General features: G+C 43.1%; 1 protein-coding gene across 4 annotated transcripts; it reads right to left on the reverse strand.

Moving 5' to 3' along the window:
- Positions 1-13,412: 13,412 nt before the first annotated feature.
- Positions 13,413-83,294, reverse strand: CLTC (clathrin heavy chain). Of its 4 annotated transcripts, XM_073665591.1 has the most exons (34): positions 82,973-83,294; positions 68,044-68,251; positions 53,248-53,277; positions 49,576-49,844; positions 47,629-47,790; positions 41,461-41,574; positions 41,098-41,271; positions 40,051-40,248; positions 39,373-39,573; positions 39,086-39,238; positions 38,850-38,972; positions 38,556-38,693; positions 38,300-38,464; positions 37,750-37,930; positions 33,429-33,592; positions 31,454-31,579; positions 30,394-30,536; positions 30,048-30,282; positions 29,802-29,924; positions 29,556-29,701; positions 27,624-27,807; positions 27,346-27,538; positions 26,541-26,698; positions 25,799-25,963; positions 25,610-25,717; positions 25,299-25,466; positions 25,030-25,179; positions 24,759-24,890; positions 24,520-24,630; positions 24,257-24,427; positions 23,616-23,837; positions 20,774-20,794; positions 17,304-17,379; positions 13,413-14,834 (listed from the first exon to the last, which is right to left on the reverse strand). In XM_073665591.1, exons 1-34 carry the CDS (start codon positions 83,012-83,014, stop codon positions 14,710-14,712), a joined length of 5,079 nt encoding a protein of 1,692 aa, XP_073521692.1. In that variant the 5' UTR covers positions 83,015-83,294; the 3' UTR covers positions 13,413-14,709. The 4 variants fall into 4 exon arrangements, with proteins under 4 accessions (XP_073521692.1, XP_073521694.1, XP_073521693.1 ...); XM_073665593.1 differs by lacking the exon at positions 53,248-53,277; XM_073665592.1 differs by lacking the exon at positions 20,774-20,794.
- Between the last annotated feature and the right edge of the window lie 36,292 nt (positions 83,295-119,586).

The following is a 119,586-nucleotide window of genomic DNA, read 5'->3' on the forward strand; positions in this document are numbered from 1 at the left end:
ATATATATACATATACATACAGTACAGACCAAAAGTTTGGACACACCTTCTCATTTAAAGATTTTTCTGTATTTTCATGACTATGAAAATTGTACATTCACACTGAAGGCATCAAAACTATGAATTAACACATGTGGAATTATATACTTAACAAAAAAGTGTGAAACAACTGAAAATATGTCTTATGTTCTAGGTTCTTCATAGTAGCCACCTTTTGCTTTGATGACTGCTTTGCACACTCTTGGCATTCTCTTGATGAGCTTCAAGAGGTAGTCACCGGAAATGGTCTTTCAACAATCTTGAAGGAGTTCTCAGAGATGCTTAGCACTTGTTGGCCTAGGTCTGGCCCAGGAACTTGTTGGGTTCAGGTCTAGTGACTGTGGAGACCAGGTCATCTGGTGTAGCACCCCATCACTTTCCTTCTTGGTCAAATAGCCCTTACACAGCCTGGAGGTGTGTTTGGGGTCATTGTCCTGTTGAAAAATAAATGATGGTCCAACTAAACGCAAACCGGATGGAATAGCATGCCGCTGCAAGATGCTGTGGTAGCCATGCTGGTTCAGTATGCCTTCAATTTTGAATAAATCCCCAACAGTATCACCAGAAAAGCACCCCCACACCATCACACCTCCTCCTCCATGCTTCACCGTGGGAACCAGGCATGTAGAGTCCATCGTTCACCATTTCTGCATCGCACAAAGACACGGTGGTTGGAACCAAAGATCTCAAATTTGGACTCATCAGACCAAAGTACAGATTTCCACTGGTCTAATGTCCATTCCTTGTGTTCTTTAGCCCAAACAAGTCTCTTCTGCTTGTTGCCTGTCCTTAGCAGTGGTTTCCTAGCAGCTATTTTACCATGAAGGCCTGCTGCACAAAGTCTCCTCTTAACAGTTGTTGTAGAGATGTGTCTGCTGCTAGAACTCTGTGTGGCATTGACCTGGTCTCTAATCTGAGCTGCTGTTAACCTGCGATTTCTGAGGCTGGTGACTCGAATAAAGTTATCCTTAGAAGCAGAGGTGACTCTTGGTCTTCCTTTCCTGGGGCGGTCCTCATGTGAGCCAGTTTCTTTGTAGCGCTTGATGGTTTTTGCAACTGCACTTGGGGACACTTTGAAAGTTTTCCCAATTTGTCGCACTGACTGACCTTCATTTCTTAAAGTAATGATGGCCACTCGTGTTTCTTTACTTAGCTGCTTTTTTCTTGCCATAATATAAATTCTAACAGTCTATTCAGTAGGACTGTGTATCCACCAGACTTCTGCACAACACAACTGATGGTCCCAACCCCATTTATAAGGCAAGAAATCCCACTTATTAAACCTGACAGGGCACACCTATGAAGTGAAAACCATTTCCGGTGACTACCTCTTGAAGCTCATCGAGAGAATGCCAAGAGTGTGCAAAGCAGTCATCAAAGCCAAAGGTGGCTACTTTGAAGAACCTAGAATATCAGACATATTTTCAGTTGTTTCCCACTTTTTTGTTAAGTATATAATTCCACATGTGTTAATTTATTGTTTTGATGCCTTCAGTGTGAATGTACAATTTTCATAGTCATGAAAATACAGAAAAATCTTTAAATGAGGTGTGTCCAAACTTTTGGTCTGTACTGTATATACACACATATATACACATACATATACACACATATACATATACACACATATATATACATACATATATGCACATGTATATATATACATACATATATGCACATGTATATATATATACACACACTATATATATATATATATATATATATATATATATATATATATATATATATATATATTCATTCTCTCTATCTCATGGTAAGGACATTTATAGGCCACTTTCATTAATTCCAGAGTTCGGACTTCCTGTGTCGTTAATATAGTTTGGCAAGTTTCTCGAATTCATGCTTAATGATTAGGTCCATTAACCAAATGTTCACTCCAGTTAGAGGGACTCTGTCAGCACAGAATGACTGTTCAAACTCAGCATTTGGAAGTGTCTTTTCAACCGTTTCCTATATTTGTGAAAATAGGAAGCTCTGTAGTTTCTTATTAGAGAAATCTGCTTCTTTCTCCTCCAGTACTGTAACCGTTGTTTCAGGAGAACTTGCAGCAGAATGTCTAAGTCTAGCCCCTCCCTCCTCGTAAATGTTAAAAGCACCAACGCTCATCTCCTATTTCAGATATTACCCATGAATTGAAAGTGAAAAATCAAATCAGGGGGAGAAAAAAGAAGATTTCTCTGATTGCTTTATATGTTAAGTTGCTTATTTTCACATGTAATATTTCAATAAGCTTCCTATTGATTGAAATGGATAAAACACACATACAGTGCATAAAGTGCTTTGTTTTTTTCACGTGGAAAAAGAAGCAATAAGTCAAATCCTGGAGCGTTTCTGCTTACAAAAAAGCTCAAAATTTGATTACTGGATGAAATAAAGCAGAAGAAGAAGACTGAAGATGTATAAAATCAAAACACAAAACAGCTTAAGGCTATGTGGAAATGCTCAGGATTTTTTCCTGAGCGTTTCTGCATCTCCCTGGCAGGAAAAAATGCATGCGGATTGTACATGCGGATTGTACATGTGGATTGTACATGCATTTTCCTGCCAGGGACATGCGGATGTGAAGCGTTCTTCACTTTCATTTCCGCATGCGGGTTGACAAGCGCTTTCCAAGCGATTTTAGCATCACTTGGAAAGTGCTTGTCAACTTCACACTATATAAATCCATGCAGCTGGCATGGATTTATATAGTGTGTGAATGTCAAAAAATAAAAATATACTTTACCCTCTGATGGCCCCCGGTGTCTTGCTTCGCTCGGTCCCGGCTACCGGCAGTGAAGACTGAAGGACCTGCCGACGTCAGCGTCACGTGACCCGTCACATGACTCTGACGTCAGCGAAGGTCCTCCTTCATTCAACCGCGAAGTACGGGGAACCAAGCAGGAGAGCTGCGCGGGCCGTCAGAAGGTGAGTATATATATATTTTTTATTTTATTCTTTTTTTTCTAATGGTACCTGGGTCTGGATGAGAGTTCTCTCATCCACACCCGGGTACCATCCGCACATTAGACCGCATGAAAAGCGCATCAACATATACAGTGATGCGGATTCCATGCGGTCTAATGCAAGTCAATGGCGCCAAAAAAGCAGCGTTTCCGCAAAATTAATTGACATGCTGCGGATTTTTGAGCGCGTTTACGCTGCGGAAAAATCCGCATCATGGGCACAGCACATGCGGATTTCAATTGGGGAACATTGCTGCCCTTCTACCATGCGTTTTTCATGCGTTTCCGCAACTGCAAAAACGCCGCGGAAACGCATAGAAAACGTATCGTGTGAACTCAGCCTAAGAATTATGGTATAAATACAAGGAAAGTCCACTTTATTAAAGAGACACACAACTAGTAGTGCAATGGACCACATTCTGTCTTTCAGAATAGCAGCAATTTATTGTGCTATGGTTAAGGTCCCAATTCATTAAGACCTACGTTGTTCACTCTTAATGAATCAGGAGCCTGTGATAAGTGGCGTGCACCTTGCCACAAATCTCATTCCAGTTGAGGACTGGAGTAAGATTCGTGGCGTAAGGAATGCTGTCGCTCGTCATGAGTTAGAAGAGCTGGGGATATCACGACCCCGTCCCACCCTAGCTCTGCCTGCTTTGTCAGAACTCTGCGAAAATGGTGAGAGTGTAATAAGTCGCATCAGTCTCCACTGCTGCTCCCGTTGTCCGTTATTGTAGTGCTGATGTCACATTACTTGAGCTCAACAGCTCTGTCCGAGTACATGGCACGAGCCGCTGATAGACTGCAGCGCTATTAATGTGACATCAGCGCTGCTGTCCAGCTATCTTCTTCTGAGTTTATAACTATTACAAGGACTTATGCATAATATTTTGATTCCTTTATGAATGATTGTGTAGTGGTTGTTGTCCTTTGCTGCCATCTACTGGCCATTGTTATATGTTCTCATGTATTGTAGTTTTAACTCCCATCAATCCTCTCTCTCTGTAACTCCTCCTATCCATTCCTCACATCATTTCTTTCTGGTCCATGCCATATTGGCAGAAACGTGCATTAAAGCTGGAGAGAGGATTCTTCTTGTACCTCTACCCTCCAACTCATCCCTTTATCTTCTCTGACATCTCAACCTCATCATTGGTCAAGGTACTGTGAATAAACTACTAAAAGTTCATCCACTACATCTTCATCCCTGGATCATCCACATGAGAGGCGAGGATAGGGAGTAACCTATGCACAATTGCTAGTACAGAGATTTGTAGTCACATCCTGCACACATCTTAACTACGTATATCAGTGGCAGAACAGCTGCTGACAACCACAGGCATCGGGAGCAGCTGCACAGACTCGGCCCTGGATCCATGGAGGGTGCGTAAACTGCAGTCAGTTTGTTTTGTTTTTTGTTTAAAAAAAGCGGCAGCTGGGGGACAGGGGTTTTCTTGAAACTGAAAAACCCCTTTAACCTCTTTCAGACCACCTCTCAACCTCATCATGCGGATGCAAAAAACTGCCGAGCATAAAGACTGGTTTTCGATCACATCTTTATTTTCAGCATTCGTTAGCGCCAACAATACAAGGATTTTTGGTACTCACTGTAAAATATCTTTCTTGGAGCCTTCATTGGGAGACACAGGACCATGAGTGTAGGCTGCTTTCACTAGGAGGCTGACACTATGCTAGAAAAAAATAATTAGCTCCTCCTGAGTAGTATACACCCACCGACTGGCACCAAGTTTGTCAGTTAGTGAAAAACCAGTAGGAAAAGCATAATAATAATACAAGTATAATCAAGAATAGCACGGCAAGAAGCCAAACATAGGCCTATTAGCCGAACTTAGGCACTAAAATCAGACATAGCACCCTCCCTAGTTTGTGCCTGTGTCCCCCCCCCCCCCAAAGAAGGCTCCAAGAAGGATTTTTGGTACTCACCGTAAAATCTCTCTTTCTTTATCGCCTAATTGGGGGACACAGGTAACCATGGAATGTCCAAAAGCAGTCCCAAGGGAGGTGGGTGGGGAAAGAGAAACAGTGCAAATCAGGTCGGATGACAGGCGACCACCGCCCTCAGCATCTTCCTACCTAGTCCGGCATCAGCCAAAGAGTAGGTATGAACCTTGTAGAATCTGGTAAAGGTATACAGATGACCAGGTAGCTGCCTTGCAAACCTGTGCAGCCGAAACAAGGTGGCGAACAGCCCAGGATGCCCCCCACCGCCCGAGTGGAATGAACCTTTACACCCAAAGGGGGCAGTCTGTCCTTTATTCGATAAGCTTCCAGGATCGTCGAGCGAATCCAGCAAGCAATAGTGCTGGTTGGATGGTGATGGTACCAACGCAAAGCTCTAACCAAATCCAGGTTATGCAGGGCCTTTTCGAGTGGATGCACAGAAGGGCAAAAGGAAGGCAAGACAATGTCCTCATTTAGGTGGAAGGAAGACACCTCCTTAGGCAAAAAGGAAGGTACTGGTCTAAGAACAACCTTATCCTGATGAAGGATGAGGAACGAGGTACGACCGGAAAGGGCTGCCATTTCATAGACTCTTGTAATGGATGTAATGGCTGTCAGGAATGCGACCTTCCAGGAAAGGAAGGAGAAAGAAATTTCCTGAATCTGCTCGAAAGGAGAAGCCTGAAGAACTCCTAACACAAGATTAAGGTCCCACGGATCTACTGGCTGACGATACGGTGGAGCTAAGTGAGCAACACCCTGAAGGAAAGTCTTCACCTGAGGACGAGAGGCCAGATTACGCTGAAATGGGATTGAAAACATGGAAACCTGACCCTTGAGCGTACTGCGGGATAAACCGGAAACCAGGCTAGCCTGAAGAAAAGCAAAGATGGAAGGCAAAGAAAAGGACATGGGAGTTGAATGGTTCTCATCACACCATCAAAAAAAGGCCTTCCAGGTACGGTGATATATATGAGAAGAAGCAGGTTTTCTTGCGCTGATCATAGTCTGTATAACCTGGAAAGAGAAACCCGCCTCCTTCAGCACCATGGCTTCAATGTCCATACCATTAAACTGAAATACTGAGAATTCGGGTGGAAGAGAGGGCCCTGAGAGAGCAGATCTGCACGCTTTGGAAATCTCCAGGGTATGTCTACAAGCAGATTGACCAGTTCTGGATACCAGGCCCTTCTTGGCCAGTCCGGGGCCACCAGCAGGACCGAAACTTCCTCCAGCAGGACCAGAGCTCCCTCCACCTTGATCTTCTTGATGACTCTGGGGATCAACTAGAGGGGCGGAAAGATAAGGAAGGTGAAATTGAGACCATGGGATGACAAGCGCGTCGTAAGCGATCGCCAGAGGGTCGCGAGAGCTGGCTATGAAGTGAGGGACCTTCCGATTCACCCATGACGCCATTAGGTTGATGTCGGGAGTGCCCCATATTTGACAAATCTAAGCAAACATTTATGGGTGAAGAGAGCACTCACCTGAGTACAGGCCCTGATGACTTAGGAAGTCAGCAGCCCAATTTTCCACACCTGGTATGTGAACTGCTGATATCGCTGGAACGTGGCATTCGGGCCAAATTAGAGTCCCTGAGACTTCTGAGAGAACGGATTTGCTTTGAGTGCTGCCCTGATGATTTATGTAAGCCACGGTCGTGGCATTGTCGGACTGGATCTGGACTGGCTGGCCAGCAAGAAGGTCCTGCTAATGAAGGAGAGAGAGGTAGATGGCCCAGAGTGCCAGCAGGTTGATGGGAAGGGAGGTATCTAGGATATTCCAGCAGCCCAGAACAGTGTGGTGAAGGAAAACCGCTCCCCATCCGAGAAGGCTGGCATCCATCATGACAACTAGCCAACAGAGGGGGAGAAAGGATCTCCCAGGGCGGATGGAGGAGGAGAGGGGCCATCAAGTCAAAGATTGTCTGACTCGAAGAGGCAAGAGAATGGGACGATCCAATGAGGAAGTCCTCTTGTCCCAAGCTGACAGGAGAGTCAGTTGGAGCGGGCAGGTATGGAACTGAGCAAAGGGAACAGCCTCCATGGCTGCGATCATTTTTCCCAGGACTCGCATGCAGAGTCACAGAGGGAGGGGAGATGGACATCTTCGAACACAGATACCCCGGCTGAGGGCCGTGATCTTGTCCTCTGGAAGAAGAACCTTGGCCAGGGAGGTGTCGAACATCATGCCCAGGAAGGTTAGCCGCTGGGACGGGATCAGGGATGACTTGGCTCTATTCATAATCCAACCGAGACGGGAATGTTCAAGGTGATCTGGAGGCTCTGGCAGCAGTCCCGGTAGGACAGCCCCTTGATTAACAGATCATCCAAATAGGGAATGATGATGATTCCCTTGGAACGAAGAATGGTCATGACTGTTGCCATCACTTTGGTGAACGCTCTGGGCGCAGAGGCTAAGCTGAAAGGAAGAGCCGTAAACTGGTACTGATCCTTCTGGAATGCAGCTCGGAGAAACTTTTGATGAGACGCACAAATCGGGATATGAAGGCAAGTATCCTGGATGTTCACTGAGGATAAGAACTCCTTGGGTTCCATGAAAGATAACAGAGCAGAGGTACTCCATCCTGAAGTGACGGAGCCGCACAAGCCGGTTCAGGAGCTTGAGATACAGGATCGGGCGGAGAAATCCGTCCATTTTTAGGACCACGAATAGGTTGGAATAAAAACCCATGACGTTCTCCTCTGAGGGAACGGGAATGATAACTCTCGCTTACAGAAGAGAATCGATGGCTCGGAAAAAAACTAAAATGTGAGCCGGATCCCTTGGAGGACGGGACAGAAAAAAATCGTCCGTGAGTGATGGAGGAAAATTCTATTTTGCAGCCTGTGGAGACTATTTCTCTGACCCAGGCGTCGTCGACCGCTGCCAGCCATGCATCCCGGACGAGGAGGAGATGGCAGCCCACCCTGAGAGGATTCCCAGGTGTGGGTGACCCGCCATGCAGAGGTGAATCTGCTAGAACGGGTTCCTGATGTCTTGTTGGGGCGGCCTTTTCTGCACCAAGACGGGGCAGGCTTGTATGAAGGCTTCCTTCTTTCTCTTTTGGCTAAAGATCGGTACCACTGAAGTGGGACCCTGGTAGAGGAGGAGGAGGGACGAAACTGAGGAGTCCATCTGGGGTTGAACAGACGTTTGGACCTAGGCTGGGGAAGAGAGTTGCTCTTGCCCCCAGTGATGTCCAAAATGAGGTGGTCTTGCTTCGATCCATAGAGCCAGGAACCTTGAAAGGGAAGGTTGGTAAGGGACTTTTTCAAAAGTGGATCAGGGTTCCAGGCCTTAAGCCAGAGAATCCTACGTATGGCTAAGATATTACTGCTGGCCCCAGCTGAACAATTGGCAGCGTTTAGGGAGGCAGAGAGAAGATATTTCCCCGCGTGGGCAATCCGGTCTGCCAGATCCTCCATCGCCTCTGGAGGGGCTGAGGAGGTGAGACCCTGACGGAGGAGTTTTGCCCAAGCGAATATAGACTTGGCTACCCATGTGGAAGCGAAGAGAGGGCAGAAGGAAGCACTAGCAGCCTCAAAGGCAGACTTGGCGAGAGATTCAACCTGTCTGTAAGTGGTGTCTTTAAGGGAGGAACCATCAGGCAGTGATAAAATGGTCTTAAAGGAAAGACGGGAGACCGGTGGGTCGACAGATGGGGACTACGACCACCGGTTGACGAGCTCCGGACTAAAGGGATAAAGGACATCTAGCTGCCTCCTTCCAGGAAAACGCTTGTCAGGATGGTCCCAGTGTTTGGGGAGAACTCCCTTAAATTCCTTTTGACTAGAAAACATACGAGGGGGACGTTTGGTCTTTTTGAAGGAGACGGTGTGGTTCAGAGGGGAGTACTCATCCTCCTTGATGTTGTGGATCTGGTTGACTGCCATAATGAGGCTGTCGACCATGTCCTGCAGTTTGGAATTTTGGTCCATATCAGAATCTGATTCTGAGTCAGACTCAGAAACGGATTCGGGGGACATCTCAGGGGAGGACAGAGCAGAAGGCAACTTGGAAGACGTGGACAGGGATGGAGACCTTGAAGAGAACGGAGAGCGCGTTCGCTTTTTGGGTCTAGCCCGATTTGTCCTTGTGAGCACGGCGGATGGGTGCCTGCGAATCCTGCGGAGGAAAGCTCAGAGCGGTGGAAGCAGCCATTGCAACGTTTACCCATTCTATGACATGGACCAAAGATTGTGAAGCCTTGGTGAGGTCTGATACTGAATGAGAAAGGGCAACAGCCCACCCCAGCAGAGGGGGTGTGCTCTCGTCTCAGGTGGCAGGGGGCTCCTGTGAGGATGACATGGTGGAGGGGCTGCAGGTTGGACAGAAGGCAGAGGCCTGGCGGACTCTTTTTTTTTTTTTTTTTTATTACAGGGGGCGCAGGCGTAGTGAATTATATTGGGCGAGGGATGGGAGAGAGGCTCCCTGCGCCTGTGCATATGTATGTGTTTGTGTGCCTGGGATACTGCCGTGTGGCTGGGATGCTGCTGAGGAGGGCTAATACTGTAAAAAGGATTAGCCTGGGCAGAGCTTACCCGGGCGGATGAAGGATCCTGTCAGATGTGGTGTGCCCCAGGAAGGAGCAGCTGCGGTCCAGCAGGGAGGTTATTGCGTCCGTAGACCGAGATGTGGCAGGGGGAAGAAGGCCACTTGTGATGAAAATGGCGAGCTGCCCCATGCAAAACACAGGAATATGAGGGGCGTTCCCGTACAGAGTGCGGGAGAGCCAAAGGGACCACCCCCATGAACGTCAATGGTCCGGAAGGCGTGCGGGGAAAAAAAAAACACGCCGAGACGCTTTTCATACAAGAGGGGGTGTGTCCACCGCCCTCTTGCTGGCAACAGCAATGAAGTGGGTGATACAGTGGGCGGGCCAGAGTGACGCTAGAGCAGGGAGCACGTCGGGACAGGCCGCATGACGTTGCAAGGGGGCGTGTCCGGGAGCAGGTCGAAGCCGGGGCCTAGATTTTGAGCCAGGAGTGAGGAGCTCTTGGAGGCATCGGGAATGAGATAAATCCCGATGGGTCCCCGCTGCTGGGAGGGGAGGCAGAACAACACTGCATTGGTGGAGAGAGGCACGGTACATGACGCTGTCCTGTCTTACGTGCGTCCGGTCCTTTTCTCCGCATCTCGGGACAAAATCAGTAACCCCGGGAGTAGGTCACTGAAAGGCGTCCATCCCGCACCGTCCCGGACAGTGCAAAAGATGGGATCGACCCCTGTGAAGGGGGAAGGTCACTACTAGTGACCCAGTCTTCCTCCCAGCCCGCTCCGAGGAGGGGGCTGGGGATGGGAACAGAGACAGGACCGATTCTCTCCGACCATCCCGAACACCGTGAGGTGACAGGGAAGGGGTCCTGCCTCGCAGACCAGATAGTGGGCGATACCACATTGCTCTCTTGGTTGCACCTGTACGGGAAAACAGGGTGACACATTACACCCCGTTACCCTGGGAGGGAAGAATCTGAAAAAGAAAGGGAAAAGATTAATAAAAACAACAGGGTACCTGACAAGGAAAAAAGACAGATCTGGTATCAGATCCAGGTCCGCCTCCTACTGACACTAAGCTTAGACTGACAAGTTTGGTGGCAGCCGGTGGGTGTATACTGCTGAGAAGCGAATTCTTTTTTTTTTTCTAGTATAGTGTCAGCCTCCTAGCGACAGCAGCATAAACCCATGGTTACCGGTGTCCCCCAATGAGGCGATAAAGAAAAGATCTTTTCCTTATTATAGTCAAATTAATGTCATTCCAACTTGACATTAGATTTACACAGCTGCAAATCCAATGCATATAGATTTAAAAAAACAACAAAAAAACACATTTCTGATTGCACGAAAAGGTGTTATAGTATACTTATTATAGCTTTACTGCTTTCTAAAAATAAAAAATAGCACAGTAGGGTGCACTGTCTTTTTATGGATTCTACGTTGGAGCTTCCAACATACTATAGATGTGTAGTGGGCCTGAATGACTTCAGTGTGGCATATTGGGATAGTTTATACTGCAGCTTCACCAAACCACAAGGACCATGAATGGGAAGGAATTGCAATAGCAGGTATATTGAATAGTTTGCCATTATATTAGTGTAGTCTAAGGACCAACTGATGCTCAAAAGTGTCATTAGCCAAATATTTGTTTTACTCACTTATATAGCAAAAGTAGTTTCCACAGCACCTTACTGACCCCATTGGGGCTCACAATCTAAATTCCCAACTCGTATGCTTTTGGAATGTGAGAGGGAACCAGAGTACCAGGAGGAAACTCAAGCAAACACGGGGAGAACATACAAATTCCTTACAGATATAGTCTTTGGATGGTATTTTTGAACCCATACTGCCCTATCACTATATACTAAATAAAACAAAAAAAAATAAAAAAATCATTGGGACAGCCATGCATATAATAGCCACGGTACAGTGCCTTGACTGTGGTTTAATCGGTTCTACTGTTACCTAATGGCCCCAACTGACTTATGGGGTTCGGCTGAATTACAATTGTTTTCCACTATTTTTTTCGTGGCACTAGTGAAGATGTGAACATGGAATTTTCCACATGAAAGGCCATTAGTAGAATCCTTGGCAAGAATCTAAGGCTCCCTTTAAGATTTGTTATAAGTCTGTAAGTGAAAAAAACCTTTTGTATGTGGTGATTAGCCATTGTTGAAAAGACAAAATATACAGGCTGAAATCAGTGGAAAAGTTCAATTGTGTAAAAATCTCTCTATATTGCATATGTTAACCAGGAGAGGCAAAAATCTGGTATCGAATGTCAACCAGTATGATTAGTTGCCTGGTCTGGAGGGGAATAAGTTGCCAGCCAATTTATCTGAAAGACAATGGGGTCCTCCCTGTAACTGGTCAATTTTACAGGAGTTGATAGCTACAGATGAGTGTTAATCACCCCCCACACATTAGCCTAACCTCAGCCAAACCCACCGATAGACGTGAGGGGGGTTTAACCCCATCAGGACAGGGCAATTTTTAATTTTTCCGCCTTTATTTTTTTTTCCTCTTCTTCCAAAACCTATACATTTTATATTTTTCAGACTTGTACTTTTGAATGAACCATTCATTTTACTGTATCATGTGCTAAATAAATGAAATTGTGAAAAACATGCAATTTTTTGGGGGGGGGGATTTTTTTCATGGTGTTCATGGTGCAGTAAAAATGGCCTGGAACCCTGGTTCTATAGGTCAGTAAGATTACAGAGATACAAAACACACAAATCTAAATATATTTCTTTGTTTATTTAAGTGGTGAAAAAATGTCAAAAGTTTGTTAAAAAAAAATTGCAATTAAGAGTTTTTTGATTTCTCTCATTACTGTTTACCAATTGGGTTAATTCGTTTTACATTTTGACAGAACAGACTTATGAACTTGGCGATACCAAATATGTATTGTTCTAAAATGGAGGGTGATTCAAACTTTTTTTGCTAGCTTCTTTTGGGGACTTGAAACTGATCGTCCAATCACGTACACTATATACTGCAATACCGACAGCTGAGCCGTTGCGGTTTTTGGCCGCATGCAAGTGTGCTGGGTGTAAATGCAGCTTCAATCTGAAAAATGAGTGCAGTTATTTAGTGAAATGGCTTACACCGCCAGACTATTCACCTCCACTGTGGCTGCATCAGTGTTTAATAATCATGTATGGATTGGTAGAAGCTTGTCAGTCCCAGTTGTCTAAAGAACAAGAAAGATGGAGACTAAGGCTATGTTCACACTTGTGTTTGGATGTTCATTTGTTCCTAAGAAGGGAACAGACCAATGGAATTCATGTCCAAAACGGATCTGTTGTACTGAATTCTGAAAAACAGAACAGTCAAACGGAAAATCCAAACAAGAGTGAACGAATCCTCAAAAGATCTAAAATCGATGCAAACTGAACAATTTGCAAATATATAAAAAAAATAATTTTATTGCCCACTTTTTTTTTTTTTATATTCGTAACCATTCTAATAGCTACACTTGCAGTCCACAAGAATACATACAAATGGTTTGTGTGGCCCCAGCCTTATGAGGCAGGCAAAATGTCAGATGCCTGAAGTCCCATAGGTATAAAAAACCTGACCACTGAAAAGTGAGCTATACAGGACAGTAAAGGCCCTTACACATTAGACAATCATTGGCTGAAACCACCGATAGCATCAGGATTGACCAACAGTCTAATATGTATGCAGGCCTCCAGATCTCACCTGGCAAGATGTCAGGAAAGAAGAATCTAGCATGTCCGATCCTTTTGTTTTCCTTGAAATAAGCTATCGCCAGGGAAGTCTGGCAGCAGATTTCTCTCTAAGAACACGAACGGTTGACTGAGCAGGGCGCTCCTGTGTGTGTGGTAGTCGGAGACAGACAGGGGTCCGCCGAATTATCAGACAAGTGTTATCTATTGTGTATGGGGGGCTTAAGTGTCAAACCAATGTGAGGCTCAAACATTGTGAAAACTGCAGGATTCATTTATTACTAGACAACATTCCAATTTTCAAGGGTTTCAGTCATGGGCAGAACCAAGCTTTTTAAGTACAGAAAAATTGCGGGGTTAAATAAAGACAAAAAAAAACAAAAACCGAAACTCATATTGTATAATATGTCCACAGTTCAGTATTTTTATTTCATTTACTTATTTTTTTTTTTTCTTTTAAATCTGTCATCTCAAATTGCACAAACAAAACCGAACAGCATTTATAGTTGTTGTTGCTTAAAGTCTCTCATCTGTACACTCAAAACAGTGACCTAAGAACACCACAATATCCAACATACAGAAACCTCGGGGGCAGGAGAAGGGAACACAGACTGGAATTATGGCGCCTTCTTTGTTCCTGAATGAAAAGGTCCCACAAAAAAAGCACAGGATACAGCACGACATAGGGCCATCTGTTCATCATGGAGTGAGCTACACACGCTAGCATTATCTATATGCGCAACTGAATATTCCCTTACGCCATGGATGGGTTTTTTCCTCTTAAGCAGAATTGTCTGGTATGTTGCTAAAATTAATAGAGTCACACAACAAAAGTGGTATAGAATATGTAGATTAGTGTTCTTTTGTCATCGGCAGTCTTGCATGTGGAAATAGAAACATTTTCTTTTTTTTTTCTTCAGAATATACAAGTAGATTTATATGCATTTAGATAAGACAGTACATAAGCTGCTTACAGACATCAATTCTGAGAGTCAATATTAACTTTTCTAACACTAAGAGTGCAAATCAGATTCTTCACAACAGACTGTTAGCATAATTAACCCCTTGGCTGCCGGACAGTGTCTCTACAACTGTTTTTACATTTCATTTTTTTTTTGTTTTAGGTCATGTATTGCAGGTCCTGTAAGGGATTGAGAGTTGTGTTAACCTCTCTAACAGCTGAAGCTGCTGCACCACATGGAGCCCCAACTACTAAAAGTGTTACAAGAAACGCTCATAAAAACAAATAAAAGAAGAAAAAAACAAAACAAAACCACAAAGCCAAGATAAAAAAAAGCAACTAACATACAAGATTGTAATTTTGTAGATTATGGAATGTGAAGAAAAATAATTAAGGGAAGTGTGATCCAAATACACTGTAAAAAATAAATTGTCCTTCATGGAAAAAAAAAAAAAAAAAAAAAAAGGATTAAAGAATACGATGCCAATTTCTGCAGCTTTTCCCTGCTATGGGACAGTAGGCGGAAGAGGGACGGTGGAGTTTCAGTAAGAAAATAGCCCAGGTTCAGAGATTCCAACCCTTTTTTTTTTTACATGCTATATCCAAATCCTGGTTGGGGCTGCCCATAGGCAGGTGCGGTATAACCATAGCCAAATGCTGCTTGTGGAGGTACTGGGACACTGGGTCCTGCTGTCAGCATCAACTGGGGCTGACCTGAAAAAAAAAAAACACCACGACAAAGGTTACATCAGAACAAGTCATTAAGACTCAAAGAAAAAAAACAAAAATGTCAGCAATAATTTCCTTTTAGTTCTGCTTATCTGGTCTCAGGGGTACAGAGATTTAATAGAGAAACCTCGTCATGCTGTAAGGGAAGCAAGCATCAGAAAATTGTCTATTGTTTAAATAAGGTTTTTTTGTTATGTGTAGTTAAAAAAGCTTGGCAATGTCCACTTCATATAACTATCTTTATTAAAAGACAAAAATTAGGCTATGTGCCCACGATGCAGAAATGCTGCATCTCCCTGGCAGGAAAAACACATGCGGATTGTACATGCGGATTGTACATGCATTTTTCCTGCCAGGGACATGCGAATGTGAAGCGTTCTTCACATGCATTTCCGCATGCGGGTTGACAAGCGCTTTCCAAGCAATTTTAGCATCACTTGAAAAGTGCTTGACAACTTGGTCACACTATATAAATCCATGCAACCGGCATGGATTTATATAGTGTGACCAAGTTAATAGTTGAAAAAAAAAAAAAAGGTAAAAAAAATGTAAAAAACCCAACTAAATCAGCGGTCGCGTGACCTGTCACATGATTAAATGATGTCATGGCAGGTCCTTTCACACCACCTCGAGCCGTACAAGAGACCAGAAGCGGCAGAGAAAAGACCGCGGGCCATCAGAAGGTGAGTATAATTTTTTTTTTTTTTTTAAGTTTTTTTTTACAGGTACTATGGTATCCGGGTCTAGAGGAGAGTCTCCTCTTCTCCAGACCCGGGTATATACGCACATCGAATTGCTTAATATCCGCATGTGCACATGTAGTCATGCGGATATTATGCGATTCAATCCAAGTCAATGGCGGCAATTACGCTGCGTGTCCGCAAAATTAATGGACATGCTGTTTATTTTTCCGCAATGATAATCCGCAGCAAAAATTTCCGCAGCATGTGCACAGCACATGCGGATTATCACTGGGGACCATGGGGGCACATATTACCAAGCATTTTTTTAAGCGTTTTCGCTGCAGAAATTCCGCGGCAAAAACGCTTGAAAAACGCATAGTGGATACGCAGCCGTAGTAATCATGCAATTTACACACAGCCTACTGGGGCTATAACAGGCTCCAACTTGTTATCCTTTAGGAAAGTTTTCAGCAGGTTCTTTTTCAGCAAAGGCAGGATTACAATGGCCCCCGTCTCTCCTTCATAATGATCTTTGCACATGCTTATTAGAGATGTCAATAAAAATAAAATAAACAGAGCCTGTTCATTGTGGCCAATGTGCAAGTGTTGTTTCCTGAAACAGCAAGTTAAAGACTGAAAAAGTCCCAATGGTCAGTGTGAAAATTAGAAGATTTAAAAAAAATGTTAAAATATAGAATGTAATAAGGAAACTAAACCCCAAGATCAAAACACTGCCAAAAAGGTCAATCACCTAGAGTGACGCTGGGACAAGCCAACAGGGTACAGCGCCGGACTAGTTTTGTCTCTGCCCGTGGTGCCTGGCTGGTTTTCGAACTATATAATTTTTTCTAATACACTGGAGCGTTTCAGAGAAAAATATAACTCGTTGCAATCATGCAGCCAGGATCTGTTTCATGTTGCTCACAGTTTAGGCAGAATCAATCAGTTGACCAGTTCCCTATACATTCAAAGGGATACAGTCATCAAGTTTTTGCTACGTAATCTGAGAGCAGCATAATTATAGGGAAAGAGCACCTGGTTCCAATGATGTATCACTTACTGGACTGGTTGTCGTAGTTTTGATAGTCCCCGTTTTCTCTGTTGTAGATGTAGCAATGCTCAGAATGCTGAGCTGTGTATAACCCTGTCCACAACACTGACTGACAGCTTCCTGTGTACATTGTCAGTAAGATGCTATTCAGGAGTGTAGAAGGGGTTATACAGATTAGCCTGACTGCCTGGCATGCAAGACCTAGTCAGGAAGTGATAACCGCCTGCTGATAAAACACTGATTGTTTTGAAACTACAGCACAGAGCCTAGCAAGTGACACATCCCCTGGAATCAGAACTGCTAGCCCAATATTATGCTGTGCTGAGATTAAATAGCAAAAAACTGCTGATAGATTACCTTTAACACAAAAACCACGATATAAACAATAGACAGTACACTAGGTACACACTAGGTAGCAGTCAGGTGCACATTAATTCGGCTGACAACCATCTCAACCAACTTTCTCTTACACCTGAGAGCTTAACTTGACCACGTGTTCATGCGTTTCAATGGGACTTTCATCTAATAAGTATTCCTTTAAGGGGTTCACATGCTGTCAGTTACAGATTTAGCAATGTATGATGGCTAGCTTTACCGCTGCTCAGAAAATGAGAGCCAAAAGGTGTATATACAACATTAATACTTCTCTGCTATTAGAAAAACAGTAGTCTGTATAGTAATCAGCATGCAGCTCATGTGAAAAGTTAAATTAGAAATTACCATAGACAATAGGCTGCGTTTCTGTAGCTTGTTCCTCCTCTTTTCTAAGGGATTCAGATGCATCCAGTTTGTCAACCTTTAAAACAGTATAGGAAATCATATTAATCAACGACATCACCATAAGATATAAAACTGAGGATCCTATAATAATAAAGACTAAAAAAAAGTGGAAAAGCCTTAATATTCAGATATATTTTAGGAAAAGATTTGTATACATACACACAATTTGTGTGTTATGCCATCAGCAAAATTGAGCCACAGACAAAAAATTCAGGATTTAGTTATGAGCAGTCACGATAAATGCACATCAGAGAAACATATGAATTATTGTGTTAGCAAGTCTATATAGAATGACTAGTGGAGATGTAAACGGGCCAGCCCTGAGCGATATTCTCGGTAACCACATTAAAATGGAGCAATGACATCATGGCCCAAGTTGTAACTTGCAATAGGTCTTCACGTCTTCATTCCAAAGCCATATTTCACGAATAGCAGTTTTTAAGACTTCTGCTCTGTCTCATGACAGCAATATGATGCACCATATGAGGTTACAAGAACGAACATCCTAAACTCAAGCAATGCTTAAATCAGCATGCAGGTCATTCACATTAGTTCCAGACTCAAAGTCTAACACTAAATATTAGGCTATAGAAAAAGGGTTAAAATAAATGTGGAATATATATAAAAGTATAAAAATGTCCCCTGACCTCCATTTATAGCCAACATTCTTCATTCTGTCTGATCATCCCTCACATGTCCTCCTCTGTGATCCACAATATGAAGCTAAATCGGCAACTGCTGCAGAGTGCCCAGGTACCGTTTAAGGGTTAATATACGGGGCCTCCGTTTGGGAAGTCTGTATAGATGAGGCACTCTGGGATTTCGAATATATCTTCCTAGACGCCTGACATGCTAGTGTCAGAACAGGAGTACTGAAGACTTCTGATCATAACAGCCTGGAAGACACCACCTAAACAATTTGTGCACGTGGTCCTGCTCTTAATGCAGGCAAAGCACTGCTACACATGCAATGATGTAGTGTTACGGTGTTAATCATGCCATTTAACCACCATGGCCAAACTAAGGGAAGGCAAACAAAATCAGCTCCGATATGGCCAAAACAATCTACTTCTACACCCGAAACACGAGTAGACAGTTACGCATACGATGCAAGCTAAGGTGTGAATATTACCATATGCTCCTAGGATTGCAGACATCACCTACCTATGGAAACAGGCTTTTATATATCACATTATGAATATCAAGCCTTCAATACCTTCATATTGCTAACCATATTTAATGCAATCCAAAAAGACAGACATGGGAAGAGATAAAATACAATTGTGACTACCGACGTTTGTTTTCACAGTGTAATTTTATACTTTTATTCTCAGCATATTCTATTAGCTTCTTAGTGTTTTCCCCTAAACTCACATAGCAATAGATCTTTAAATTCTTTTGTATGTAATCTCTCCTGTAGCCCACCATGACTTCTGGATGGGGCCGAATGGCAAAGCATGTCGCAAGCGACTCACATAAGACCGGCAGTAATTGTACAGGGAAAAGGCATAAAGGCGTTGGATTGCAACCATGCGCGCTTACAGGGATGCCACTGCTATGCCTACTCTGCCCTGGCGCCTCGTGTCATCCATGTAAACTCCAGCTCAGTGTAGACAGACCTGCTATGAAAGGCTTTTCCACAGAAGCAGCAGCACATTGCAAAAAAGTTAAAAAGAAGAACTCCTCTGGAAACATGCATTTAACGCCATTTGCGTATTAAGTGTAAAATGTGTGCATGAAAAGAAACGGCAACAGAACTGAAGCAAGGAGTGGATTCTGAAAATGGAGGTGGCCATACGGGCTCCTGACAAAACGCAGCCAACAGCAATGCTTGCGCTATCATCTCAAGAACATGGCGATGCACTGGCAAAGGCTGTCAAACTCATGCTGCTCTCCAATAGTGCAACACCACTGCAGTTCAATTACCTGGTTTGTTTTCACACAAACACACACGCTCACACTACATTGCTTTAGATCAGGCACAGAAGGATATTCCCCTGCTAGATTTCCAGAGCCCAGTGGATTATTCCTATGGTGTCAGACCGCATGCCAAAAAAAACACGATAAGGCCATGTTCCCATGTAGCGTAAACCCTGCATTTTTTTTTGTGCAGAAAATCTGCATTTAATGGTTCAAGCAAAGTGGATGTGATTGAATGAAAACTCATACCCACTGTGTTTAAAAATGTCGCAAAACTGTGCAGTCTTTGTTGCCTTTTTGTTGCTTTTATGAGGAAACAGAAAAATCGCATGGAAAAAAATGCAATTGCATTTTTAAGTGTGAAATCCCAGTGTTTCAGCATTAAAAACGCATAAAAAACCCCCACTGCATCAAATCTGCACCTGGATGCAGGAAAAAAATAAAATAAAAAATAACACAAAGCAATAAAAACGCAATGCAATCACTGCAGACTGCTATTGCATATCTTGGTGCAAACACCACAACATTTTCCGCACATGGAAAAATGGCCTGAAAGTATTACAAAGATTTTCAGTCTACAATTTGATCAACTAGAATCTCAAAAATACTTCTATGGGGGCAGTGCGATTTAAGCACAGCAAACAGTTTTAGCCAAAACACCCAAAGACAGAACGAGAACAGTAATCTTCGAACTGCTTTTAAAAAAGTTATATATATGAAAATTTTCAAGAAACTATAATACTTGGGCAATGGACCCAGACACCAAAAGATCTGGACACAAGAGGATTCACTTCTGTGGCCTTAGTTTTGGCTACTGCAGAAAATCAGTATTTCAAAAATAAGAACCAAAAACTGGATCACAGTTAAGATTTATTAAAATTAAGAAAAAAAATTGGAAAATCTGAAGGATGTGCATATAAGCTACATTTAGGCAAAATAATGCTGGCAATTGATGTACTATGTTAAAAAAGCACCAATATTGAGTCCCAAATATAAAATATTCTAGAAAAAAAATTGGACATTTTGTGAAATATAGATATCTAGGTAAAATGGTATTCCTTATTGCACCAATTCTCTACTCCTATAGCATAAACCTTACTTGGGTTGTACCAGTTAAGGAGTCAGCCACCTAGTGGTGCGAGCCGATACTGCACACGACATATGCATCTCATCCTTCAGATTTGTGACCAGGTTTACATTAGTAACTGAACCAATACCTCACGTCTTCCTGATATTAGCCGATTAGTAGCAAAACACTAGAAACAACCTAATTCTATCTATTTTAGTCTTGGTATTCTTAAGGCCAGCAGAGGCTTTAATGAGTGTTTTTTTGAGGGGGAGGAGAGGTGGAAAAAAAAAAAAGAGGACAGCAGCAGCAAAAAGTAGTAATTGTAGTAGTAAAAGAAAGGAGGTGGTGTGGGGAAACGCATGCAGATTCTTTAGACTTAGTCTTCCAGGTTTAAAGACGGAAAACAAGAATCAACTTTCACCTTTTCCTTTATTGCATCAACCTGCAAAGGAATTCAGAGGGTGCAGCTTAGAAAATCAAATTTCACATTGAGCATAACAAAAAGGAAGAATAAGCAAAGAAACAAAACAAAACTGCGGCTGTTAGAGAGAATAAAATAAATGGAAAGGTGATCAGGAGAGGTAACAGGCATGGATTTCACGGTGTCTGATGCTTAAATCCAAATAAATCTGCTAGCAGTATACAGTTAGAGGTGGCATGGGTGCATTAGAGACCAAAGAGGTGCGTAGGTACATCCCCCTGTTAATAGTAAAGGAAACCATTCTAAGACCTTTAGAGGAATGTATTGTGGTTGGTAAGCAGATACTTTACCATTTCTCACCCTGGTAACACAATAAAGGCGTTCTCCAGAACTGGATTCATATTCAGGTGTGTAGACGCATGGATTGTGGTGACTGCACTATATAAATGGCCATCTTCTCACAGGTATCTACGTACTCAACATATCTATATACTGGAAGGAGGAGGCTTCAGCTTCGGAACTGAACCGCAAAATGCAGCAATTAGCAATTGTCGTTGAATATACCTTTCATTTTTTTTTTTTTTTTTTTATTAAATCCCTTCAGTAAAGTTGTATACGCAATGAAACAAGAACTTGTTTCATACTACTCAATTGCCATTTTACCTATGCCTGGTATAAAACCATTCGCAAACGGGCAATTACCAAATTAGAAACCTACAGCGAGGTGGAATAAAAAAAATAAATAATTGCCAAAATGGTGTCTTACTAGCAGCATTAATCACAGATACAGTTATCAACAGGCAGCCATAGCTATTCCGATTGATTAAATGGTTTAGGCCAGAATACTGGAATAAGAAGAAAAAAAAAAAGTTTAAAATTTGGCTCTGGTTGGAGCTGGGGTGGGAAAGGTCGTAGCTATGTCCGCCCATCAAATTATTCAAAAGTGGCGGAAATTTTTTTTATGCCAGAAATGTTATTTCAGTCCACAACTGGAGTAACATTTCTTGTGAGGCACACACCACTGAAATTGTGCCGAATTCATTCAGGGCCATGTGCTTCTAAATGAATTCAGAGCACGACCCTCATTAAGGCTACCATTTCGTACACCGCTATTAATGAATTGGGGCCATTGAGATTTGTTGTCTGCTACCTAGGTGGCCAGATCTTTTTATACAAAATGTGGAATGACTGCAATATTTAAATACAGGATAGATAAAAAAAAAAAAAAAAAATAGCATCAGAAGAAGTACTCCATTTCTAACAGGGCTATCCCATAAACAGAGGATAGATGACAAATGACGACTGCTGACACCTTCACTGATCCCGGGCCCATAGCGACCCGGTGTGTGAATGTAGCAGTAGTGACCATGTTCGTCCACCACTCTTGGAGATGAAGCAATGGACACACAAGCTCAGTACTGACCTATTTACAGAGATGACTTTGGGATCCACCAGTCTCATGATCGACGGGGGTCGGACCCTTAAAAGGAACTCTGTCACCCCCAAAAATGCTAATTAAATCACTTACACAGGTATATAAAAAGAACTTAGCCCCTATAAAACTCATACATGTAGTAAATATTTTAGTGGTCTAGCGGACATAAAAATAATAATTTGCCCCAGCAATTTTCAAACTTCGCACTTTGTAAGATCTTTATTGACATCGTGTGATGCCCGAATTCAATCAGCAGTTCTGTACTACTGCACGCTGGGCTCAGTGTCAGTGAGCGCTTATCACTGGCTCCTGTTTGGAGTACAGTACAGAGTGGCAGCGGCCGACAAGAACCAGCGATGAGAGCCTGCGATGATACTGAGCAGCTGAGCTCCTGCGGAGCCTGTGCGGAGATGCAGAGCAGATGAGAGCGTTCAGGCGGCGCTGATAAAGAAACTGAGGGGGCACAATGGTGCTCTGAACCCTTGCCACACCTACATACACACACTTTTTTTCCTGGCAACTGTACCACTAAAATCTATACTACAGGTATGATTTTTATAGGTGTCAACTACCCCACATACCTGTATTAAGTAGCTCTATTAGCGTTTTGGGGTTGACAGACTCCTTTCAATGCTTGGCCTTTTATCAGCCATCCTGTAGCATGCCTGGCTGCTGTGTAAGCAGATACAAGAGGTTGTCCAAGAGTTTAAGAGGAACAGAACTGCAGAAAAAGGGTGTCAAAATTCCTCTAGGTAAATATACTCAGACCAGCATTGACTGCTTGAGCATCGGCAGGAGGTTTAACAGGTGAGGAGTTTTTCTTTACATTTCTGCAGTTTGTAGACTACCCCCTTTATTACATGCACACTTCTAAGATGATTATTGTAAACCACGATTATACTAAGCCAATTCTCACAAACCTTGGCGACGCATTCATTCTAAAAGGTATTTCCCACAAATATTTACTCCTGTTTATTTAGTGATACCTGTTAAGATTGATGTGATCCCCATTGATTAGTCCCCAATCCCCTTGTTACAGCATAACTGGCATGAGTAGTTTGTATGGAATAGCATTAGTAGACTGCTTCAAAGGTAAATTAGAATAATTCTTTATCATACTGATGTACCATAGCCAAAAATACAAAAAATATATTTCTGAACAAAACTTGGAAAAGCTATTAACTAATTGCTATAGCAGGACAAAAATCAGGTGCGGATTCAACACTGGAACAGCTTATACGACCGAGCACCTCAAACGCTCTGGCATACACGTGCATAAGTGTTTTTTTTTATAGGAAATGTATTGAATAGGACACCGTGCTTCTGTTCCATTCCTATACGTTCTTTATTTAGGATATTGCATTTGACTTTCTGCACCTTCTAAAACTGAGCACTATTAGTTCTTACCTTGCTTAAGTATTCCCTCATGACCTGAATGAAGTAGGGCATGGCAAAGTCCATAATATTGTGCCTCCATGCAGTTTCCAGGACCACATCTGGCCGCAGTAGATCATAACATGTGAAGAGACAAGCTGCAAAGCACTCTTTCTTCTCTTCCAACAAAAACCATTGCAAAAGTTCCTCTGCCAGCTCTGTGTCTTTGGATTCAGAGGCATACTGCATAGCATCCTGGAAGAAACGGTAGACAACATCAACATATTTAGCATTACTGACACTGAAACACAGGTCATTTTACTTAAAGGGGTTGTTCAGGTATGGCAAAAAAATATGCAGTTGCTCTGGGACTGCAGACTTGTGAATAAGCACAACATGCATAGCGTGCCTGTCGTATATGCAAGTCTGCAGTCACACACCTTGGACAGCCCCTTTAACAAAAAAAACAGATTGAAACAAAGCAAGTGACCATCTAGCTATGATTAGAATGTATGACATCTGATTACTGCCTTGTATTCACCACTGACTAGTGGACAAAAAGGAAATTACTCAAAGTAGATTTTAAAATCTTTGGGAAATTTAAAATTTAATACGAGTTGTATAAAGTCTGCAATGGCACTAAGGAAAAAAATAAGCCAATTCTTCCCATATACCTTGTAGAGCCGGTCTTTCTTGCAGAGCTCCACACTCTGCTTCCAGCGGTTATTACCCTTGAATAGGTATGCAGCAATCCTCCTAAATTCAATAAGCTCGTGCTTCTCCAAACGTTGAGCAAGGGATATGTTGTCAAAGTTGTCATATGCATCTATAGATGTACGAAGTGCCTAGAGAATGCAAGAGAAAGAAAAGTAATCTAACAAATGGAACACTACATAATTAAGTAGCATTAAAGTGATACATGCTGCAAAATAATTACCTGGTAGTCCTCTTCTGTTATGAAAAGGTTGTTAAGAGCCTCATTAACGGATTTATTGTTGTGATTCTGCACGGAGCGGAGGTATGGTTTTACAAGAGGGAGCTGCTTCACCTTGGAAAAAAAAACAAAACAAGTTTTAATTTAAAAAAAAGAAGAAAAGAAAAGCATTACAGAAACAATAAGGACTATTATACCACTAATTAGTCCAGACCAGACAACAAACAATAGTGTGAGCTTACCTTGCTAAAGTAGTTGACAGCGCGGGTATGGTCCAGTCTTGGAGATAATACCATCAGGAGATCATTCAGTAATAGTGGCTTGAATTCCAAATAGAACTGTATTGCTCTGTAATACAACTCCACATTGGCCACCTTAAAAAAAAAAATCAAAACACACAGATATAAAAAATAAATCAGTATTAATAATTTACTCTGACTTCAGTCCTACACAAACACCTACAGATAATAGTTTTTGCTCAATATGCACAGCATACAAATTTGGAAGTATTACCTTGGTGATAATATCTTTGAATTGTCCTTCCTTCCATGCGTCTGTCGGGTGGCTCATCATTGTGATAATGGCATTATCATACTCTTCATATTTATCATAAAGGAACACCAACTCTGCCCAAAGGTGAGCTTGCTCAGCTGCTCTGAGAACCTGTAAAAAAATGAGTATATAATAAAATATACATATAGACAAACACGTACATACCATACACGTGATATAACAATACTAGTTTGCTTTAATCTACATGTACACGAGTTGATGTGATTTACCTTGGGAATGTTGACTCTGGACCAGAAAAGCTCCAAGTGCTCTCTCATTTTTTGTGGCTTGAATTTAGAATACAGAATGGCAAGCTCGGTGAACATGCCCATGTGTGCCCTCTCCAGTCCCAGAGCGGCTTCAAGCATGGTGATAAGCTCTTCAAAATAACCACGGTCCTAAACAGAGAAGAATTTTTTTTTTTATATACACACAATTTAATAGGTTTAAAGACACTTTCCTTCAAAAATAGGTAAATTCAGATCCAAGTTTTAATAGCCTACAAATAAACAGAAAAAAAATAATATATGTCTCTAGTTACCTGATAGTAGTTAATTAGCTCCTCCAGCTCATCAGCATGTACCACAATGTGAAGACCACACATTTGGGCAAGGCGGAATTCCTTACCATCAACACAAGCAAAGCAGACCTGGTAAAAGAAAAAAAAGTAATGAAATATTCAAAAATGACTTTGGGGGGGGGCATAACTGCTAAAAGCTGCTTGTGTCACCTCCTTCCATGTGCGCGTGCTGTTTGCCTTCCGTGCTCCATCCACAGCAGCTTGATATTCTCCCAGATGAACTAATGTGGATGCCAACCGGCCAAAATTTGAGACATTATTGTAGAGAAGCTTGGCAGCATCATACATTTTCTCATCATAACACCGGTCACCAACCTATTAGGAAAAGTAAATGTGAATGGTAAATTAAGTAATGGTCTTGATGCGCATAAAAAAAAAAAAATGCAGATTTAGGCTAATACTACACTAGCCTCTAGTCCAGCCCACTGGATTACCATGGAAGGGGCAATATAATCCACAAAATAATCTGCTTGATAAATGAAACTTCATAAACTCAATTTTATGATGATAGCATGTCAAAACACTAAGACATCTTTTAGTTTTAATTTAGAAAGCTAAAACAAGTGAAAAGGTATGTCTGATTCTTAACTAGAATGGAAGTCAATGTAGAAAAGATTTCCCTCTATATATCAATATAAAGTGAAATTCTAACTAGTCCCTGGGAAGGTTGCTGTAGCTGAATTCAGCACTTGCCACCATAATCCCCCAATCAATAGAGCTAAATTGCAGAGAAAGGGTGGGTTGGAGAACTGTGCCCCAGCTACAAAACATGTAATAAGGATCCCTCCACGATAAGCTTAAATAATTTGGATGCTTCCATGTTTTTAAACACCTTTACCAGGATTATGCTGTACAATAGTAACTTTTTACACTTGCCATAAATGAACCTTACTTGTTGAATATGAGCATTGTTTGGTCCATTAATAAATTCTTCAAGTTCTGTGAGACGGTTGGTTTTAGCAAGAGCAAAGATGAGTTCTGTTTCTACATAGGATTCCCTTGCCTTCTTGCGGGCCATCTGCAGGTATTTAACAAGTTCTTCCCAATTACCTAAAGATAATATAAAAAAAAAAAAAAAATCATGTAAACATAATGCATCACTTTTAATGAAAAACAAACATTTTTATTGTATTACTACTGCTGTACAGCCCAACAACCCCTTAGCTTTCTTTACCATAGTGATTACTACATAAAATCAATTAGTTTTAGCATTTACTAAATATACTATTGGCTGGGTAAGTTCTTAATGGCTTGTGTAACTTTGTTAGATTTGCAACTTCTTTGAAAAGTTGCCGGAGCCAAGCAAGGAGGGGCTTAGGCTTTTCACAGACCAACAAAGTTACTATGATTCATGGCAGATGTTGGCTCATTTCAATAGCTAAGCCAGGCCCCTTCTCTGCTACAGCCAAGTGCAAAGACTGAGAAGTAGGCTGGCTTGGCTATTGGCATTTGCAATTAGCCAGCTCCCTTCACAAACTGCATAAATGACGTGCTGCCACAGGAAACTCTTTTCTTTGAAATGGAAATTGAGAAATTAGAGGGGATATCTCCGAAATAAGGAAACTGATAAATTTGCAGCACATCGGTTACATAACGTATTCTTAAACATATTTAGGAATATTTGTTTTATCTGTACAACACCCATTAAGCAGGTTTCACACGTCAGCTATATTAAGTAGCATTAAACACAAACATACCACTAGCGTTGGCAGCCTGTACGACTTCCATGTAAGAAGAAGGATCATCTGCTTTAATGTAGGAGTCAATTGCTTCTTTGACCATTCCTTTCTGAAGCTGAGCCTTTGCCAGTTGGCTCCAAACGGCTGGCTCATTGCAACGCTCAGCAAATTCATAAGCACGGTCCAAATTTCCAATGTGCTCAATCAAAACCTAAAACATAAGATATTGTCATTACAAAACTCAACACAAGTGACACACATGGCATTAAGACAGGTTATAAAAGGTATTGTCTAACCTGGATGGCAGAAGTGTTCACATCAAATTTTCTGAAAATGGCAAAGGCTTCCTCGTAGAGCTCATTACTGATGGCAATGTTTGCAATGTCTGGAGCATCATAATTATCCAGCCGATTTATATATTCCATAACCCTGGTACGATCAGCTTTAATAGCAGTTAGGATCAGCAAGTTCTGTAGATTTCTGGTAGAGGAAAAGTGGATGATCAAAACTAGATCAACCTTTGTAAATTTGATTGACTAAATGTTTTACATACAATGTGGTTTAAAAAAAAAAAATAAAAAAAAATCCATCACCGGAGTTGAAAAACTATCAGTCCTGAACCACTAGAACACAAGTCCTGAAACTATTGGTCAATACATTTTTGCAAAGATGTAGACGAGATTCCAATCTTCAGGTTAATATCACACAGATAAACTATTTCTAAGAGTAAAAGTTATGCCCACTTACGTAGACTGGTTATTACATTTTCTCATTACGAATAAAATGAAGAATTAACACTGCAAAAAGAATGAAACTTAAAACATTTCCCATTGATTTGTTTCTACAGCTTTTATGCAAGTCTCTAGGATAACAGCCAGCAAACAAACTGTGGTGTGAACCTGCAGTTATAGCCCCTTCTACCTGACCGGTACTATTGGCTAACCCAAAAGGTAGCAGATAAATGAAAGAATAAAAGACTGCGGAATTATAAATCACAGAATTTGTTTGCCATCTATTACCCTAGAGATGCTTCTGGTCCTGCAACATATGTCCTGCTGCCACAAAGACAAGTAATCATAGTAAATGGACATGTGCCAATCCAACAGGCTTGGATTCCGGCTGTTGGGTCAACGCCACTTGGGGGATGTAAGGTGACCTTAGTCTTGCGACGTAGCAGTGTGACATTGTGTTTTTATGTCGCACAGTCACATGTCAATATGAAGACCCAACCTTATTTTGTAGAACAGTTGTAAAAACAAAAAAGCTTTTAATTAAAATTTGGTTGTGAAAGTGTACAGAGCCTTCAAATGTATTGTACGGATATTGCTAGTGAAAAATGCAATGTGAGATCCTGTGCCACTTACACATTACTGCTGCAACATCTAAACCACAAACTGCGATGTGTAGCCACTACCTTAATATTGTTGCCACTGCACAGATAATCTTGGCAGCAAAAAGGTGTCTCTACAGCACATATGTCAAACTCTGGCCTGCACGGTGAGTACATTTGGCCCTCAACATTGGGAGGGTCCCCCAAGTATAATTGGCCCTCGACGCCAAGCAGGACCCCGTCCGGAATCGCAATTTCAACTAAAATGCCGATATAGTTGAAAGCAATGATGGAGGAGGGAACGTCTCTCCCATCATTTCCCCTCGTCATTTGACCACTCAGTGCAATGACATCATTACAATATGCCCGCTTTATCAAAATGTAGAGGATCTAAAGACACCATGAAGAGACCAGACCAGTGGGGGAACGGGCAGAGGTGAGTATTTTTTTTCTATATGGGGCGCTATGTGGGGCCCCGTTATACTGTATGGAGCACTATGTGGGGATATCATACGCTGTTTGGGGGAACTTTTGTTTGCATCATACTTTATTATCTGAATTATTCCAAGGTTTTTTATACTTTATTATATATTTAAATTGGGCCATATGCTTTTACTGCTCTTCCATAACATATTATTCCAATATTTTATTTTTAAAATCTATTTTTTAAAATGTACTTTGTACGTAGCACAACTCCTTTAAGTTATCTTTCATATGAAAAAGTTCATATTTGAGAAGGAAAAACTTTATAAAAAAAAAAAAAAAAATTCCCCAATTTTTAAGAAATATCGAGGTTGGCCTGTGACTTTGTCAAAGCTTTTAATTTTGGTTCTCTGTGTATTAGAGTTTGACATCCCTGCTCTACAGTATTCTAATCAAGCATGCTTTCCAGACGTACCTGTGTTCACTGAATACTGAATTATCCAAAACAATCTTTTCCAATAGCTCAATGAGCTCATTAGGAAGGTCTGCGGTCATGAAAGCTTTTACAGTAACAGACACTTCCTCTGGATCTTGAGTTTCTGACAATGCGGTTTGTACAACCTGGAAGGTAAAAACATTGCTTTACTTAGAAAACAAAAAGCTCAAGGTGCAAAAATGCTTGTGGTCTCACCATATGACATTAACCAGTCATGGAACATACCTGATCAATAAGAGGCCTTCTGAAAGGATTGCTTTCCAGCAATACACTTGCCCACAGTTCAGGGTCTTTTCGGCGTACCAAATATCTTGACAGACTTTTGAAAAGTGAATTTTCATTGCAAACCTAAAGAAAAAGAAAAAATTGCTAAGAGGCTACAAACACTAAAGGAGTCCTTACACAAAAACCGGTAACAGAATTTCAACGGGACAAACAATAAGTTTGGTTGCACAGATTAGAAGTACATACATTGATCAGCTCCAAGTCACACTGTCCCCTCTCGTATGCCACACATGCTAGATGGGGGTCTCTCTTTTCACAATACTTTCCAACAACACGGCTGTCGTAATATGGATTTTCACGAAGGAAACGCTCCGGGTTGTTATTACTGTCAATGTAAATCTTTGCCAAAGCATTGTGTGTGGCTGGCTCCTCACACCCTTCATGGATCCTAGACTCCAACCATGGCAGAAGCAACTTTAACCTAGGAAAAATAAAAAACTAATTTAGGAGACATGGTGAAATAGGGTAAATAGTCCAATAATGGCTCACTAGAACAGTAGAATGATGCACTAAGGGAATATTAGGCACCTACCGGTTCCTTTTTTCAACTTCAGCAACAAGCTCATCAGTGGAGAACTGACCCCTCACCACAAGGATGAGGTTCTTGATCACATCCTCAGAGCAATCAACATCAAGCAAGCCACCAATAACCACAGGCAATCGGCTAGGATTAACCTTACCAGAAAAAAAAAAAAAAAAAAAAAATCAGTGTTAAATCCAAAAGTGGACAATGCCTAAAATAAGAATTACAAAGGCTATCTCACAAATATTAAGTTTTTAAATGAAAGCCAGTGGGTCTGCAGGGGAAACCACAACTGGCCAGACATGTCCCCAGAATTGCTCTTAAGTGGAAGACATCCCCACACCTAAAAAAAAAAAAAAAAAAATACCCTTAAGCCCCCGTCACACTAAGCGAGATCGCTGCTGAGTCACAAGTTTTGTGACGCAACAGTGACCTCAGCAGCGATCTCGCTACGTTTGACACTTAGCAGCGACCAGGCCCCTGCTGTGAGATCGCTGGTGGTGTCGGAATGGTCTGGACATTTCTTTGATCGTTGAGGTCCCTCTGGGTAGCATGCATCGGTGTGTTTGACACCTTACCAACGACCTTGTTAACGACTCAGAAACACATAGGCGTGCATCGTTATGGGTCGCCGCATCGTTGCTGCGTCGTTGGGAAGATCTGACAGTTTGACATCTCACCAGCGACCACATAGCGACGCAGCAACGATCCCTGACAGGTCGTATCGTTGTCGGGATCGCTGTAGCATCGCTTAGTGTGACGGGGCCTTTAGCATGGGGCTTATTTATCCTTTTCACTTTTAGTTTCATGGGATAGGGTCAAAATAAAAGCAAACGGAGAGTACCTTTCATCTTAAAAAAAAAAAAAAAAAAAAAAAGAACTGAAAAATAAATTTTATGGATGTTACCAAAGCAGCTGAAGTATTATTTTTCATTACTACCATCACCTACAATATATTGCAGAGATCTAGTTCAACCAAAAACTTAGCCAACAATTACAAACATACTAGAGTGCACAGTAGGACAAGTAGAGAAACAACGCACAAATATTTACAAAACAGATTCCTTACCTTTTGTACGTAGATCTCAATATACTTCTGCAGATTATTTCTGTACAGATACAGGACAAGATCATGGACAAAGTCAAAGCGGTCACATACAATTATGAGTGGCAGCTGGTCTGTAAGTTTAGCTTCCTGCAAGGATGCATAAAAGAGGACATGTAAAAACATACAAATCTACATTACCACTAGCTATGCTAGAATTAGTAACTATTTTGTCGCTTAACACTAATGTTAAATAATAGTAGATAAGTAACACTGAATTGCAAGGTGTTTTTTTTTTGCAAACTATAGATGACATTTTCTGACATCGATGCATGCCATAAAAAAATATTGCCACCAATATCAGATTTAAAAATAAAGTGTGCTGTGGACAGTTTTCACTGCCATATTGGATTTCTGAAATACTAACAGCACGCTAGTTTTCTAAACTTAATTTCTAAAACCTGAAAATGTCCTTTTTTCCACATAACAATCCTACATACACAATTACACCAAATAAGTACAGTGGGGAAACCCGCATAAGATTTACCTTGTACATGTCCTGCTCATTCCACAGACAAAAGGAAAAGCACAAAAAATAACTTCCATCAGGAAAAGCTTAAAATACATTAAAAACGGGTCAAAATGGGGTACTAAGTCTAAAACTTGTAATGACAGTTCAAGCATTAACAAAATAGAAGAACTGCAACTAAATGTATTAGGTTATTCTATTAGGTATCCGTTAAAAAAAAATCTAAATAGCACTGGAGCTTCATAGTTTACAATCTGGCTACCAAAAATTGGCCTCTGGATGCACAAGCCATGTGCTCTCCTGGCAGGTCTGTTTAGTAAATGCTTGTATTCTGTAAAATATAAGTATTCAGGAGCAGATTTTTTTAGCACTTTGTGTCATGCCATTTTTGTTATGCCTCCTGAAAACTTATAAAAGGAAATGACAACTGGTTGCGTCCAGTATGATACTAGCATCACTGATTGGACAATGATGGGTGATTACAAACCACATGCAAAGCTGGTAACACCAAGTTGTCAACTAATTCATAATTTTGCAGTAGGAACAGCAGAAGGACACCACATTGTGGAGTTATATAAAATGCTACAGAAGTATTAAAGGTGTTTTCACTACGTTCTGTGAGGATTCTCCAGTCCGGGAGCCAGGAGGGGGAAGTCATGTGACTGTAAATACGCGATTTGCATACTTCTGGCCACATTCCGACTAGACTTTATCCGGCCTCGCTCAATACAATTGCATTAAGCAAGGCTGCCACCATTGAGTCCGCACGTGACTTCATGTATATAAGTCACATACTTGCAGTCACGCGTCCACCGCCTGCATCAGAGAATCCTCAGAGCACGCAGTGCGTATGATGTGAGGATTCACAAATCTGCAGTCACATACAGTGACTGCAGACTTGTAGCCTATGGACAGACAACCCCAACTAAACAAATAAGTCAGGAGTCGTGACAGGTCTTCTTTTATAGTTTGCCTTAATACAGTCGGACATGTTCCTGAGATGTGCGAGAAGGTAAATTGTCTGAGAGGAAATGCTTTTTCACAATTTATCTATTTGCATTTCTTGCCAAGAAAAAAAAAAGTTGTATTTCTGGTAAAATTAGACTTGTTATATTACATCAATCATGGTGGACAAACAACATTGTGTTGGCTGGCAGCAGAGTAATTTTTTATTTTGGTGTATACACTTTTCCCACTATACAATCTACTAGTAAAACGTCAAAAGAAAAGGTCAGAGGATGCCTTTAAGCGGCAGTGTAAATTGATTACTATTTTCAACATGTAACTAGAGCAGCTCCTCTTCTCTAGAGTCCAGCTGTGTCTGACGGTGGGCGCTTCACTCACTACAGCTGCTACAAAATGGAACTAAGGGAAATTACTATTATAATTTTCAACACTAAATTATAAAACCACATTTCTCAGGAAATTTAATGACACATTTAGCTAAAAGATCCATTCAATCGCAATTACCTTAAGGAAGTTTTTCACACGCTCTGGATCATAACAGTTACTCTCTCTGCAAATTCTCTCAACTTCTTTTATCTGGCCGGTTTTGCAAGCCGCCTGAATGTACTTGAAGTGAACATCAGGATCTTGGCTGAAGTTAACAATAGAACCCAGGAAATAAAACAGCCCTAAAGAAACAAGATTAATAAAGTGCATTATTCACTACTTCTCTGGGTTTGGACCAATAAAGTTACATTAAAATAAATCCAATATATGGTAAGTTTACAAACTATCCTGTGCAGTCAGTAAGGATTATTCATATTTAATGTATTGCACAGCCAATAAAGTCTCCTTACACTGATAGGTCAGGAAAGTCACTTCATAAGGAGAAACATTACCCCTTAGATTCCAGTCAGATGCCCATCATAGAACCAAATCAGATCCCATGCTTTGCACTGAGGAGGGGCAACACTCCGAAACACATGTCTGCAAAACTGAAATTCTGGTTTGGTTTTTATCCGAAGTCATGTGGCAAGGCTTGTTAAAGGATCGATAATGACTTTTAGGATTGCTACTTCCTGTAGGTGGCACTAGAGTTCTAGTCCTCTTCCTCTCTGAAGAGACAATTTTCATCATTATATCCACAAATGTATACCCCAATCATTTCTATGCACACTTTACATTGCGCCATTGTTTTTTTTAGAGCATTCATATGGTAAATATGGCCTGGAAACACTATTTTCCAGGTCAGTATAATTACAGTGACACCAAACTTGTAGTTTTTTTGTTTTATTTTAGTGTTGAACAAAATTGATATTTGTAAAAAAGTCACCACTTTCCGAGACCCGCAACATTCTTTTTTTCTTTTTTTAAAGTCAATTGAGCTTTTTTTTGCACTCAGATGACAACTATACTGATAGCGATTTGGGGTACATGACATTTTGATGGAGCTTTATTTTTTTATGGGTGTTGTGACTGAAAAATATAAATTCTGTTGAATTTATTCTCTCTTTACAATGTCCACTTTTTTTTTTTCAAACTTCTTAATTTCTCACCACTTAAAGGGGTTTTCCCATGAACAAAAGTTCATTTTAATCAATAGATTTTGGAATAATAATAAGTTACACAATTGGATGTGATTAAATAGAATATCCCTGTGCTGAGATAATCTTATAAATGTTCCCCTGTGTACTGTGTAATGGCTGCGTCTGACTGTGCAGGAACATGGTCTGATCATACCACAGCTCCTGGGCAGGGGAAGACTCAGAGTATACAGACATTACAGCAGGGAATCACAAATGATTCTTTTTTTGAAGTAAAACATTGTTGAAAAACAGGCAGTGAAAGGTTTTACCTCACAGAAAGAATCAGCTGTGATCCCTTGCTGTAATGTCTGTATACTCTCTTTTGCTTCCTCCCCTACCCAGGAGCTGTGGTATGATCAGACCATGTTCCTGCACAGTCAGACACAACCAATACACAGGGGCACATTTATAAGATTATCTCAGCACAAGAACATTTTATTTAAGCACATTCAATTGCGGAAGTTATTATTATTCCAAGATCTATTGATTAAAATAAACTTTCCTTTGTGGGAAAACCCCTTTAAAAGCAATTCCAAGAACCGTCTTATTTTTCACAAAGCTAATCTGGACAATCGTGTTTACAGGTCATGTGTTCATGTGTTATCAGAGAGTGAAAGCAGTGAGAACAAAACCCTAAACCTTATGGCATCATAATACCAAATAAAAATATATATACACGGTACACTGTATAGCAAAATGAATGTCATTCAAAACTATAACTCATAAAAAAAAGCCCTCATACGGCTATGTAACCAGAAAAAAGAAAATTGACCATGGAGGCAAGAGGTTAAAATGGGTTTTCCACATCAAGGCAAACCACAGGCAAGCAGGGCATCTGGCTCACTATGAAGCGTTATGTGACCACAAGCATGTCCTTTCCATACTTATGTTCACGTGCCATCTAGGGTCTCATTCTCAATGTTCAGAGAAGCTAGTTGGCATATTACCGCAAACATGCAAATCGTATACAAGTGGTCACCTGAAAACAGTTTGAATTGCCAAGAGCAGCCAAATCCCAACAGCGTGTATATTACACACTATTATTTGATTAACCCCCTTAATTATTTTCACAATTTTCAACAGGATTCCTGTCTTCCCAACAATCATTTGTATGAAGATCACAAGTAATACAAATCAAAATTCTGTAAGCCAATATAATCATTAGCAGTGATCTCCTCACATAGGATTGTTTGTAGGACACAGATCATGTCCTTCCAGCATATCTCACCTGCCAAAAACATCGTAAGTCTACACAATCCAAATGCTGAAAAGAAGCTTTCTGCATTCAGGTATCATTGCAGAACACAGCACACACATTAAGCTCTGTATCGAGAATATCTTTGTGACACTTTGGCGATTTCACTTCAGATGGATTGGGGTGACACTCAAATTGATCTCTTTAATGGCGCAGTATTATGATATCTTTACGTTCCTAAAAGTGCTGCTCTCCATCATTGGCACCTCTTAATTTTTTTCATAGACTGCACAATATCTTCAGAAATAAATAGAAATGTACAAAAGTTCTATCCTCAGATTTTTTTTTTTTTTTTATTAGTGATCCAAAGTAAACTAACAAAACATTGCTTTTCAACTTCCATGTTGCAATTTCAAAGAAAAAAACAGAATAAACCGCATGTGCAGCAATAAAGGCACCCCTAATTAATACTTGGTTGCACACTCTTTGGCATTGCTGACAGCCTCCACATGTTACTTGTAGCCATCTATAAGCTTCTTGCACTTCTCAGCTGGAATTTTTCCCCACTCTTCCTTTGCAGCTTGTTCAAGCTCTTGAATGTTTGCAGGGGTCTTTTCACCAATGGCAGATTTCAGCTCACCCCAAAGATTTTCAATGAGATTAAGGTCAGGACTCATTTCTGGCCATTTTAAAACAGTCCATTTTTTCTTTTTCAACCATTCCTGTGCACTTTTAGATGTGTGCTTTGGGTCATTGTCTTGCTGGAGGACTCATGATCTTCGACTGAAACCAAGTTTTCTTACACTGGGTAGGACATTTTGCTCTAAAATCGCTTGATAATTCTCCGATTTCATGATTCCTGTGATAAGGTTAAGGCCTCCAGTACCTGCTGCAGCAAAGCAATCCCACAGCATTATGGATCCTTCACCATGCTTAACTGTTGGTAAGGTGTTCTTATCCTTATAAGCTTCATTGCACCGTTTATAAACAAACTGTGGCGTTGCATTGCCAAAAATCTCTATTTTTGTTTCATCTGTCCACAGAGCATTTTTCCAGAAGGATTGTGGTTTGTCGAGGTACTCTTTGGCAAAGATCAATCGTTCCTTTTTAGATTTCTTCAGCAATGGTTTCTTCCTTGGCCTTTGCCAATAAAGCTCTGCTTGATTTAGTGTGCGGCGTATGGTACTTGTTGAAACCATGACCCCAGGCTGTCCCAGGTTGGCCTTCAGGTCTTTTGATGTTTGATGTGGTGTTTTTTCCACCATTTGCACCAACCTTTGAAGAGATCTCTTGTCAATTTTCCTCTTTCCCCCACATCCAGGGAGGTTCTTGACTGTTCCATGCTTGGCAAACTTCTTAACATTGCCCACTGTTGAAACTAGGATATCAAGGTCTTTGGAGATGGCATTATACCCTTTGGAGGTCTTGTGTATGCTAATAATAGCAGTTCTGATGTCCTCAGACAGCCATTTTGTCTTCATCATTGTAACAAAAGGAACAGAGCCTACCATGTGGCTTTTTAAAACACTGAAGTCATCATTCATTGGCTAATTCATGTCACATGGGCACCGACAGTCACAGGAGAATTTCTTGTGATTTACCAGGAGAGTCAAAAGGTGTTTCCATACTAAATTAATGTAAAGGATGCAAATACCAGTGACACAACAAGCTTTAGGTTTTCTATTTTCCCTCCCATTGTTTTTTGTTTTAAATTATTGTTTATCATTTGCTCTTTTGTACTGAACACGAGTGCTCTATACAAAAAAACTGTTACACTTGATTCATTTTTTGCAGGAGATATTCCACACTGTGTGTAGTTAAACTTAATGGGTGCTAATAACAATGAGCAGGACGGTATGTGCTTGTTAGTGCTGCAGTGTTAGAGTTGCTGTAAAACTAAATTATAGAATCTAATGACAATTTGTGAGTCATGATCATTAAAAGTCAAATGTTAAAAGAGCCATCTATATAATTACCCACTCTCATAAAGTGCAGAATATTCCTATATTTCCACTTAATTTTTTTGTTTTTCTGTGAATTACATTTCTCTTCCCCCATTACGCACCTTCAAAACTCTTGAATGATTCAAAAAGTTCAATCAGAGACAGTGTAGAAAGCTGCTCATGATATTTGGAGGCTACTTGGACACATATCTGCAGGTTTTGCCGAATGTTTGCAGAAAGCATTGCACGCAAGCACTCAAGGGAGTCTTCAACGGACAAAGAGCCAAAATAATTAACAAGCCACTGGAAATGACAGGGAGAGAAAAAAAAGATGTCATTGATATTCTGTTAGTTTTCTACCTCTGTACATTACACAAAAAAATTACAATAAGCGCACTGAAAGTGAGACACCATGATCGAGGTTACAGCCTCTCTGTGCATTGCACTGGGAGTGTGGGGGCTATCTGTGGAAAGATTTAGTCGCTGCAGCACTCAGTCCTGGAAATGCATACAGCAAAAGTGTTAGATACATATATTACAACAAGGGGCTTTTTAGTGTACTGTATGTAACCAACTTCATTAATGCCAATGCTAAATAAAATATGTTGAAGCCAGAAGATATCTCCAAATTCACAGAATTTTATTTGGCATGTAATCATATGCCGGCCTTACCTCTGGATTGAGAAGATGAGTGTGGACAACTGCTCTCTTAATGTCATATAGATCTGTGAAGTGCTCTAGAGCTCTTTGCAGCAGACCAGCTTTTTCACAAAGCTGGGCAATGTGAGCACGGTCATAGTGTGTAAACATCTGGTTACCCAAAATTGCATCTGCAACCTACAATAAAAACAAAAAAAAATTAGTACTTAAGCTCTATGCCAGTAGCTTGTAATTCAATCCATAAAATGTATCAGTTATGTCAGATTACCTGAGGAGCATGCATTAGGTTCATCTCAAGCAAGCGTGTTTGCAATGGACCTTCGCTAGGACGGTTGTTCTTAAGAGCATCCAGGAGAAAAGCAGTGCACTGCTGGATAAGGTTGTATTCCATAAACACGTCCACAATCTGAGAAAACAAAGTTTGATAATGCAGCATCATACAAGGACTGACACTAATACACTGTTTTATTAACTTGATTGTCCTGGCAACAAGTATCTTATGATGACGTTTTACAGTGTGGAAAAAAAAAAAAAAACAGTCTGCATGGTCAATATTTTTTACCTGTGTTATATCTGCAAGCGGCTCCTCATCCTGAACCAGCATTTGAGCAAATTGTTGGCCTTGATCTGGGTTAATTCTCATGACATTTCTCAGTAGGAAGATCCAGTCAGGGGTGTACCCAACCTGTAGAATGCAAACAAGAGTAGTAAATTCATACAATATCCAATAATTCAATGTAAACTAAATAAAAGAAAATTGTACCCATGTAAAAAGAAGAACTACAGCAACTATCATACCTTTTTAGCATACAGGACAATCTTCTGAACTTGCCCAGTTTCTGCAAAACACTGAATAACCTTGTTAGGAACATTAGCCCTCAAGTAAACACTCAAGGCCAACGTAGGGTCCACAGACTTCACAAGATCTCCCAGCTCCTCTGAACACTCCAGCTGAAAAGAATAACAGCAATACTCAATAATGCTCAACAATATGTCTTTAGAAAACAAGTAAAAGGCTAATGTACTCCACAAGAGAAAGGAAACTTATTACAGTAATGGCTTAGACATAACAAGCTTTGACGCACCTTGTCCTCCTTGAGCCACTTCTCAAGAAGTTGCTTGCGACCCTGCTGCAGTACAGGTCTACATAATTCCAAAGACTCGTATTTATTCAGCTGACCCTGATCTAAGAGGATGCCGAAATACTGTAGCAATGGCGAGGTCTGACCAGGCTGGGCAGGAACACTTTGAAAGCGTCTTATTGTTTCTGGTGTACGAAGAATACCCTGGAGTAAAACAGAAAATGTCAAATATGGAATAACTAAAATCATTTATTGCTTCAATCTGTATTAGTCCATACAACGTTAACATTACCCAGTCAATGCCAAAACACAGGCGTAGGCTATTTTCGCAATAGCCATTTAGCGACATGGCACTAACCTATGCGATGAGCCATGAACAACCATGGATGTCAAAGATGGTCCAGCAAGTCAGTTTATTGAAATCAATCAATCACAGTGTTTTGGGAAAGAAAGTAACACTTGCACTGAGGTTTTACATTTGTGGCATATAGTTTTAGTACTATGCCCCTTTGAGGTTCCTATTGGCAATATGTGGAATACACAGGTAAGCTCATTAAGTAATGCATAGTCCTGGTGTCTTTGTAGTACTGCTAAGCATAATGGATATAAGCTCAAGGGGTCATGGACTTTATAAAAAATAAACAGATTAAAAAAAAAAAAAAGTGATCAATAGCTGCTAACCTTTGGTGCATTTGCAGCCACCTTTGCTGCCTCCGAGTAATTCCCTTGGGCAAAGAGAGCATTAAATTTGCGAGCAAATAGTTCCTCTGCTCCAGCTAGATTGTTGCGGACAGCCATGCGCAGGGCTAGATCCGGGTTCTGCAGGACATTCGTGATATATGGTATAATATTTTCTTCTTCTACACAAACCGAAAGAACCTGAGAGGAAATAAAGCAACAACTTTATTATTAGTAGTTCATACCAAGGATATCACAATATTTCATACATATTAATACAAACTGTGGCAATTCCATTTAAAAGTTCTTAATAAACTAAGTTAAAACCACAAACACATTACAATTGACTTAAAGTTTCCAAAAGACACAATGAGGATATGAGCACGCAAAATCTTTATGATGTCGCCACCCCATCCGAGGCTTTCCTAGACAGAAGATGGCAGTCTTTGTCCCGAAGTGGCTTTGCTGGTGATTTTGCTGGCGTTGTGTGGCAGCCATTTTCTGTGGTTTAAACTACAACTAGCGAGAGGCTTTCTTGCAGAATTCTCCTGATGAATAAACATACTACTCCTTTTAACCTCTCAATGCTTTTGAACCTTGAAGCCGTTAAAAGTAGTAACGGAAAACTGAACATGTGCACAGCAATGTTACCTTTATATTGCTGTGCATTATGTTCATTTTTTGTGGCAATTTCCTGCGCTTTCTCAGGTGGGTTCCAGGTGACATTTGCCTGAAAAAGATGTGGGCACCTACCCTAAAGATTTTGGAAAAGGAAATTGGCTTCAGAATCAGAATTTGTAATATGGTATATATTAATGAAATGTGAAATAACCTACATTTCCCACCTATAATTTGTCTCCTATAAGCTACACATTAAAAGCCATTTGACTATGCAGTGTAACAGCCCATCTACTGTCAAGAAGGCAGCAGAGATGTGCTGTGGCTGTACTGATTGCAGTAGTCTTTTTTTAGGGGGAAAATAACCACTTATCGTATACCAGACCAGCAAGTAACAAAACCAGACAAGCATGAAACTATATCCCAATTTACCTGGCCCTTTCTGTTAACTCCGATAATTCCGGCAGTGGCTTCATGTGGTGCAGTGACAAAAATGGTTTCTCCACTAATCCTGTTCATATAAATGCAAGTGCCAGTTTCAAGGTCATAGAGGTGAATGTAGCCATACTTTGTAATTAAGAAGACAACATCATGTTTTCCACTGATCTATAGATAAAGTAAGAGTAGTTTTATTATACAACTGTGAAAAGAACAGAGCAATGACGACAATTATATATATTTTTCACACGTATGGGATTTGACTATTATTACGTCTTAAGCCCCACATTAGTCTAACGTCGGTCGAAGCTGATATGAATGGGTTCATCCAATAAACAGATTGCAATAAAATCATACCTGCATTGCGACAGGAAAGTCATTCTGGGCTTCTGGGGGAAAGAAAACATCCACTGCCTTCTTGGGAAAAGGCTGGTTTCCAGTGGGTGGTGTTCCAACTTCAATGATATGCAACTGGAAGGTAAAGCACACGAACATGAATCAATGGATAGACAAAGTTGCTCTCATAACCAGTTATTTATATAAAATATATTCTACACTGCTCAAAAAAAATAAAGGGAACACTCAAATAACACATCCTAGATCTGAATGAATGAAATATTTTGTTCTGTACAAAGTTGAATGTGCTGACAACAAAATCACACAAAAATCATCAATGGAAATCAAATTTATTAACCAATGGAGGCCTGGATTTGGAGTCACCCCCAAAATTAAAGTGGAAAAACACACTACAGGCTGATCCAACCAGGGCTGTGGAGTCGGAGTCTGAGTTAGTTTTGGTTGGAGTCTGAGTTGGTAGAAATGTACCGACTCCAGCTTTTAAAAAAAAAAATGTATTAATATTTCATAATTGAACTTTCATATGAATTTTATAAATGTTACTCAAATATATATGTTCTATCAAACTATGAACAACAGTGATAAGCAGTTCTGCTGGAGATAGAGACATTTCTTACATTTCTTACTTCTTGTGTTTCACTGTTTTCCACTGCCCTTATCTAATCTTATACTTGGTTAACCTCATGCTGCCCCAACCCCCCTACTTACAATGTATGAAACTGAAAATGTGTTGCAAATTCTTAGTAGTAAAGCTCCTCCTCTAGACTAGATGTTTACTAGGTGTGCGTCTTCCAAGCATCTCACAGCTGCTACTCAGAAGAGGAAGACTGTAAGTAGTATTATCCTTTCAACAAACTTTGCATCAGTTAACTGTGAGTACATGAGGAATAACAGTATTACTGACCACTATATCAGTTGTACGACCTGGCAATAATTTTGTACAATTGTTTTTAGGAAAAACAATTGTCATTTGGATTGTGAATGTAGAATTAAAAACCTGAGTATGTCAAACAAGCGTCACATTAAATCAGCTGTATTTGAACATTTCACCATCACTCAAGATAGAAAACATTATGTCTGTCAGTGTATGACAAATGACCCAGACGAAAACAAATGCTGTGAAGCCAAGATCAGTGCATATTCAGGCAAAGATAAAAATGCTCCTACCAGAGCTTCTAATCTAAAGAAACATTTACAGCGCTTTCATCCAGAAGTACTGAAAGCAGTGGATGAGAAAGACTGCATCCAAACCAATGAACCAGTGCCCAGCTCTTCCAACCAAACAAAGGAGCAGAGAACTTTGCAGCCATCAGTTGCAAGATATTTTGTCAGTGACAAAGTTACTGTGACAATGACAGTAGATACATTTAAAAAACAGATCATAGAGCTTGTTGTAAAAGATAGTGTGCCTATTTCATTATTTTCACGACCAGCTTTTGTGTGTCTGAATGGGGAAATGGCCCGCAAGCTTGGTGTTTCTCTGGAGAGAGAGAGTATTAGAAAATTAGTAATCGAAGAAGCTTTTAAACAAAAGGAAGAACTTAAAAAAACTCTCAAGGGATGCTTTCTGTTTCTTAAAATGGATGCCTGCACACGTCACAGAGTGAACTATTTTGTCATCAATGTCCGATTTGTTTGTGACAAAAATGAAATAGTTACCAAGACATTGGCAGTAAAAGACACCAAAGCTCATCACACCAGTGAGTTTCTCCAGGTCTTGGTGGAAAAGGTTCTGCAAGACTATGAACTTAAAAAAGAGCAAGTTCTTTCTGTCGTAACTGACAATGCTTCAAATATAAGTACTATTAAGCTAATGAATGAGAGTAATGATGGTGACCAGCAGCTAGAAGAACATTCTGGGTCCACAGACACAGAAATGTTTGAAATAGAGGAACACAGTATTGTAACTGAGGAGCAAACTGAAGTTGCTTCAGATGAACAGCAACATGATAGTTTAGATGATCTTGTTGAAACTGTGTCAATACGTTCTTTCATTCATCACATGCGCTGTGTTCTGCATACGCTACAGCTGGCTATAAGACAGTCTGCAAGAAGGACATGCTGCTGCACTAATTGGCAAGGTGAGAAAATTGGCTACTGTTGCCAGAACCCCTAAAGTTGATTCAATTTTGAAGAGACGTGCTGGAAAAGGGGCAATTATTGATCAAGCCACACGATGGGGCAGTACTTACTTAATGATTCAGCGCTTGGTTGAACTGAAAACCTTTCTTGTAGACATGGCTAACCCTCAACTGACGCTAAATGAAAGTCAGTGGAATCAGGTGACTGAGCTGGAAAAATTGCTAGAGCACCCATTTACAGTGACTAAAAAATTACAAGCAGAGGACTTAACTCCAGGTATTTTCTTAAAGGAGTGGAAGAACCTCATGTTTCGCCTGTCCCAAAGAGGAGGGTTAATTGCAAGTGGCATTGCTACATCAATGAAACGGAGAGAGGAGCTACTATTACAGAATAACATTCTTTTGGCAGCTGTTTATGTAGACCCAATGCATCGGATTCCTCTAGATGATCAACAGCTAACTAAAGGAAAAGAAGCTCTGTTTGAAATAGCAGTAAGGATGAAAGTGTTGCAGAACAGTCAGGAGGAACAAGAAGAATTTGGTCGTCCTGCCACATCTTCACCCTCATCATCAACTGATGAATTTAATTTCGAAAAATATTTGGATCACAAGGACCGTGCAAAGCTTTCCCGCATAGAAGAAGAGTCATCCCCATCAAAGAACACAGCCAGTACATTTCAGCAGAATTTTTCATGTGCACTAAAAGAAATTGAGAAATTTGACCGTTCATCAAAAATAACAGTGCAACAAGCGATTCCTCTGTATCCTGACATTGTCAGAGATGTTGCCCGAGTGGTTACTGCTTTGCCACCAACCCAAGTTAGTGTAGAGAGGTTGTTCTCTGCTCTCAAAATAATTAGTTCAGATTTGAGGGCATCCATGAAGGAGGATCTGACAGAGGCAATACTTTTTCTGAGGACAAATTTATAGATTTCTTCTTATTAACTGCATAACAGTGTTTATTGCATATTTAATTACAAGAGTTTAGAAAAGTTTATAAAAGTTATTTGCTATATTCTAATTGTATTCTAATAAATATAGTTTTTGCTCTAAGTGGTCTGATTACTTATATGATGGTGAGAAACTGAATAAGCACGATATTAATATTTTACAACAGTAAATTTATTGTTACAAATTGGCCATTTATGAAGGAGTCGGAGTCGCAACTGTGGCTTACCGACTCCACAGCCCTGGATCCAACTTTGATGTAATGTCCTTAAAACAAGTCAAAATGAGGCTCAGTATTGTGTGTGGCCTCCACGTGCCTGTATGACCTCCCTACAACGCCTGGGCATGCTCCTGATGAGGTTGCGGATGGTCTCCTGTGGGATCTCCTCCCAGACCTGGACTAAAGCATCCGCCAACTCCTGGACAGTCTGTGGTGCAACGTGACGTTGGTGGATGGAGCGAGACATGATGTCCCAGATGTGCTCAATCGGATTCAGGTCTGGGGAACGGACGGGCCAGTCCATAGCTTCAATGCCTTCATCTTGCAGGAACTGCTGACACACTCCAGCCACATGATGTCTGGCATTGTCCTGCATTAGGAGGAACCCAGGGCCAACCCCACCAGCATATGGTCTCACAAGGGGTCTGAGGATCTCATCTCGGTACCTAATGGCAGTCAGGCTACCTCTGGCGAGCACATGGAGGGCTGTGCGGCCCTCCAAAGAAATGCCACCCCACACCATTACTGACCCACTGCCAAACCAGTCATGCTGAAGGATGTTGCAGGCAGCAGATCCCTCTCCACGGCGTCTCCAGACTGTCACGTCTGTCACATGTGCTCAGTGTGAACCTGCTTTCATCTGTGAAGAGCACAGGGCGCCAGTGGCGACTTTGCCAATCCTGGTGTTCTGTGGCAAATGCCAAGCGTCCTGCACGGGGTTGTGCTGCGAGCACCACCCCCATCTGTGGACATCGGGCCCTCATAGAGTCGGTTTCTAACAGTTTGTGCAAACACATGCACATCTGTGGCCTGCTGGAGGTCATTTTGCAGGGCTCTGGCAGTTCTCCTCCTGTTCCTCCTTGCACAAAGGAGGAGGTAACGGTTCTGCTGCTGGGTTCTTGCCCTCCTATGGCTCCCTCCACATCTCCTGGTATCTGCTCTATGCTCTGGACACTGTGCTGACAGACACAGCTACCCTTCTTGCCACAACTCGCACTGATGTGCCATCCTGGATGAACTGCACTACCTGAGCAACTTCTGTGAGTTGTACTGTAGACACCGCCTCATGCTACTGTACCTCTAGGGGTGAGAGCAATGGCAAAATGAAAAAGTGACCAAAACAACAGCCAAAAAGGATGAGAACAGAGAAATGGTCTGTGGTCACCACCTGCAGAACCACTCCTTTATAGGGGGTATCTTGCTAATTACCTATCATTTCTACCAGTTGTTTGTTCCATTTACACAACAGCAGGAGAACTTGATTCACAATCAGTGCTGCTTCATAACTGGACAGGTAGATTTCACAGAAGTGTTACTGACTTGGAGTTGCATTGTATTGTATTAAGTGTTCCCTTTATTTTTTTGAGCAGTGTATATATTAAAGCCTAATCGAAATTTGGGAAAAGAACTGCAGAATTTTAAGTTTTTGCAAACAAAAATAAACAAAATCACCACATATTACAAAAAAACAGTGCAATATACATTTTACAAAATGTGCCATAATCCCTAATTTTGCATGGTTTTTCAATATTAGTGGTAAAAAGGAAGATGGAAACTATTTTACTACATCTAGATAGCTGAAGGTTGTGGTTTGTGATTTATAGGTACCACTGATGTGAGGGCATGTAAAGATCCAACAGGTTTTAAAAACAGTGAGTGCAAATAAAACAAATTAAAACGGTGCATTGAGTTTGATAAAAAAAAATCAAAAGTAATTACAAAGTTTTATATCTGCCAGTTATAATACAATATATAAGCTTTGGCTACACTTCAGATTAGTCACAGGCAATATACTGTAGTACACTAGGTTTATTTATACAAAGTAACACTTTATAAATTGTTAATTTTTGTTTTTAGACTCTTCCATGAATTAAAGGGGTTGTCTATGCTTTCCAGAAAAAACTGAAATCACTGACTGCAGAGGCCCTCCTATTCTGGCACAGGGAGTGGGCAGTCATGTGAGGCGGTCATGTGACAGCAAGTATGAGATATTGATACTCCCAGCCACATTCAGATTAGACTGTATCCAGCCTTGCTCAATACACTTCTATTAAACGAGACAGCTCACATCTAGGCAGAATGTGGCAGTGAGTATGCATCTCGCATATTTGAAGTCTTATGACTGCTCGGTCTCGCCGCCAGCAATGGAGAGTTCTCACAGCATGCACTGTCTCACAAGTCTGCAGTCATGTAGAGTGACTGCAGACTTTTGTGAAAAACTTTCAAAAGGCTATAGACTTGTTTAACCAAATTGCATTTTTTTTTTTATCTTTTTGTTTTACAAAAAATAAATTTTTATAATAGCGTTTTAGACTGCATTCACACATGTGACAAGAAAATCAATGTAACAAGTCTGTGTGCCGTCCAAGAACAAAAAAACGGACAGTACAGGCTAAGTTCGTGGGAAAACTCCTTTAAGAGTCATGGGATAAATTAAAAGCTTAGACAATCTACATCCTCCAGTATATAAAAAAAGGGATGCAAAACAGATGACAAGGGAAGAAAAAAAAAGTCTGTTTTACAGAAATGTGTGAATGTCGCCTTATTCTGCAGCTTTTAAGCTATGTTTTTATCATAAATCATTTCAGAGGCTCGTACTATGCTGGAGACGAGGGCTGGAGGCCGAGCTGTCAGGGGAGCTCTTACAGATATGCCAGTGAACAGCATTCTGCAGCTTGCCATGTATTTTCATACAAAAGCTACAGAAGCCAAATTGGTTGAAAAATTTTAATAAAACTCAATTGCAAAAATGATTTTCAGGCAAATACAGATGTATTCAATATAAAAAAAAATAAAAAAAAATAGATTGTCTAGAGTGATATAAAAATGCTTTTTAGTTGACACTGATGACAAAGTAATCAATCTGAAATGGCCAAGTATCCCGGTACAAGGTCACTACGGTGACTGAACTAACTTTACCTTTCCTCCTGCCTGGCCTCTAACTGCGAAGCAGAACAGCGTCGACTCTTCGGAATTCCCTTCCATTTTAAACTGAGCAAAGCTGGCAGCATGGCCTTCAATGGGCTGCGACACTTTCCTGTCCACAGAGTACAGCTGCATGGCGCCAACAACACGGTTTTGCTGTGTAAAATAATTCAAAATAGGTCAGTCTATTAAACCAAAGCATAAAAATGACAAGACAATATCCCAAAGCTAAAGAGATTTACAGTATTACATTGGTTTGAAAGTAATCAAACTAGATTTGATAGCACGAATGGGAATAAACAGTTGCAATAACAGCAGAGATTTGCTACAAAGCTGTAATCCATGCAATTGAAGACAATTTTTACAGCACAACTACAAAACTTTAAACTACACAGTGTACACCACCGGGCTGGCTACACTATAGAGTAGAAGAAAAACGTATATCATTGCCCTCGAACAGATGAATGGGAATATATGTTTGATAATCCAGGCTTTACTTTTCCATACAGTAAAGAGACACCAATACAGTTTTAGCCACACAGATTTTTCTACATGCCAAATATCACATTAGCTTTTAATATGGAGTGACTAGCTCTGAGCTGTTGATGTTTCTACACCCACAAAGTAGCATCAGAGGATGAGTCATGCTAATAGATAGGCTTTGGAATGGGATTATATTCATGTAATGCATTGTGGAGACCTTAAAACAAGCCTTTCTTCAGCTCCGCGCCTTTACAACACAATAATTTGCATAAAGTAATCTGAAAATCAGGACAACTACTGAAAAATGTGTCTTAGGCTATGTGCCCACGATGCAGAAATGCTCAGGATTTTTCCTGAGCGTTTCTGCATCTCCCTGGCAGAAAAAACGCATGCGGATTGTACATGCGTTTTCCTGCCAGGGACAGCATGGATTTACATAGTGTGACCTTAAAGAATGTTTAAAAATAAAAAAATAAATCTATACTTACCTTCTGATGGCCCCCGCAGTCTTGCTTCGCTCCGTCCTGGCTTGCCGGCAGCTCGCGAACACTACACTGAAGGACCTGCCGTCACATGACTATGACGTCAGCGCATGTCCTTCAGTCCACCGCGATCTGCCGGCAAGGGAGGACAAGCGCAGCGGGGGCAATCAGAAGGTAAATATTTTATTTTATTCTTTTTTTACAGGTTCTATGGTACTCGGGTCCGGAGGAGAGTCTCCTGTCCTCCAGACCCGGGTACCATCCGCACATTGAAACGCTTGGATTCTGCATGTACAGATGTAGTGATGCGGAATCCAAGCGATTCAATGCAAGTCAATGGCGGCGAAAACGCAGCGCTTCCGCAAAATAATTGGTAGTGCTGCGTTTTTTTCCGCAATGATAACCCGCAGCGGACATTTCCGCAGCATGTGCACAGCACATGCGGATCATCATTGGGGAACATGGCAGGCCTTCTACCAAGCGTTTGCGGAAACGCTTAAAAAACGCATTGTGGGCACAGTCTTAATAAGGATTATGGACGCCGCCATAGAGTAGACTCTGCTGAGGATGAGTAAGACCATCAGGGGTTATTGCTTTAGGGAGTTTGGGTTATCCATGTGTCACAAAGAAAATAACTTCTTTTGTGCTATAGGGGAAATGTGCATTTGGTAGCATTTACCCAAGGCAAAATCCCCTCTTTAATGGGGATCCTGGGATTCAATCTCATATTAAAGGGCTGTTTGTGGCGAGACAGGCAGGGAACGAGCATACACACATCCACTCCAATCAAGACGGCCCATTATTGTGGGCTTCAGAGCCCAATAGACCATGGGATTGCTGGGTGTCCTTACAGTCAGACTGAGCAATCAGTTATGGCCTAGCCCTCGGGTAAGGGATAAAGTATTACTCCCAAAAAAGACATGTAAACCACCAATAAAAGCTAGAGAAATGTAAAACAACCTTTGCTCGTGTTTACCTGGGCAGAGATTCCAGTAAGAAGCAGCCACTTCTGTTTAGCATCTGTTCGGTAGTTAATGATCTGGCATCCTGCCAGGCTGGAGTGCCGATCAAACATCTTTACTGGCTGCGATTCCCCCTCCATGCTCCAATGATATACAGCATTGTCAGTTACTAGAGCAACAGTGTTCAGCGAGATCCACTTCCAGAAGGTGACGTCGTCGGTCATGGTGTGAGCCTTCATTTTACTTTTCATTTCAATGTTAAAGATCTGGAGGGTTTTCCCAGCTGAAAACAGAAAAACAGGCACAATTTTTTTTTCCCCCCATGAAGCCATTCCCCCCCACCCTGCAACCACAGCAGATGTAATATTTTATGCCAGTTTCCATCATGCAGAAATAACATGGTTGTAGTTCATGATGCATTATGTTTAACAAAAATGCTACAAAAAAGGATCTAAAATGTAAAAACAAGATCACTGGGATAATTGTAAAAGGAAACACCTCTACAGAAAAGGCATTGATACTGTGCATTGGAGAAAACATTTGGAAATTGGTTTAACAAAGAGTTAACCAATTTGATTAAAAAAAGTATGGAAACACAGCTTTCTCTGCCATGCTAGCAAACCAATCATGGCTCATCCCCCAGGAGCCCCAAGCATTAACCCAGTGTCTACCAATCATTTACATTGCTTTCATTAAAAAATTTCCAGAAGCAATATACTGCCATCTAAAACCATTTATAATCTCAACCCTCAGATAGCTTAAAGGGGTTGTCTAGTTTTTACTGCAACTAAATATGCTGCTTACACATAGAGCCAAAGGGGAAATCCAGGATGACAAAGAAAAAAAGTCAGCTTTTTACATCAGAAACCTCACCAGTCTTGTCTATGGGCAGTATCTAGTATTACAGCTCGATTATTCTATATAGGGACAGAGCTGCAATACAAGACACAGACCACAGACAAGAGGGGTGAGGTTTCAGGGAATTAAAAGAAGAAAAAAAAAAGTATTTTTTATAACCCTGGAAACCCCCTTATGACCATGTGCACTAGTCCTCATCGTAACTCCCATGTCTTTCTCTTCATATCTGCTTGTTACCATTTAATGGAAATATTCTCATTTACATCCAGAGGCTGGAGACTTCTTGATGGGGCCCTGCTCACACAGCTGGGGGGATTGTTACATTGTATTGGGGAGCTCATCCTAAAGTCCAGTAGAGAAAGTTGTGCTGCTGCATACAGGTCAAGCCCATAATGACAAAACCTGCAGTCCTACTATTGTGTTCACATGCTGTAGCCATATTGCAGCAGTCCTTGAGATTTTCACAAATCCACAGTAAAATGTTACGTTTTGTGGAGATAGGACTACAAAGGGGCTGGTTCAGGCATGCATATATTTGGCCAGAGTGCGACCATGGGCGCTACATAATACACACTAGCCAGTAATTTAACCATGTGCCTGTGCACTCACCTAATGTAAATTTAAGACTATTTTGAGCATCTAAGTGTAAATAGTCAATACTGTCACTCAACGGTAGCAAGCAGAGATCTTGAAGAATAATGAGTATTTGGGGAAAAAAACACTTGCATAACTTTCTTGCTCAATGGATAAGCCATGGCAAGACAAATCCCAGGGTGCTCTAGATGGCTTCTAAAGTCTACAGTAAATTTGTTGACCCCTGAATAGTGTTATCTACATAACACTTTACAACCCTTTTAATACTGTAATGTAATAAATATTTCAGAAACCAGTGAAGTATCCTTTTGCTTTCATTTACATAAAACTATGTTCCCATCACTTTCATTAGGCAAATGTTGACAACAACAAGCAAGGAAATGATTGAAAATGCAAATCATTTAGCTAAAGTGGTAAATACAATGGGATGCTGATATTTCTAGAATAGAGGCACATGAAGGCAGCCATGTCTTATTGATTTGGGTATAATTTTTCATCTGGAGGTGGGGGAATGGGCTGTGGAGGGTAGAGATTTACTTTTGACCACATCAAAAATCTGTGCAATATACTGAAGGGCAGATATATCAGTTACATTAGGAGATAAAAAAAAAAAAAAAAAAAGATAGGACTATAGCCAGCTGAAATTATCCCCAATGGATGAACAGACATGTTATTTCATTGAAACACACATCCTAGATTCCCTTTGCAGCCTAAACAGCAGATTATGTCAAATCAGCAGTGGTGATCCGTCACATTTCACATCAATGGTGTCTAATGGATTCGTCACCACTCTAGGAAAGTAGGCAAAGCTGTGGGGGGGACTTGTTTAAAGGGAGTTTGTTAGCATAGAATTACTGATACGAGCAAGTACAGGCGCTCGGTGCAGCCTTGGCGTGCCCAAACAGTACAGTGCACCAGCCCATCTACTTGTTTTCCCGTTATCTCCACTCCCCTCTGCTTTGATTGACAGCTCTAGCTTCATACAGTCAGACATGGGCAGAGATAGATGGAAAACAAGTAGGTGGAAGGTGCACTTAAATGTTGGTCTCGCCAAGAATGCACCAAGCGCCTGTACTTTGTCTGAACAGTCATTCTATGCTTACCTTTAATTCTATAATATTTCCTGCAGTCTGTTTCATTTCTTCTACATTTGCTGTACCATTTTGAATTACATCCTACAGTCCCCATGGCATGCAAATTAGTCGATAGTCTGATTTATATGAGACACAGGGTCTCTCAACTCAACCCCGACGCCAGGACAGGAAAAGGATCCAGCTATTGGAATTTAAATTACATATCTTTGCTAACCACCGAGCTAGATTGCTAGTGGAGAACTCTGGCAGTGGCTCTCTCGTAAAAAAACAAACAAACAAAAAAAAAAACAACCCTACAAGTGAGCGGAACAGAGTGTTTGTGTGTATGGAGGAGTCAGGAGTAATAGTCTATAGAAAGAGGTTTTGGTCGACAGCTATCTAATGAGCGTAGGGGACTTAAGTAGGCACTAATTTCTCTTAGCATTTTAAGTCTATGGCCTCGATTTCGCACCGGTCTAATGAGGATGCGTGATGGAGTCAGGCGCTCCTGATTCATTTTGGCGCACACCTCTAAACAAATCCAGTGTGTCTGAAAAGTGTGGTGTGCCTCACCTTGCTGGGGACTGGAGTAAGATTTGTGGCGTAAGGAACTGACCTACTCATCATAAATTTGACGAGTATGGGTTACCTCGACCCCATCCAGCCCAGTTTGTTGGAGCTGAGCAGAAAAGTCACCAAAATGTTAGAGCAGTCTCAGGTAGTGCCAAAATTTTGCAAGTTTTCAAAGCCTTTTATGCCAGAATTCTGGAGTAAAAGCTTTGATGAATTGGGGCCTTTGTACTCACATCTGTGAGCAGCTTTAGCAAAGACCATTATCTGTCGCAGCAAAGAGTTAGGTAGGAGTTACAAAGCCCTACTCAAGAAATGTAGTTCAGCTACGCCTAAATAAAGAAATTCACACATACATTTCCCGAAACTGGGAAGCAGCAGCCACCTCTCATAGGAGAAATGAAATGCCGATCACACATCAATTCATAGCCCAGAAAGCAAGGGGAAGTGCTAACAAATGCTGCGCTAATCACCCTGATCTCTCCCGGCTACATACCCAGAATAGCACAACCCTAGCCAGATTTCATTGGGATTACTGAGCAAGCATACATTGTTAGTACTGTACATCTAGGTCTACATGGTGATACTTACACTGCGCTGAGGCATTCTCTGCTGTGCCTGCTTCAAAAAAAGAATTAAAAAGATTGCAATCACTTTAAAAAGAGCTACTTAACTGTACATTCATAATAAATAACTACGTTTACTGATGGTTTAGAGGTACACCAGTTGAATATCCCTGTTTGTTTTGTCACGAGGGTACATGGTATAGGTAACTTTAACTCTTAATGTGCCTGTACACCTTAGATAGCTGCCAGCCAAACGCTTGATCTCTCAACACATTAATGCATTTACAGTATGGAGAAGAAAAAAAAATGCAGCTGCAAGATACCTCTGACTGCGGCTTATATCCTGGGAGAGAAAAAGGATCAGGCAATTGAATTTACGCTGGCCGATGAGTCTCCTCAATACTATCTTTAGGAAGAGAGTTGTGAGCTTTCCATACACATTAGATGGTCGGCAGCTTTGGCTGACTTTAATACAATGTGTTTGGGGACATAAACATAACACTGAAAAATGAGTATACAGGAAACTATATAGACAATATGATGGAAATAAATTGTATTTGCTTACAGAGATCGGAATTGACAAAAAACATCCAAAATGAAAGTCAAAGCCAATGGTGAATTGACATTCTATCAAAGTGACCTCAACAAAACTCTTCAGGTTCTGATTTACTGAATTATAGCTATTATCTTAAAAGCTGTCAGCTATCCTAACTGGACTTTCTTTGTACTGATGTGTAGATGGGAATAGTCAGTATGCAGGGAGAGGAAAATGGACTGGCAATAATGTACGCTTAAAAGTGAATAAGTCAGTAACTTCATATATGGATATGCAGGTCTTTGAAATGTATATCCATCAACACCTTTATATCGTCTATCGGCTGCTGCATTCCCGAGTAACTAGAATTTTAATTCATAAGCAAATAAGGCATTAAACAGGTTGTCCACTACTTGTTTATTGATGAATTATCCTCAGAGTAGACTATAAATATATCAGTGGGTGGTGTGACACCCCCAACAAACAGCTGTTACCGACTTAAGAGGCTGCTGGAAGTTCTCAGATGCTGCTGGCTACTATTGTTTTGATGGAGCTGCTGTGTTCCGGTGGTATCCAAGAACTTCCAGCAGGGGTGGGGATGCCAGGTGTTGCACCCTCATCGATCACATATTGATGGCCTATCATGAAGATAAGACATCAATAAAAAAAAAAAGTAATTGTTAACCTCTAAGTGCTCGGGTGTGAGAGCACTTAAGGAGCCACTACCTCCAAAGATTGTTTCCCCAACCACCACCAGCCTCTTTAGCTTGACTGTTTATGTGTTGCCATGAGCCAGGCAATGAATTCAAAGTGAACAGACAGTGCATTATTCAGCTAAAGAAGCTGGTGTTGGGCGGGGAAGTAACCAGGGAGAGAGGCTCTAAGTGGTCACACACTGAGGACTTGAAGCCTAATTTGCATATGAATTAAACCACTAATTATTCTGAAATGCAGCAACAGAGAAAATAAATAAAGAGGTCGATGGATTTAAAGACCTGCATGTCTGTATGCATTTGTGGTTTCGATGGATTGATCTTACTGGAAACCTTGGGGTACTGTTCAGTGTATAATTTTAGTGGAAGACTATATGCCATGGTACAGGCTTGCAATTGCATAAGTCATCTATTGACTTGCTAATATAGACCAGAGCGAAGGAGGCCAGAGCTCAAAAAGGCAGCAACAAAACATGGAAGGCCAGGTGGGCCTGCTTTAAAGAGCACCTGTCAGCAGGATTGTGCTCAGTAAACTACATAAACTGTCAGGTGGGCGACATTACCCTGATTAAAATGATACCTTGGTTGATGAAATCCGTCCTGTGGTTCTTGTATAATCTTTACTTTCAGTTTGGAGATAATGATCTGCTCGTGCTCCAGGGCTGCCTGTGGGGGGAGCTCCATCTGGTGCTCTGCTTACATATTCATCTGTATGCTCTTATGGCAGCTCACTGTGCCTTCACTGACCTGCCTCCTATTTTACATAATGCATCTAGTAGTGCGGGGCTAGGTAAAATAGGAGGCAGGTCAGTGAACGATCAGTGAGCTGTCATAAGAGCATACAGATGAATAAGTAAGCAGAGCACCAGATAGAGTGCCCCCCACAGGTTGCCCCAAAGAACGAGCATATCATTATCTCCAAGCTGAAAGTAAAGATTACACAAGAACCACAGGATGGATTTCATCAACCAAGGTATCATATTAATCAGTGTAATGTCGCCCACTTGACAGTGTATGTGGTTTACTGAGCACAATCCTGCTGACAGGTGCGCTTTAAAAGGAAACATTTAGTCATGTCATATGTTAGTTTTGTATCTGTTTATCTGATCTGATCACAGAATTGTATAAACAGCTAGTTCTATACCTTTATACTTACTACACAACATGAGCAATTTTTTACTTTATGACAATTCATATAGGAAACATGTTTAGACTTACATAACACATGTGCCTTCTAGTATTTACACTGGTAATCTACTACAGTAAGAAAACTACAAGAGCACTAATACAGTATTTAAAGACCAAACTACTTGAAACCTAAAAGGAAAAATGCCAGTCTACATCACCAAAGTCTTAGGTCTACACCCAGCCATAGGCTAAATAAGGGAAGCCTGTCATGTCAACCATGATACTCTTTTGGTAGAAGTGATCATTGAGAGGTCTTATATGTGTAGTAGGAGCACTTCATGCATTATTGAAATCTTAGTTCCCAGACTCACATTTCAGTGACAGCATATGCCGAGGCTTCTCTCCAATGGCCATCACACAGTAAGAGACAGCATGGGAGAAGAAAGTCCTCCAGACTTAGAATAATTGAAATTCCTGTCCTAAAAACCCCTTGCTAATAAAAGGGCATAATAAAAATAAATAATTACACTGATCATCTTCGCCTCTATGCAGTACGGCAGCCGTACACGCCTGACAGGTCTGTTATAATGGAAGCATTCCATCTAAAACACTACTTCGGAAGGTTTTCAAGGAAACAGGAGTTTTAATAGAGAGTATTATTTTACTACTGAATTCCTTATTTCAAAAGCAGGCTGAACGGTTTCCAGACAACATGTACAGTTATATGAAAAAGTTTGGACACCCCTATTAATCTTAAGCTTAATGTTTTATAAAAATTGGTGTTTTTGCCACAGCTATTTCAGTTTGATATATGTAATAACTGTCGGACACAGTAATGTTTCTGTCTTGAAATGAGGCTTATTGTACTAACAGAAAATGTGCAATCTGCATTCAAACAAAATTTGACAGGTGCATAAGTATGGGCACCTCACCAGAAAAGTGACATTAATATTTAGTAGATCCTCCTTTTGCAAAAATAACAGCCTCTAGTCGCTTCCTGTAGCTTTTAATGAGATCCTGGATGAAGCTATTTTTGACCATTCCTCTTTACAAAACAATTCCAGTTCAGTTAAGTTTGATGGTCGCCGAGCATGGACAGCCCTCTTCAAATGATCCCACAGATGTTCAATGATATTCAGGTCTGGGGACTGGGATGGCCATTCCAGAACATTGTAATTGTTCCTCTGCATGAATGCCTGAGTAGATTTGGAGCGGTGTTTTGGATCATTGTCTTGCTGAAAGATCCATCCCCTGCGTAACTTCAACTTTGTTACTGATTCTTGAACATTATTGTCAAGAATCTGCTGATACTGAGTGGAATCCATGCGTCCCTCAACTTTAACAAGATTCCCGGTGCCGGCATTGGCCACACAGCCCCAAAGCATGATGGAACCTCCAACAAATTTTACTGTGGGTAGCAAGTGTTTTTCTTGGAATGCTGTGTTTTTTTGCCGCCATGCATAACGCCTTTTTGTATGACCAAACAACTCAATCCTGGTTTCATCAGTCCACAGGACCTTCTTCCAAAAAGAAATTGGCTTCTCCAAATGTGCTTTTGCATACCTCAGCCGACTGTTTGTGGCGTGCTTGCAGAAACGGCTTCTTTCGCATCACTCTCCCATACAGCTTCTCCTTGTGCAAAGTGCGTTGTATAGTTGACCGATGCACAGTGACACCATCTGCAGCAAGTTGATGCTGCAGCTCTCTGGAGGTGGTCTGAGGATTGTCCTTGACTGATCTCACCATTCTTCTTCTCTGCCTTTCTGATGTTTTTCTTGGCCTGCCACTTCTGGCCCTAACAAGAACTGTCCCTGTGTTCTTCCATTTCCTTACTATGTTCCTCACAGTGGAAACTGAAAGGTTAAATCTCTGAGACAGCTTTTTGTATCCTTCCCCTGAACAACTATGTTGAATAATCTTTGTTTTCAGATCATTTGACAGTTGTTTTGAGGAGCCCATGATGCCACTCTTCAAAGGAGATTCAAACAGGAGAACAACTTGCAAGTGACCACTTTAAGTAGCTTTTCTCATGATTGCATACACCTGGCTATGAAGTTCAAAGCTCAATGAGGTTACAAAACCAAAAAAAGTGCTTTAGTAAGTCAGTAAAAAGGAGGTAGGAGTATTTAAAACAAGAAAATGATAAGGGTGCCCATACTTATGCACCTGTCAAATTTTGTTTGAATGCAGATTGCACATTTTCTGTTAGTACAATAAACCTCATTTCAATGCAGAAACATTACTGTGTCCAACAGTTATTACATATATCAAACTGAAATAGCTGTTGCAAAAACACCAATTTTTATAAAACATTAAGCTTAAGATTAATAGGGGTACCAAACTTTTTCATATAACTGTATTTCCTCCCCCTTTAGGTCCAGACAATTTTTTATTATTGCACACCTGTTTTATTCCTCCCCTTCTTCCATGAGCCATAACCTATTTTTTTATTTAACATAGCTATAGAAGGGCTGGTTGTTTTTTTCTGGAAGAGTTGTAGTTTAACAAATCATGTATACATTAAAAAAAAAAAAAAAAAAAAAAAAAAAGGGGAGTATTTTCAAAGAGGTGACATAGTAAGAAAAAAACAAAAATCCTGCAGTTACAACATTGTTATTCCGGTTTCGTTTTTACGGTGGTCATCGTAACAATTTACCATGCAACAATTCTTCAAGCCAGCAGAATTACTTGTTGCGTTATTTTATTTTAGTTGTGGGAAGAAAAAAAAAAAATATCAGGGCAGGATGAAATTGTGAACACATGAAAACAAAGCAATTCTACCATTGTTTTTCCATTTTAACAGCATTCATTGTGCAGAAAAAATGACCTGGACACATCAGAATAATTACAGAGATACCAACCATGCATTGATTTTTTTTTTCTATTAAAGCAGCGAAAAAAGAGAGAATATTGCAAAAAAATATATTTTTTTTTCTTGGTGTCACCATTATCCAAAGACCTAGAACATTTTTCTCTCTCTGATGATGGGGCCGTGTAAGAGCCAGTTTTATTGTGCGGTGAGCTGATACCAATTTTGCGTACATAAGATTTTTTTTTTATTATTTATTTATTTTCTTTTTTTTAGGGAGGTTGAGGTAAAAAAAAAGAAAAAATAAACCTGTAAAACTGGCAATACCAAATATGTTCATTTTATTTATTATTTCCACTCTTTTTAATGGGAAGAAAAGGGTGGGGATTTCAATATATTTATTTTTTTTTACATTATTTTTAGTTTCCTTAAAGCACCATGCCAACGTTTTTTTTCCCCCTGCTGGAGTGATGCTTTAAACGCAAGTCCCCAGCCCCCGGTCATATACTCACCTGCAGGTATCTTCACTGATTGTCTGCACCAGTCCGATCTCAGGGGTGCCATGTTGTGGGCGCAGCTTCTGACTGGCCAGAACTAAGAAGCTACGTCACAAGCTCTCACTGCAAATCTACTGTATGAGAGCCAGAACAAGGCTCTCAGACTTAAATTGATTAGTGACCTCTGGCTTTTGATCGCAGTGGTCCCCAACTTCTTTCCTGGGGAACCACATCAAGCTCTGATGGAGAGGAGGAGGGGGAGGGGGGTCGGTCGCGAGACACATCCAGACCTTCCCGGAGTAGTGACATCCAGTTCCCCGACCCCGTCAAAGTAGTGACACCCAGTGCCCCCATTATCGGTATAATGACAGCCAAAACGCTATCACAGAAATCACACAGGCAAGGTGCCTGCATCCAGGGGTTACAGCCTTTCCATATTCTTACATCAAGCGCTCTCACCAGACTATAGTATCCAGCTTCAAGCACCCATTTGGCAGTATCATCTCATCTCCAGATTACTATACTTAATTTATCTCTAAACCACCCAAAGCCAGTATATGAGCATATATATCTGCTCCCCTGTGGGGGACTAATGACAAAAGTCACCAAACTTGCTAGACCTACCTAGACCTACTTTGCTGAAGCTAGTGCTAATGCACCAGTCTGGCAGACAGCTGAAAACACATCATGAGTCCAAGAGCCACATGTGGCTCCCGAGCCATAGATTGGGGGACCCCTGGCATACTATATACCACAGTATTGCAGTATATAGTAAAAAATAGCTTCTTACAAAGCTCAGCCTATGGCAGCGCTTCATAGCAGGGCAAAGATGACATCAATAGACTGTCATAGTAATCCATCAGTCTCCTGCAATTGCAAAGTGGTGGGTGGGGTTGATAGGAACTGGAGCACACAGGCACAAGTTATTAAACTTTCACTGTCAAAGTGCTACAGTTACAGCTGTAAGAGACAGATGCCGGCTCTGTAAAACAGCCAGTATCTGAGTCCACACCTGAGGACTCCTTCCCAGGTTTTAATTCACGTCCTAACGCGAGAAGGGGTTAAAGAGGACCTTTCACTGGATTTGTTAAATTAAATCAAGTACCTCCTCCAGTTGTCGTTGTTCCACTGATACGGGACAGTTTTACTTTTGGGTCCTCCATTCCAAAATTATGGTCCTAAGTAATAAAAGAGCTGCTAATCTGCAAATATTCCCCTTAGACACTGGCCACACAAAGTAGTCGCATCAGGAGTAAAAGCAAACTCCCACAGAGAAGGTCACAACAGCCTGGCTCAGCACATTCTCCAGGGCTGTGATTTGTTCAATAGGAACACTCCAAAAGCTCTAGCGTGCCGACTGTGTACCTTGCTCCATCACTTCATTACTCCTGCGTTTCGGTTGCAAGAAGGGATACGGTGACTGAGGAGTTCTCGCTGAGCAAACTGCAGCCGGAAACTTCTCTGTGAGCGTCTGACACTTTTCTTACATGATCATGTTTGGATTGGCCATATTCAGAGGAAAAAGGCAAACACTCACAGAGAAGTTCTATGATAGACACCAAGTTGGTTCAAAGGAAAATTTGCACCTTTTATAACCGGGAGGTTTGATTGCAGACCATTGAAAAAATGAAAAAAATTGTTCCAGAATCCATAGAACAACAGCAACTAAAGGAGGTCCGCCGTTTAAAATAGAAAAAAAATCCAGTCAAAGCTTCTCTTTTAATAATGGTGATATTCCTGCCGATTTTTGATATCAGCATTGTGGGATAAGGAGGGTGGGGAGAAAGTGATATGTCAATTGCAACAGATTCCGCAAATAAAACACGCAAGTTAACCATATTTGGATTAACTTCATTAAATAGATCGGTGGCATATCCAAAAGGGTCAGCCGTAGATTTCTGTCATGGATTAGTGAGGAATTTTTTCACACAGAGAAATAATCCGTTGTCTGAACATACCTTTACTAAGTTATTAATTCTATCCCTAGCTTAGTGTATACACAATTGAAAGGAAGGAGAACATCTAATAAATATTTGGAGCGGTGGTGACAGCTCAGTACTAGTATTTATGAAAATGTATGCATTCATAGCTTTCAACATTGGCTTTATGTATAGGCGAGAAAAAATAGCAAGGTAATTTATGCAATACAACAGCGGCCAAAAGTTTTGAAACTGACATTTTATTTTTTGCAAAGTTTGCGGCTTTAGAGTTTTTCGAACTTTTAGGGAGATGGTTCTATGGTTACAGAAGAACAATTATAAACTTATCAGTTTTTAGACTTCTTGACAAATACATCAAGTTTATGTAAAGACAATATCTACAGTGTAGTCCCTTATTTTTCAAGACTTCTGCAATTCGCCCTGGCCTGTTGGATATCAGCTACTGGGCCAAATCCTGAGTGATGCCAACCTATTCTTATCTAATCAGTGCTGGAAGTATATCACAATTTCTGTGTTCTTGTTTGTCCATCGCTTTTTGAAAATTGACCACAGGTTCTCAATGGGATTGAAATCTGGGGAGTTTCCGGATCATGGACCCAAAAATTCAATGTTTTGTTCACAAAGCCACTTCGTTATCACTTTTGCATTGTGTCATGATGCTCTAAAATACTGGAAAAAGCAGTATTTATCACAAAATAACTCCTGGATCTTAGGGAGACATTGTTCTTGGAGGATGAATAGATACAGTTCTTTATTCATGGGAGTTTTGTTAGGCAAAATTATGAGCGAGTCCACTCCCTTGGATGAAAAGCAACCCAGCATATGAATGGTCTCAGGATGCTTTACTGTTGGCATGGCACAGGACTCATGGTAGAGCTCACCATTTATTCTCCAGAAAATCATTCTTCCAGATGTCCCAAACCAGTGTTCCAACTCCAGTCCTCAAGAGCCACCAACAGGTCATATATTCAGCACTTCCTTAGTAATGCCCAGGTGATGGAATTATCACTCATGCAATACAAAGGAAATCCTTAAAACATGATTTGTTAGTGGCTCTTAAGGACTGGAGTTTGGGCACACTATCGAATCAATCTGAAAGGGGTTTTGGCAGCACCCAAAACCTTTGTCTTATTGTGCATGCAGATTCACCATCAACTGGCTGCTGTCATTCCAAAGCGAGCTCGCCACTGGTGTTGAACCAATCTGATTGCTGAATTCTCTTTAGGAGACTGTCCTGGACTTTCTTGGGCGCTCTGAAGCCTTCTTCACAGCAATTGAACCCCTCTCTTTGAATTTCTTGATGTTACGATAAATGGTTGACTTCGTGGCATCCTTATAAGCAGAAATGTCTTTGAATGTAAAGCTCTTGATGCAAAGCAATAATGACTGCACGCCCTTCCTTGGGAGGAAACCATGGTTAACAGAAGAGGACAATGATTTAAAGCACCAGCCTGCTCTTTTCAATCAGCATGGCAGAGTGATTTGTATCAGATGCCTTGTCCCAATTTATGCTTTCTCCAGAGAAAAACGAGAAGATCACTTAAGTGATATAAGCAGGTTTAGTTCAATCATGACAACAGGAGAAAGTGTTAACAAGGACAAATCAGATATCATTCCAACAGGGCTTAAATGCAGTGAAAATGAGGATTTTTTTTATTTTGATTAACTTTATTTTCATGGCATGGAATGACAGCAATTTATTTATTTTTTACAATTTATCGGATCACTCTTCATAACAATATAGAGATACTATAAATTGAGAGAGAAAATACAAATTGCCACTATAAAAACTAAAGCAGCAAACTTCCTTATGACTAAACTTTGCGCTAGTCTCAAAACATTTGGCCACGACTGTACAATGTTTAAAGTTCAACAGTGGTGAATGCGCTTAAATTATGATGTACTTCGACTCACACGTCCCACTACTAACTAGTTTGCCAGGATCCACAGAAGGGTTGCAGCAAAACTTCATTAGCCCTTTCAGAAAATGTAGTATTATGTGTAGTAGGCAACAAACCTTACACAACAGTAAGCGAGGTGCACACAGCACACATCTGTAGGTCTTTAAGACAAGATCGCTAAAGTCCCTCATTAACTTCAGTACATGTATGAAATATTAAGGACAATATAGCTTATCTACATGGTTTACCACTAGATGTAGGGAGTTATTATCGTGAAGTGTACAGGATTTAGAAAGCAAGATGTGAACCTAGGTCTTCATGCCAGATATATAGAATTAGAACAGTGTGTTGTGCCATTCCTCTGTTAATACAAGGATAAACTAACAACTTGGTGTTGCCATTTTTCCCCAACAAAGGCATATCTCCCCTAAACAGCTTGACTTATCAGCTCTGATGGGACAATGTCAGTATTTAGGAACAACTGGTAATACAGTTTCAATTTATTAATCAAGTGTTAGTAGGATTAAGGAATAGCATCATAGTGTATTAAAAGGGCTCTGTATTCATATCGGAATACAAACTACTTTTAAAAATAAATCTTTTAGACCTGATGAGGCTGGTGTACTTATTTTCAAAATCCATGTCAAAACTGTAATAAAAAAAAAACAAAAAACACTTTCCTGTTTGCTATTAAGTGAAGCATTTCATTATAAAATGATCCCATTCATATCAGAATCATACAACCAATTCTGACATTTTCAGCGTAAATACACTAGCAACAAAGTCTAAAGCTGGCTGTACACATTAAGTAGCTGTTGGCCAAACAATGCTTTGGTTGATTGTTTGGCCGACAGCCATCTCAGCTGTCTCGCCTATACACAGGAGTGCTCCCGAGTTCTCTATGAGAAAGCTGCTGACATATCTCTGCAAGTGGCTCATATCTGGGAGAACAGTCCGAAATAGGATATGCCTGATAGACATCTTCCCCGATGATCAGTTAGCCGACAGCCCCAAGTCCATCAATATCGGCGGGTTCAGCCAACATTCGCCGAATACCCAAGGCTTTGATGTCCTTGTGTCTTTTGGTAAAGGTCTGCATTTAAAACTAGATAACTTTCCTAGTGTATACACAGCACAGACATCCTGAACACGGTGTAAGCAAGGCTTTCTTACATAGATGTACTATATAAGGCTATGTGCCCACGATGCAGAAATGCTCAGGATTTTTTCCTGAGCGTTTCTGCATCTCCCTGGCAGAAAAAAACGCATGTGGATTGTACATGCGTTTTCCTGCCAGGGACATGCGGAAATGGAGCGTTATTCACGGACATTTCCGCATGTGGATTGACAAGCGCTTTCCAAGCGATTAGCATCACTTGGAAAGTGCTTGTGACAACTAGGTCACACTATATAAATCCATGCACACGGCATGGATTTATATAGTGTGACCTGAGAGAGTGGTAAAAATAAATATATACTTACCCTCCGATGGCCCCCGGTGTCTTGTTCCGCTCGGTCCCGGCTGCCGGCAGCAGCGAATTGAAAGACCTGCCGACGTCAGCGTCGCGTGACCAGTCACATGACTGACGTCAGCGCAGGTCCTTCAATTCACTGCAAAGTGCCGGGAAGCAAGCAGGAGTGCAGCGAGGGCCGACAGAAGGTAAGTATACATTTTTTTTTTATTTTATTCTTTTTTATTTTACAGATTTTTTAATGGTACCTGGGTGTGGATGAGACTCTCCTTTCCTCTACACCCGGGTACCATCCGCACATTAGAACGCTTAGATTACGCATCTACATATACAGTGATGCGTAATCCATGCTTTCTAATGCAAGTCGGCGAAGACGCAGCGCTTCCGCAAAATAATTGGTAGTGCTGCGGTTTTTTCCGCAATGATAATCCGCAGCGGAAATTTCTGCAGCATGTGCACAGCACATGCGGATTATCATTGGGGAACATTGCTGCCCTTCTACCATGCGTTTTTAATGCGTTTCTGCAGCTGCAAAAACGCTGCGGAAACGCATTAAAAACGCATCGTGGGCACACAGCCTTAGTGGAAGTCCAACTACAGTAAAACCTATTGAAAAGCAAAAAAATTGTATCACACAGGACCATACTTGTTTTTTAGTAGTCACATGCATTAGTAGGTTTATAGTGTTAATAACAAAGCGGAAAAAAAAATATTCACATTATCTTTAAAGTTGTGCTCCAGTGAAGATGGTAATGGTGTAATCTGTATAAGTGTTCCACAAGTCTTCATCAGGGCCTTTGCCTAAATCCACAAAAAACGAGTTTTAGGCGTGCCCCTGAGCCACTCAGTAAGGGAAGGCCAACGCAGTCCAAAAGTATAAAACTTTAGGCTCAGGTTGTGCTCCTTCAAGTGGCCCTTTTCACCTATAAGTATCTGTGCTGCAGTTCCCCTGCACAGGAAACAACTGCAGTGCATAAACCCCTTCAGTCTCAGAATTGGTGGAGGTCTCCAAAGAGCGTAATGTGATGGCTTATCCTAATACACATTATTACATAGGTAGCAGCTATGAGCAACTCGGAAATCAGTAACTAGATCCCATCCTTGTCCCTAAATGAAACCATCGTGCACCGATCATGAGGCTTTGGACGCAACTTCTAGCTGAGACATTAAAAAGAAAATTCAACATCTAAAGCTGGTCACATCTTATCAAGGGCATCGTATTATAGTCAGAAAACTATGGTATTAAATGCTGGTCGTTCTAAACACTATCAACTCAGTCCAAAAAAGGGAGGTCACAGATGACTGAGTCTTCCCGCCTCATTTCCTCTAAAACCTTAAATAGCTGAATTGCATTAATAAGTGATGAGCAGTGTCTGAACAGGAAGAACTGGGGCTCTACCCAAAACATTATGTGAAGCACATGAAGGGGGTATATAAAGCACACTAAGGGAAACACTACGAAATAGACATTGTAAAAGTCACCATCCAGTAGATAAAAAGCTTACAATTGTTTCTGCATGGTTTATTTTAATATGCAATAGGTCTTTATATTTTAGGCTATAATATGAATGTATTAAGTTAAAACTAGGAACATGCTAGCGTTGGGAGCCCTGTTTTTTTTTTTTATTTCTATAATAGGAACTAATTGTTTTTTGTTCAAGGGACCATCATTTTAAACAGGAAAAAAAAAAAAAGAGCAAGCAACCTGCACTTTTCTTCCCCAGTAAAAGTGACAGAACTTGAGATAGAACTTCCGAGGAAAGTGTAATCCTAGCCAAAGTAGCCAGTATATACTAATATATGAGTGGACTGAACTGCATTGGTTCAGGAGTAGGGGATGAAGGTTTGCCTTCTCTATTATTACAGAAGTGGTCATACACAGAAACAGTGGCCAAAGCTTTTTATATTTAGAGGATGATGACTTATACAATGTAATAGGAGATAACTCACCATCTGCATACACACAAGAAGCATTAAAATGTAACAAAAAGCAATGCAAAATTAAATCTTCGTAAAAAAAAAAGAACATCGTTTCATATAACAACATTTTTTCTTCTTTTTAATTAAAAAAAAGCTTTGCATGAAAGAATATATAAGCGCACATTCACATGGGGTGGTAATAGTACAGGCGAGAGCCATCAGACATACACAAAACATTGGAATGTGTTGCCGACATCTCATCTGCACCATCACAACCATGAGTGAATAAGCAGAAGGGTACAGGTTATTCTAAACATAAGAATGCCTAAAGTGAGAATGCATTAAAGAACTTTTCAGAATTGCCTTAAAACAGTATTGGTTGTTGTGAAGCCCTAGCGTTATGGTTACATATCCATTCAATGTTCAGAGATGCACCAAGATCAAGGATTACATTCAAGAATAAAGAAATTCTCAATAAGGGTTGTCAACGTAAATGCTAATGTTTTCATAAATACGTTAAAATATATATTAAAAAAAAAGTTGGAATTCCATGCAATTTGAATATTGAGTCAGTAGAGGGCACTGCGGTAATAATACTTTCTAGATGCCTTCAGGAGACTTTCCCCATTAGGCTCTGTTCACACAGGCATGTGATTTCTGCCAGAAATGGATGCGACAACACTACTAGATCTGTCGAATGACAGTTATGACTTATGTCATGGTGTCCTTCACTGGGTTGGAAAAAAAAGACTTGCGTCAAAAACCATGTATTCTGTGATGGTGTAACCAAAGCAAAATGTGAAAATAGCCTTGATGGGAAAACTTGTTAGCTGATCTGAAAAACAGCTCTGAGTAGCTCAGCACATACAGCTGTCAAGTGTAGTTTATAGGATGTGAGCAGCAGGAACAGACGTGTATGTGCAGGAGATTCTTCACACTGAAGGACACCAGACACGCGTGTGCTGCTACGCCCATTTGAGTATATTAGCTGTTAGATATTAAAAAGAAAAAAAAAAAATCTTAAATAAGTTCATCTGTAAAATTAAAAAAAGTAAATTAATACCTTTGAAGAACACTACATTACACAGCTGTATAAAAGGATTTATCCAATATGGAAAACCCTCGGCAAAAAAAATTCGGCAAAGTCGCTTTAAACTAAAGTTAAGAATATGGTTACAATTACCTTCTAAAATGCAGAGACTGGTGTGGAACTGACGTACACTCTAAATGTCTATGGGGTTTCCAACTTAGAACTAATCAGTTGTGCCAGCAATTATTGGTCCCTTACATGGGGTCAGAAACACAAAAAGCAAAGGAGTCTGACTAGTCTCTTCATCTATCTATACATTTATACCTCCAAATTATAGCTGAAAAAAACTGACAATTTAATATTGATAATAATTTCTTAAACATGTAAATCTGCATTAAGAACAAGTTGAACTTATAAATCTAATCTACAATTAGGTCTATAAAAAAAACAAAAACAAAAAACCAAGTCTACAGTAATTCTTTTATCGGGTGTTCACCATCACTAAATCATGAACAGTGGTGGTCTGATCCCTGGCTGAAAGAAATGGCAGATGCCCCTTTAGCAATTTCCTATGTGACTCTACAAACACTATGCAGGAAACTGCATCGCAGCTCCACTGAAGGGCACTGGCTGTACTGCAGTTCCTGACACAGCAGATGACAAGGGAACTGCTGTGCAGCAACAAAGTCTGAAGCAGCCGTAGTTCTTAATAAAGAAAGTAGCCCTATAATTCTGAGGATTGGCAAGATGTTACGAGGGCCATAAGATTATCTTAACAATAGCTCCTATTCCATTAAGAGGACTGAACTATCATCTATTAGACATTACTGTTCCATTTCATACAGGCGGCAACAGAAATCAAAATGCGACAAATACCTTTCAACGCGATGACTTTGCTGGCAGGATTCATGATTGCATTATCAGCAGATATTGGCCGACGAATTGGATTGTTGGGGTCGTTCAGATCAATGATAACTACTTGGGCTTGCTCTCCAACTTTTTCTCTGATGCAGATGAACTTGTCAGACTCCATAGTAAGTGTACTAAAGCCAATATTAGCTGGGTTAATGCCCAGATTTTGGAGCTATAGTAGGAAGAAAAACAAAATAAACAAAGTTAGCATTGGTAATGATGTAACGTTAAGACAACTGGAAAGACACATATGCACTATAAAATGCAAGAAAAACATGTACAAAACCCAATAGAGAGGCTGCTTAAAGATAAAAAAATAAACACTTACTATACAGATAACACTAGAAGCTGAGACCACTAAAATAAATAAAGAGATAGATCTATTTATCTCTGTATTAGTGGTCTCTGCTTTTAGTGTTGTTCGTTTAGTAAGTGTTTAGTTTGTTTCTTTTCATGTTTAAAGAAGTTGTCCACTACTTTTCATAATGCCCCCAATGTATTTGACCTGTGGAGAGAAGATTTTTTCTAATCACCTTGCATTGTGTTTATTGCCTGTGAGTGGCGCTATCGCTGACCGCTCACAGGCATCACGTGACCCCCGACTGTAGCCGCCTCTTGCTTCCACTGATGTCACGTCACGTTCCGGCTGCAGCAAGGGGTGACCCAGTGACGCGCTCCCCGTGGTGGATGCTGGGCTGTGGGCGGGGTCTCCCCGCGAGTCACAGCCCAGCATCCACAGCGGGGAGCGCGTCACTGGGTCATGCCTCACTTGACGTGACATCAGTGGAAGCAAGAGCCGGATGCATGTGAGCGGCCTGCTCACAGGCAATAAACACAACACAAGGTAATTAGAAAAAAATCTCCACAGGTTAAATACATTGGGGGCATTATAAAAAGTAGTGGAAACCCATTTAAGTAGCACACATACATATATCATCATTACAAATGGGTTCACACTTCAGACAATTATGGCATGTTGACTGAATAGGACATGTATGTTGATTGGCTGTGAGAGAGAGCTCCCTTTTCCTGTAACTGCCTATATGATGCAGTCACTATTGGCCCGCAGTTTCAGCAGGAGCCAGGCAGTACAAGCTCAATCAGCATGGCATTCATTTACCAGCGCGTTACACCACGTAGTGCTAAGGGGTTAGGCTGACCATACACAAGCATATCAGATGACAGCCATCTCTCCTGAACACAGCGTCTCAGTGGTGAAAGAAGAGAAAGCGGTAACCAGACACATAGGCCGTTGCCCTATTTCCTGGGAATAAAACAGTTGGGAGATTGGATTCAAACTACCTACTTCATGTCCCTGATATCATCTGTAGGTAAGAGTCGGGAAAACCCCCATACACATTAGAAGGTCAACTGCTCCAGACCACTTAAGGGGTTTCTGGCTCGGCCCACTTCTGCATCAGGAGGTTCAGCGGGGCCAGTGTCGTCATATCTACTGATTACTGCCAGGTGAAATGCGTGATCGGCTATTACCAGTAGACTGGATGCCATTGGTGAAAAAAATTGGAAATTTTGGAAAAAAAAAAATGTTTTTGTCCCCATTTTACAAGACCTTTAACGTTTTCATTATTTGGGATCTGAGGCTGGGTGATGGCTTACTTTTTACGGCCTTCAATAGTTCCCTTAGTAGACTTGAAGCTACGATTATCCGATTGCTTGTCCTATACATAGCAGGGCTTCAGCCATGCTATGTGTAGCAAAAATCAAGATCTATGAATAGAGGCCACGAGCCGGCGTTCACAGGAGTATCGTAATGACAGGCACAGGGGTCTTCAGCAGACCCCCAGCTGTAATGACAACCCATTGGTGCCCCACAATCACAAGACAGTCTCATTAATATCAGATTTGTGTGTGGGGGGGGGGGGGTCCAGCACGTGGCACCTCCACTACTCAGTTGTTTGAAACTCTGGCAGAGGTCAGATGTAAACATTGTTGAGGAGCTGAACATCACAGCTCTGGTCACTGTGTAGTGGCTGCTACCTGGTGCTGCAAATCCGCTCCTATTACATGAATATTAGCTGACTTGCAGGACCCACAGTACAGGTAATGGAGCAGTGATGTTCAGATCTTTAAACTATTTACATCTGAGCGTTGCAAACAACTGATGGGTAGAGCCAGTGCCGCGTGTCGGAGCCCACCAATCTGATATTGATAACCCATCCCCAGGATGGCAGCTCAGTAGATACCATACCAGGATGGGGGACATTATGTCAGAATGTGAGACACTGTAACAGAATGGGGGGCATTATACCAGGACGGGGGGGCATTATACTAGTATGGGGACATTTTACCAAGATGAAGGACACTATATCAAAATGGGGACAATATATCAGAGCCCCGATGGGTGGGATTTGTGATGTGATTCTTTCCACCACCCAATCACTGACTACGGGAATTTACTGGTTAACAGCTGCGGGCGGAGCTCCAATCCACCTGCAGCTGTTAAAGGCAGATTAACTCAGCCATCAAGTGCAGGGAAAAATGTGGGCTCGGCATGAGAGCCCACATCAAAGTGAGGGACGCTATCTTTGACGTACATGTATGCCAAAGGATGTGAAGGGGTTAAAATACTTCTGATTGTGATTTCTCAGTAATAATCCACACTGTGCATTTTGGGTATGCATCAGAAAAACTCCCAGCATAAATGTATCCATATATTCCATTGTGCTGGTATTGGGTTTTCTTTTTCTTCTCTGCTAAAAGAAGCATTTAGGAAATGCATAGCACATGGGCAACATATGCCACCTTATACTTACTAGTATCTTAAGTCAGAGGTATACGCCAGGAAGTCCACCTGCAAACATCGATAAATGCACCCCTAGTAAAAGGTCAGGTAAGTCATAACCTGAGTTTGTAAAAGAGCCATAGTACCGCTCAGTAATACATCTAATAAAGTTAAACACCTTAATTTACTTCTTAAGTACAGAAATCCGTGGAGTGGAACATCGAGCATGCAGGCTTAGTGACACTGGCTTACGGGCTCTCGGAGAATAGCACATTCCTAAACTCAATATGTAGCTATTAAATGGATAACAATATGATTTGCCACGCGTGTGGGATTCATGCTCTATAATAGGCAGCAGATGGTATTCTTACTGGACGCCAGGCTTATACGCCACGGTATCCAATCAACTTAGTCAAGACAGATTTACCTTAAATAATCACAAGAAATTTAACCATCTGTTAACTGCAAGAATACACAAAGAAGACAGACATGTCCTGTAAGTGCTAAACCTGGTGCCACGTGTGCAAGCTCCTTACCGGAGCCATTTCCCTATGTATGCACCACTAGGAAAAATAAATATTAAAGGTCTTCTACAACTACTCAGAATAGAAAGTGACCAAACTAGGGCTACCTGGCCTCCTTTGTATAGGTGCTGCAGAAGCTGATCACAAGCTGCTATAGAGAAGAAAAAAGAACAAATATTTCTAACTTTAGGAACGAATAAATGGGAATGTGCTGACCAGGATTGCACCAGTATTTTCCCTAAAGTTGTCAGCAGACCCAGGCAGTGTAAGGAAGGACACAGATCTGCTGAGCAGGCCGCATTCTTCTACTTTAACAACAGGAAGTTAACCATTGTTCTCAACGGATTTCCCAATGTATTTCACAAACCTAAACCCTCAAATGCTCCTCCAACTAAAAATAATGCAAGTCACCACAGAATCAGAATGAAGCCATTGCCATTGACAGTCAGAAGTGATACTCACCTGCAAAGCATGGGATAGAACAGGCTATTTCTATAGTAGGTAGAAATGTGCAATGTTTCGCTAGGTAACAGTTGTACAAAACAGCCATTTACTCAATCGAAAACCCCTATTCCTATAGACATATACAAGCTACTACAGCGGACCCCATTCACACGACATTGGCCAGCGCATTGCTGCGTAGGTAACAATAATAATGCCGTGTTGTTCCCAATGCTGCGTTTATTACATGCAGAATATACACTTCCTTTAACCCCTCTAGTGCAATTTGACATAGCTGTAGTCTGCATGTAATTAGGGGGCTCAGGAGCTGAGCTTCTTCCACACGTGGTAGATGCCAGCTATATTAGATGGCCTGCAACTGTCTAACATCAGCGACCAGAGCGGAGCTTGGATCACTGCTGTAAACCATTTTGATGCTGCAGTCCATCTCTGACAGCGTCATTTAAAGGGAGTGTCAGAACACAATGACAGTTTAAAACAAGTACAGACGCTGTGTGCATCTTTAGCATGGCCAAACATTTAAAGGGAATCTGTCACATTTGATCAAAATTAATATGGGCATACAGGTTTTAGACTGCTGAAAAAAGTCCTAGCTGGATGTCTCATATCAGATGCTTTGTTGTGGGTAAATCATCTTTTATCACTTTATATAAATTACCTCTTCCGGGCTCTGGGGAGGACGCTGCCTGGATGATATCTCTGCCTCCAGAGCTTATTTTACATGAAGGGGGAGTTACCAGTGTGATATGTAATGGCCGCTCTCTGCTCTCCTGATCTCACTGCAGAGCTGTGTGTGATTATAACTGACATCTGCAGGTTCCTCTCAGCTTCAGCTTTCAGCTCACAGGCAGACAGTAGTGCAATATTGTTACAATACAGCAGAGCTCAGAGAGCTGCAAAAATTGTTTGCGCAAGACGACAAATTTAATTTCTCCTGTTCTGTGTTAGTTACTTGTCTCACTGGTAACTCCCCCTTCATGTAAAATAAGATCTGGAGGCAGAGTTATCTTCCAGGCAGCTTCCTACCCATAGCCTGGAAGAGGTCATGTATATACAGTGATAAAAGATTATTTATCCACAACAGTCTATAATTGGTTTCTGCTGCCATAGCACAACGGGCAGGGTCATACTGCAATGTTAAACGAATGAATAAATTAAATTGAAGGACTCCTTGGAAACCACTATAGACTTTATCCACAACAAGGCATCTGATAGATGCCAATATAGACCCTTTTTTAACGGTCTATAATTTGTATTCACAAATTAATAGTTTAGATGGGACTCTGTCACCACGTTTGACCTTTTAAATACACCTTCCCATCTACATACACCCCCTCCCATATCTGGCTTTATAGAGACAGAAGGAAGAAAAGAGAAAAAACAAGTAGATGAGAAGATGTAGATAAATGTTTGGTGCTGTGGTGCACCAAGCACTTGTACTTCAGCACAGAATGACTGTTCAAACCAAGTCCTTTTAAATGGAGCAGTTGACAGCTCCCGTCGGTCCCCCAAGATGCGATTGCAATGTACCGATGAGTTTGCATGGCAGCAGGGGGCGATTTACATTATATGCTGCAATACGATATACTGTACTTTTGTAGTGTATTTTTCCCTATAGGCTTCTGTGGTGTGGCTAAAAGAAAACACAAAATGGCATAGCATTTTGGAATCTTTGCATTAAAAAGGCAACAAAAATTGAATTAACAGAAGATTGCTATGTATTTTGGTGTGGGCACTCACAGAAGAAAAAAAAACAACAAAACAATATTTTCACTATGAGAAGGTACCCTAAAAACACTGCAGAGCTATAACTGGACCCCTAATCTTAAAGGTATTGCCTGGTTTAGGGGTGCAAAATTAAACGGATGATATTGGCAGATATGAGTAATGGTCTTAGAATTTGGCAGTAATAATCCACAAAATACTCTTTACTTCTGTTCCTTCTCTACATTGACAATATGTAATTTAAGGGCAACATATTTTCTCCTGACTGTAGCGGATACAAACATTGCATTACTCCTACATTTAGTAGAACTCATCAGTCGGGGAACACGTCAATATTATTTATCTATGTGCACTAGCTGGATTTCCTTAGGGACTACAATGACCTTGTTTCAAACGGACTATCTATATGCATTCAGTCAGCTTAAGGAGGCGGGCGAAACTGATGTGTCATGAAAGATCCTGGTTTTTACAGAAAACGTATTTCACAAGCAGACTAGATTAATAATCGCCTTCCTTGGAAATGTATATGGTGCAATGTGCAATTGGTTTCTGCTGCCTCAGCACAACAGGTGGGGTCATACTTCAATGTTAAATGGATGAATAAATGAAACTGAAGGACTCTTTGGAAGCCACCAATGTCACGATTATTCTGGAACGGCCATAAGAACATAGGAGTATGTACACACAGAGAGACCATTCACCTGTATACACAGAGCGACAGTGACAAGTCATTGTCCTGGTAGACCGCTTAGATGACTAGTCAGGTAAATTACAGCTGCATTACATTGCAAATGTTACAAGGCAGCAGGCATTCTTAGCCATTTGTCTAGTCCGGTCCACTTTTATTTTCCTGATATTACACGTAGTTGAAACGATCTGGTTTTTCTCACAATCTGTCCTGCATAAAAAGATCTTCAGCTCTGCAATTGCAGTCTTTGTCTAGCCCTTGCCTAAGGGGGTAGACCACTCCCAAGCATGTCAAGTGCACAAAAATAGGACTATTTGAGGAGAAGAAGAAAAAATAAATGATTTCCACAATAAAGTATAAAAAGTATTAGTAATAAGTATACCCCTTTAACAATAATTTATCCAGTAGATAGGTGGTAACTCAGATCAGTGTGGGACAATCATCTGTGACACACAATGATCTTTGAACCTTCAGTACTGCAGCCAAGGGAGAAAGTAGCACATAAGTCCTCCATTCTGACAGTCAGTGAAGATACCAGATCCCCACTGATGTAAGAATTTTTACCAAATCAGTGGGTAGGTGATCACTTTTGCCAACTAATTACCCCCTTAAAGCCAATCTTCATAGAATGTTACAGTTGGAAAGGACCTCCAGGGTCATCGTGTCTGACCCCTGCTCAATGTAGAATTCACTAAACCATCTCAGACCAACGTCTGTCCAGCATCTGTTTGAAAACTTCCATTAAAGGAGAACTCACCACATCTCGTGGCAGCCTGTTCCACTCATTGGTCGTCCTCCCAATATCTAATCTGTATCTTCTTTCAGTTTCATTCCATTGCTTCTCATGTTTCCATGTGTAAATGAGAATAAGGATGATCCCTCTACACTGTGACAGCTCTTCAGATATTTGTAGACAGCTATTAAGTTTCCTCTTATCCTTCTTTTTTGCAAGCTAAATATTCCCAGATCATTTAACCGTTCCTCATAGGACAGTTTGCAGCCCGCTCACCATCCTGGTAGCTCTTCTCTGAACTTGCTCCAGTTTTTCAATGTCTTTTTCAAAATGTGGTGCCCAGAACAACTCTTCAATGAGTTCCAAGCTGATCACACATCATACCCCACTGTAATTACTTTGGGGCAGTTTCTGCCTGTTTTAACTACTTTTATGCTGTGTAAATTTAAGATAGTAATAATTCTGTCTCATTATAGCAACACAGATCCAAATTCTGCTCTAAAAGTGGTCAACTCTGAAGCTCCGGTCTGTACCCCTAAATTATTCCTTGAACTCATTGCAGTACTCCAATTGATTATTTTAGAAGGTTTGACGTTTCCTAAAACAAAATTATATAAAATAAGTTACCCCTAAAAGCAAAAAATGTTAACAAATTTCACTAACACTTAAACAACATGGATAAGTCATGTTTAGGCCTCAATCAAGGTAAGATTTTTTTATTGCGTATAAGAAAATTAAAAAAAATGGTCTGTTTTTCATCAATGTGCTGGATTTATGGTAATTTTTAGCTGGTTTTGGGCAGTGGGTCTGTTTTAACCATCAGTGTGGCATCTGTGGGGTTCTCTGCATATGAGAAAAAATGATAAAGGCTTTCAAGCTTCTCATACCCACTAGACAGTGAATAACACACAGCTCTCAGATGGCATTCAGAGTACTATCCATTCTTTTCCTGGACATGTGAAATTGTGGATCAAAATCAGACGTTTCCTAATTTTTTATGGAGAGGGGATCAGCAAAAAATATATCAATGTGTAGAGACGCATAGAATATAATGGAAGCGTTCTATTCATGAAAGGCACGAACAGAACACGTACGACAAAGCAGGACGTCAGAATGAGGAATGACATTACACAGAAATGTAAAAATGGGAAGTGGAAATGAGCCTTCTAAAAACATGATATACAATTGAAGCAAGTACGGCAGGAATGTCATAGTCTATTTACAGTGTACATAATGGCTATGACGGATTTGTATAACAATAAGTCTCCTTCTAATTTCCTACCCCTGCTATAGTTTTCATAGGTAAATGCCATCCAGGCTGCTGCACCAGAGGGGTGAGCTGGTTCTACCAGACTAGCCTTATTTACGTCTATTTCTACTAATGAAACTGGCAATCAATACCTAGGTCATTTGAACACATCATTAAAAATGCATCCATTCGATCAGTACCAAAGGGATAGTAAGGTATCTGTTTCCTAGTCTGGCTGCAGAGTAATAATTAATCTTGTAAATTCAAATTTTGCACTTTAGTTATACATTAATAGTTCTAAAAAAGACATTGACAATTCAAAGGCCTAGTAAGTACACATTAATACAGCTAAATCCTGATATGACATGGCTGCATCACAGGCTGTATGGGTTTGTAGGAAATAAAATGCCACCATGATGTGAAAGTCACGAGGCTTTGGGACCTATTGTCCTCAGTAATGCTGGGGAGTGCCAGGGGACGGCCCCCAAACAATCAAAACTTCACAACTTGTGGAAATGATGGGTTACAAAAGTTTGATGCAAAACTGCACTTTATGGTAGAAAAGCTTTGGGGATACTTTAATATACAGATCCTGAGATACAAAAGGTGAATTCACACAACCAAAATGCTAGGGATTTTCCATGTGGATTTGCGCATAGCAGTGGAATAAAAAGGGAGGAGAGTACATGAGATGTTAACAAATCCCATTCACACACTGGAAATGTTCTGCTTGATAGTGGACCTGTCAATCTGAGAACGGCAGGGGTTGAAGAAAGTGTCGGCATGGGATAGCTAAAGTATATATATATATATATATATATATATATATATATATATATATTTTTTTTTTTTTTTTCATTCCACGAAAGTAAAGACTGCACTATTTGGCACTGCGAATGTCCTGCAGAGATTTTCCAAATCAAATCTATTACAAATGAGAATTTTGCTATTATGCATTTAAAAGGGTTGTCTTGGATAACCCTTCTCAATCAATATATTCCCTCAAGTAAAATAGCAGCCTATACTCTCCTCGAAGGCTGTTCCTTCAATGTTGGCACCTGGCCTCCCAGGGCTTGCGTGACATTATGTCATACAAGCCCTGCGGCAGATCAGCGGCAACTTCACTCACTACCTTTAGATCTAACTGACATCCAGAGGAAGTCAGCAGCAGCACGCCCTCACTTCTTCTGGATTACAGTTTTTAGAGTGACGTGGCTGCTGATTGTCACACGATCCCTGCAGCCAATGTCACAAGCCCCAGAAGACCAGGAGAACACATCACTGGAACGGCACCAGGATCGGAGAGGAGCATAGGCCGTCATTTTACATGGAGGAAGATAGTGATTGAAAGGGGTTGTACGAGTAGTGGACAACCACGTGTCCATAATATCAAGTATGGGTGTTTTTTAGCTGATTGGACTGCAGAACTACAAAAACGAAAAACTGAATAGAATATATTCTTCAGGGTAATATAGGGTCTACAGTTGTATAATTTCATATAGAATATCTCTATGCAAAAAAGGATATGTCAAAAGGTGAACCTACAATTTAAAAGGTAATCTGTTAACAGGTTTTTGCTACCCCATCTCAGAGAAGCATGATGAAGGGACAGAGGACACTGCCCAGCAATGTATCACTTACTGGGCTTCTTGCTGAAGTTTTGATAAACTCACTTATCTGCTGCAGTGACACTTGGTTTTTATACCTTGAGAAAAGCGCTGGTGCAGCACAGAAACATGTTGGTATTAATAAAAATCGCTTTGTAATCCAAGGCTCTTCGGTCCCGCAGCGCAGCCCGCCTAAACGTGCAAGCTTCCATTATTGCTGACCTGAACCGACAACAGAGAGCGACCTGTCATTGTGTACATCGCGCTGGGTCTAGCTCAGCCCCTGAAACGAGCATCACTGATGAAGCTTTGTTTCAGGGAGGGGGCAGAGGCTGCGGCAGTGATCGCAGCCTCTGCCCCCTGATGATGCTTCTTTGAGTATCCCACAATGCACTGGAATTCTGAAATGAAGAGTCATCAAAAAGGAAGTTGCAAAAAAAACAAACAAAGAAGTTAGATAGTGTAGTTCGGGAAGGAAAGGGAATTTTTAAATCGAGTATATTAGAAAATAGTATAGATTACGGCAATAAATAGATAAGGATTTAGAATGAAAATTACTTTGGACCACCCCTTTGAGGAATGGAAAGAAACCCCTACTCTGCTGAAGATGCTAAACTGAGCTAGATCAATGTCCAAATCATAGTATTGCTGCTTTCAGACATCCCTTTGTCACTGCTGGAGCAAGGACAGGCAGCGGGTCTCCTGACCTGAACTTGACAGTCTCAAATATGTCTACAAGGCTGTCACATACAGGTCAGGAGAACCATGTCCGATCCATGAATCAAGGTCCGTGCTTCTAGCTTAACACTTGGATGTGTGAATGTAGCATAAAACATATGTCTGCTACAATTAACGGACATGTGTCTGACACAAGGACGTCAAAAGCGGACATGCGAGCACAACAAAATATGAATAATGGGGAAATACAAAACAACATGGATCTAAAAAAGTTTGCATTTCTAAAAAATAAAAATAAAAATGGAAGATTTAGCATATGTTCTTCTCTACACCTAGGGTTAAAACTTGTTGCAGGAGATTGTTCTGATAAGCACAACACTCAGAGGAGACCATTGCTGACTCTTTCACCGCCATCATCTGTACTCCAAAGAGTACATTCTAATATCAATGCAGCTGAAAACAGGCAAAAAGTTTGACAGCCACTTACATTTTTTACATCTTAAAAACTGAATAAAATATGTATAAAAAAAAATAAATGAAAGTTCAGTCACTCTTTAAGGAAGAATAAAAAAGGCATGGAATCTGGTAGTAGATAGGCGATACCTATAAGTGGCATCCATCACTAATCGGATACAAGGACATCATTTAATAGATAAAACGAAACAAGGTATTCCATATTAGAAATCACCAGATGTATAAATTGGGCGTCTTTACTGGTGTACACCTGTAAAGGGAACCTGTCATGCTATTAACGATAAGGGGTTAATCTGAACGTTAATAGCATTATTAACCTGCTCAGCGCCTGCACTTAGCGGAACGCTGCGGGGAGGAAATTAACTTTATTCCCCCCGGCGCAGGTTCAGTCACTGCTCTGAGTATACAGAGCAGCGGCTGTAACCGCACCCCCGGCACGGACGCTGGCTCTGCATTGGGGCCGGCTGTCAATTAGGGACAGGGGTGTGGTTACAGCTGCCACTCTGTATTCTGTATCCTGTGACTGAAGCCGGAACGCTACGGGAGGGGAGGGGGAACAAAGTTCATTTTCTCCCGCAGCTTTTCCGCTAAGTGCGGGCGTTGGGCAGGTTAATAACACTATTAACCTGCATATTAACAGCGTTTTTTTCTGGTGACAGGTTCACTTTAAGCAGATGACAAAAAACAGTGCTAACCCAGCCTAGATTATCATCCTCTTAATAAATGGGTACAATTGCCAACTGCCTGTAAAAACAAGCAACTTTCCATTTTTACATCTTATAAAAAATCCTCTCCGTTCTCAAGAACTGGGTGATTTTTAATTCTATTGTGTACCGCTTGTTGCCTAAGTTACCAGCCACCTCCGCAATCTATCAGAGGTGACCAGTTTTCTACGTAAGATGTGCACGCTTGTAAGTTGTATGCTACCTGTCTTGCAAGCGCTGTCCAGGCCAGCTGCGTAACCGTACCCCCGACCTGAGCAGTCAATCTTCAGGAGCGCACCACCTCAGCAAGCGGGATAACCCCTTTAATCTACCAGCTGAGGTTGTCTCACAGAAAATCCCATATGTAAACTATGATAGGAGCTTCACAGCACTAATCTGTGCAAAAAGACAACCCCACCATCTATTCTAGACATTCTCCTACTCACAAGGTCAGTGTATCGGTCAAAGACAAGACTTTCCTGCTAGGTAGAATTCAGAAATGACAGATGCCACATTTATATATTACTCTTCTTGCATTCACTCCTGATTTTAGGTAAAAAAAAAAAAATGCTAAAGTGTGAATGAAGCCTTGGTCTGAATAACCCTTTAATGAATAATTACTGTTGAGACACATTCAGACGTCTGTGCAAATCGGTCCGAGATCGGACCGCAATGCACAGACTGGACGCGTGTCCTCTGACCCGAGCGTGACGGCTTCATATATTCCTATGAAGCTGTCACACTCTAGTCAGGAGACCCATGGCCAGTCCGTGCATTGCTGTCTGATCTTGGACCGATTTGCACAGACGTCTGAATTACTATGGGAGTCACAAGTTATAAAACTTTTCAACTATGAATCGCTCAATATCTCTGTGTGTTGACATTGAAATGAGTGCACCTACTCAAGGCTTATACACAGAATGAACGGAGGAAAAGCAACTCTTATTAGGTATGCATACAAATTGGTGACCGGTTAAAATGCAAACACATAAGTGTTTCTGGTGCTAGGAGCACCCTTAATCATGAACTAAGGGTGCCCCTAGCACCAGAAATGCATAGATGTTTGCATTTTAACCTGTCACCAGTTTGTATGCATACCCAATAAAAGATCTGCTTTTCCGTGAAGCTGGACTACCTCCAGTCTTTGGTCAGTATTTTTTCTCAGGAGTGGGAGCCAAAACCAGGAGTGGGTAATAGATGCAGAATTGGTGACTTGTTTCTATTATACCTTTTCTCTGATTGTTCCTCACCTGGTTTTGGCTTCCACTCCTGAGAAATAATACTGACCGAATACTGATAGTGGGGCCGTGGCCTTTATCTGATTGTGGTGTACAGGCAGATATGCTGTCCGTGCTCCAGATAACAGCACTTACATGCAATGGTGAGCTGGATTATATGAGCATATCCACAGAGTACATCGTATGCTCAGACCTGCATCCTAGGTGGTCCCCAGGACCCTGCCCAGTATGGTGAGACAGGAGCAAGCTGCCACGTGCAGGCAGAGAATAAAAGGTGAAGTGGTTGTGCATCTTATCACTCACTTATATGGCAGCTACAGAATCAGTCAAAAACACTAGCAGGTCCAGGGAACCCTCGATTTGCCATATCCAAGTCGAAATACCCCTTTATTTGAAACATTCTCATTTACATCCAAATGCCGAGAACCATCTTGATCTAAAACAGCATACAACTCATTAAGCTTGGTCTCATACACTTAGATTCCACCTGTAATGCTTTATTGCTTTTTTTAGTAGTAATTTTTGTTAAATAACTAGATTATGTGCAACTTTGTCCTTAAATTCTCTGTAATAACAGTGGCGCACTAAATAAGGAAATAAATTAGATGTCCTCAAAACATCTTAAGTACTGGGCGGGCAGACAGCACCTGTGGTATATAATGGGTGCTGTATGGTAATCACTAGAGTTGGTGCAAGCTTTTCCACACGTTCCAATCCATCAGCCATGACAGTAGTTTGTGCTCGCTGATAGGAGAGAGTACCGCTTCTAACCTGCCAGCGTCCGCGGCTCTTCTTGATTAGCTGGCCTGGTTCAACATCACAAGTGCATCAAGCTGCAACAACGATGTTGTGCCAAGCCGGCTAATCAAAAGATTCGAGGAAGATGGTGGTACTCCCTCTCCTGTCCAGCAGCTACAGACCACTGTCATGGCCAACGGCACTGGATGTGTAAATCAGTTTGCACCAACTAGGTGGCGCTTAGGTGAGCACCCCCTGATCTGATGCACCTGGCATGGCCTTGTATTGAATTACACCATTCATTTAATAAAGCACTCCCAACATGGGCTGCATAGACTGACTGTGCAAAAGAGACCTCCGGTTCTCACACGTGTCGTGTGACTCAGAAGCAGCGCTGGAAACCGGGGAAGTCTACAGTCAGGGAGTATTTAATACTACATACATGATTAGGGAATACGTTTTAGTTGGAGTACTTCTTTAAATAAATGTCTATAAAACTAGCACATCTCTCAGGGCCAGTGTCCAGAAGTCTAGTCATGGCTCAAACACCTTCATGTCTACGGCAGAGGAGCTACAAATACCTTAGGGGGTATCACCTGAGCCCCCTCTATACTACAGACAGGTCAAGGGCAGCTCTTACAGCTTCCGTAGGGAGGTTGGTCCTTATAGACAGAGCACCCACCATATCGGATCCCAGCTGAACACTCGGGGGTGGGGACTATGGCAGTGGACAGGTAGAATACAGAATGCCGTGTAATGCACCTGCCATCAGGCCATGCTGTGCGCTCGTCCCCTGCCGGCAGCACCTAGTGGGACTAGTCCTAGTCCTGGGAGAGGAATATGGAGGATTAGAGGCCAGATAAGGGAGGCCTCCACTGCTGCCAGCCTCCTACACAGGATCTTTTCCCTTTCCCATACAGCCCATAGTCATTCATTCGTCACTGCAGGCCCATTACACAATGCTGGCAGTGACACTCCCTCCTGTCCATCCACCTGCCCCACATCTCCCTTCACTCGTATCCACCTAGCGCGTCTCTTCCGCCTGTGACATCAGCAGGGAAGGGGTTACAGGCCTGCAGCCATCGCACGGAATGAGTCAAGGTTATCGGCTGCTCCCCAGCCCAGCTCTCAGGACTCCTCTCCCCATCGTGCCCAGTGGCAGCACACACACCCGCAGGGTCAGGGTGCCCGGTGACAGATGCCAGGGAGGTGTGAGGAGACAGTGACAGGGTGTGAGGTTAATTCATGGCATCCAGATTGCCGGGCCGCGCCGGCAGTGGTCCCGCTCTGGGTGTCAGGCCCCGGGGGGCGGCGGGCTGCGCTCAGGTACCTGCAGGTGCTCCTGGAAGCGGATGGGGAGTATCTGAGCCATGGTGGTTACGAGCTGAGCTGCTTCTCTCCGGGATGTCGCCTCCCGCCTCTCGCAGGCTGCCTCACGCTCTCGGGGCTGGGAATACTGGAAGGATGTCCTCGGTGCGCCGCCTGTCTCCGGGAGCGCGTCCTCCGGCTGGTCCTCACTGACTATCGGGCAGGAGCCGCAATGGCGGAAACCGGGGAGCTGCCTCTGCAATCCGGAACGACAGCTTCACCCTCACTCCGCGCCCCGCCCCCTCTCCGCGCAGGAATACTATCTATACCTAACACAGCCGTACGCGCAACGCCCGGCGGAGGGATATCGTTCTGGTTCTCAGATTTCTCCTCTCATAAGGGCTCCTTTACCAAGTGCGAGAAGCAGCTGCAGGGAAATATATGTGTTTACGAGCTGCTCCATACTGGAGACCGTGGGGTTAACACTCCGTGAACATTTATTTGAAGCATCCGGGATTCTTTTCTCCCTTCATTCTGCCACATCATGCGACTGGGTGACGTGACGTCATTTCCGGAAAATTTGTACCTTGGCCTTGAGTTCGTGATCACATGACGCTGGATGTAGCTGATGCTGAGCCTGTGGGGGCCGAGTGCTCTGTCAGTCACCTGAGCGGCGGTGTGCGCCGGTGCCCACCCGTGACTACCCACAGGGGCGCTGTGCCAGCCATTAGTTCTGCCTGTGGGGTGGGATCAGACATTCCTCACCAGCAGCCGGCTCTGGGCACTGATAATCCCCAGGGGCTGGCAGGGCTTGGGCAGAATAGCAGTACTAGGGCGCCATGCCTTCCCCTCACCAAGAGGTCTTGTAACCTTGAGTAAGGTCATGATAAGGCGGCAGGCAGCGGCCAAATACATAAGACCAAGCTCAGACTGCCCCAAGGTGAGAGGGATTTGACTCACACATTGTGGAGAATAGAGGGAAGATGTTTTAGTCACTGTGTAGTATCCAAAATCAAATATGCATTAAGAGGAATCCGACAGCAGGTTTTTGCCACCTGAGAGCAGCATCTGATAGGGGCAGAGACCCTGATTCCAGCGATGTGTCACTTACTGGGCTGCTTGCTGTGGTTTTGATAAATCCGTTTTATCTGCAGTTTATCACTAGAAGACTAGTAAACCTCCTGCCATGTAGTTCTGCATATTCATGAGCTCTGTATAACCCCCAACGCCAGCACTGATTGGCAGCTTTCTGCCTATGCAAAGTGTACACAGAAAGCTGACAATCAGTGGTGGGGGAGGGGGTTATGTAGAGCTCAGCCTTCAGAGATCTGGTAGATCTGCAGCAGACTGAATTTTTTTTTTTAATCAAAACTGCAGCAAGTAGCCAAGTAAGTGATCAGCATTTTCATCACTTCATTATGCTGCACTCATCCGGTAGCAAAAACTTGGTGAGAAATTCCCTTTAAAGAGATACTCCAGTAAAATCAAATTATCATCTATCCACACGACAGATCGGTGGGGGTTTGACCACAGAGACCGCCACTAGTGGCTAGGATGAGGGAATTCTGCCGGTTAGAATGGAGCGGTGATTGAGCATGTACACTGCCGCTCCATTCATTCTATGCCAACATTTGGCACTGGTGTGCTGGTATAATTAAACACACTAAACAATTCTTTACAAAAAAAACCATGGATTTAAAAAGCTACCTATGTGTATAACAAACACATAGATGCACTTAGTCTTCTACCATCACACACAGCTGATCTGTTGCAGACATTTCAACTAATTTTGATTTTCATCCTAAATGTCTGTTTTACAGGACGAGTTGTAGTTTTGAATTACAACAATCTATTTTACTATATCATGTATGAAAAATGTGGAAAAAAAATTCCAAGTGCGGTAAAATTGTGAAAAAAGACAATTCTGCTACTTTTTTGGGGGTTTTGTTTTTACAGTGTTCATTGTGTGCTAAAAATTACTCTAAGGCTATGTGCCCACGATGCAGAAATGCTCCGGATTTTTCCTGAGCTTTTCTGCATCTCCCTGGCAGAAAAAACACATGTGGATTGTACATGCGGATTGTACATGTGTTTTTCCTGCCAGTGACAAGCGGATGTGACGCGTTCTTCACATGCATTTCCGCATGCGGGTTGATTTTAGCATCACTTGGAAAGTGCTTGTCAACTTGGTCACACGGGCAAACGGCATGGATTTATATAGTGTGACCCGAGAGAATGTAAAAAAATAAATCTATACTTACCTTCCGATGGCCCCCGCAGTCTTGCTTCGCTCGGTGCTGATTGCCGGCAGATCGCGGTACACTGAAGGACCTGCCGACGTCAGCGTCGCGTGACCCGGCACAGGACTATGATGTCAGCGCAGTTCCTTCAGTCCATCGCGATTTGCCGGCATGGGAGGACGAGCGCACCGGGGGCCGTCAGAAGGTAAGTATCCTATTTATTTTTTATTTTATTCTTTTTTTTTTTTTTTTTTTTTTACAGTTTCTATGGTACCCGGGTCCGGAGGAGAGTCTCCTCTCCTCTAGACCTGGGTACCATCCGCACATTGGAACGCATGGAGTGCGCATCTACATATGCAGTGATGCGTAATCCATGCGTTCTAATGCAAGTCAATGGCGGCTAAAATGCAGCGCTTCCGCAAAATAATTGGTAGTGCTGCGTTTTTTTCCGCAATGATAATCCGCAGCGGAAATTTCCGCAGCATGTGCACAGCACATGCGGATTGTCATTGGGGAACATGGCAGGCCTTCTACCATGCGTTTTTTAAGTGTTTCTGCAGCGTTTTTGCGGCTGCGGAAATGCTTAAAAAACGCATCGTGGGCACACAGCCTCAAACATCATTCCCCAGCTTAGTGTACTTGTGGCAATATCAAACTTGCTTAAAGGGAATCTGTCACCCCTGGTACTTTTCTGACCTCTAATATGGGCATACAGGTTATAGAAATGTAAATCTATACTTACCTGTATGGTTCATATTAGAGGTCTTGTGGCTGTGAAATTGCTTTTTATTTCTTCTGGATTATCATGTGTTTCCATCCAGGGGACGGGAAGAAATGCCGCCTACTGTTTTAATTAAAATTTCCCTCTCCCATGCAAGTCAAAGTGCCCTGTGACGTGCAGCTCCCATGGCCGGATCCCGCGTCTGTGCACTTCACCTGTTTCCGCAATACGCATATCTTCCTGCTGTCTATGTACCATTGTAGCGCAGGGATCAGTGGTGTACCACCAATGGCGGCAGGCCACGCTACTGCTATGGGGCCCGTGAGCCGGGGGGCCCCGAAGCAGAGGGGGAACGAGGAGGATAAGTGAGTATTGTATTTATGGGGGGGAGGGGAGCTGCCCGCTGCTAAAGAGAAATTAATATTCCCTCTTCTCCACTCCCATGAGCGTGGAGAAGAATGAATATTCATTCTCTTTTGCAGCGGGCACGAAGGAGCGCTGAGCCGCAGCTCCTGCTGACAGTGCCCGCTACTAAAGAGCAGGGCTGTGGAGTCGGTATAAAATGGACTGACTCCGACTCCTAAAATATATAATAAATTGGGTACAGTAGTTCAATGCAGTTTGTGAGGAATATTTTTTTCATAAGAATTTGGGAAAGTTATAAAATGTCCTGTAAAATGTCTGTCCTATTCCTGATGTAAGGGTCTGGACTTTTAGCTGAGAAAAATGTGTCCTACCCTATATTTATCACTTAAACATGAGCCATGTATGAGGGAATCCGAGTCGGTGTCATGGAAATTGAGGAGTCGGAGTCAAAGGTTTGGCTTTCCGACTCCACAGTCCTGCTAAAGAGAATGCATATTCATTCTTCTCCATGCCCATAGTCCCGGCGTGGAGAGGCGTCAATATGCCGGCAGCTCACATCAGCGTCTGAGAGTGCGCGCTGCTCAGATGCTGACATGAGCTGCTGGCAGATAGGACGCAGCGCTGGAGCAGAGGTGAGGAAGGAAGGTGAGCATAAGTGTTTATTTGTTTTATGTGTGCAGTGATTGGGCCATGCATACCAGGATTGGGGGGATGGAGGGCCCACACATACCTGGATTGGGGGAGATGACGGGGCCATGTATACCAGGATTGGGGGAGATGAGGGGGCCACGCATACCAGGATTGGGGGGGATGAGGGGGCCACGCATACCAGGATTGGGGGGGTGAGGGGGCCACACATGCAAAGATTTGGGGGGGGATGAGGGAACCACGCATACCAGGATTTGGGAGATGAGGGGTGCCACGCATACCAGGATTGGGGGATGAGAGGGCCACACATACCAGGATTGGAGGAGATGAGGGGGCCACACATACCAGGATTGGGGGAGATGAGGGGGCCACACATACCAGGATTGGGGGAGATGAGGGGGCCACGCATACCAGGATTGGGGGGGGGATGAGGGGGCCACGCATACCAGGATTTGGGGGGGGATGAGAGGGCCACGCATACCAAGATTTGGGGGGGGATGAGGGGGCCACGCATACCAGGATTTGGGAGATGAGGGGTGCCACGCATACCAGGATTTGGGAGATGAGGGGTGCCACGCATACCAGGATTGGGGGATGAGGGAGCCAAGCATACCAGGATTGGGGGATGAGGGGGCCATATGTACCAGGATTGAGGGGTGCCATACATACCAGGATTGGTGATGAGGGAGCCATGTGTACCAGGATGGGGAAATTTACCAGTAGCTGCTGCACTTCCCACCCTAGACTTATACTAGAGTTAATACGTTTTCGCAGTTTTTTGTGGTAAAATTAGGGGCCTCGGCTTATTTAAAATATACTGTATTTTACAATCAGTGAATAGGTGGTGCCCATAATACTGCAGGACTGTGGGGTGCATTATACTATATGGGGGGCTGCATTTTACCCTATGAAATGTGTAATATACTGTATGGAGGACTCTGGGGAGTGCATTATATTCAATGGAGGACCATGGGAAGTTCATTATACTTTATGGAGGATTATGGGAGGCGCATTATACTATATGGAGGATTATGGGTGGTGTATTATACTATATGGAAGGCTATGTGGGATGCATAATACTATATGGAGGATTATGGGTGGCGTATTATACTATATGGAAGGCTATGTGGGGCTATTATAATATTTTGAGGGCTATGTGGGGGGCCATTATACTGAATGAAAGCAATTATACGGTGTGAAGGTTTGTGTGGGGTCCATCATACTGTTTGGAGGACTGCTTGGGGCTATTATACTGTTTGGAGGGCTAGTGCGGGCCATTATACTGTATGTAGGCCCATTATACTGTATGGAGGGCTGTGTGGGGGTCACAGTTGGGGTATCATACAGTGTTGGGGTCATCATGCTTTGCCTTGGGAGTTGAGGTGGGGCACAGTAGGGTCATTATACTGTGCATGTGGAGGAATTCACCATAGGGGTATCATACTGTGTTTGGGGGGCACTTTTATTGGCATAATACTTTATGGAGGCAATGAAAGAGGAATCTAGGACTTCAGCAGGAGGAAAATTACTATGTAAAGGCTGGAAAGTTGTGAGATCTGCTCTTCTGTGACACAGACAAGTATTTATTTTATTTTTTTTTTTTGGGGGGGGGGCAATTAGAGCTTCTGCTATGGGGCACCATGATTTCTATGTACGCCCCTGGCAGGGATCTAGTGCGTAGGCGTCGGTAAGTCAGATTGACTCGCCTGCGCAGTAGATCCCTGCTCTACAATGGTACATAGACGGCAGAGTGAAGTGCACAGGCGCAAGATCTCACCATAAAGACTGCACGTCACGGGGCACTGTGACGTGCAGGGGACGGGGGAAATATTTGAATTAAACAAGTAGGTGGGATTTCTTCCCGTCCCCTGGATGGGAACACATGATAATCCAGAAGAAATAAAAAGCAATTTCGCAGCCACAAGACCTCTAATATGAGGCATACAGGTAAGTATAGATTCACATTTCTATCACCTGTATGCCCATTTTAGAGGTTAGAAAAGTGCCAGGGGTGACAGATTCCTTATTTTTTTTGCAAGTGGTGACATTTTTTTTAGAAGGTTGTGATACAAAAATTTGTTTGGGTCAACATTTTCCAAAACTTATAACATTTTTATTTTCCTGTTGATTGTGCTGTGTGAGGACTTGTTTTTTTGCTTGGCAAGCTAACAGTTTTATTAATACCATTTTGGGGTAAATGCAACATTTTTCTTTCTATTCAATTTCTTTTTTTAGGGAGGAGTGGTGATCACAATTTTGAAATTTAGATTTTTTTTTCTATTTATAACTTCTACCATATGAGTTAATTATTATATTTTGATAGAATGGACTTGTTCAGACACGCCAATACCAAATATGTTTCTTTTTAAAATTCTTTTTTAATGATGGAAAAGGAGTTGATTTTATTTTTTTTTTATTATATTATTATTATTAAATACTTATTTTCGTTTATTTTTTTTGGCCTTCTCAACCCACGATCACCCATGGAAGCACATACATGTTTGTGATAAACGGGCCACTTGAGACCGTGACTGTTGTGGAGGGCAGAACAAATAGGCTGAAATTAATTCTGCTCAATATTAATTATAATTATTTAATATTAATTATATTACTTAATATCGAGCAGAATTAAGTATGCTGACATCCCCCTATATAACGTATGAGCCTGTACACAGCCACCCTATATACTGTATGAGCCCCCACATAGCCCTTCTATATACAGTATGAGCCCTCAAATAGCCCTTCGATATACAGTATGAGCCCCTACATAACCCCCTATATACAGTATGAGCCCCTACATAACCCCTTATATACATTATGAGCCCCTACATAACCCCCTATATACAGTATGAGCCCCTACATAGCCTCTCGATATACAATGAGCCCCCACATAGCCTCCTATATACAATATGAGCCCTCACATAGCCCCCTATATACAGTATGAGCCCCTACATAGCCTCCTGTATACAATATGAGCCCCCATAGCCTCTTATATATAATATGAGTCCCCACATAAAGGAGGAAGGAAGGCTCCAGCTTCATAGATTGCAGAATTTTTTGGGATTAAAATAATTCCATAATGAGGGTAGACATGGCAACATGTTTCGAACGCACAAACTGCATTCTTAATCAAAGCTATACATGTGCTGTATACAAACTAATTTATATAACAGTCCACCAAATGAAAGGGGAGAATGCAGTCACATAATAAAGTGTCATGATTAGATAAAAACACCACATGATTCAATACATAGAGACACACATATATACATATAAAAAGAAAATGCATATGAGTAGAAAAGCACATGTGAAAAACAAAGTCCATCATTAATAATGAAACATCAATTCATGTTGCATATTTAAACCATTTGGATGACAGATATCTAGATTGAACATCCAAAATGCTTCTCTGCCCAGGAGACGCTTTTTGATATTTCTACCCCTTGGATTAGAAAGTACTATCTCTATCCCGAAAACCTGCAATGAGGAAACGTCCATGCCATGATGCTGGATAAAATGCCTAGATGCATGGGAGACAGTATTGTTAGTATCACATGTGTTATACAGTGAAGAAAATAATTATTTGATCCCTTGCTGTTTTTGTAAGTTTGCCCACTGACAAAGACATGAACAGTCTATAATTTTAAGGGTATGTTAATTTTAACACTGAGAGATAGAATAGCCAAGACAAAAATCAAGAAAATCACATTGTATAAATTAGATACATTTTTTTTTGCATTTTGTAGTGAGAAATAAGTATTTGATCCCCTACAAACCATTATAAGTTCTGGCTCCTACAGACCAGTTAGACGCTCCTAATCAACTCATTACCTGCATTAAAGACAGCGGTCTAATATAGTCACCTGTATAAATGATTCCTGTCCACAGACTCAATCAGTCAGACTCTAACCTCTACAACATGGGCAAGACCAAAGCGCTTTCTAAGGATGTCAGGGACAAGATCATAGACCTGCACAAAGCTGGAATGAGCTACAAAACCATAAGTAAGACACTGGGTGAGAAGGAGACAACTGTTGATGTAATAGTAAAAAAAGGGAAGAAATACAAAATGACTGTCAATCGACATCGATCTGGGGCACCATGCAAAATCTCACCTCGTGGGGTATCCTTGATCATGAGGAAGGTGAGAGATCAGCCTAAAACTACACGGGGGGAACTTGTTAACGATCTCAAGGCAGCTGGGATCACAATCACCAAGAAAACCATTGGTAACACATTACTGTTATGATCTGCAACATAAACTAAGGAAAGATAGGGGAAAGCTGTCCCTACAGTAAGACTAAGCTGAATCCCTATGATGTAGCGGGCTGCCTGTTCCTTGTGAACAGACCCGCCTTCGTCCTCGGCTAGTCTGAACGGAGACCTATAGAATCAAGGGAGGGGTCTCTAAATGAACTAAGGACTGGGACAAAAATGGGACACCTCCAAAACAGAAGTTGTTGCAGAGCAAAAAGGACAAACTGACAAAAAGTAGTAAAGGTCCCAGAGGACCAAGAACTGACAGAGATAGGCACCGAAGCACCTGGCTAGAGAGACAGTCTAAACAACACTGAAGTCCAGCAAAGCCAGAAGGGCGGAGCTGGAATATATAGGCAGCTGGTCACGTGACCGCAAAACACAAGATAGCAAAAACTAACAGGAGGGTTCTAACAGTACCCCCTCTTCTATGAGGATCCTCCGGATCGCCCAGGCCTATCAGGAAACCTCCTGTGGAAAGCTTTAACAAGCCTAGGAGCAGAGACATCATCCGTCCTTACCCAGGAGTTGTCTTCGGGACCGAAACCCTTCCAGGAGACAAGATACTGTAATTTCCCTCAATGCCATCTTGAATTCAAAATACGAGAAATTTCATATTCGCAGTCTTCCACCACAGGAGGAACTGTGACAGTCAGCCTTTTTCAACAAGGAAACATGAAACACAGGATTAATCTTCCAGGAAGTAGGGACATCCAACCTAACAGCAGATGGGTTAACAACCTGAAGCACTTTAAATGGACCCACAAACTTAGGACCCAGTTTTTTAGAGGGAATCCTCAACCGCAGGTTCTTCGAGGACAACCAAACCATGTCACCCACAGTAAACAAAACCTCTTTACGTTTCCTGTCAAAATACTTCTTGGACTTCTTGTTAGCCTCTTGCAGGTTACAACGTACATTAGTCCAAACTCTCCAAATCACCGGAAAAATTGTCCTCCTTTGGCACCGCCGACCCCAATTTGGAGAACGAACCAAAAGACGGATGTCTCCCAGTACAACAAAAAAAAGAACACCCAGCAGAGGAGGATGTATGATTGTTAAGAGCAAATTCTGCGAGAGGCAGAAACTCAGACCACACCTCTTGATTGTCTGCCACAAAACAACGCAAAAACTGTTCAACATCCTGGTTCTTTCTTTCAGTCTGTCCATTAGACTCAGGATGATAACCAGACGAAAATGACAAATGAGCTCCCAACCTGTCACAAAAAGCACGACAAAAGCGAGCCACAAACTGAGGTCCTCAATCAGAAACCATATCCGTGGGAACGCCATGGAGCTTGACAATCAACTTAACAAACGCCTTAGCGAGTGTCTTGGCGCAGGGCAACTTAATGAATGGAATCAAATGACACATCTTACTAAAACGGTCCACGACCACCCAGATGACAGGAAAACCCTCAGACACAGGAAGATCAGTAATAAAATCCATAGTGAGATGCGTCCAAGGCGCACTAGGAACATCCAGAGGGCAAAGCAACCCCGCAGCAGGAGTATGTGAAGCCTTTGACCTAGCACTCACAGTACATTGACGCACCCACTTGATGACTTCCTTCTGCCATCCAGGCCACCAAAAACTGCGACTGATAAGTCTCTTAATCTCCGAAACTCCTGGATGATCTGTCAACCGCGACTCATGACACTCCACAAACAAATCTCTCCTAAAGTCTCTAGGCACGAACAACCTCCCATGGGGAGTGTTAGATGGAGCATCATCTTGAGCATTCAGAATCCTATTCTCCAAATCGGAGTCCAATGCCGCCACCACAACTCCTTTCTGCAAAATGCTCTCCTCCTCCTCGGCACCGACCGTAGGAGAGAAGCTGCGAGATAAAGCATCGGCTTTAACATTCTTAGTACCAGGGATATAGGTAACAGAAAAATGAAACCGAGAAAAAAAAAGTGCCCACCTAGCTTGACGGGCATTCAAGCGCTTGGCAGCATCCAGATAGATCAAATTCTTATGATCAGTGAAAACCTGAATAGGAAATCTAGCGCCTACCAAAAAATGATGCCAGTGTTCAAACGCAAGTTTAATAGCCAGCAACTCCCGATTTCCAACATCATAATTCAGTTCGGTTTCCGAATTTTTTTTCGAAAAGAAGGCACAAGGATGTACTCCACCCTTGTTCTCTTGAGACAAAACTGCTCCGACCCCCACTGATGAAGCATCGACCTCGACCAAAAAAAGGTTTGGTCTCATCAGGCTGTATAAGGATAGGGGTAGAACTGAACCTCTCTTTGAGATACTCAAACGCTTCAATGGCTTCAGTAGTCCACTGGGCCATATTCGCACCTTTCCTGGTGAGATCGGTTAGAGGTTTAACAATTACAGAAAAATTCTTAATGAATTTCCTGTAATAATTGGCAAAACCCAAAAACCTCTGTATAGATTTCAAACCAATAGGCCTAGGCCATTCCTGCACAGCCTGAACCTTCACAGGGTCCATCTCAAAGCCCTCGCTGGAGACAATGTAGCCCAAAAAACTAATTTTCTGCACAGCGAATTCACATTTCTCCAGCTTAGCAAAGACTGAATTATCACTCAATAACTGCAAAACTTCACATACACTCTGCCAATGGGACTCTAGATCTGGTGAATAAATCAAAATGTCATCCAAATACACAACCACATTCTTACCAATCAAAGGTCTCAGGATGTCATTAATAAGGTTCTGAAAAAATGCAGGTGCATTGGTAAGACCGAAAGGCATCACCAGATTCTCAAAATGACCTACCGGAGTGTTAAAAGCAGTTTTCCATTCATCACCCTCCTTCACACGTAACAAATTGTATGCCCCTCGGAGATCAATTTTTGAGAACCACTTGGCTCCCACTAACTGGTTAAACAAGTCAGGAATTAACGGCAATGGGTAGGAATTGCGTACGGCAATCTTATTAATTTCACGAAAATCCAGACATGGACGTAAACCGCCGTCCTTTTTTTTAACAAAAAAGAATCCGACTGCCATAGGCGACTTAGAAGGTCTAATGTGACCAGCACTAGTCTCTATGTACTCCTCCAAGGCCTTTCTTTCAGGGATAGTCAGATTAAACAAGCGACTTTTGGGAAGAGTAGCACCCGGAACAAACTCAATGGCGCAATCATAATCCCTATGAAGAGGTAAACCTTGCGACTCCTCCTCCGAAAAAACCCTCCAAAAATCTTGAATAGGTACTGGTAATTCTCCATTTTCCACAGCCGCAATGCGATCATTACAACATTTATCATAGCACTTCGGACTCCAAGGCTTAATCACATTAGTAGACCAGTCCAACAAAGGATTGTGCAGTTTTAACCAAGGCAATCCTAGAACAACAGGAGAGGGCAAATTATCCAAAACAACCAAGTCCAAAATTTCTTGGTGAACACCATTGATAGTGAGAGGAAATGCAGCAGTCTTGTGAGTAATACATTTCAAAGGAGTGTTATCAATTGCAACCACAGAAATAGGTGATGACAAAGGTTTAGATTTCAATTTAAGTTTTTCCAAAAACCCTTTATCAATCACATTAAGTGTTGAACCACAATCCACAAATACCTGAAATTCAATCAAATCTCCCTGCAGAGTAGTACACCCAGAAAGAAACACTCCTGCAGAGCGTAAACAAGCTATATGGGCGTAACTGACCTTTTTTTTCTCCTTGCTTAAATGACGCTCACAATGCTTAATCAAATGATTATCTTTACCACAATAAAGACACAAACCTTCGGCGAATCTCTGATCTCTTTCCTGAGAGCGGAGTGACATCGCCCCAACCTCCATTGGTTCTCCGCTGTCAGAGCAGATTTTCTGGGAACTAGGACCTGAAGTTACAGGAGTTTTTACATCATTGACCCTCGACTTCAGTCTCCTGTCCACACAAACAGCTAACTGCATAGCTTCCTGTAGAGTCTCAGGTGCAGGGAATGCAATTAGCAAATCCTTAACCCTTTCACTCAAACCAGCAAGAAATAAACATTTCAGCGCCGAATCATTCCATTTAACTTCTGAGGCCCGTCTTCTGAAGTGTGTGCAATAAATTTCAACATCATTTGACCCCTGATTCAAACGTCTAAGTTCTGACTCAGCACATGAGATTCGATCAGGATCGTCATATAATAGCCCCATAGCAGAAAAAAATTCTTCAACAGAACTTAAACACGGATCATTAGGTTGGAGAGAAAAGGCCCACCCCTGTGGTTCATTGCGCAACAGTGACATAATAAAACCAATGCGCTGTGATTCATTCCCAGGGGATCTTGGTCTCAAACGAAAATATAACAAACAAGCATTTTTAAAGGAAAAAAAATCTTGCTGTTTACCATAAAAAACATCAGGCAGTCCTACCTTTGGTTCGACAAAATGCGCTCCAGGACAGCTACTCACGTGTTGCTGAAGCTCGGCCACCTCCAGAGACAATCCCTGCAGGCGATGAGCCAACTCCAGGACGGAAACCATACTGATCCCCGAATTTCTTTCCTTTTCTTTTTTTTTTTGGGGCTGGACTTACTGTTATGATCTGCAACATAAACTAAGGAAAGATAGGGGAAAGCTGTCCCTACAGTAAGACTAAGCTGAATCCCTACGATGTAGCGGGCTGCCTGTTCCTTGTGAACAGACCCGCCTTCGTCTAGTCTGAACGGAGACCTATAGAATCAAGGGAGGGGTCCCTAAATGAACTAATGACTGGGACAAAAATGGGACACCTCCAAAACAGAAGTTGTTGCAGAGCAAAAAGGACAAACTGACAAAAAGTACTAAAGGTCCCAGAGGACCAAGAACTGACAGAGATAGGCACCGAAGCACCTGGCTAGAGAGACAGTCTAAACAACACTGAAGTCCAGCAAAGCCAGAAGGGCGGAGCTGGAATATATAGGCAGCTGGTCACGTGACCGCAAAACACAAGATAGCAAAAACTAACAGGAGCGTTCTAACAATTACGTCTTAAAGGTTTAAAATCCTGCAGTGCCCGCAAGGTCCCCCTGCTCAAGAAGGCACATGTGCAGGACTGTCTGAAGTTTGCCAATGAACACCTGGATGATTCTGTGAGTTATTAGGGGAAGGTGCTGTGGTCAGATGAGACAAAAATTGAGCTCTTTGGCATTAACTCAACTCGCTGTGTTTGGAGGAAGAAGAAGGTTGAGTACAGCCCTAAGAATATCGTCCCAACCGTGAAGCATGGTGGGGGAAACATTATACTTTGAGGGTGATTTTCTGCAAACAGGACATAACGACTGCACCATACTGAAGGGAAGATGGATAGGGTCATGTATCGGGAGATTTTGGCCAACAACCTCCTTCCCTCAGTAAGAGCATTGAAGATCGGTCGTGGCTGGGTCTTCCAGCAAGACAATGACCCAAACCATACAGCCAAGGCAACAAAGGAGTGGCTCAAAAAGAAGCACAGTAAGGTCATGGAGTGGCCTAGTCAGTCTCCAGCCCTTAATCACATAGAAAACTTATGGAGGTAGTTGAAGCTCCAAGTTGCCAAGCGACAGCCTCAAAATCTTAATGATTTAGAGATGATCTGCAAAGAGGAGTGGACCAAAATTCCTCCTGACATGAGCGCAACCCTCATCATCAACTACAAACAATGTCTGACTGCTGTGCTTGCCAACAAGAGTTTTGCCACCAAGTATTAAGTGTTGTTTGCCAGAGGACTCAAATACTTATTTCTCACTGCAAAATGCAAATAAATTTATCTCATTTATACAATGTGATTTTCTTGGGATATTCTATCTCTCAATGTTAAAATTAAGCTACCCTTAAAATTATAGACTGTTCATGTCTTTGTCAGTGGGCAAACTTACAAAAACAGCAAGGGATCAAATAATTATTTCCTTCACTGTAAATATCTGTACAGTGTTCAGATATATTTCTTGAGCTTACGAATGGTGCAACCCACATATAATTTATTGTATATAGTACACTTGATCACATACACTACGTGATCACTGTTAGAATTTATGCATTGATTAATGTAAAATGATTGAGATCCCTCTGAATTTGATTTTTTTGTAACTACTGCAAAGCGGCATAAACCGCAACGATTAAATCGCACTTGTAAAAACCTTTGCAGTCCAGTCAGGTATATGACGCTGCTCCATGGGATTAGGGAAACTTGGAGACAGAATGTTCCCCAGTGTTTTAGCCCTTTTTGCTACCACCTGAACACCTTGTCTGAGGATCTTTGACACAATGGCATCATCCTGCAAAATAGGTAAATATTTCATGATTATATTTTTTATTTTGTAGAATTGTAGACTGAATTGCAGGGCCAATACTAATTGATTAGAAGTAGGAAAGTTATTTCCAGATTGTGTTGCGTTGATTAAATCCATTCTATCTTTATTAGTGTTGAGCGATACCTTCCGATATCGGGAAATATCGGATCGTATTGGATCGGACCGATACCCAAAAAGTATCGGATATCGCCGATTCCGATACCGGAACCCAATGCAAGTTAATGGGACAGAAATATCGGAATAAAAATAAACACTCTCTTTCCTTGTAGGTTAATTCTACATGAAAGAAAACAACTAAGAATAATGTAGAATGTATTGGGGGAGGTGGGGGAGACAATAAAGGCATAGAGATTTAGCCCAATCAAATGGAATAGCAGGAATTAATATTTTTTTTAAGACGTTCGGAGTTACAAAGATATTGACTATGTTAAGCTTTTTTATATTTTGTCAGATATTTATGTTTCACTACTTCCATGCTCTTCACCTTCTTTTTTACTTCTCCCACACTTTCTCCTTCATCATCCTCAGCATCAGCATCTTTTTCATCAACTTCTTCTTCACCTTCTTCATCTTCTTCTTCTTCACCTTCGTATTATTCTTTTTTTTTACATTCTTCATATTCTTCTTATTCAACTATTATTCTTCTTCATATTCTACTTCTTCATCTTCTTCATATTCATCTTCTTCATCATATTCTTATTTGTGACAGGCATTCCTGTAGTTGTTATCAATAAAAGTTTGAACATTACACCTTTCGTTCTGCCCGTCACAAAAGATTTACAACAGGATTTGTCCGCGTTCAGTTTGGCCTGCAGCAGCAGGTCTTTTCCAGGGGCACCACGAGGAGGAACGGACTCACCCCCGTACAATGCGTAGTCATCTTCTGCTTATAATTTAGATAATATCTTTTGCTCTGATTTTTAGTCTTATGCTTAATGTTCTTCCGCTTTTTGTTCTGCAGATTCTTGTACTTCTGCTTCTTGGTTTTCTTTCTCTTGTTCTTCTGTATCTTGGTGGTTGTCTTCTTGTTCTTTGTCCTCTTGGTCAACTTCTTCAGGGTCATCTTCTTGGTCTTCTTCGGGGTGGTCTTCAGGGTCCTTGTGTTCAGGGTAGTCGTCTTCGGGGTCCTCATCTTCTTTGGGGTGGTCTTCAGGGTCGTCGTCTTCAGGGTCTTCGTCTTCTTCGGGGTGGTCTTCAGGGTCGTTGTCTTCAGGGTCTTCGTCTTCTTCGGGGTGGTCTTCAGGGTCGTCGTCTTCAGGGTCGTCGTCTTCAGGGTCGTCGTCTTCAGGGTCCTCGTTTTCTTCGGGGTGGTCTTCAGGGTCCTCGTCTTCGGGGTCCTTGTCTTCGTCAGGGTCCTCGTCTTCGGGGTCCTCGTCTTCTTCGGGGTGGTCTTCAGGGTCCTCGTCTTCAGGGTCGTCGTCTTCGGGGTCCTCGTCTTCTTCGGGTTGGTCTTCAGGGTCCTCGTCTTTGGGGTCCTCGTCTTCTTCGGGGTGGTCTTCAGGGTCCTCGTCTTCGGGGTCTTCGTCTTCTTCGGAGTGGTCTTCAGGGTCCTCGTCTTCAGGGTCCTCATCTTCGGGGTCCTCGTCTTCTTCGGGGTGGTGTTCAGGGTCCTCGTCTTCAGGGTCCTCGTCAGGGAGATCCAGAGTGATTGCCAAGAACCATTTCAAAAAGCTTGAACTTGGAAATGTAGCAGAAGGTACAAGAAGGCTGGGGAACTGCCGAGAACCAGCTGACGGTACTGGAACCCGGATGGGTAGCAGAAGGTACAAGAGCCAATGGAACTACTGAGGACCAGCTGATGGTACTGGAACTCGGTTACTAAGCAGGAGGTACCTGTGCCAGAAAGCACTACCAAGGACCAGCAGACGTTGGTGGAACATGGATACCGAGAAGGAGGCACCTAAGCCAAAGGCACTGCCGAAAGCCAGCTGACAGTACTGGAACCCGGATGGGTAGCAGAAGGTACCCATGTAAAAAAAAGTAGCAAGGCCACGAGCCGGCCGCAGTTACCGAAACCCACAGTCCTACAGGGGGTGCTTGTCTTATTGGCACTATGGAACCAGCCTTCATTGCCAGATCCCGCAGCCCACATAGGAGTCACCTAAACTGCAGGCACCATAGAGTCGGCTAACCCGACCGCAACACGACAGGACAACGCATTGGAGGCAAAGTGACGTTGACACTACCCGGAAACAGCTGGCGTGCTGGAACCAGGCTGGGCAGGAGGGAGTACCCGTGCCAAAGACACTGCTGGGAAACAGCTGGCGGTGCTGGAACCCAGGGTAAATACTAAAAACAGAGTGGAGCCAGAGGCGTAATTGGAGCAACTTTAAAATCTGTAGTAGTGTGAATGTGGACAGAGCAGGAGAATTTGCCGGACACACAGCTGGGGATCAGCTGACGTTACTGAACCCCAGTAACACTGGAGCAAGCGTTGACTGTGCAGACGGCACTTCTGAGCAGCAACTAGCAGTATTGGAGCCCAGGGTAAATACTAAAAACAGAGGAGCCAGAGGTGTAATTGGAACAAGTTTTAAATCAGTAGTACAGTGGATGTGGACAGAGCAGGAGAATTTGCCGGACACACAGCTGGGGATCAGCTGACGTTACTGAACCCCAATAACACTGGAGCAAGCGTTGACTGTGCAGACAGCACTTCTGAGCGCCAACTGGCGGTGTTGGAGCTCAGGGATAATACTGAAAACAGAGGAGCCAGAGGTGTAATTGGAGCAACTTTAAAATCTGTAGTAGTGTGAATGTGGACAGAGCAGGAGAAATTGCCGTACGCACAGCAGGGGAACAGCTGACGTTACTGAACCCCAATAACACGGCAGCAAGTGTTGACTGTGCAGACAGCACTTCTCAGCGCCAACTGGCGGTGTTGGAGCTCAGGGATAATACTGAAAACAGAGGAGCCAGAGGTGTAATTGGAGCAACTTTAAAATCTGTAGTAGTGTGAATGTGGACAGAGCAGGAGAAATTGCCGTACGCACAGCAGGGGAACAGCTGACGTTACTGAACCCCAATAACATGGCAGCAAGTGTTGACTGTGCAGACAGCACTTCTGAGCGCCAACTGACGGTGTTGGAGCTCAGGGATAATACTGAAAACAGAGGAGCCAGAGGTGTAATTGGAGCAACTTTAAAATCTGTAGTAGTGTGAATGTGGACAGAGCAGGAGAAATTGCCGTACGCACAGCTGGGGATCAGCTGACGTTACTGAACCCCAATAACACGGCAGCAAGTGTTGACTGTGCAGACAGCACTTCTGAGCGCCAACTGGCGGTGTTGGAGCTCAGGGATAATACTGAAAAGAGAGGAGCCAGAGGTGTAATTGGAGCAAGTTTAAAATCTGTAGTACAGTCATGGCCAAAAGTTTTGAGAATGACACCAAAATTATGTTTTCACATGATTTGCTGGCCTCTGGTTTTTATTAGTGTTAGTCTGATGTTTATATCACATACAGAAATATAATTGCAATCATATTATGAGTACCAATAGGTTATATTGACAGTTAGAATGAGTTAATGCAGCAAGTCAATATTTGCAGTGTTGCCCCTTCTTCCTCAAGACCTCTGTAATTCTCCCTGGCATGCTCTCAATTAACTTTTGGACCAAATCCTGACTGATAGCAGTCCATTCTTGCATAATCAATGCTTGCATTTTGCCAGAATTTGTTGGTTTTTGTTTGTCCACCCGTCTCTTGATGATTGACCACAAGTTCTCAATGGGATTAAGATCTGGGGAGTTTCCAGGCCATGGACCCAAAATCTCTATGTTTTGTTCCATGAGCCATTTAGTTATCACCTTTGCTTTATGGCAAGGTGCTCCATCATGCTGGAAAAGGCATTGTTGGGCGCCAAACTGCTCTTGGACGGTTTGGAGAAGTTGCTCTTAGAGGACATTCTGGTACCATTCTTTATTCATGGCTGTGTTTTTAGGCAAGACTGTGAGTGAACCGATTCCCTTGGCTGAGAAGCAACCCCACACATGAATGGTTTCAGGATGCTTTACAGTTGGCATGAGACAAGACTGGTGGTAGCGCTCACCTCTTCTTCTCCGAATAAGCTGTTTTCCAGATGTCCCAAACAATCGAAAAGGGGATTCATCAGAGAAAATGACTTTGCCCCAGTCCTCAGCAGTCCACTCCCTGTACCTTTTGCAGAATATCAGTCGGTCCCTGATGTTTTTTCTGGAGAGAAGTGGCTTCTTTGCTGCCCTCCTTGAAACCAGCCCTTGCTCAAAGAGTCTCCACCTCACAGTGCGTGCAGAAGCACTCACACCAGCCTGCTGCCATTCCTGAGCAAGCTCGGCACTGCTGGTAGTCTGATCCCGCAGCTGAAACAGTTTTAAGATATGGTCCTGGCACTTGCTGATCTTTCTTGGGCGCCCTGGAGCCTTTTTGACAACAATGGAAGCTCTCTCCTTGAAGTTCTTGATGATGCGATAGATTGTTGACTGAGGTGCAATCTTTGTAGCTGCGATACTCTTCCCTGTTAGGCCATTTTTGTGCAGTGCAATGATGGCTGCACGTGTTTCTTTAGAGATAACCATGGTTAACTGAAGAGAAACAATGATACCAAGAACCAGCCTCCTTTTAAAGTGTCCAGTGATGTCATTCTTACTTAATCATGACTGATTGATCGCCAGCCCTGTCCTCATCAACACCCACACCTGTGTTAATGGATCAATCACTAAACCGATGTTAGCTGCTCCTTTTAAGGCAGGACTGCAATGATGTTGAAATGTGTTTTGGGGGTTAAAGTTCATTTTCTGGGCAAATATTGACTAGGCAAGTACCGTAATTGCTGTTAAGCTGATCACTCTTTGACATTCAGGAGTATATGCAAATTGCCATTACAAAAAATGAAGCAGTAAACTTTGGAAAAATTACTATTTGTCTCATTCTCAATACTTTTGGCCATGACTGTAGTGTGAATGTGGACAGAGCAGGAGAAATTGCCGTACGCACAGCAGGGGAACAGCTGACGTTACTGAACCCCAATAACACGGCAGCAAGTGGTGACTGTGCAGACAGCACTTCTGAGCGCCAACTGGCGGTGTTGGAGCTCAGGGATAATACTGAAAACAGAGGAGCCAGAGGTGTAATTGGAGCAAGTTTTAAATCAGTAGTACAGTGGATGTGGACAGAGCCGGAGAATTTGCCGTACGCACAGCAGGGGAACAGCTGACGTTACTGAACCCCAATAACACGGCAGCAAGCGTTGACTGTGCAGACAGCACTTCTGAGCGCCAACTGGCGGTGTTGGAGCTCAGGGATAATACTGAAAACAGAAGAGCCAGAGGTGTAATTGCAGCAAGTTTAAAATCTGTAGTAGTGTGAATGTGGACAGAGCAGGAGAAATTGCTGTACGCACAGCAGGGGAACAGCTGACGTTACTGAACCCCAATAACACGGCAGCAAGTGTTGACTGTGCAGACAGCACTTCTGAGCGCCAACTGGCGGTGTTGGAGCTCAGGGATAATACTGAAAACAGAGGAGCCAGAGGTGTAATTGGAGCAAGTTTAAAATCTCTAGTAGTGTGAATGTGGACAGAGCAGGAGAAATTGCCGTACGCACAGCAGGGGAACAGCTGACGTTACTGATCCCCAATAACACGGCAGCTAGTGTTGACTGTGCAGACAGCACTTCTGAGCGCCAACTGGCGGTGTTGGAGCTCAGGGATAATACTGAAAATAGAGGAGCCAGAGGTGTAATTGTAGCAAGTTTAAAATCTGTAGTAGTGTGAATGTGGACAGAGCAGGAGAAATTGCCATCCGCACAGCAGGGGAACAGCTGACGTTACTGAACCCCAATAACATGGCAGCAAGTGTTGACTGTGCAGACAGCACTTCTGAGCGCCAACTGGCGGTGTTGGAGCTCAGGGATAATACTGAAAACAGAGGAGCCAGAGGTGTAATTGGAGCAACTTTAAAATCTGTAGTAGTGTGAATGTGGACAGAGCAGGAGAAATTGCCGTACGCACAGCTGGGGATCAGCTGACGTTACTGAACCCCAATAACACGGCAGCAAGTGTTAACTGTGCAGACAGCACTTCTGAGCGCCAACTGGCGGTGTTGGAGCTCAGGGATAATACTGAAAACAGAGGAGCCAGAGGTGTAATTGGAGCAACTTTAAAATCTGTAGTAGTGTGAATGTGGACAGAGCAGGAGAAATTGCCGTATGCACAGCAGGGGAACAGCTGACGTTACTGAACCCCAATAACACGGCAGCAAGTGTTGACTGTGCAGACAGCACTTCTGAGCGCCAACTGGCGGTGTTGGAGCTCAGGGATAATACTGAAAACAGAAGAGCCAGAGGTGTAATTGCAGCAAGTTTAAAATCTGTAGTAGTGTGAATGTGGACAGAGCAGGAGAAATTGCCGTACGCACAGCAGGGGAACAGCTGACGTTACTGAACCCCAATAACACGGCAGCAAGTGTTGACTGTGCAGACAGCACTTCTGAGCGCCAACTGGCGGTGTTGGAGCTCAGGGATAATACTGAAAACAGAGGAGCCAGAGGTGTAATTGGAGCAAGTTTTAAATCAGTAGTACAGTGGATGTGGACAGAGCAGGAGAATTTGCCGGACACACAGCTGGGGATCAGCTGACGTTACTGAACCCCAATAACACTGGAGCAAGCATTGACTGTGCAGACGGCACTTCTGAGCAGCAACTGGCGGTGTTGGAGCTCAGGGATTACAGTTCAGGTGGTAGAAACATGAACACAACAGGAGACCTGGATACTGTTGCCAACCCATTACTTATTCTGGAAGAGAACTGGCAAATTCATGCGAGATCCAGGCGTTGTTCATTTTGAGAAAAGTAAGCCGGTCAACGTTATCGGAGGATAGTCGTATGCGACGGTCTGTTAGTACACCACCTGCGGCACTAAAGACGCGTTCCGATAATACACTAGCAGCAGGGCGCTAGCACCTCCAATGCATACTGGCTAAGCTCTGGCCATGTATCCAGCTTACAGACCCAAAACTTGAAGGGAGAAGAGCCGTCTGGGAGTACACTGAGAGGGCAAGACATGTAGTCTGTCACCATCTGACGGAAACGTTGCCTCCTGCTGACTGGAGCCGTCTGTGATGGTGTAGACATTTGTGGCGGCGGGGACACAAAACTTTGCCACATTTGGGCCATACTGGTCTTGCCTTGTGCTGAGGCGCTGCTTCTGCTCCCTCTTTGTGCAGAGCTTCCTCCACTGCCTCGACGCACTGAGCTGCTTTGTAAAGCACTAGCAGCACTGCTGTCGGTTAGAATGGAGAACATGATGGAATGCACCAGTGCGTCTTGGTACTCCCGCATTTTACGCTCCCGGTTCAACGGTGTTATGAGGCTTTGTAAGTTGTCCCGGTTGCGAGGATCTAGGAGGGTGGACACCCAATAATCAGCCGTGTTGAGAATGTGGGCGATGCGGCGGTCGTTTCTCAGGCACTGCAGCATGAAATCAACCATGTGCATGAAATTAACCATGTGCTGCAGACTGCCAACTGGCCAAGAAACGCTGTCCCCTGCTTGAGGCGTGATCTCTGCCTGCTCTGCATCACCCCACCCTCGCTCTAGATACTGACTACTAGAGCATTGTGTACCTCCCTCCTCTGGACAGATGTCTTCCTCCTCCATTGACTCCTCCTCATCCTCCTCACAAAGTGTCCCCTGCTTAGGCCTTTGTGAGGAACCACGTTGCGCAGACTGTAGAGAAGCAGATGGCATTTGTGACTCCTCATCCTCCACCTCTTCCAAAACCTCGTCCCTTAGTGCTTGCAGTGTTTTTTCAAGCAGGCAGATAAGGGGGATAGTCATGCTGACTAGTGCATCATCTGCACTCGCCATCCACGTGGAATAATCGAAGGCACGCAAAACATGGCAAATGTCCTTCATAGAGGCCCACTCAGTGGTGGTGAAGTGTGAACGGCGCGCACTGCGACTTGTTTGCGCCTGCTGCAGCTGGTACTCCATTACTGCTGCCTGCTGCTCACACAACCTCTCCAACATATGTAACGTTGAATTCCACCTGGTGGGTAGGTCACATATGATGCAATGTTCCGGAAGACGTAATCGGTGCTGCAGAGCTGCAATGCGCGATCTTGCGTTGCTGGAACGCCGCAAGTGAGCGCACTCTATGCGGACCTTGTGAAGCAGTGCATCAAGATCCAGATAGTCCCTCAAAAAACTCTGCACGACCAAGTTGAGCACATGTGTCAGACATGGGATGTGAGTGAGGTTGCCTAGGCCAAGAGCTGCCACCAGATTTCGGCCATTGTCACACACTACCATGCCTGGCTGGAGATTCGCTGGCACAAACCACACATCGCTCTGCTGCTTGATGGCATTCCAGAGCTCCTGCGCTGTGTGGCTTCGATTACCCAAAGAAATTAATTTTAATACGGCCTGTTGACGTTTGGCCACGGCTGTGCTCATATCGGTCATCATAACAGGTAACCGTTCACGGGTCGATGTGGAGGTAGACCGTGACGGCTCCTGCAGCGCTGATTCAGAGGAACTGGAGTATGAGGAGGAGTCAATGTGTACAGACTGGATTCCTGCAATGCTTGGAGTTGGCAGAACACGTACAGTGCCACTCTCAAGATCTGTACCCGGCTCCATAACATTTACCCAATGGGCAGTGAGGGAAAGACGGATTTTGGTAAGAACTTACCTGTAAAATCCTTTTTAGCGAAGGAAGGAAGGGAGACACAGATCCATTCCTAGTGGGTAGGCGGAGCCCCACAGGGATAGTTCACCGCAGATTTATAAAAAAAGTGACGACCGGCCCCTCCAACTTAAGCTCCTCCTACTCCCATGTTCTCCAGTCCGTACACAAGCTAAGGAAGAGCAGACAACACCAGCAGAACAGTACAACCCCTTCTGAAAAAATCAGAAATGTGAGAAAACAGGTTATGCAAATAACAGCAAAAAAAAAACACACAGTCCTAGGTACAACTCACTGGACCTGACAACTGCGATGAGCTGGCGATGCTGGAAAAGAGCCCTAGTGCACCAACCCCAGACCAGATGACCGCCATCAGGAAAGGGTCGCGCCGTATCTAGAACCAAAATAATACTTCTGCCATGGGAGGGTGCTGTGTCTCCCTTCCTTCCTTCGCTGAAAAGGATTTTACAGGTAAGTTCTTACCAAAATCCGTCTTTCAGCAGCAGAAGGGAAGGAAGGGAGACACAGATCCATTACTAGTGGGACGTCCCAAAGCAGTCCAAAACTCTAGGGTGGGAAATAGTGGCAGAATCTTCAACACCCCAACAACTTAGGTAAGTGCGCAACCAGCGCCGAACAAAAAATAAAATAAAGAGGTAACTTAAACCACAGCTGCCTGCAGGACCCTGCGTCCCAAGGCCGCATCGGCGGAAGCACTCACGTCCACTTTATAAAATTTAGTAAAGGTGTGAACGGAGCGCCAGCTAGCCGCCCGGCAGAGCTGCGCTGCCAAGGCCCCCTGACGAAAAGCCCACGACGAACCAACAGCCCTCGTGGAATGAGCTCGAACTTTAACTGGACAAGGCTCGCCCTTGAGCCGGTACGCTTCCAGGATAGCTATAGTGTTCTTGGAAGCACGCTGACCACGTCGACGACCAGCAGGAATCACAAAAAGAGAGTCCGATTTCCGAAAACCTTGCGTGATTGTAAGATAGAACTTCAATGCCCGCACCAAATCCAACGAGTGCAAGGCCCGCTCCTTTGGACTCTTCGGCTTCGGACAGAGAGAAGGTAACACGATGTCCTGATTGACGTGGAAATGCGACACCACTTTAGGTAAAAAATCTCCACGGGTACGAAGCACCACACGATCCGGAAGAAATTCCAGAAAAGGTGGCGAGCAAGACAGTGCCGCCAACTCCGAAACCCTTCTCAAAGAGGTGACCGCTACCAGGAAGGCCACCTTCCAAGAAAGCAAGTAAAGCGTAGCCGAATCCATAGGCTCAAAAGGCCCATGCTGAAGAGCTTCCAGGACTAGATTAAGCCGCCAAGGAGCCACAACCGCCTCCCCAGGCGGAAACTGACGAGCAACCCCACGAAAAAAGAACGCACGTCTCTACGTGAAGCAATAGCCCTTCGAAAAAGCGCGGATAGTGCAGATACCTGACCTCGTAAGGTACCAACTGCTAGACCCTTGGCCAAACCATATTGCAGAAAAGCCAAGAAGTTGGGGATGGAAAAAACCCTTGGGTTCCTTGACGATCCAGAACACCAAGAATAAAAAGACTCCCAAGTTCTGTGATAAATCCTAGTCGTAGCTGGACCTCTGGCTGCCCGCAAGGTAGAAATAACCTCGGACGAAAAACCACGACGGTTCAAGATCTCGGTCTCAAGTGCCACGCCGTCAAACAAAGTGACTTCAGGTCCGGATGACGAATGGGCCCTTGGATTAACAGGTCTGGGCGAAGAGGCAGTGGAAACGGAGGCGCCGCCAGAAGAGACACCAGCGTCGAATACCACGTCCTCCGTGGCCAATCCGGCGCTACCAAAATTGCTGATACTCGTTCCAGTTTGATCTGCCGAATCACCAAAGGAAGTAAGGATACTGGCGGAAACACATAGATCAGCCCGAACTGGTCCCACGGGGCCACTAGAGCATCTACCGCCACAGCCTCCAGGTCCCTGTACCTGGACATGAATGTCGAAACCCTGGCGTTCAGCCTGGATGCCATCAAATCCACCTGAGGAGTCCCCCACCGGGAGCATAGCAGTGCAAACACTTCCGGATGGAGACTCCATTCCCCCGGATCCACCTGCTCGCGACTGAGGAAGTCCGCCGAGATATTCAGCACACCTGGGATATGAATCGCGGAGATGGCTGGAACCCTGGACTTGGCCCAAACCAGGATCCGAGAGACCTCCATCATGAGTCTGGAACTCCTCGTCCCGCCCTGATGGTTGATATACGCGACAGCCGTCGCATTGTCCGACTGAATCCGGACCGGCAGACCGCTCAAAAGGACCGTCCAATGTCGGAGGCAGAGAAAAATTGCTCTCAACTCCAGAATGTTGATCGGTAGAGACGACTCCTCTGACGACCAGACCCCTTGAACCCAGAGGTCGTTAAAACCCCCCCCCCCAGCCAGTCAGGCTGGCATCGGTGGAAAATCACCGACCACCTTGGGAGAAGAAAGGATTTCCCCAGGGATAGAGTAACCACCATCCAAGAGACTCTCGCACCCTGCGGGAGATAACGACCGAGCGATCCAGTGAAGTCGGTGATCGATCCCAACTGGTCAGAATAAGATTTTGGAGATCCTGGGAATGAAATTGTGCAAACGGTACGGCTTCCATTGCCATCGCCAACCTCATAGCCTGGACATGGCGACGAAGGTTCGTTTGTTTGTCCGGAGGCAGGGACACCACTGCCCGTACTGTGTCGAAATGCATCCCCAAGAACAGGATTGACTGCGTCGGTTTTAAAGACGACTTCTTCCAATAGACCAGCCACCCGAAGTCCTCCAGGTGCTGGAGGGAGAGATCGCGAGCAGTCATCGCCTCCTCCGCTGTGGGCAACACAATCAACAGGTCGTCCAGGTAGGGTAGAATCGTAACTCCTTGTTTTCGAAGAAGCGCCATGAGTGGCGCCAGAATCTTTGTAAAAACCCTGGGTGCCGAGGCCAACCCGAATGGTAGGGCCACAAACTGGTAATGGGCCTGACCTATGGCGAAACGCAGGAAACGCTGGTGAGCCCTGCCGATAGGGACATGCAAATAGGCGTCGCGGATGTCGATCGACACCAAGAAATCGTACTGCGACAGGGCCGCTACGACAGAGCGGAGAGACTCCATGCGGAATTTCCGGGTCCGGACATGCAGATTCAAATCTTTGAGATCCAGAATGGGGCGAAACTTGTCCTCCTTTTTGGAGACCACAAAAAGGTTGGAGTAAAACCCCCTTCCCCGGTCCTCTGGCGGAACATGGACCTCCACACCCTGCTGCAGAAGAGTGTCTACCTCCCGCAGCAATGCTGCAGCCAGCTTGGGCTCGGACGGGGTGCGTGACTGACGAATAGCCTGCCAACATAACCCGTGTCACCCAGGCGTCCGAAATGTGGGACGCTCAAATCGACCTGAATTGTAGCAGACGACCTCCCACCTGAGAGCCCTCGAGCGGAATCCTGGCGTCAGTCCGCCTTAGCGGGCTTCTTGTCAACCTCCCGTTTGTCCTGACGGAAATATTGCTTCCAGGAAATACAGGATTTCTGGGTGGACTTCTTACCGGAAGCCGAGGGACGACCCGATCCCCAAGAAGGCTGACCGAACTGCCCCCTGGTCCGAAAGGACCGACGACCACCACTGGCACTTGACCTGCCAGACGTGGAAGCCGCCGCCTTCCGCTGAGGCAAGGCAGCATCCTTAGCCTTGGCCTTAGCAATCAGCTCCGTGAGGTCCGAACCAAAAAGATGACCGCCTTTGTACGCTAGACTAAGCAAACCTTGTTTGGATACTGCGTCTCCAGTCCACTGTTTAAGCCACAGTGCTCTCCTGACTGTGACGGCCGAAGATTGAGCCCTGGACAGAACGGAAGTAGTATCCAGTACTGCGTCCCTGCCATAACATGTCGCCTCTTCCAACAGCTGGAAAAGCCTTTCCACTTCGACAGCGGAGTTCCATCCTGCCATGCCGTCCGCAGCTGGTCCAACCACCGCGGAGAAGCCTCACCGGCCCACATGGCCCCCAAGGCTGCATGGAATCCATGACCCGCGGCCTCGTAGATGGACTTCGCCGCTAACTCCGTTCTTCTGTCCAGAGGCTCCTGAAGACTGGCCTTCCCTTTAACAGGAAGCAAGGAAGATTTGCTAAGCTGAGACAGAGGAACGTCCACTTCAGGGGAGGGAACCCAATTAGCGATCGTCTCCGTGGCGCAGGGATACAAGGCATCAAAAAAACGCATCCCCTGGAAGCGTTTATCCAGACACCGGCGTTCTTTCTCCACTGCCTCGTTAAGTTCATCGCCGGTAATGTTGAACGAGCCCGACGCGACTCCTGATACAGCCGGGCCGACTTGCCAGGCTTTGTCGGCTCTTCAGACAGCTGTAACGCTTCCCGCATGGCTCCAATAAGAGCTTCCACGCGGCCCGAAAGCGAAGCAGAACGACTCTGCCGATCCTCATCCTCAGAATCGGAGATTTCACCAACCGAGCTTGTTGGTGAATCCGGAGCCTCCGATGCACTACGCGGAGGAGACAGCGCCACCCTGTGGTGCTTCTTGCCTCGTGGTGTCGGTTGCGACTTAGCTGACACCCAATGACCCAGGAGGTTAGAAAGACTGTCAATGGAGCGGGTGAGAGCCTCCACTTTAACATCACTAAGGGTCGAACTCGACGCCGTCGATGACCTGGGTGTATCAAAAACGCGAGACCGATCCAGAAACGGATCGGGAGAGAGGTCCGCGCTCCCTGGTCCCTGATCCGTCATGCCTCCCTCATCAGATGCCAGCATGTTAGAATGAGTATGGTAACCTAGGGTGTGCGAAAATAGCTAACACAGCCTGCTTCCACAAAAAAAAAAAAATTCCCCTTTTTTTTTATTTTTTTAAACTTTTAAGGCACTGAAGGGTTAAAACTCTCCCCTAGAGAGAGTTACCCCAGCCCTGCAGAGCAAAAGTTAACCTAACAAACTGGGGAGAAGCGCCCTCTGAAACAGAAGCGTACATCCCCAGAAAGAGTTAACAGCCCTGTTGAGCAGACCCCTTCAGAAGGGGTTAATGCTGCTGACACACTAAATACCTCACTGCCTTAAGAGGTCAGAGAGGTGAGAGTGTCCAGAAAAGCGGTAGCGGCAAATAGCACCTTGCCTGCCTTAGCAGGTCAGCCAAGGTGCTCTGCAATGGAAAGAAAAAAGGGAGCTTCTGCCTACAGGCAGAAACGACTCACCAGTGCCGCGGTGACTGCTCCTTCTGAGCTGTGAGGGCGGTGAATGGGGAGCAGAGAGCCGGAGGTGCACGTGGAGGGAAGCCGGAGAGGGGCGGAGAGCTCAGCGCGCGGTAAGCCAGGAGCTTCCTGTCAGAACTACAATGACAGGAAGCCGAACGACGCGAAGCCCCCCGAGCTCACTCACATAACCCGCGCTTAGGGAGAAAGCGCGCGCTCTCCTGAAGGCTTCCTGCCTAAAAGTGACGGCAGGAAGCCAAGATAATAAAGCCACGCCCCCCGTTCCAATGGAGCCGTGCTCCTCCGTCCCTGCTCCCCAGCCTCCAGGGTCAGAGAATGCAGCGGTGATCCTCATACACCGTCTGCAAAAAAAGAAAAGCAGAAAGTCACCAGATGAAATAACGGCGGCTGCCGCAGCAGCCGCTAAAGCACTCATACACAGAGCACTTACCCCGCTGTGCGTCACAGGGACCCCCAGGGATGTGTGGCGCTGTGGCCCTTGCTCCCCCCCACGGCGGAGCGCGCAGGGACCCCACAGGCGGTGTGCGTCTCCGCCAGGAAGCGCCCTATGTCCCCCGGGGCCGGCAGTTTACTGCGGGGACCTCCTTAAGGGGTACGCAGGTCTGCCAGGGGAGGGCAGGGGTCCCGGCAGTGCCGAGACCCCCTGAGACCTCTAGACCACAGGGGGTCCAGGTCTCCTTTGGTAAAAATAAAAAATCTTCTGAGGAGCTGCAAAGGCAGCGACTATCCTCTGCGACCTCAAATTTCAGACTGGAGAACATGGGAGTAGGAGGAGCTTAAGTTGGAGGGGCCAGTCGTCACTTTTTTTTTATAAATCTGAGGTGAACTATCCCTGTGGGGCTCCGCCTACCCACTGGTAATGGATCTGTGTCTCCCTTCCTTCCCTTCTGCTGCTGAAAGCTAACGTCCCTGTCCATGCTTACTGGTCCACGCATCGGTGGTCAGGTGGACCTTGCTACTGACGGCGTTTTGTAGCGCATGTTTAATTTTTCCCTCTACATGCTGTTGCAGGGCAGGGACGGCTTGCCTGCTGAAATAAAAGCGGCTGGGCACGTTGTATTGTGGGACTGCCAATGCAGTTACGGAAGGTGTCAGTCTCCACCAGCCTGAATGATAGCATTTCAAGGGCCAGTAGTTTAGCAAAGCCAGCATTCAGAGCCTGTGCTCGGGGGTGGTTTGCCGAGTATGGGCGCCTTTTCTCCCATGCCTGTGCTAACGATGGCTGTAGACTGGCCTGGGAGTGTGAGGATGACAGGGAAAGTGGTGCTGTGGGTGGAATTACACTGTGTCTCTGTACAACTGTGCCAGAGATTCTTCCATGGCAATCCTGTGAGGAAGCCGAACCAGCTGTGTGTGAGCTGGAGGAAGAGGCTACAACACGAGCTGAAGAGGTGGTAGGTGGCACTGTAGGTTGGCCTAGGTCTTCAGTGTGTTTTTGTAACTCCACCACGTGCTTGGTCCGCACGTTTCCACATATTTGTGGTATTGAGGTTGCTGACACTTTTCCCTCTTTTCACCTTCTGATTACACAGCTTGCATTTGACAAAGCAAATGTCATCTGCAACTGTGTCAAAAAAGGACCAGGCACTGCAAGTCTTGGGAGCGCCCGCTTTGGATTTTGGAAAAGCCATGCTCCTAATGGGTGCCGAAGTCTACAGGCAACCAAGTCTGCCCCCTCCCTCTCCCTCCTTTTTGGGCCGTTAGGGGAATCTCTTCCTCAGAGCTGCTCCCACCACCTTCCTGTCCCTCACGCCATGATGGGTCAAGGACCTCATCATCTACACCACCCTCTTCAAACAACTGCTTCTCCTGGGTAGTCTCGACAGCACAGTACGCACCAGAAAGTGGCACCTGAGTCTCATCATCAGATGTGTACTGAGGTGTGCTGCTGACCATAGGCACTTGCACACCCGCCTCTTTAGATTCAGAGAGACAAAACGGTTGCGCATCACTGCATACTACCTCTTCTTCAAATTTTCGAATTCTGCTTGGCTGGCCCCCTCTTTCCAAGCCAAGAGATTCAGAGAACAGAAGTAGAGATGGCTCCTGTCCAGGGCTCTCTGACTGCCTGGGCAATTTGGCAGGTGGTAAAGAGACAGATGGGTGCTCTTCAGTGCTCAGGACCTGAGAGGATCTGGAACTAATTGAAGTCGATGCGTTAGCTGCCATCCATCCGACAACGGCTTCAATTTGGTCCTCCCGCAGCAGTGGGGTACGGCTAGCTCCTACAAAGCTGCACATAAAGGACTGTTCCCTGGTAAAACTGTGGGATGCTGAGTCACTGGTGCCCGCAGCAGGCACAGAATCCCCACGTCCTCTCCCTGTAGACACAGAATCCTCAGGTCCTCTCCCTGCAGAAACTCCACGCCCACGCCCACGACCACATGCCTTACTCCCTGCCTTCTTCATCTTGGTAGACTGATAAAGATAGGCAGAAAAGTACTAAGGGCTTAGTGTGCTTATTCCTGAACAGCTGCTAACAGGTATAAGAAACACTAATTTTATAAAGTGTGGACTAGACTTTAATATGAGCTAATGTGGCCTACACAACTGTAAAGTGGAGTGTTTGGTGAACTTTATTTAGTTTTTTTTGTCACAAAAAGACACTGGATGTGCCCAAAGATGTAATACCGATAGTATCACGAACTTTTTGTAGCTATTACAATGTAGGAAGGTAACCTACAATGCAATAGATGAGGCTACAAAAAATAGGCTAATACTAATCTGGCTGGGGCTGCAGGGCACAATGCTGCAGAAAGGCTCCTCTATCTACTCCTATATAGTGTGTTTGGAACCAATGTAGCTGAATACGGATGGAACCACCACACTAATAGGAAAAATCAGTAAAAATTATCAGTTAGCAAAAAAGGACAATGTATGAGGCAGTGACGCACGCTGAGCGCACTACAACCAGACGTGGCTGAAGCACACACTACAGCGTGAGCTGCACTCACACACAGAGACCTTGCAGACAGGCGTGAACAGTGCAGATGCAAGAACACTGTGCACTAGCGCTGCAAGACAAAAAAAAAATTCTCTATCTACTCCTATATAGTGTGTTTGGAACCAATTTAGCTGAATACGGATGGAACCACCACACTAATAGGAGATATCAGGAAAAATTATCAATTAGCAAAAAAGGATAATGTATGAGGCAGTGACACACGCTGAGCGCACTACAACCAGACGTGGCTGAAGCACACACTACAGCATGAGCTGCACTCACACACACAGACCTTGCAGACAGCGGTGAACAGCACAGAGAACTGTGCACTAGCGCTGCAAGGCACAGCGATTTATAAAGTAGCTTGGGTAAAGCAGAATGTAACGGGTCTGGGAGGTGGAACCTCTGAGCAACTATACAAGGGGGCGGTCCTTGTAAGGAAGCGGGTGGCTCCCAGGGAAGACGGGCAGGTAGTCACGGCAAGTGACAGGGACAGTCTCTGGGTAGAAGGGCAGGTAGTGACGGCAAGTGACAGGGACAGTCTCTGGGTAGAAGGACTGCAGGCAGGTGGCTGGTGAGCGCTCCCAGGTGAGCGGGCGAGAGTCTCTGGACAGGCAGGTGGTCACGGCAAGTGACGGCAGAGCCTCCAGGTAGGCTAGCAGGCAGGTAGCAGGTGAGTGCTCCCAGGTGAGCAGGCAAGAGTCTCTGGACAGGCAGGTGGTCACGGCAAGTGACGGCAGAGCCTCCAGGTAGGCTAGCAGGCAGGTAGCAGGTGAGCGCTCCCAGGTGAGCGGGCAAGAGTCTCTGGACAGGCAGGTGGTCACGGCAAGTGACGGCAGAGCCTCCAGGTAGGCTAGCAGGCAGGTAGCAGGTGAGCGCTCCCAGGTGAGCGGGCAGGCTGGTCCATAGACAGACTGACAGGTGTCGGAAGGCAGACCGTCAGACCGCAGGCTTGCAAGCAGGTAAGCGGATATCAGGCAGGTATCAAGCAGGAATCTGGCAGGTGACTGGCAGGTAACAGGCAGGAATCTGGCAGGTAACAAGCAGGAATCTGGCAGGTGACTGGCAGGTAACAAGCAGGAATCTGGCAGGTGACTGGCAGGTAACTGGTAACGGGACCTGAGGGCTGAAGCAGAGTGAAGGCTTTGCAACAACATTGCTCGGGCACCTCCATTTTGGAGGAGGTGCCTTATATATGGTGAAGTCCTCCGGCCATTGGCCGGGGACTCCTTAGAACGGCGCGCGCGGCCCCTTTAAGAGAGGGGGAGCGCGCGCGCCCTAAGCACCGTGGCCGGGAAGCAGCGCGCACTGCCAGCAGAGCGGGAGGAAGACGCCGGGCACGGAGCGGAGAGGTGAGGGGAACAGCGTCCCTGCCTAGCAGGAGGCAGGGGCGCCGACGCTACACAGAATAGAGCAAATAGGTAGCTAAAACTGTCCCTCAGAACAACAGCATCCTATCCCTAACTGAATTCACAGCAGAGTGAGCTCAAAATGGCGGCGGCGGCTTTTATAGTGCATCATGACATCATTTCAGCAGCCAATCACAGCCATGCCATTAGTTAACATGCCTAACAGAATGTGCCCACACTTCTTAGGATCCTCATTGGCTGAATAAAATGAAACTGGCTCATTGCATTATGGGAACTTCCGATTCCGGTATACGATATTCTAAAAGTATCGGAATTCTGATACCGCGAATATCGGCCGATACCCGATATTTCAGTATCGGAATGCTCAACACTAATCTTTATGTTTAGCAATATTGGATGCTCTATCCAGAGCCCATGTTGGATAACCTCTGCTTTTCAATCTAATTCTGCACTCCACAATTACCTCATTACATTTATCAGGACACTGCAGTTACTTTTTATTCTAGTGAACTCATCCACCGGGATTGATTTAATGGTATGTTGTGGATGTAAGATGGTGTTACCCGACATGGTATGTTGTGGATGTAAGATGGTGTTACCCGACATGGGTTTAAAAAAGGTGGAGGTGGATATGCAGTGGTCAACCCCCTTCAATTTCAGATCTAAAAAAGAAATGGTATTAGGATGAACAACATGTGTAAAAGAGAGGTTGTACGCATTATTATTCATGTATTCCATAAATAAGGGTATGAGCATCCACATACAGTGGGGAAAATAAGTATTTGATACACTGCCGATTTTGCGAGTTTTCCCACCTACAAAGATTGCAGAGGTCTGTAATTTTTAGTGTGGGTACACTTCAACTGTGATAGCCAAAATCTAAAAAAATATCCAGAAAATCACATTGTATGAATTTTACATAATTATTTTATTTCATGAAATTAGTATTTGATACAATAGAAAAACAGAACTTAATATTTGGTACTGAAACCTTTGTTTGCAATTACAGGTCAGACATGTCCACGCAGATCTTCTCGAGATCTTTCAGGTATCGGGGCTGTCACTTGGCAGCATTGAGTTTCAGCTCTCTCCAAAGATTTTCTATTTGGTTTAGGTTTGGAGACTGGCTAGGCCACTCCAGGACCTTGAATTGTTTCTTACAGAGCCACTCCTTAGTTGCCCTGGCTGTGTGTTTCGGGTCGTTGTCATGCTGAAAGACCCAACTATGACACATCTTCAATGGTCTTCCTGAGGGAAGGAGGTTGTTGGCCAAAATCTCGCGATACATAACCCCACCCATCCTTCTTTCAATACAGTGCAGTCGTCCTGTCTCCTTTGCAGAAAAGTACCCCCAAAGTATGATATTTCCCCCACCATACTTCACGGTTGGGACGGTGTTCTTGGGGTTTTATTCATCCTTCTATTTCCTTCAAAGACGGCGAGTGGAGTTGATACCAAAAAGTTCTATTTTGGTCTCTTCTGACCACATGACCTTCTCCCATGCCTCAATCGCATACTTGACCGCCATTCCCGGGGCTGACAACGGCGAATCCTCACAGTGCACGGTGCGTGCGCTGGGAGGGTTTACATGTCTGCCATCACACAGAGTGACTGCAAACTTTTCATTTTAGACCGGATAACCCCTTTAACCATCAGCAATATGTGCACAGTGTATGCAATAAAATACTTACCCATCCCTACCTTCACCCATTTCCAGCGCTGCTTCACTCCTCTTCTGCACCACGTGACCACAACTCTGACTAACTAGCTTAAGCGAACTTGAAGTTGCTTTCTCAATGTACAGTAAGTCCATGGGAGCCTTGATAGTAGTCTCATAGGTTTACATTGAGAAAACGACTTCTGGTCCAAACAGAAACGATGTGAGAATAGGCGCAACTGCGGTCCATAGTGCAAAACAGGACTGAAATGGCGCTGGAAACAGAAAACATCAATTGGTAAGCATTTTAATGCATACACTGCGCATACATTGCTGATTCTAAACGAGAGGTTAATTAAAAGAAAAAAAAAGCTGGAGTGCTCCTTAAACAGTTTTAACATTAAAGTCCGTCATTAAAGCTCCTCTGAAGGTAAGTTTTGTAACCATTTCCTCCTAAACGACACTATTTTCTAAGATGATTTTTTACCAAATGAAAGTTGAACTTTGATTTGGTGATAATTCTGCTTAGCAGATACAGGTGCATCTCACTAAATTAGAATATCATCGAAAAGTTAATTTATTTCAGTTCTTCAATAGAAAAAGTGAAACTCATTATATAGAGTCATTGCAAACAGAGTGATCTATTTCAAGTGTTTATTTCTGTTAATGTTGATGATTATGGCTTTCAGCCAATGAAAACACAAAAGTCATTATCTCAGTACATTACAGTAATTAACAAAACACAGCTGCAAGGGCTTCCTAAGCATTTAAAAAGGTCCCTTAGTCTGTTTCAGTAGGCTCCACAAACGTGGGGAAGACTGCTGACTTGACAGATGTCCAGGAGGCAGTCATTGGCACACTCCACAAGATCACAGAGTTCCAATTTTCATTTGGAAATCAAGGTCCCAGAGTCTGGAGGAAGAGTGGAGAGGCACACAATCCAAGCTGCTTGAAGTGTGAAGTTTCCACAATCAGTGATGGTTTGGGGAGCCATGTCATCTGCTGGTATCGGTCCACTGTGTTTTATCAAGACCAAAGTCAGTGCAGCCGTCTACCAGGAAATTTTAGAGCACTTCATGCTTCCCTCTGCCGACAAGTTCTTTGGAGAGGGAAATTTCATTCTCCAGCAGGACTTGGCACCTGTCCACACTGCCAAAAGTACCAATACCTGGTTTAAAAACAACAGTATTACTGTGCTTCATTGGCAAGCAAACTCGCCTGACCTTAACCCCATAGAGAATCTATGGAGTATTGTCAAGAGGAAGATGAAAGACACCAGGCCCAACAATGCAGACGAGCTGAAGGCTGCTATCAAAGCAACCTGGGCTTCCATAACACCTCAGCAGTGCCACAGGCTGATCGCCTCCATGCCACGCCGCATTGATGCAGTAATTGATGCAAAAGTATCCCCGGCCAAGTATTGAGCGGATTTACTGAACATACATTTCAGTAGGCCAACATTTCGGATTTTAAAAACATTTTTCAAGCTATTGTTTTAAAATATTCTAATTTACTGAGATAATGACTTTTGTGTTTTCATTGGCTGTAAGTCATAATCATCAACATTAACAGAAATAAACACTTGAAATCGATCACTCTGTTTGTAATGACTCTATATAATATATGAGCTTCACTTTTTGTATTGAAGAACTGAAATAAATTAACTTTTTGATGATATTTTAATGTAGTGAGATGCACCTGTAGTTCACTTAAGTGCCGTGCAGCTCTTAATGAATTAAAGAAGTTGTCCACTACTTGGACAACTCCTTGTTATACCCAATGCTTGGCCCGATAAAATAAAAAAGCTTATACTCACCTCCCGTGCTGGCACCGTTCCCACGGTGTCAGCACTCGCTCTCCCAGGGGCTCCTGTGCTGCTGTTGTGACGTGACCCCGACGTCAAATCAGCATTGGCGTCACTGTCCCCGCCTCCTGTAAAATTGAACAGGAAAAAGTCAGAGATCAGCTGCAGCCCGGACTTCCTCTTCTGGGGACAGTGACAGAAGTGCTGATTGGGCGTCGGGGTCACGTGTCACAACAGCAGCACGAGAGCCCCCGGGAGAGCGAGTGCCGACACCGCAGGAACGGCGCCAGCACGGGAGGAGAGTTTAAGCTTTTTAATACTATTGGAGCCAAACATTTAGATCAAGAAGGGGTTGTCCTAGTAGTAGACAACCCCTGTAAGCACGCATTACTCCAGCAGTGTCTATGACAGGAGTACAAAACAGCTGTCTAAATAAATCAGGCCCCATGTGTATTAAATGTAAATCACTTGTAAATCATTTA

Source organism: Phyllobates terribilis, unplaced genomic scaffold (genome assembly GCF_046119375.1).
Source record: "Phyllobates terribilis strain yellow unplaced genomic scaffold, ASM4611937v1 Scaffold_2__4_contigs__length_985480577, whole genome shotgun sequence".
Lineage (NCBI taxonomy): Eukaryota > Metazoa > Chordata > Amphibia > Anura > Dendrobatidae > Phyllobates > Phyllobates terribilis.

Bases quoted from the DNA above. Each gene is read 5' to 3' on its own strand.
- CLTC (XM_073665591.1), bottom strand. From the start codon at position 83,014: ATGGCTCAGATACTCCCCATCCGCTTCCAGGAGCACCTGCAG. The intron at 24,891-25,029 runs GTAATACTTCCA...TTTTTTTTTAAG, and splicing joins TCAAAGATATTATCACCAAG to GTGGCCAATGTGGAGTTGTA. The intron at 17,380-20,773 runs GTGAAAGTTGAT...ACTGTTTTAAAG, and splicing joins TTGATGCAATAAAGGAAAAG to GTTGACAAACTGGATGCATC.